This window comes from Cyprinodon tularosa, unplaced genomic scaffold (assembly GCF_016077235.1).
Source record: "Cyprinodon tularosa strain WSP-4 unplaced genomic scaffold, ASM1607723v1 ctg64, whole genome shotgun sequence".
NCBI classification, from domain to species: Eukaryota; Metazoa; Chordata; class Actinopteri; order Cyprinodontiformes; family Cyprinodontidae; genus Cyprinodon; species Cyprinodon tularosa.
Window position 1 is genome coordinate 1,248,531 of NW_024039385.1, and position 144,179 is coordinate 1,392,709.

The 144,179-nt window shown below is 39.5% G+C and overlaps 6 protein-coding genes, 1 long non-coding RNA gene and 1 other non-coding gene across 9 annotated transcripts; 6 read left to right on the forward strand and 2 right to left on the reverse strand.

The window, feature by feature from the left end:
- The first annotated feature begins 230 nt into the window (after positions 1-230).
- On the forward strand, positions 231-9,576 carry ints9 (integrator complex subunit 9). Its single transcript, XM_038308527.1, has 17 exons — positions 231-369; positions 682-809; positions 898-958; positions 1,154-1,216; positions 2,081-2,220; positions 2,581-2,667; positions 3,172-3,292; positions 3,630-3,764; positions 3,861-3,972; positions 4,062-4,242; positions 4,346-4,406; positions 5,930-6,101; positions 7,971-8,095; positions 8,692-8,859; positions 8,969-9,067; positions 9,151-9,288; positions 9,372-9,576. Exons 1-17 carry the CDS (start codon positions 325-327, stop codon positions 9,546-9,548), a joined length of 2,013 nt encoding a protein of 670 aa, XP_038164455.1. The 5' UTR covers positions 231-324; the 3' UTR covers positions 9,549-9,576.
- A 6,316-nt stretch (positions 9,577-15,892) lies between these two features.
- On the reverse strand, positions 15,893-20,823 carry glrx5 (glutaredoxin 5 homolog (S. cerevisiae)). Its single transcript, XM_038308557.1, has 3 exons — positions 20,694-20,823; positions 18,810-19,186; positions 15,893-16,605 (listed from the first exon to the last, which is right to left on the reverse strand). Exons 2-3 carry the CDS (start codon positions 19,105-19,107, stop codon positions 16,433-16,435), a joined length of 471 nt encoding a protein of 156 aa, XP_038164485.1. The 5' UTR covers positions 19,108-19,186; positions 20,694-20,823; the 3' UTR covers positions 15,893-16,432.
- A 199-nt stretch (positions 20,824-21,022) lies between these two features.
- Positions 21,023-21,968, forward strand: prkrip1 (PRKR interacting protein 1). The gene has a single exon (XM_038308556.1). The coding sequence runs from the start codon at positions 21,070-21,072 to the stop codon at positions 21,643-21,645; it is 576 nt and encodes a 191-aa protein (XP_038164484.1). The 5' UTR covers positions 21,023-21,069; the 3' UTR covers positions 21,646-21,968.
- A 519-nt stretch (positions 21,969-22,487) lies between these two features.
- LOC119798919 lies at positions 22,488-22,763 on the forward strand. The gene has a single exon (XR_005282784.1).
- Positions 22,764-27,044: 4,281 nt separating this feature from the next.
- On the forward strand, positions 27,045-36,241 carry clmnb (calmin b). The gene is made up of 10 exons (XM_038308576.1): positions 27,045-27,300; positions 27,496-27,557; positions 27,639-27,734; positions 28,977-29,060; positions 29,136-29,228; positions 29,535-29,761; positions 29,862-30,055; positions 30,138-30,229; positions 33,465-34,840; positions 35,770-36,241. The coding sequence occupies exons 1-10, from the start codon at positions 27,231-27,233 to the stop codon at positions 35,906-35,908; spliced, it is 2,433 nt and encodes an 810-aa protein (XP_038164504.1). The 5' UTR covers positions 27,045-27,230; the 3' UTR covers positions 35,909-36,241.
- A 4,058-nt stretch (positions 36,242-40,299) lies between these two features.
- On the forward strand, positions 40,300-48,368 carry LOC119798875 (serine protease inhibitor A3K-like). The gene is made up of 4 exons (XM_038308537.1): positions 40,300-41,126; positions 42,989-43,256; positions 46,999-47,146; positions 47,234-48,368. Exons 1-4 carry the CDS (start codon positions 40,409-40,411, stop codon positions 47,420-47,422), a joined length of 1,323 nt encoding a protein of 440 aa, XP_038164465.1. The 5' UTR covers positions 40,300-40,408; the 3' UTR covers positions 47,423-48,368.
- On the reverse strand, positions 46,503-47,493 carry LOC119798876. Its single transcript, XR_005282773.1, has 2 exons — positions 47,195-47,493; positions 46,503-47,109 (listed from the first exon to the last, which is right to left on the reverse strand). It is a non-coding gene; the product is annotated as an uncharacterized LOC119798876 (long non-coding RNA).
- Positions 48,369-53,132: 4,764 nt separating the features above from the next.
- Positions 53,133-55,623, forward strand: LOC119798888 (alpha-1-antitrypsin homolog). Of its 2 annotated transcripts, XM_038308551.1 has the most exons (5): positions 53,133-53,262; positions 53,487-54,104; positions 54,350-54,620; positions 54,751-54,898; positions 55,004-55,195. In XM_038308551.1, the coding sequence occupies exons 2-5, from the start codon at positions 53,495-53,497 to the stop codon at positions 55,193-55,195; spliced, it is 1,221 nt and encodes a 406-aa protein (XP_038164479.1). In that variant the 5' UTR covers positions 53,133-53,262; positions 53,487-53,494. The 2 variants fall into 2 exon arrangements, with proteins under 2 accessions (XP_038164479.1, XP_038164480.1); XM_038308552.1 differs by lacking the exon at positions 53,133-53,262 and having other exon boundaries at positions 53,495-54,104; positions 55,004-55,623.
- The last annotated feature ends 88,556 nt before the right edge of the window (positions 55,624-144,179 follow it).

Genomic DNA, 144,179 nt, shown 5'->3' on the forward strand with positions numbered 1-144,179 from the left:
TATATATATATATATATATATATATATATATATATATATATATATATATATATATATATATATATATATATATATATATATATATATATATATATATATATATATATATATATATATATATATATATAATTTTAGGCAGCGAATAGAATAACGCTGCGCACTATGATCGTAATAATTATTTTAGAACATGGTTTCCTGTTAGACCCGTGGTGTAGTTACACTCCCTTCCTGTAGGGGGCGAGAGAGAACACCAGTCAGAAAAATGAACCGATTGGTGTCAGAACAATGTAATACAAAATATTAGCAGGTTAGCCACGAAGGCTAATGTTGGTCGTATTTTCAGTTATAACCGCTGGTAAAATGAAGCTGGTGAGTAAATAAAATAAATATTACAATGATATGTGATGAGCAATATACTGGGTGTCATAGTGATTCCAGAAAGTTTAGGGTGCTGAAAAAACAGTGTTAGAAAGTAGCTTTAGATGCTAATTTATCCTTTATGGTGGAGAAGCAGCTAACAACATGCTCAAAGACGGTAGTTAAATTGAGCTCTGCGTGCTGCTCGATCCAGTGAAACCTAGTGGTAGGATGCTTCTTACTGTAGCTGGGATATATATAGGCTTTGGTCATTGTATTATAGCCTAAGCACACACTTTTAAAGTATTATGTGTTTATGTGCAGTACTGTTTGTCTGGCCACCCAACGCTGCCCTGCAATGTCCTCAAATTCAAGTCCACCACCATCATGCTGGACTGTGGACTGGACACAACGTCTGTCCTAAACTTTCTCCCTCTTCCTCTGGTGCACAGGTCAGATTATTGTATTCATATGGTTTGATATTTAGATGGTTTGTTGTTCTGTCTTGATAATATCATTTAGATTTTTGTGTCTAATCAGTCCAAGACTCTCTAAGCTCCCAGGCTGGATCTCGAAGGATGGTACCATAAACCTGGAAAAGGTAAAAGGAGATTCATGATCCACTCACAAATGGCAAATTGTTTACAACTGCCAGAGTTGTGGACTGGAGACGTTGCCTGGAATTAAATTGCTCTCTCTCAATAAATGTTATAAATGGTATATTGTAATATTAATTCATTTTCCGTGCCTCACAATAACACATGTAGACTAATCACTGCCCTCTCCATCCTGTCAGGAGCTGAAAGAATGCGCTGGAAGAGTATTTGTGGACTCCCAACCAGAATTCTGCCTCCCTGAGGTGAGTAGCTTAACCCTGAGGATTGTCAGAAGATGTGCCCTTTCTAAGTATGCACTCATCACCCTAGAGTGACTCTGGCTTTATCTCTTCTCCTTGAAGTTCTGAAATAAGCTTTTGTGAAGCTGCACAGCTGTGGCTACATTCAACTAGATGTTTGTAATTAATTAAATGCAGGTCTGCAGTTTTTTTCAATTGACCATCAACTTGATCACAGATTCATTGATTCAGCAAAAAAGTGGGTTGACTTAAGGCTTAAAAAGGCTAAAATACAAATTTTCTTTCCACTGATTCTCAGAAAAAAAAAAAAAAAACTATTAACCTCAAATTAAATAGTTTTGATTCAGCATATCATGTGCAGATCTAACAGTTGATAGATCTGCATTAGATTTCTGTCTTGGCATTCAGTCTCTGCCATGTAGTCTTTACCTTCAATTCAATCTAGCTGTAAAACATTTATTGCAAAGCAGATATTTTTCTCTTCTTTTGTTAAAACATTCAATTTTTTCCTAAATTTACATCAGCAGAAAATCTGTCCCTTTAATTTAACAAAGGGAGGCTTATTTCTGAAGGGATCAGATAATGAACTCCACTTAATAAATGTATGTAAATCCTTTTATACACTCTAGAGGGGTGATATATCTTAATGTTTCTGTGGTTAGCTGGTCATGTTAGTTGCAAGATTGTAGAATCCCTCCTAGATGTAGTTCATTCTTCTGTCATCAGGGAAGGTTATGAAGTACATTGTGGTGACGTCTCTTAACGAACCCAGCATATATGGAAAAATCTGATTTAATCCCTTATCTTGGTTTGGTGAAACCAAACCACTAACTCTTCTTTGGTTCCCCTCCACCTGGTTGATCACAGAGGGAGCTGCTGGACCTCTCCACCATCGATGTCATCCTCATCTCCAACTACCACTGTATGATGGCCTTGCCCTACATCACAGAACACACTGGCTTCACAGGGACGGTGTACGCCACGGAGCCCACTCTGCAGATTGGAAGGTACACAGTGGGGCAGGCGGTTGTGATCTTTGGGGGATAGGAACGCAGAAGAGCAACATAACTAAAGGCAGTCATTTATGAATGAGGTTCAGTCAGTGAAGGATAAATCTAAACCTTAAAAAAAATTAAGGTGGAAAGTGTAAACGATGCACCTATCCCCTGTAATTTTTACATAATCCTCAGTTCTTTATGATTTAAAAAAGCTGAGGGTTTCTCAAGTACAAAATTATTACAACTAATTAATTTTTTTAATATGTTGTTGATTTCAGATTCTACAATAAAATCCTTTATTATCTCACATGTGAAGAATCAATAAACCAATGTTTGATTTAAAGCACTGATGGTTGAATGTTTCCTTAGATTGCTGATGGAGGAGCTGGTGAACTTCATGGAGAGGGTTCCTAAAGCTCAGTCTGCCACCTGCTGGAAGAACAAGGAAATACAGAGGTCAGTTAAATGCAAAATAAATAATAAAATAAAGGAGGAAGACCTTAAAGGAAACAAGTTTTTACTTATAAGGCTCTTAATGAAAGTGGGACATATTTAGATCAAAATGCAGCAGAACCTGCTTGTTTAGCCTTTTATAGAGCGCTAGAGAGAAGCTGAAGAGAGCCTTCAGTGTTTAGTCGACCGCTCTTAGCAAAACAGGTTCCCTGTTTTTCACCATTAAAGGATGGATTTTAATTCTTCTCTTCTGCAGCCTTCCTATTATATTCCTATTTTATTTACTTTTTATTTACTTTTAACCCATGGTTTATTCTTTAGAGGATAATACTAAAAATTAGTCACAGATGAGGAACTAATTTAAACCCTTTTACACCCTGATTAGTCTTTAAAGCAGGTGGGGAAACTGAACACTTGAACAATTTTCTTAGTAAATATGTTTCTAAAGGTCCACTTTAATTCACCAAACCTTGCATGATGCTTACCAATGATGTTCTTGAACACCAGGTTGCTTCCTGGGTCGCTGAAGGATGCCGTGGACGTGCGGACGTGGAAACGGTGCTACAGCATGCAGGAGGTCAACTCAGCCCTCAGCAAGGTGCAGCTTGTTGGCTACTCCCAGAAAGTGGTAAGATCTGCTTTCCTGTGGTTTCTACTCAGGCAAATGCTCAGCTACTTATTTTTTTTTAAACAGATTTAGATTTTCATCTGCTTCTTTCTGAAATTTAGCAGATAGTAGCCCCACAGTAGCAGACTGCTGTAGAAATACTGGTTAGGCGTTGGTTATTAGGCTGTTAGGATACAGTTTGATATAATCTAAATAGTTATCTTTCTGTATTTATGCACCAGAATCCATTAATTTTGGTTCTTTTAAAGCTTCTGATTTTGTGTTAATATGTTTTAAACACAGAAGAAGTTTCATGCTCAAGTTCTTTTTGGTTCTAAAACTCTTAACTGTCCTTCAGGAGTTGTTTGGAGCTGTGCAGGTCTCCCCCTTAAGCTCCGGCTACTCATTGGGCAGCTCCAACTGGATCATCCAGTCGCATCATGAGAAGGTGTCCTACGTGTCGGGTTCTTCCCTCCTCACCACGCACCCGCAGGTCAGTGTTTAAGGAGAAGCTGCGCTAAATATTAGAAGCTAAACATCCTGAATCACTTTTCGCCTCATCGGATGCTCCTCTTGTTTCTCCTCTCAGCCGATGGACCAGAGCTCCTTGAAGAACAGCGACGTTCTGATTCTGACCGGCCTCACACAGATGCCCACTGCCAACCCAGACGGCATGCTGGGAGAATTCTGCAGCAACTTGGGTGGGTTCAAATCTCAGAAACAAACAACTCGCTTGTCTTCTTAGATTTAGATCATTGACTTAATTGACTTAATCTATGTGGCCCTGCAGCCATGACGATCCGGGCAGGAGGCAACGTTCTGGTCCCCTGCTACTCCTCTGGAGTGATATACGACCTGCTGGAGTGCCTGTACCAATTCATTGAGAGCGCCAACCTGGGAACCACGCCCTTTTACTTCATCTCACCTGTAGCCAACAGTTCGCTGGAGTTCTCTCAGATCTTTGCTGAGTGGTCAGCACTTCTTTCTCTCTACTGCTTTAACATTTCTTTCATTTACTTCATCTCCTTCCTTTTTATCCAACTAATGATTTCATCTGTTCTTTTATACCTTCAGGCTTTGTCATAATAAGCAAACTAAGGTGTATCTTCCTGAGCCTCCTTTCCCACATGCAGAGGTAGGTCCTGCTGCTCTGGGAGCTTTAATGCTCAGTTTAAGACGTGGGTGTAATAACTTTTCTTGTTTTTAACAGAAGTCTTGGCAGCACAGGGAAATGAATTAATTTGTTCCTTTTACCATATGACTATACCAATGTGGAAACACAGGAATGCAGGGATTTTACAAATTAAAGTTGTTTTTTTTGCAGTAAAAGATCACTGCACGGTCATCAGATGTTGAATGTTTTATTTCAACAAGCCTCATTAACTACAATAAAGGTTTTCCACATGTAAACTCATCAGCAGCGCCGTTGAAGCTGTGAAGGAGTTCAGCCGACATCCGTCTGTCAGTTAGACTGATCACGACGATGGGAGCATGTTTGTTGAAATGATTGTCTTGTTCTTAGTAATTCAATTTAAAGGAAAAGTCTCAGCTACCAGAATGCTGCAGCCAAGGAACAGCTTTCTATGATAAGAGATTTAACAGAAAAATTCAGTGAAAAAGTCTTTGAGTTCTGCTCTCCTTTAAGAGGTGTCCTTTTTCTGCACTGATCCAGACCAGTGGTCTGCAAAAAGCCACCTTGGCTCAAGTCAAGCCAAGTTTAGAGACACTAATGTTACATGATGCTTTAAAAAAGACGTAATTTCTTTTTAAATATCCACTGTGGGAAACTTTTTATTTCTAAAGAGACACAATTTTATCTTAAGGTTTGTTTTAAAATACAAATATCCATTATGGGAACTATGTTAAAAAAGGACAAGGTTTCCAACCAAACAAACATAAAATCGATCCTAGGACAGATATTACTGGTACTTTTGGTATCGTTCTACTGTGGAAATTTAATTCAAGTATTTAATGATGAATCTTGAAACATTATACCCGTATTAAAAAGTATTGGTTTGTTCTTTATTACGGTAGTTTTATTCAAAGTTAAGAGACACTCTGAAAAAACCAAGAGTCACAGGTTGCAGACTCCTGATCTAGACGCCTGGGTTGCCACCGGGGCAGAGCTTGCTGAACATTCACAGAAGACCTTTTTGACATGTCTGAGTTAAAACCAGGCACCGAGAATGAGAGGTTCATCCAAATTAATCAAATTGAAACAAAATTTAAAATTGGTTAGAGTTGATCTTCCTTTTTTAAGAACTTGAATAAAGTAAACATCTTGTTCTAAGACTCAGTGGAGGTAAAGCAGTATAAATACCTCTGTGTTCACATGGACAACAGACTGGACTCAAGAAGCAGTTGTGAAGCTGTCTACAAGAGGAGCAGATCTTAATAGAAAATAATTTAGTGTTTGCAGGAAGATGCTGCATATCTTTAATAGGTCTGCTGTATGAACTCTAGAACAGACCTAGAACTTCCTGCCTGCAGTTATCAACATCCAAAAAAAGTCTTTAAAAACAATAAAGTTATAAATATCTTTAATGTCCCTCTAGGTATGAACAAATATTTTACTTCATGATTCATTTAATGCATTTAAGGTTATTTATGGAGGAAAATGTTGATGCTGATTTTCCTCCTGTGCCGCTGATCTTCCAGCTGATCCAGACCAACAAGCTGAAGCACTACCCCAGCATCCACGGCGACTTCAGCAGCGAGTTCCGTCAGCCCTGCGTGGTTTTTACCGGGCACCCGTCGCTCCGCTTCGGAGATGTGGTTCATTTCATGGAGCTGTGGGGCAAATCCAGCCTCAATACAGTCATCTTTACAGGTAACCGGGATCAAATAGAGGCGGAGGAGAAGGAGAACAAGTCTTCTAGCATTCGTGCATGAGCTTACTTTAGGTTATGGGTTACAGGCTTTAACTAACTATGTAGTTCTAGATTCCTCCCCCACCAAAGAGTTGATACTGTAAGTCTGAATGGTTGTATCCGGGTCATGTTGGTGGCTCATAGTGTGCATCGAGCAACACTAAACTGGATGCTGATGGTAGTTGTAAAGTACAGTGAGGCCTGACCAGCTCTTGTTTATCCAAACCAGCATGTCCGACATACATTTGTGTGATTTAAGAGACTAAACAGTATCTGAATGGAGGATGAAGGACAGTTTGATGCAGGGTTAGCACCCAATCTGTCTGTCATGCAGTCTGTCTATCGGTTCAGACTGTTTTGTTAATTATCGTAATCCTTTAATAGCAGAGATGTTAAATCAACACTTCTGTTCTTGCAGAGGGAACCTGCAAGAAGTGAGTAGGGATGGATAGTTTGGCTAAGGCCCCGTCCATACGAAGTCAAACCCTGGCCTAAACGCACAAATTTTTCACCAAACCAGCCTCTCATCCATACAAAGCCGGCGTTTCGGGGGTCTGTAAACGATCTTTTTTTTATTAAGCCTTCAGAGTGGGAAGATTTTGAAACGCTGTTTTCGCGTTTTCATCTTTAAACTCTAACCTCATTTTTTTTCTTACACGCATGCGTCATAGCGTCGCCTCTAAACACGCATGCGCGACACAGTATCACAACAACAATGGCGCCGTACTGTGTTGAATGGTTGCTGCTCATGCTACTCACCCTGCAAATTCGCTTTTTTACTTTCAAAAGTTCCTTTTAAACTCTAATTTCATTTGGATGTAAACAGAACTAATAACAGTAAAGTCTTGCCACAATGGACGTCCATTGTGGATAAACTGAATAAACTCTTTTAAATGAAAGCTGAGGATCAATTGAGGGATTTACTTTGAGGAAATAAGTATTTGAACACCCTGCTATTTTGCAACTTCTCCCACTTAGAAATCATGGATGGGTCTAAATTGTCATTGTAGGTTCATGTCCAATGTGAGAGACGTAATCTAAAATTATGGGCTGATTTCTCTCCTTTCTTAGGACCATTGAGACCCCATGAGATTAGGGCCCCGTCCACACGAAGCCAAACCCTGGCCTAAACGCACAAATTATTCAGCCTTCAGAGTGGGAAGATTTTGAAATTCCGTTTTTGCGTTTCCATCTTTAAGCTCTAACCGCATTTTTTTTCTTACACGCATGCGTCATAGCGTCGCCTCTAAACACGCATGTGCGACACAGTATCACAACAACAATGGCGCCGTACTGTGTTGAATGGTTGCTGCTCATGCTACTCACCCTGCTGTCGGGCTTACAACAGAATCTTCTGCTTCTGGAATATCTCCAGGAAGAACAGAGCAATATAGACGACATAGTTCATCACCTCAATTTGACTGAACCACGAAAATGGACCCGCAGGGCCATTTTCCGGTTTTCCGGTTTGGTTGTTGTATAAATATTACTGCGCATGCCCAACATTTCGTTGCCTGTTTTCGCCTATTTTTGCTTTGGCACCACAGCGCCACTTACAGGCCTGGCATACATTTTGCAGCGTTTTCATGCATTCGTGTGGACGATCACATTTATTTTACGTCTCCGTCTTTACAACAAACGTTCTGGAAAATATTAGCGTTTCGTGTTCGTTTTGACTTCGTGTGGACGGGGCCTAAAGTCCTGAACACAGCCCTGTTTTTAGCTGGAAGCAGTTCTTATATAAAACATCTCAAGCTGGTAATAAAGAACCATGTTAACTAGTCCAACTCTAATCTTAATCCCCTGCATTATGTTTTTTTTTCTTTCAGAGCCAGATTTCTCCTACCTGGATGCCCTGGCTCCTTACCAGCCGCTAGCCATGAAATGTGTTTACTGCCCTATTGATACCAGGCTCAACTTCCATCAAGTTTCTAAGCTCCTGAAGGAAGTCCAGGTCTGCTGCTGAAATCATTCCCCCATTTACAAGATTTATGGGATTTTTTTTTTTTTTACTTCCTTAGACCTGTCTTAGAAGCTATCCAGGATGTCTGCCTGAGGTGGAAGAGTGAGGAGTAAGAGGACAAAAAAATAAGCTGGGTTAATCGGGGGGGTTAAACCTCTAAATGTAATGATTTCAGCCTGTTTATTGTTTAGTATAGCAGTTTTGTTTCCTCCAGTCTTTTATATTTATTTGAGGTAAGCAAAGGCTGCATTGGGGCAGAGCCATTGGATGTAAAAGGAACAGGATATCACCTGGATAACAAGGAAAGGAAATGTTTTATTTTATTTATGCTGTTTCCAATCCCAAATACAGCATGTTTAGTGAAAACAAAGCGGGGCCTAATATCCAGCCTTGAGGTTAACCTATACATTTTAGAAAGTGGTAGTCTTCTATAGATATAGAAAAATACAGCCCGACATGTCAAAAGTTAAAACAAAAAAAAAGTCGCATGGAATCACATATAGTGCTACTTTGCTCTGGTCTGTCATGACAAATTTGCGTTAAATAAATGGAAATATGTGTTAAAACGTTAAATGTCCCTCCTGCAGCCCCTCCATGTGGTGTGTCCAGAGCAGTACACCCAGCCTCCTGTAACGCAGTCCCACCGTGCTGATCTGATGCTGGAGCTCCAGCCTCCTCCCATGCCGTACAGACGCTGCTCCGTACTCAATCTGCCCTTTAGGCGGCGCTATGAGCGGGTCTACATCCTGCCAGAGGTAACCGCGGTGGATGGAAGCTGTCACAGTTAAATATTCAAATGCATCTATGCCTTTTCTGACAGGCAACCAGTTTTAATTCCTGGAACTCCAATTTTTCCTCTTATAGCTCGCCAACTCACTGGTGCCTTCTGAGGTCAAACCCGGCATCTCCGTGGCAACCGTGTCAGCGGTGCTGCAGTCGAAGGACAATAAGCACACACTGCAGGTGAGTTCCCAGGAACCGCTGCAAAGGTGTGGTGTCCCTGGAGTCCGCTTATGTTTTGTTTTGTTTTTTGGGTTCCCTGCCAGTCGGTGCCCAAACCGCCTCCTGCCCCCCCGAGCAAAAAGAGGAAGCGGGTGATAGAGGAGCCCCCTGTGACGCTGGCCCATAAACCCCTGCTGAGTGGAGCTGTACCCCTGGAAGCTTTCCTTGCCACACTGCAGAAGGTCTGAGAATGTTTTCCCATACAAATGTTCTGTTTTTAATGATCTGAGCTCTGTTTTCATTTAAATTCTCGTTGGACAAGCAGCACGGCATTACAGAGGTCAAAGTGGAGGAGACGGCAGACGGACACATTCTGCACCTGCAGGCTGAAGACACCCTGATTCAGCTGGAGGAGGACGGGACGCACATCGTCTGTGATAACAACGAGCCGCTGCGGGCCACGCTCAGAGACTTGGTGCTCCGCTTCCTGCAGAAACTCTGACTGCTTGTTATGTGGAACTGCAAGCAAAGGACTGCGAAAAAGAAACATATTGACTGTTTTGTTTTTGTTTTTTTCCTTTTATAGAACATGTCAGATTATTTTAAATTAAATATTTCACTACACAGCTGGTGCAATGTGTTGTGTCCTTAAGTTTTATTCAGGTGTTACATATTCCAGATGAGCATTTTCAGCTGTTTTAATTGGAGTTTATTATTTAGTTGACGAGTCAAAATGTACAATATTGATCAGTTTATAATTCATTCCGACACCCTGAATAACAGCTCAGGTCTGATTAGAGATTATATTAGCTTCTAATTAAAGGAAGCCATGAAGGAAGTACTTTACCTTTTTTTTTTCTCTGGTTCTTTGATCAGAAAAACATTTAAATCGGCAAAAATAACCAGAGCATAGGGAAAGGTTTTTTTTTTAAATATGTTTATTCAGGTGGCAAAAATGCCGTCCATATCAAACTTGCTGTTTAGGTCTATTTTTTATTTTTATTTTATCTTAAATGTTGCCATGTTTAAAAATGACCTAATCTGATTTAAATCCAACAGTTTTATTTAATGAGTTTCAAGATTAAAGCCACTAGGTGGGAATTATGAATTACAATAAACTATAGAGGTCTCAAAGCTGCAGCACTTCCTCACATCATCATTATCACTAGGTTTGAATCTTGAGGCCTGAACTGCTTGAGCTAAAAAATAAATAAATAAATAAATTGCACGCGCAAACAGTTGAAATTTTGAGATGACCTTTAATTTCATGTGAACAATAAATAAAGAGTGCAAAAGCCTGTCAGTTCACCCTGTTACAAAAAATAACTTGCCTGTGCTTCTGGGATCATAAGCCTTTCTGTTGAAGGTAATACTTATAAAAATAATTACAAAAGTAATTACAATTAAAATCAATTGAGCTCACAATATGGTCAAATAGTTAAATCTAAACACACAAAATAAAATCCCAACTTCTGTTAAGTATAAGATGTTTTAACAAAAATCATTTAGGTCAAAGTCAGACCTATTTTATTTAAAAACTAAATAAACTAGTGAAACTCAACTAAGCATTATATACACAGGAATGGGAATTAAAAGGTTAAAACTAAACAAATTAATGCAATGATATCACATTTATGGATTTAATGTTTGAGAATCAAAGTTTATTTTGAAGAGTTTGGATTTAATTAAGCTTTTAACTAATTTAGAGCAACTGAAAGGTGTTCACATCAACTCACAATGCTAATCCGTAACATTATTTGTTGAAATAATATGCTCTTAAATTATTTGCCTTAATCGGAAATCTAAAACTTTTAGGTGATTCCTTTTTAACCTTGGGTGTTTGTTCATAAGGAATAGTTAAGTTAAATACCACCTGGCCTCTTTAGTTAAGCTTGACTCATGAAGATAATGGAGCTAGTAGCTGGCAGACATTTAACTCTGCTCATATTTTGCATAGCATATGAGAGAAGCACATAATTGTTGATGTTATACTAGTGTTTAAGTAAAAAAAAAGGTTTGTTTAGCTTTCCAAACAACAGCTCCAGACATGTCAGCATGGGTACCATTTGGTCACCATTCACTTTTTAGACGTGCCTTTGGTTCAACACACCTGAATCGAGTATTTAGATGATAGAGCGGAACTGACTGATTGCTAAGGAGGTAACTCAGCCATTTGATTCAGGAGTGTTGGACTAAGGATGAATCTAAAAGTTGCAGGATACGGCCCTCAGGAAGTGGAAATGTCCACCCCTGTGTGTAAACATTTTGCTACAACAGAGCCTAGGTGGAAGTTCAACTGAAGAAACTAATTGCTCTCCTACATCCACCTGCAACACAGCCAATCAGCTTTGAACCACACCTCCATAAAAAGCCAGTCAGCATCCAAAGTTAATCTTAAAAGGCCTCTGATCCACACTGTCTGCTCCTGTGCGCAGGCGGTGGTTGCGCTGTGTAACTTCATTCAGATGACACCGTTTCAACCCACCTCCAGCTCCTCCTCCACCTTCGTAGCTAAAGCTTCATCAGAGTGTCATTCCTCCTGGACTCTTACTGCGTTCCCTGTGTCATCTCAACCAGTCCAGCAGAAGACCGCCATGTTGAGCCTGGTTCTGCCAGAGGTTTCTTCCCAACGGGGAGTTTTTCCTCTCCCCTGTTGCTTCATGTTTGCTCATCATGGACAGGTTCTCTCAACCTGTGTTATCCAAACTGGATTTCCATCTTCCAGGTCTCTGAGTGAAGCTCTAGTATCAGCTCACGCAGTCCACTGGATCTCCCCATAAAGCTCAGCAGACCGTCTCGCTAACCAGCAGTCTACAGACTGACCAACTTCATCTATCTCCACTCCACAACCAGTTGGGGGGGAAACAGCCATATTCTTTGCTCCTGTTCATGCATATCTATCAAAATTCAGTGCTGTGTTTCCTGCCAAGGTTGAGTGCCAAAGACAGTAATAAGTAATATATCAATAAATTTCTCCTAATTGTCCTTTCTCTTTGTGTAATTTTTTCAGATTTAACTGCTTTTCAAAGGTCCTCAATGGCCCCTATATATTAGTGGAAACACCATGATTTATACATAATGTTCCATCTATTCTAGGGGTACCAATTGTTGTCCAAGCCTGTTTCATGAATTTATTATTATATATTTTTTTTTATAATTTTGAGAAGCAATTTCTTTCAAAAAACTTTCCTTTGTTCATTTTAATAGAATTCATTTATAACAACTTTTGTCAGATTCATGTTATTTCTGTGACCATTTTTTTTCTTCAATTAAACGGTGGATGCAAACTCAATAATCATATTGTTAATTTAACAGCTCAATAGAAATGTAAGCCATATCAAAAGGGACTCATTGCATATTTTTAAAATCTTTTTCAATACAATTTTTTATTCTTTTATGCCTACACTAATATGCAGCCATGTTCTATTTTACTAACTTGTCTGTATAGTCATTCCTTTCCACTTTTCTTCTCTTTTCTTTTTTTGAAAATTATCATTTACCGTATAGCTAATATGCCACTGTACAGTTTGTTCCGTTTAATATCTGGTTCTAAACAATTGTTCCAGTCTGGTAATAGCTTATAAACAGTTAATTAATATATTAATTAATGCATCATCTCATACGCACTCGGGAGTGTTTAATATCTATATTTTTTATGCTGATGTTTGGAGGTAGTAACAGATTGTTTTGAAATAGGATGGGTTTTTCAGTCAGAGTGTGCAGACACGCTGCTGGATGGAGAATGAGGCTGGATCTACAGTCGTCTCTTGAGAAAGATGCCTGGTAGTGATCAGAGGGGGGCCTTTGACAGTCCTCTCTGCGATCCCGACCGCTCAGCAGACGCTGATGGCTTCCTGCAGTGCTGTCTCTGTACCACACTTTCATGCAGACAGTGAATTGCTCTGAGGCATGCAAACTTTGAATTTTGCAAGAATGTTTTTCCTCCCCTTTGCTAAATATTCTGTCTCCGTCTTCAGAAAGCAGAGCTTCAGCTGAGTCTTGCTGACCAGCTGCTTGATCATTCAAGACCTTCACTGACACAAAACACCAGAGTATGAATATACCCAGATGGAAAAGAAATAAAAACAACAATTAAAAAAAGAGACATTCGGCCAACTTCACTTTATGTTTCATATATTGCACATAATATAAGGCTTATATAATGATCACTTTTGCATTTATTTTATACAATATCATATAATGAATTTCATGAGAGCCATGTGAAAGCTTTGTGTGTGATCACCCTACGTTTTCCATGTTTTTTTTTTGTAGATTTTTTTCTATGTTTATTTAAAACACTGATATAATAATTTCTACATACTGTTTGAACAGTTACCATTAACTGTAGTTTTTTTGGGTTCTCCAATTAGAACTGAACCAAGCTTTATGTCAAACATGCCCTTTCCTATAGACTTTCACAATGTTAGAAATGCAAAAACTAAAATGCCTTCTCAGGCTTGATCTAATGTACTTTGGCTATTTCTCTCACTGCAAAGCAAACTTCTTTCTTTCAACTCTTTGGTAGAGCTTAGATTTGTGTACGATGAATAGTTGTCCTGTGAACAGGTTTTTTCCATCTGTGGATCTCAGCAGCTCCTCCAGAGTTACCATGATGAATGCTCTCCTTAGACAGGGCAGTTCAGTCTTGTCTGAGATCTTCCAAGCCTGGGATGTAGTTTCCTCACCTAACTGCTTTAAAATCTAACATTGGCTATGATTTGTTATATCTGATGTGACAAATCCACATCGGATTCCATTTTTACTTGTGAAAAGCTGTATAATTATAGATCATTATCCTTCAATTTTAGCTGTTAACTACTCTATGCTGATTTTTCACACAAAATTCGATTACGTTTTTTTTTCCAGTTTAGTTCATTTTATTTCAAACAAGCAAAAACAAAAGACAATGAAAGAGAGAATTTGGAGCAGGAGGTTTTTTCCAGACACAAGGCTCTTGAAAACAAGATTGTAATTTAATACATTATTACATATTGTTATCATAATTTAAAGTTCATGCTCAAAAAGGAGTTCCAAAAGTATTTACAAATTCTAAAATTCCAAACAATGCACCTTGTTTATTCATAAAAGCTGGTTTCATCACTCCTATGATTTAAGGAAATATAATTTCTTTATACTTCCTTACATAAAAGAAAATAATTTCCTCATATTTCTCTTTAAACATGTTTTTCTTGTTGTCCTCACACCCACACACTTAAAGTTACGTTTATATCACATTTGTATTCCTTTCCTTTCAACTAAATTTTTTTTTTAATATAAGGTAAGAACTTTATTTTAGCTTTGAAAACTAATTGAAATGGTTGAAAATCTATAAGACCTGGAAATTTGAATAGAGAATTGGTATGATTTTAATAACTGACTCTATGGACGGATCTTGTTTTTGTTGTGAAACAAATGTTTTACTGTTGTTTCCCAAAATCTCAACGTAATGTGTAAACTAAGAGAAAACTATATAATATATGGAGGGCTTTGTTGTATAAAAAACCTCTCGCTCTTTTGAGGATGGTAATGCTTTTTGAGACTTTGCTTTGTACATAAGATTTCCAGTTCATTTGACTTCCACAACTAGCATTAAAAATCTAATTTAATTTACCGGTACTAGTTGAATATTGATTTCATCCAATAAGTCAAATATATCTTTATTTACTGCAAACCATCATTTGATTGGATCAATCTTAACTTTAATGTTTGTATTGTGCTACAAAATAAACAAAAATGAATTGAACTGTGTGAAAGAAAAGTGGTAAGGGTGTGAATACTTTTCCAGCCACTGAATATCTGTCCAACAAGCAACTCTATCCAAATATGATCTTTTCTCAGATAAAAAGGGAATAATGTGGAAAATGGATCCAAACGTTTTGTTTTTGCCTGTGATTAGTTGATAACCAGAACCTCTGACATCATCAGGGCTTGGTCCACTTCTGAGAAAGCTTCACTAATGGCTGACAGGTCAGACCAGATGAGTAAGAGGAAAAAGAAAGCATCCGTTGGCCAAATTATGAAAAATATGTAGGGCAAAATGTTGGTAAATTGTTAATATATATATATATATATATACGTAAACAATATTAAGACCAAAGCAGCTGAAACTGATTAACAACTCCCTCTGCTACTTACCTGACCCAATTAGTATCCCAGAAGTTTAATTAATTTGATGCTATGCTCTCATTACAAAGTGTTCCTTTAATTTTTTTGTAGTGTGTATAAAACAATATATAGGTAATGAGAGCAAGCGGAGACTATCAAATTAGTTATTTTTATCCATGTACATCCAATAACAGCTGAATCTGAAACATGACTTAACAAAACAGGGTAATTAGTTCCTGTTAGTTTAGATATTCGCTCCCCTTCATGAACAAAAGTTATTGTCTACCATCAATCTGTAACTGATCTAAAGCATTACATCAAATGCAATAAAAGTAAATAAAGCACAAACACACGATACAAGTTTGAATGTATTTAATTGCTGCAGGCTTAGCACGTTCCTAAAAAACATTTAACAATATGCTTTAAATGTACAATATCTTACAGCGCACTACATGTTTATGTCATAATACAACTGTCGGTTGCAGACTCAACAAGAACGCCCCGAAACAATATGAAAAAACTCTCTTCCTAACTGGCTGAACTAAGACAGGTGTAACAGACTACGGTAACTGCCTCGGTTTGTCCAGAAGGTCCAGGAAATGAGTCAGAGAAGAAGAGGGAAGGTGTGTTTGGTGTGTCTCAGCATAAAACAAACAAACAAACAAAAACAGCAGGTGGATTTTGTACGTAGATCACAGCAAAAAAAAAAAAAAAAAAAAGACGAGGAAACAGTTGGATTTTTTAAAATCATTTGCTCCATCGTCCCTGTTTCTTTGTGTTGGAGCAGTGGAGCTGCAGGCAGTGCATCTGGAAGGTTTTAAAGTGTGTAGACATCATTTTGTGTTGATCCAAGCTCTGTTCTGGTCAGTCCTGTTTCCCTTTTCAATTGAAAGGAGTCTGAATTGAGAGAGAAAAAACATGGACGCCAGAGGTGACAGAGATTTCTCAAGGCCACATCGGAGGAAACCGTGGCGACGTTAATATTTCATTCTGTCCCTTTAATATATTACAAACAAGATTGTGAGTCTGCAAAATATCAGATTTTCATTTTGTACCAGTGCAAAGGAACTGTTTATAATTACATTTCACATTATAGCATTTATGAGCAGAAAACTATCTGCATATAATAATCAATCTGTGCAAGCATTTACAATCTGCACTCTGCTGCAGTTTGCCCTGATAGCTGATTCGTCTCCAATCATTGGAGGTGTTATGGGAGGGGGTTGGATCTAGTGAATGTGTCCTCTGTCTTCTCAGCCCTTAGATGTTTTTTTTACTCTTCTACTTGGATTCCTTCTCGGCGTCCAGCAAAGCGGAGCGGATTCCCAGCTTCTTCAGCTCATCCACCAGGTCCCCGTTCTGGTGCATCTGAAGCAGGATGTCGCAGCCTCCCACAAACTCGCCATTGAAGTAGACCTGAGGGATGGTGGGCCAGTTGGAAAACACTTTGACTCCTAATGTCACAGATTAAAGAAAAGGAGACAAAAACAATCAGACATCACCAGGAGAACCATGAAGAAACATAAGCTAGTCACTTTACTGAGTATGTAGCACCAGCTGACCTTTGAACTTTGACTTCACAATCTAACAAGATTTTCCCATTTGAAATATCCAGACAAATTTTATGTAAACCAAATAGAATCTTATTTTAAGAAAAATAAATTAACTTGTCTAATTTTATTTTCATACAAAACATAAATTAAATATACTGATAAACACATTCCAAAATCAAAATTAAAAAATCAAAAAGTCTTATCTGCCCCTTAATTCATTTTACAAGAACTCTGCATCTGTTCTACTACAGTATTTGCATCTGCCTTTTCCCAGTTTTCCACATTTAACATTATTTGAAGTATTATTTATGTATTTCAATATCAAAATGTAATACCATCCTTATGCCCATGGACATCCAAACATTCCTAGCATTGTAGCTTTTATATGATCATCATTCTTGATTCTTTAATTCTTTGATTAAATCAATTCATCAAATTAATTCCTTGTACTGTGATGATCTGTTCCATAATTTTGGTTTTGAACCTGGCTTAAAAATAAAAAATAAAATACTGTTCCTCTTTGGTTATAGTGACTTTCTCTTTTTTTAAAAACCTTTCTTGAATGTTTGCTGGAAATGTTTTCTTATTTGCTTTATCCAAAACCTGGAGAATCTTATGTAACTGTACTTGAGCAGAGGTCTTCAACAGGGGGTCCACTGAGGTACTTAATGGGGGTCACAAAAGTTTTGGTTGATTAGCCCTTTTTTTTTTATTTCCCCCTGTAATTTTTCCACTAATTGAAATGTCTTTAAATCCACATTTTTATGTATTCAACAGACTGTATTAAACAGATAAATGGAGGCAGAAGATGTCTTTCAGTCATCAATGCACACATTCAGCGACACACAGGAGCTCTTTCAAGCTGGGCACCGTTTCATTCACAACACCTGTCCCATCAACCAGGAAGCAGAATCAGAAATACTTTAATAATCCCAGGAAGAAATTACTTTAGTTACATTACTCCATCTTTAATCGAGTGACTATAGGTGCAATTTAATATAACACAATTATACTATATATATTTAAAATTAGGGTGCCCTCGTTCCATTTCGGCATCAGTTTAGGGGTCCTTGGCCTGGAAAACGTGGAAGACCCCTGTTCTAGAGCATGGAAATCCAAAAAAACGCAAGAAAATTTGTTTTAGAAGAATCTCTGTGTCTTGTATTGTTCTGTTGTTACATTTTCAGCACCCCTTTTTGCATTAAAAATAAACAGCGTGTTTGCATGCGGTTCCTCATACTTCCACACAATAGGATAAGTACAATATGACCATTGTGTCATAGAGAGTAATGCTTAGGGATTTGGAAAGAATTCTACTATATGTAACACAGCTATGGATTTTGCCTTTTTTTTGTTTAATTTTATCTAAATATTTCCCACTCCCTCATAACAATAAGATATTTACATCAACTATATAAAAACATATTTTTATATCAGCTGTACCTGTTTGACAAAACATCAGGCTTTCCTGATGGGAATATCCAGAAAAAGAAAGAATTTTATCACAAAACAAACAAAAGTAAAAGCCCAAGATAATTGACTGAAAAACACCGACTGAAAGGCCACTCAGAGAGGAAGAAGCCATTGTTTTGAAAGCAAGATAAGAAAAACGCCAGATTACAGTTCTGAAAACGCACTCAGGGAAAACGACTTTAACTTTTGGAAAAAATGCTCAGCGTCTGATGAAACTGTTTGATCATGATGATCACATTTTACTGAAACAAATGAGGGCAGCTAAAGACCTGAGAGCTCATTTGAGAACAGCATCTGGGATCAATGTCTCTCCTCTCAACCCTGAGAGTTAGATTGTTGGACAAATAAAGTTTCTCATCCCTTCTATGGTGCTTGGTTGGTTTGAGGGAACCGCACCCTTTGGTGCAGCTGCTGCTGGACACTGATAAAAGCCAAACGTTTGGAGATACAGAGGCAGAGCTGATCTGAGGGACATGATCATTGGGTTAATGGAAACATGGAAGCAAACCTAACAGAGAGAGAAAAAAATACAGACTGCCTGATTTAATTAGAAGGAGCAAATTTAATTAAAAGTCCATCAGAGATGCCAAGTTGTCCATCATGCTAGACTCAACTGGTCCCAGCTTACTGACCTTCCCTCAGCTCCTGGTCCTCCAGGACGTTATAAGAAGAGTACTGGTCCACCCCATGCATCCGGAGGATCTGCACCACGGCGTTGCTAAAGCCGCACATTGGCTGAGCGGGGGTCCCCTTCATAAACACCACAACCTTGTCCTTCTTCACCAGCTCGCCAAGGTCCTTCTGGACGTCCGCCGCCGAGCAGAGGAACCGGGCCGAGGCCGCTCCAACACGTCCGTCGGCCGTCCTGAGTAAGCACGCGGCCGCGCCGGAACGTAAACACCTGCCAGTAGATCTTATTAAACTATTCATGGTAAAATTTAGAGCTTTTAACTGTTAAGGACAAATAAACAGCTCGCTACAGGACAAGTTGGGGTCTGTTTGAGAGAAACTCTTCTTCTTCTTCTTCTTATGAGATTTTATGGCGGTTGGCAAACTTGTGAAATGTGCATTACCGCCACCAACTGATATGGAGTAAAGCAAGGAAACAGGAAACGATTCACCCCCCCCAAAAAAAAAAAAAAAAAAAAAAAAATACAATAAAATAACCTGTGTAACTTAAACCCACATAATACTAAATTATACTAAATTACATTTGCCCGTATAATTTTAATTTACTCTAGGTCATCGTACCTCTGCCAGTTTCTGATGGTCCCATTGGTCTTTCCATCATGCTTCCAACCATCTCCCAGTTCATATCTTTAACATCCAGATATTTTTCTGCAGCCTTCACTATTATTTTGATTTTTTCTGTTTTTTTTGTCGTCTGAGCAGTACAATTAATCACTTCCACCATGAAAAGAACAAAATTTGTCTTTTTAACAATTAGTGAGTCTTCATCAATTTTTGGAGATTTCTCTAGAGGTTTGAAATTTGCCGTGTGTTGAACTGTAGGTTTGGGTTTTTCTGACTGAGATGGGATCCTTTTTGCAGCTTCAGCATAAGTTATTCCAAGCTCAAATTTCATTTTTTTTATTTCTTCAGACCTTTTGCTTGCTTCACAGCCGCGATAAGCAGCAGTATGTTCTCCACCACAATTACAGCATTTTATTTTAGCTTCTTTTCCACATTTACCATATTCATGTTCTCCTGCACACCTTCCACACCTCTGTTTCCCTTTACAAACTGCTGCAATGTGTCCGAATTTTTGACATTTGAAACATCTCAATGGTGGTGGATTGTAGATTTTGACATTGTAACTGATGTAACCGATGAATACTTTGCTTGGTAATTGCTCTTCCTCGAATTTAATTAGTACAGATAAACTGTCAGATCTTTCTCCGTTTCTTGTTGTTTTTAACCGTTTTACTTCTTTTACTTTTGCACCGCTTATGTTTTCCAGAATCTCTTTTTCAGAAATTTTCAGAGGAACTCCTCCAATGACTCCCCTGCTGATCTTTTTGTTCTCCATTAGGCTGCACTGAACTCTTATCCCGTCAATTTTGTTAATACGTATTGCTTTGCCTTGCTGGGCGCTGTCTCTGCAGTTAATTAGCAGGTCTCCACTGTACAGAATTCTGGCACCTCTGACTTCTCCAACAAGTTTATTGATGGTTTTTGTTAAGTGAACCGGATTCCAGTTTGTAAAAGAGTCTGCCTGATTAACGACTTTGAATATGACTTTGAATTCATTTTGTTGTGCTGTGGAATGTATGGATTGATCATCACTGGATTGTTCTGAACTAGATTCCCCTTTAACTGATCTCTGTTTTTTCCGCTTTTTCTCATTTTTTGATGCTGCTATCTTCCAACCTTCATTGTCACTATTTCCCTCTTCCATCCCACAAGAATCGCTTCCTGTTTCCTCACTACTCACGGCCCAGGACATTTCTCCACAAGCAGAGCAGCTTCAAAACACGCGCCATGCACCAAACGACCAACGTTCCCCTTGAGAGAAACTCACGGGGCAACAGAGAGTTCAAGCTTGCTGGGCGGGATCTAGATGCTGATTGGACGGCTGAATGACGTCAAACTTTCATTTGATTTGCTATTGTCCAGACCCAACATCAGTCAAAGTGCATTAACGTCAACAAACGTGGGTTGTGTAAGGAAAAACAATATAATATAACAATATAAAATAAGGGATTTACTCTTTTTTAAAAACAATTTGCTCTAAAAGAAACGTTTTAAATCGTCTGATTTATATTTAATTTCGTAAATATATATATTTACATCAGAAAAAGAAAAAAAAAAAAACGTCGACCAGGGGTCATTTAACAGCTTCCGGGTTGAGGTGCGCAGAAAGGAAGAACACCACCAGGGCAACTTCGAAAGATGGCGGCGCACACGCAGAAAAATAACAAACCACCGAAATCAGGGGGGAAAGAGGCTCAGCCGCTGATTCTCCCCAAAACCCCTGCGGATGAGCAACGGCTGAAGTTGGAGCGGCTCATGAGAAACCCCGACAAGCCCGCTCCCATCCCGGAGAGGCCAAAGGAGTGGAACCCTCGCGCCCCGCCGGAGTTCGTCCGGGACGTGATGGGCTCCAGCGCGGGCGCAGGCAGCGGTGAGTTCCACGTTTACCGCCACCTCCGCCGCAGAGAGTACCAGAGGCAGGACTTTCTGGACAAAATGGCAGAGAAGCAGGACAAGGACGTGGAGTACCTGAAGAAAATAGAGCAGAACAGAAAGGCAGCCGAGGAGCGAACCGCGAAGCGAAGGAAGAAGCGGGAAAAGCTTAAGCAGAAGAAGCATCTAGCAAAGAAGGCTAAGATGGAGGATAAAGACGGTAAGGGAGGAGATACGGACTCTGACAGCAGCGGAGAGGAGGAGAAGAAGGAGGAGAGTGGAACAGAAGAGGAAAAAGAAGATGATGCGGAGGCTCCAAGCTTCGTTATGGGGAGGAAATGAACAATATGATGAAATGGCATCAGCAGGGTTAGAAGAAAGACTGTGGGGTTTGTGCATCATATAAATGTTTTAACATCAAATCTGCCTGAATAACGCATCATAAGTTAGAAAAAGGTTAATTTAATCAGTTTCACTGTTTACTCCAGGGGACTGAAGCAGCTTAAGATTTTTCATCAGATTTTTCATCTGTTTGGACATGGTTGTGTTTTAGATTAAAATAAACACCTGATCAAATTGTTAAAACCTGGAATTAAATAGTTGTTTTTGACTGTTTGCTAATATTGGTTCACTTAATAAAAAGCACAGTCTTATTGCCAACTTGACCTTTTTGTTTTTTTGCATTGGGGAGGTAAAATAACTTTAGAAAAACTATAGAAAATATGTTGCTGGCTGCACACTGCTGATCAGCTGGGTTCACATCAGCCTTTTACATTTCATAAAGACTAGAACAACAAAAATCTGTAATAATCTGTATGTTGAACATTTATGTTATCACAAAACATGGAAATTATTACTGAAATCTGTCAGATAAGACATCTCATAGATAACTGGTTATGTGTTTCAGCAGGATTGATTAGGCTGTTTGATGGAGCCTACTCCATAAAACGGCTCCACCTCCAGTTTCAGGCCTGGGGGGGAAACAGCCATATTCTTTGCTCCTGTTCATGCATATCTATCAAAATTAAGCGCTATGTTTCCTGCCGAGGTCTGAGTCTCAAAGACGATGTTATTGTATCAATACATTTTCCTAATTGTCTTTTCTCTTCATGTGAGGTTTTCAGATTGAAATACATTTTGGGGAAAAATGTCTTAAACTGGTGTTTGAACTCTTGTCCTGTGTCTCTGCAGCCTTGTCATTCAGCTCTGGGTGACCTTCCATCACCTTTGGGCTCAACAAGGCTGCAAAAAGCAACTCAATGAATGAAAAGGCGCGGCTCCTGCAGGATTGGGAGTTCTGCGTGCGATGTTCCTTGGACAGACGCCTGCCTCCCACGGTGGTGTTGGCCGGTCTCTGTGGCCGTCACCTTTCTTGAGGCAGGTAGAGTAAAACCAGGCAGCCAGATATTGTTTGGACCAGGGGAAGCTTTGCCTGTCAGACACTGTCCGCTGCCACAAGAATAGCTTCTATTCTGATTTTTAGGTTTTACTTTTTCTTGTTGAATCTGTAAATAATAAAACATTTCAACTTGTAAGTCTCATAAGGTTTTTGTGTTTTTTTTCTGCCTCTTTCAGCAGTAAATGTGACATTTCTTGACACACATCTGGATGTGGTGGTTTTTAATGTCTTTTTTTTTTTTTGCATGACAACTTACACATTTTTAAACATTCGTGTTCATGTTCAAAAAAATCAGATTAATCATATTATGAATCAAATGGTTGTTTTTTTTTTGTCTCTAGAATATCAATTTTTTTTGTTTTCTACAGATGGAAGCATTAAAATTTTTAACAAAGAGATGATTTAGTAAACCTTTTATTTGGCTTATTTCTCAGATGAAACCTTTTTGTAAAAAGCAACTTTGGCAGATATTAAGCCTTTTTTCATTAAGGTCCCATTTCTGCTTAATTCTCTTTGTGTTTTATATTTTAACCTTAAATGTGATATTTTTTGTTGACTTTAAGCTTAGAATAATACAAATAAGGACAAAAATATGTTGACAGTAATCTGTGTTGCTATCCTACATCTATATGTAATATTTATTGACTATAACTAAATATTCCCTTTTAACCTTTTCATATACTGTCATTTTCAAACACTGCCCTTTATGTGGATTGTTTTTTTTAATACAAACTAGACCATTGTTGTGGAAAAAAAGGAAAAGATGGGGATGGGGAAACTAGAGCTGTTGCTCAATGTGTGAAACATTGATGCTGGTCATCACATCAATTTGAGAAATATGCAGAAAACAAGAAGACTCACAATCTCCTTCAAAACAAGAATCAACATCCTCCACAGCTAATGGCCGGTATGCACCTTTATCAGGATCTTCCATCTTCTGCTGATACAATTAACAAACTAAAACATGTTTTTATTAATTTCTACTAAGCTAGAAAAACTCTGTAATACTTCAACATGTCAGAAACAACTTATTGGTTGAGTTAGAACATCAACAAGAATCTGACTGGTTTTCCATAAAGACTAGAAACAACTAAACTCTGTAAAAGAGGGCTTCAGTGGGGAAGGGACAGAGTAACAAATGCAAGTATGCTATATTTAAATTTTAAAAAGTCATTGTCATTCAGAATTATTCTGATCCAAGTCCAGCTGTTCTTGGAAAGGTCAGAGGTTTGTTAGAGAACATTAAAGAAGAAACTGCACAGCAGACATGTCTGGGAGGAACTAGTCTGGAGATTTAAGACAACTGAAAATCTTTTATGTTTACATTTTTAACTTAAAGTTATTTAGTCTGAGGTGATTTGCAAAGATAAACCTTTTCATCTCTAGATACCTTCCTCCTAAGAAGGCTTACAGCTATAATATCAGGTAAAAATTCCACAAGTGTTTCAGTGGAGAGCTGAACATAAAAACATGTTACAGCTTTCAGATATTAGGAGGCTTATAAAAGCAGGAAAAATTAACTCAAGAAAACAAGATATTGAAAATGGATAAAAAGCTTCATTCTTTTGGGGGGGTTTACATTTTATAGATTTAAATAATTTACTGTCGCATCATCCTGGCAGAAAAAAAACAACAACAAAAAAAACACCTTTATTTTCAAACTAGATCCAGTCGGTGTGTAATGTGGTTAAGGTCAAGTCATATTTCACATAAAGCAGAAGTGCATCCAGTGTGGGTCACTGTGCGTCTCATGGATCAGTGATGACAGGAAAACTGAATCAGAACAGGCGTCAGTTTTAAGGTGATTCATAATGTGGGTGTCTCCACAGAAACCACTGCTGTCTGCTTGAAATTACACTGCATAAAGTGAATTATAATTATAGTTTTCTTAAAATAGTGAAGTTGGAAAGTAATATGATCTGTTAAACTAATAAGGTTTTTGCACCCAAAACAAGTAAAAAAATATCTATACTAATTGAATTGGCAGATAATTTTACTTGCCTGCAAAAATTAAGAGCAAATATACTTATTTCAATAAATCTTTCACCTGTTTTAGTGTAATGAATCTTAGGAAGGGGAGCCATTGCTTTGCTTTCTTGTTTTAGTTTTTTATAGTGCATATGTGAGATTCTTTTAAAGTCACAATCTAGATGTTGAGAAGTTCTCTCTTTCAATACGTCTGCAGCTAATAGCCCTTTTCCCTTCATGAAATCTGTGACTTCTGTAGTTGTGGAGACTGCCAGTGTGTCAGCTGCCATATATCCTCCCTATATGCTGATTCAACTCCTCTGTTGATCAATAGCACCGGTGATGTGTTATATGCAAAATATGTTTTTAACATTTTCATAAGATGGAAGACTGCAGTTATTAGTGTAGATGAAATATAAAGGAGCTGAAAGCACAGCCTTGGGGTTCTCCTCGATGCCTAGGGGCCAACCTTAGGAATTGGTCTCCTAAATCACCTATTAACTGGGGTTTCTTGGTAAAAATCTTTCTAGGTTTTTTTTTTTCTGGTGTTACACAACTGTGGCACATAGTCATAACTTCTTGTCTCTGCTTTAAAAATAAATCATGTTATGTTACTATGGTAATTATTTTGATTAAGCACATCACAGAGAACAAGATCTGTCTTCAGATTGGATTATTTACAGCAGAGGTCTTCAACAGGGGGTCCGCGACCCCTATGGGGTCCACTGAGGTACTGCATGGGGGTCACTAAAGCTTTGGTTGATTATACTTTTGTTTTTTATATTCCCCCCTGTAATTTTTCCACTTATTGAAATGTCTTTAAATCCACATTAACATGAATTCAACATGCTGTAGTAAACATAAATGGAGGCAGAAGATGTCTTTCAGTCATCAATGCACACATTCAGCGACACACAGGAGCTGTTTCAAGCTGGGCACCGTTTCATTCACAACACCTGTCCCATCAACCAGGAATCAGAATCAGAAATACTTTAATAATCCCAGGAAGAAATTACTTTAGTTACATGACTCCATCTGTAATAGATTGACTATAGGACCAGTTTGATATAACACTATTTAATACTATATTTAATGAGGGGGTCCCTGCTCCATCTCAGTTTGGGGGTCCTTAGCCTGGAAAACGGTGAAGACCCCTGATTTACAGTTTACATATATTAAAACCCCCACATTTATATTTTAATCAGAATCAGAAATACTTTAATAATCCCATAGGGAAATTACTTTTGTTACACGCTCCATTTACAGTTTTATATATATATATATATATGTAAAGTGATAACTTGGATTTTAAGTAAAGTGATCACTTTTTAAGAATCTTAAATACACTATGATGTCAATAGTTTTACACCAAATTGTAAGAAACTGATAAGTAGATATTTCAATAAATATTTAAGATGGTTTAGCTTAGATCTGCTGAAACTCCAGGAAGAGCCTTTTAAACATGACGCCCATTCTACAGTTCCTTTATTTAGAAGCATTTCACAAGCTTCTTCTGAAAATTGTTCATATATTTTACAAACACATTCCAAGAAGGCCAATAGATAAAACAATGTTCAAAGATAGCAGAGGATCTTTTTAGGAATGGAGTATTTACCCCTAGCTTTATGTTTGGATGTACATGTTAAAATAACTAATTAGTTGCAGCATCACAAATGGCAGCCCTAAACATTGAATTTCAGTCTTTCCAAATAATCAGACTTGGATTTAGGTCTGGACTTTGAATAGGCCGTTCTAACAGCACTGTATGCTTTGAGCTAAACTGTTCCTCTGCAGCACTGGGTGGATTATTTATGTTTTAATTAAAGGTGATAATTGATGTTTTTAACATGTTTTTGCAGTTCTGTATTTAATATTTAGGTCCATTTATCTTGTTATGAACTCTGACCAACTTTCATGTCCCTGTGTAAAAAAAGCATTACCTCACCATCATGTTTAACAGCTTCACAGGCATCTTGATTCTCTCTAGCTCTTTTCTAGCCTGTATTTTCAGCTGCAAAAGAGATTCTATTGTGAAAAACCAACAATTTAGGCCTTTTGAACTTGAAGCACAAACAAATGCAGATGAAATTACTAGTTCTTATTCTTAAAACAACAGCACTGGTCTGTCTCTGCTAATTCTTTATATCTGTTTATAACATGCCCAGACAAAATGTGTTAATTTCAGGTAATAAATCCTGGCTGAAATTGTTGTGTAACTTCCTTCTGCTATGCAGCTCCCAGTCTGTGATGAAATACGGTAAAACCAATGATTCTTTTATCACAGCATGGAAAGGTCCAGGCACATCAGGAAAATACCTCTACAGATATGACTTTATGGACTGCTGCCTACCAATAGGGGGGAGATTGTTCTCCCAGGGGGAGTTTTGCTCTGACTCTGAGGGGAGGTTTCAGCATGCTGAGGCAAGCTTTACTGTCTCACTTTGCCTCACCTCAATCCTTCTTTTTGTGAGGAAATCTCACAGCAGTTCTGATTGCTGCTGTTTTCGGCTTTTAGCAACTTTTTCAACCCCGAAATGGATTCTGAGCAGATTGACTGAGAATGCAGGATTTAGTGGATTCTCATTCTACAACAACAAAGGTGGTTAATGGTCACAATGGATATCCTCAAGGTAGGGTGACAAGCTGATGTGTTTTAGTGATCTAGATTAGTGGACTACCTCACCTTTGGTCTAAGAACTTCCTATTCTTCAGCCAACTCAGGCTTTGTTTTTTGCTCCCAACATGTTGTCATCTATTGTAAATTTTTTTCTCAAAAAGGTGTTTTGACAACAAGATTACCTTACATCCCACTTCCTCTTTCCCAGGTATGAGGAAAGAAATGCAGAAGAGAGTCTTTACCAGATGGATGAATGTGTTCCTGCAGAGAGTAAGGGCGTGGACCATTACATTTTCACTTCACTTGGTTCCATTTCTCACAAGAATACTTAATGTTTCTGTTTCTTCCTAGCGCGATCCTCCGCTTAAAGTGTGCGACCTGTTTACTGACATTCAGGATGGCAGAATGCTGATGGCCCTGCTGGAGGAGCTGTCTGGCTGCAAGCTAGTAAGAACTCCCCTCATATGGGGAAGCTATTTTGTTTTATGCCCAGAGTATGCCCTGGGTTGCAAAGTTATTTACAAACTTTTGAATTAATTTTTTGCCACCTAAAATTGTACACATTTTTGCATTTTATTGGAATTTTATGTGAAAGACCAACATAAAGTGGTGCATAATTCTGCAGAAAATGGAACAAGATGGGCTTTTGAAAAACAGAGTCAGTTTATGTTAAAGCAGGTATTTGCAGCAAGTACAAGCAGAAATTATTTGGAGTATGTCTGTGCTAGCTTTGCATGTTTGAAGGTTTACGTCTTTGGCCTCTTCTCAAAATAGTTCAAGCTCAGTCAGGTTCTTGCCACAGATTGAGGTTTTGATTGTGACTGGGCCATCCTAACACATGGCTATGCTTCAATCGATACCACTCCAGATTAGCTGCATGTTTTGGATATTCCCTCTGACGCTGTCTCAGGCTTGTCATGGTCTCACCCCCTTTTTTATCATTATAACTCTACCCAGCATCACTGTCCCATGCTATGATGCTTCCTCCTCCGTGCTTAATGTTTGAGATACAGATTTAAACTCTAACTCAACTAAACAGAACCTATTCTGCCCCATGTTCACTGTGTCCCGCAGCTTACCTTCTTCCCTCTATTCCATAGTTTTTATGGTATGATTATATTTCCCTGTAGCTCATCCACAACTACCATAGACCTCTTGTCTGCTTCTCTGATTAATGCTCTCCTAACTTCTTCTGTCAGTTCAGTTGGGAAGCCGTGTCTTTCTATTGATTTAAAAGTTGTGTCACACTGTTTCTGTTAAAGGATAACGATTAAACAATACTCTGGTGAAATTTTCAGGGTGTGGGGTATTGTTTTATTTGAACCTAATCCTGCTTAAGACCTCTCTTAAGCTTGCTCTCTGATATGTCTGCTGTTCTCATTGTTCTTCATAAGACTGTTTGTTCAAACCTCTGAGGCCTTTACAGAACAGTTGCAGACTCTACCTCCTAAAGAGTTGTACTGGATTTTAATCAGGGACATTAGAGTTAAGAGGAGTTGTATTTTATTGTGAAATCCCAATAAAATACAAGTTTATTGTCATAAGACAAATTGTGCAAACGTTCTGGAGATTTGCTCAACTTTTGCAGAGCCCAGTATTTGTCACTTGTGATACAATATTGCCAACCCTTGCTTCTAATGATAGGAAACCCCTCATGAACTTCTACCGTTCTCCCCACTGTGATGTTAGCTTTACAGGTTTAGATCTTCATCCCATCGCATTTTCAGACTGAACAACATTTCCAAGGCTTTGGCCTTCCTGGATGACAGACATGTGAGTGTTAGCTCATCAGTTCAATGCAACTGAGTCTGTTGAAACCTATTTATTTACAACAATGCTGTCTACCAGGTGAGGCTCCTTGATATTGATGCCTCCGGTATTGCTGACGGCATCCCTTCTGTTGTTCTCAACCTCATCTGGAACATTATCCTGCACTTCCAGGTAGGCAAATAGGTTCCATCTACACCAGGAGTGTCAAACTGGTTCCAGAAAGGGCCGTGTGGCTGCGGGTTTTCTTTCCAACCAAGCAGTAGCACACCAGACTCCAGTCATCTCATCAAGTCATCATGTTCAGATTGGACTAACTTGATGAGATGACTGGAGTCTGTTGTGCTACTGCTTGGTTGGAAAGAAAACCTGCAGCCACACGGCCCTTTCTGGAACCAGTGTGACACTCCTGATCTACTTTTATTTGCACCATATTTCTCCAAATGTTTTACTCCTGTCCCTATTATTGAAAACAAACAGGTAAAGGAGGCGACAGGAGGCCTGCAGAGACGTCTGTCCTCTAGCCTGTCCTCTTTATCACTGAGCACTTACCCCTCCACTAGTGACCTCTCACCACAGACAGCCGACACTGACAGCTACTCCTGCAACACCCTGCCAAGGAAAGGTAAAAAGACTGCAAGGGAGCCAAAGTACCACAGCAAAGCCATTAAGACTCTCCTGCACTGGGTCCAAAGATGCACATCAAAGTGAGTCTGAATGCAAATTCAATAAGTGAAAGAAAATGTTATTTTGCCAAGCAGAAGTTACCAGATACACGAATGGTGAAAGTTAGTCATGAATTTGCAGGTATGGTGTAATCGTGGATGACTTTGGGGCGAGCTGGAGGAGCGGACTGGCCTTCCTCGCTTTGATTAAGTCAATGAACCCAGACCTGATTGACCTAAGGGAGAGCTTGTCCAAAGAGCGAAAGGAAAACATCCAGCAGGCTTTCATGGTGGCTCATCAGTGTTTGGATGTACCCCTTCTACTTGAGCCTGAAGGTAAATCCAGAATACAGACTTTAAATTAAGTCATGCAGTTACCATGGTTACATAAAAGAAATGTTTATCTTCCCCATTCTAGACGTGATGTGCTCCAAACCCGATGAGCAGTCCATCATAACGTATGTGTCGATGTTCCTGGGGCGTTTTTCAGTTATAGATGAGGTCAGTGCAGTTTGACACTTGAAGAAATATGCTTGATTTTAACTTCTGGGCAAATTCATGAGAAAACTGATGAATTCATGGTTATACTGGAGCAACCCAGTATAACAGTAAACTAAACAGGAAAGCTAACTTTACTTAACGCATTTAATCCAGATTAGTAGAAAAAGTAAGCAGAAGGTAATTTTTGGATCACACACATGCATATCTCCGGTTTTGTTCATCTTGTTTTTAAAAGAACCACCTAACATAATTACATAATTTGGAATTATGCATGAAGATATTATTAAAAACAAAGAAATTACCCCAAAATAAAGTATTACTTTGTCAAGGAAATTTGTCATAATTGAAATAATTGTACTGGCAGCTACACGATTTATTAGACTTGGACCACTTTATCAATCCAACGAGGGGCAATTTTTTCTAAACAGCACAAAAGACAGACTCATAAAAAAACAATACAATGTAATATTAAAATACAATGAGAAAAAAAAAGAAGAAAAGTATACAACAGATAAAAGCACAGCACAGTTTAAAAACAGCTCCACTATATAGAGCTTAAAAGTTGAATGCCTATTGGATTCAAGAATTTTGCATTTTCTGGTTTGCTTTACGGAGTGAGATGACAAGGCGACATCCTGAAGACAACAAAGAGAATTCATTTTTAAGAACAGGTACAGAGAAAGAAAGGAACATGTTAGACTTTTTGCAATTTGTGCATTAAATTAAAAAGACAGTCAAGTCTCTCTGGTGTTCTCCTATGATTTTAGAATAGCTTTTAACACCACGATTCAGACTGTTCTCGTCTTTCCATGTAGTTTTGGATGGTTCATAGATTTTCATACTGTGTATCACAATGGTTATGGTTTTGGTTTTGAATTAAAACCTAGCATGAAAGAGACTTACGCAAGTATTTACAGCCCTTAATATTTCATTATTTGTTAGCAAACAAAACAACATGGTTTATCTGGCTTTTAATAATGAATAATAACAATAATAATTGAACTTTATTAATCTCACATTTGAGAAATTTTCCTCTGCATTTAACCCATACCCTTGGGGAGCAGTGGGCTGCCATTGTGTGGCACCCAGGGAGCAGTGTGTCACATAGTGAAAAATACATAGAAGAAAAAGTGATCCATAGTGATATACACTTCTCTAATTGTATATGGCACAAACACAGTGAGGCAGGTCAGGGAGAAAGCTGGGTTATGTTTTAAGGTGATATCCCGGCATCTGACCATCTCCCTGAGCTCTGGACCTCACCTACAGATGTATGCATGGGGCATCTACAAAATTTCTACGGTAGAGCTGCAGAATATCAACTTTTCCATGTATAAAGATGTATTTCTCCAGGGAGGCTTCTCTTTTTTGATATTTGCAAGAAAATATTACCTTGTATCATTTTTCCTTCCCCTTAGTATTTGTATGACTTTATTTGGATCTATTACACAAAATCCAATTAAAATGCCCTGTTTGCACTTTATGGAGGTATTATACTTAATTGCCGCAAAGTCCAATAAGTAATGAATGTTACATGACACTGTATTTGCTAGCTTTGCACTAGTTAGCCTCATGCTAACAATAATAAAAACCTCAAGCTGGCTGATATTATTTCTATGGATTATAAGCATATAAATATCATATGTGTGCAAACAATTCAATTAGACCAATATTAAAATAGCAGCTTAGAAATTGGTGTAAATTGCCGCTATTTTCATTGTTTAGCTCACAGGCAGCCATATTGGTTTTTCCAACCAGGGATAACTGTGGCTGGCCTTACAGCCTGTCCCTTAAATAAAGGGACTGTCACATATAAAGAAACAGAATTAGGTGCCTAATTTAATTTAGGTTTGATTTAATTTTTTACAAAATCAATCCGCACACTAAAAGAAAAGGTAAAAATAAATTCACAATGTCGTTAGAGGGGAAAACAGAGCATGGCCAACTGGCGACCCTATGTGTGGCAATCAGGCGAATGCTGCAGCCTGTATAAAGTGTAATAACAGAGAAATTTGGATTCATGACGACTTGAAGCATCAGTTGGAGACGTTATAGTTTGCAGCTATGAATAGACTTAGACTTAGACTTAGACTTAGACTTCTTTATTTGTCATTTTGTATGCACAGGGTGCATACAGAACGAAATTGCGTTACATACAGCTTATGAACGTTGCATTGATATTTCAAATGGCACGAGTTATAGAAAAATACAAAAAGTGCAGCAGTGGTCAAAGTGTGAACAGTGCAGAGGATAAGAGACAGTGTGCAAGTTGCAGTGGTTCAGTGCAAAATGGCATTTGAATAAATGTCCCTTTAGCATTGAAAACACATTAAAAGCAAAGATATACATTTTTATCTACTTCTATTGCTAACAGGGATTATTGTAAGGTAAATCGGACACAACAATGAGCAAATAGTCCAGGTGTTGAAAGTTAATTTATTCCAGCAATAAGGTGCTGGTGGATCACTGTGAAGGAGTTAAGTTAAACCAAACTTTGTTTCTAAGCCAAACAGAGTCATTTAGTTCAGGGTTCTTCAACGTTTTCCAGGCCAAGGACCCCCAAACTGATGGCGAGATGGAGCAGGGACCCCCTCATTTTATATATAGTATGAAATAGTATTATATCAAACTGGTCATATAGTCACTCTATTACAGATGATGTAATGTAACAAAGGTAATTTCTCCCTGGGATTATTAAAGTATTTCTGATTCTGATTCCTGGTTGATGGGACAGGTGTTGAGAATGAAATGGTGCCCAGCTTGAAAGAGCTCCTGTGTGTCGCTGAATGTGTTTCTATTGATGACTGAAAGACATCTTCTGCCTCCATTTATCTGTTTACTACAGTGTGTTGAATTTGTGTCAATGTGTATTTAACCAAATTTCAATTAGTGGAATTGCAGGGGGAAATATAGAAAAAAAAAGTCTAATAAACCATATCTTTAGCGACCCCCATGCAGTACCTCCGTAGACCCCCTAGGGGTTACAGACCCCCTGTTGAAGACCTCCAATCTAGAGTCATCTCTGTAAGATGGTTTTATGAGTTAAAACAGTTCACAACGAGATGCCTAAATTTAGAGAAAGCTTGTGCTAGAGCAAATTTAACTTACTCAAACCCCTATCCAATCCACCATTACCTTCATCACATGACAAAACATTTCTTTTAACCTTGCAAAATCAAAAGTGCTTCCAAGCATGTAAATGAAAGAAATCCTTCCTTATGCTAATCTGTGATGGTGGTTTCTATTACAGGATCACATGGTGCACTGTGATTTCCCTGAGATTCCCAGCTATGGATCTATAGAACCAGTCGGCTTTGGAGGAACCCTTGCTGATGACCCAGAGGCCCTTGCTCTACTCAGAACCTTTGAGAAGAGCAGTGAGCAGCAGCTGTGGAAACAATGGTCCAAAGCCATCCCCTGTAGCTCCAACAAGAGTGAAATCTCCTTTTCCTCTAACCAAAGGGTGTTAGAGCCGCCCAGTCCATTGGAAGCAGGTGTAGCTAACCAAGAGATCCGATCCTGGATGGATAAGGGTTTGGATCGAGGCCATGATAGGAGAAGAGTTCACCGGAGTCTTGTTTCCCAGAGCTCTGAGGAAGGAATCTACACCTTATCAGCTCTGGATTCAGATGAGGAGGAGGCATACAGCTACATTCTGGATCTAAATAGAGATGTCTTCCAACCAAATAATCCATCAAAACGGCAAGTACCAAAAGTAGAGGAGGAAACAGCTGAGGAGATGGAGGAAGAGTCAAAACATCTGGAGGGACTCGGGATGTTTAATGGAGGCAGATATAAACAGCGGGAAGAACATCTCTGTGAGGACACAGATTTTAATCCAGAATCAGCAGAAAGAGCTCAGTCAGTGGCTCACAGGAAGTTTGATTTGGACAAGAGCAGAAACAGCCTCAGAGAGAAAACAAACAATGGAGCTGTGCTTGACTTGGAGCCAGAGGCTGAGACAGGAAGCAGAAAAGAGCCAAAGTTCAGGAGAGGAACAAACAGTGATGCATCTACTGAAGAGGAGAGCAATGAAAAGACAGAGGGTGATAGAAAAAACAGGGACGGGTTTGACAAAACACAAGATGGTGGAGTGAAGGCAAGGGTTTTTGAAGCGGTTAATGGGAAATATGCTGACGAAGAGGGAGCGGAGCTCTCTGAAAAACTGGGACATATGACTGAGAGAACAGCGGGGCGAGATTTGGGAAGATTAAAGGAAGGACGGGATCTAAAGGAGCAGAGCGAAATGGAGGAAGCATGTGTTGAGGACAGTGAGACAAGCATCGAGGAATGTGTAAAATCAGAAAATTACAAGGATAAAACAGAGGGGAAAACACTTACAGGTGATGCTGGGTTTAAAAGCAGGAATAGAAACATAACTACAGTAAACAGCACAGGCTGTAAAGCTGCAGTGAAAATGGAGGAAGCTCTTCATCTGATTCAATCATCTGATTTCGGGCCTGTTCAAACTGAAGATGCAAAAAAACGCAAACCTATGATCAGGAGACATGAGGATCTGATAGCAGATGACAAAACTTCCCCCAAAAGGTCCCATGATAACATCCATGAAGGAGATAACGGTTGGACTGCGGCCTGCAGGGCATCTTCTCGGTCATTCAGGTACTGATTCATCATTTCACACACCCTTCACTTCCTGTTATATAATGTTCCACAGCTGACAGTCCATGTCAGAGCGCAAACACCAACCATGAAGTTGAAGGAATTGTTTGCAGACTTTATGACAAGATTGCCATATGACACAGATCTTTGGAGAATGCAAAATTTTTTTGCAGCTTTGTAGGTTTATTAAGCAGAGAAGCCTCCTTAATACATACAAGGATACATTCCAAGAAGTTTGGAACTGCCGGCCTCTTCCTAGAGCTGGCAGACTGTCCAAACTGAGTGATTCTCTTAGGGGAGAAGGGCATTAGCCAGGAAGATGACCAGAATAGCTCCTTATAGCCTCTCAGACAAAAAACATTATCTGGTGTGATGAGGCAAAGCCTGAACTCTTTCATATCACATTACGATGAAACCAGGTACCACTCATTACTAGGCCAACACCATCCCTGCAGTGGAGCATGGTGGTGGCAGCCTCAGGCTCTGGGGAGGTTTTTCAGCAGCAGAAACTGGCAGGCTAGTCATGATAGAGGGAAAGATGAATGCAGAAATATACAGAGACTTCCTGGATGGAAACCCGATCCAGATTTGCAGAAGATGCAACCAGGTGGACCTTGAGAAGTAATGCAAAGAAGAATGGTTGAAACTGCCTAGAGATAGACCTGCTAAGCTCATGGCATCAAGACATGAGGCTGTAACTGCTGCCTAAGGTGGATCAACAAAATATCAAGCAAAGGCAGTTAAGAGAACATTTTCAACAATCTAAATGCACTGGCTAAATATGTGGATATAAAACTGAAAAAAGTGGAAGGTGTTATCTAGGTTACTTTATCTATAATAAAATAAGTCGTCCAATTGGGTTTCAGGTTTTTTCTTTGCTTCACAACTTGGATGTAATAATTAAACTCCTTTGTTTATTTCTATTCCAGGAACGATAGAGGATTGAGTCTCCGATCTATAGCAGCCAGCTGTAACATAAAGCAATTGGAGCTGGAAATACTGCTGCTCCTGTGGATCCTGCTCTACTGCTACCTCATCCTGCCCCAGATGTACAACCAGCCTGCATGACTCCACATCCTCACATCAAAACAGGGATAATTACAGCAGTCACAACAGACATCAATAAGACTGGTCTGCTTTCCTTCAGGCCCACTAGGTTCATTCATTCATGAGAACAACTAAGGATTAAATATTCAGTTTCCTGTCGGCTAATTTCACATGGTCTTAACTCTGGCAACCATGTCAAATAATCTCCTTTTTAATAATCTGCTTACCTAGCTTTGTTTTAAGAGGTTTTAAGCCGATTACTGCGGCTAAAATATCCAAACTCCTGTTTATGTGAGATTTTCCTAAAATAATTGGTTATTTCAGTTGTTGTTGCCTCAATCCACCACAAGGTGGCAGGGCAGCACTACATTAGCAGCACCTGAAAACAACAGATCTATTGCACACCTTTTGATTTCTTGCTGAGCATCAGACAGACCTGCTGTTTAGTCATCATTGGGAAGCTAAAGTATGCAGTTAATCTCAGATTCAATGTGATAATTAAAGTTTTTTTTAAAGTATTTTAGGTATCTCTGTCACAGGGATTTAAATCTTAAACATACCAAGTTACCTGCTCATAAAGGCTCTGATTTACCGTTTAATAGATGCAATGGTACATGGCGTAAAGATCTGTTCATCTTTTATTATTTGTATAATTCAACATTTATACCATAGAGAAAAATATAGAAGGAAACTGTTATCAACAAAATCACTGGATGGTGCCTCTACCAACAAAATTTATATAGATTATTTTTTAGGGTTTAAAAAAACATTTTACAGGCGGGCAAGAGTCCTTTTGTTTTTATGATGGTTTTAGTTTGATACGTGCGTTCAAAGTTTACTTAAGGAATAATATCTAAATGGTTTATTTAGGCATCAAGGCTGAAACTGGAATATATATATATATATATATATACAGGTGCTGGTCATAAAATTAGAATATCATGAAAAAGTAGATTGATTTCAGTAATTCCATTTAAAAAGTGAAACTTGTATATTATATTCATACATTACATACAAACTCATATATTTCAGATGTTTATTTTGTTTAATTTTGATGATTACAAATGACAACAAATGAAAATCTCAAATTCATCATATCAGAAAATTAGAATATTACTGAAGACCAATAAAAACAAAGGATTTATAGAAATGTTGGCCAACTGAAAAGTATGAACATGAAAAGTATGAGCATGTACAGCACTCAGTATTTAGTTGGGCCTCCTTTGGCCTGTATTACTGCAGCAATGCGGCGTGGCATGGAGTCGATCAGTCTGTGGCACTGCTCAGGTGTTATGATAGCCCAGGTTGCTCTAATAGTGGCTTTTAGCTCTTCTGAATTGTTGGGTCTGGTGTATTGCATCTTCTTCTTCACAATACCCCATAGATTTTCTATGGGGTTAAGGTCAGGAGAGTTTGCTGGCCAATTAAGAACAGGGATACCATGGTCCTTCAACCAGGTACTGGTAGCTTTGGCACTGTGTGCAGGTGCCAAGTCCTGTTGGAAAATGAAATCTGCATCTCCAAAAAGTTGGTCAGCTGCAGGAAGCATGAAGTGCTCTAAAACTTCCTGGTATGTGGCTGCGTTGACCCTGGACCTCAGAAAACACAATGGACCAACACCAGCAGATGACATGGCACCCCAAACCATCACTGACTGTGGAAACTTTACACTGGACTTCAAGCAAAGTGGATGAAGTGCCTCTCTTCTTTTCCTCCAGACTCTGGGACCTTGATTTCCAAAGGAAATGCAAAATTTACTTTCATCAGAGAACATGACTTTGGACCACTCACCAGCAGTCCAGTCCTGTTTCTCTTTAGCCCAGGCAAGACGCTTCTGACGCTGTCTGTGGTTCAAGAGTGGCTTGACACAAGGAATGCGACAGCAGAAACCCATGTCTTTCATACGTCTGTGTGTGGTGGTTCTTGAAGCACTCACTCCAGCTGCAGTCCACTCTTTGTGAATCTCCCCCACATTTTTGAATGGGTTTTGTTTCACAATCCTCTCCAGGGTGCGGTTATCTCTCTTGCTTGTACACTTTTTTCGACCACATCTTTTCCTTCCCTTCGCCTCTCTATTAATGTGCTTGGACACTGAGCTCTGTGAACAGCCAGCCTCTTTAGCGATGACCTTTTGTGTCTTGCCCTCCTTGTGCAAGGTGTCGATGGTCGTCTTTTGGACAACTGTCAAGTCAGCAGTCTTCCCCATGATTGTGTAGCCTATAGAACTAGACTGAAAGACCATTTAAAGGCTTTTGCAGGTGGTTTGAGTTAATTAGCTGATTAGAGTGTGGCACCAGGGGCCATCAATTTTGAACCTTTTCACAATATTCTAATTTTCTGATATGATGAATTTCAGATTTTCATTTGTTGTCATTTGTAATCATCAAAATTAAACAAAATAAACATCTGAAATATATGAGTTTGTATGTAATGTATGAATATAATATACAAGTTTCACTTTTTAAATGGAATTACTGAAATCAATCTACTTTTTCATGATATTCTAATTTTATGACCAGCACCTGTATATATATATATATATATATATATATATATATATATATATATATATGTATATATTATATTATATTATATTATATTATATTATATTATATTATATTGGGATGAGTTTTGTAGTCAGATATTTATAAGGAACATGAAATAAACCTGTTTTAGTTGAATGACTAACTTGAAAAAAGAAGCAATATGAATCCACTGGGGTCCAACTCTGAACCTCTTCGTTACTCAGGCAGCATCTTTACTTGATGAGCTACTCTCATTTGTCACCATGTGGAAACAATATAATAAATCCAGAACTGTTCAGGTGGACCATCCATTATTGTAGTTGCTGCTGAGTTAATGACTTTTTAAAACAATGCAATTTAAACAGTTTTTCCTCTGAGACGTTCTGCCACACTCTGTCATCTCTATGTTGTGATGGAAACACGGTGAATTAACTTCAAAGGTACACAGGCTGGATAAAAACGTGTCCCGCGGCACTATAGAAATAAATGTCACCATTTTCACTGCTATTCTCTCAGGTTTTACATTTTTAGCAGCAGAGCTTAAGTGTACAGACTTCTTCTCATGATAAAAGCAACAGCTCAACTGAAAGTTATGAAGATTTCACAGTAAATTAAATAAAATCTCACTTTTGTGCCTTTTGTTTCATGGCTAGGGACTTTTTTGTGAACCTAAGCAGTTTATAACTTCAAGCTTATACCACCTTGGATTCTGGCTGTTTTTGCTTCATCTAAACCTGATCAATTAACTTAAAATTAAATTACAGCTACTTATAGATCAAGAGTCACTTTAAAATCTCTGGATAAATTACTGATACCATTAGCAAGTTTGCTTTCCATTTTCTAGCAATTATTGTCTAGAATTTTTAAAAAAAGATAATAACACTAGCATTACAATGAATCCTTTTTTTTTTTTTTTATTAAAGAGCACATATGAATTTTTTCTTCTTGTGTCCTATGCATGGTTTTAGTAAAATCTTGATTTATTGCAGCCTGACCGGTAAGGCTGACGCACGCAGAGCAAAAAGTTTATGTTTGTTTGAAACTCAAATGAACCTGTAAAACATATTTTACTCTTGATCAGGATAAATTATGTCTTTTTTTAAAACATATTTGTCTGAGCTCATCAAATCTCTGAAAAAAGCCTTTATATTCTATCTACAGACTTTTGTTTTGCTGTGAGACCAAATAAAACCCAGTTCTGCCCCATTGCTCTTTCATAATTTAGGATTCGTTCACACAAGGAAGCCTGTTTAGTTCACTTGTTAGGTCTGAGTAAAAGAAAAATCCTTTAAAAAAGTGTTAAGAGTCTAAGAGTTTTCTAATTTTGCTCTACATTTTGTGCCATTATTACAGCTGCTGAATCATTGTGCAAAATGATTGGTATTCTCTATTGTTAATTTGGGAAGAGTGTTGTCAGATGAGTGCTGCAAGCTGATGGAGGAGATAAGTTCTGCTCTCTTTCCTCCCACACTGCCTTCCTCTGACACCTAACAAGATTAGATGAACTGTTAGGGCAGCACAGAAATTGGATGAATAGATTTATTTTTACACATCTCTACCAGGGGTAACAACAAATATGTCTGCCTAATCGAATCTAGAATGATTTTGTGATAAACAGCAAAGATGTTTAAACCTTTATGGGCTCTAATGGAGTAAAACTATTTGTGCAGGGACAGTTCATGAAAATAAAGGAATGTATTGCTTGCATAACTGTCCAGAATTCCTGCTGACTGGTAAATGGTACCAAGGGGAATGAGTGTGACCTGTCCTCAGGGTCCAGCTAAATGCACATTTATTTGCTGGTGTAATTCTGAGAAAATAAAAACAGGCTGCCACTGTTTGCTCAAATCAGCCCAAAGGTCAAAATCTCCACTCCAGAGATCAATATGCGTTCAACAACAACCACCCCCGCACCGATCCTACACTGTTTCCCCAAAGCTGGAGAGTGGCCTGTCTTTTGCCCAATTGGGCCAGGGTTGTGAGTGGAGAAGCTAAGATGCCGGTGTGGTGTAGTCTAGCCTGTATTGCTGTTCTGGGATTGCTCAGTGGCTCCTCGGGACTCACATCAGCTCTGCAAAACCCTGAGAAGCTCTTCACCAGGCCTGTACGACGGGATGTGAAGGCCATTCCGCAGAATCAGCTGAACATATCAGCCCTCAACACGGCCCTGGCCTTTGAACCATACCAGGACCTGACGGCCAGAAGTGCTGTAGGGCAGCAGGACAATATCTTGTTCTCACCTTTGGGGCTGGCATCAGCTCTGGCTCTGCTGTGCCGAGCCTCTGATCCGGAGAGTCGGAGGCGGGCCCTGCAGGTCCTTGGTGTTGAGGACAGAACGTCACAGAAGAGCTTTGAGGCCACCTTATCAGCTCTAGCAGATCTGCAACACAACCTCACCATAAGGGAGGGAGGGGGTGAAGGTGTTTACCAGAAGATGCAATCTGAGGCTGTGGTTGAAGCTCCTATGGGTAGCAATGGATCGGGGGCCGAAGCAGGAAATGATTCTGATGTAAATGATGGAGCAGAGGGGAGGAGTCAGCTGCTAGTACGGAGCAACCTTCATGTCGATGGGAAACCCTCTGTAGACTTTGAAGGCTTTTTATCCCAACTGCAGCATCCTGAGCAACCCGAGCTGAACACCAGCTTTGAGACACTGATGACAGATCTGCGAGATTCAGACAAACTTAATCTCAACAGTTTTGTGTATTTTAAAGGTAGCTACTGTACTTGTTCTGTAGGAATAATAGGAATAGCAGGGTTCGTTATAGATTACATGCATGTTTTACACGCAGAGTGATACTATTTAAAGCACTCATTTCTATCAGTTCTGATGATGATGGCTTACATTTAACCAAATCTCTAATAGGGAGATTTAATTTCAATTTATGGCCTCAAATAAAGGAGAAACAGCTGTGGACTTGATTGTTGTCCAGCAGACACTTATTGACACAAGCTGTCTTTGCTATATATATATATAAAGACATGGTCTTTATATATATATATATATATATATATATATATATATATATATATATATATATATATATATATATATATATATATATATATATATATATATATATATATATATATATATATATATATATATATATATATATATATATATATTTATGGAAAATTTAGTGGAAGGAAAAAGTTCTGCCTCAAATGGACAGTAAAACAAAGCTGTTCGAAGAGTTTGAGAAGATTTATGAGTCGGAAATGCAAGATCCAGCTTGTGTTAACCCTCTCCTAAACAGAAAACAATGCCATATGTCATCTAAAGCAAAGAAGAAAAAGGAATGGGTAGTTGCTCAGCCATGCAGGATCTTGTTTTCAAACAAAACAGGAAACTCGGAATTCACTTTGATAATCAAATCTCCAGAGACTGGAGAAAGAATCCAAGCTGCTTTAGATCCAATTTGAAGTTGACATTGATGATTTGCAGAGCTTGGTCATCTAATAATGTTGGTCTGCAGTGTTTTCTCAAATCAAAACTCAGCTCAGCCATCTAACAGAACCACTTCATACCACAGTTTGCTGACCAATGACAATTACATGACTGTGCTCCTCAAAGAACCACATCCATCATGCTGCGCTGCGTGAATGCTGTAATTCATCCATTAGATAGCCTCAAAATTTACACATCTGCAAAGCACTGTTCATGGTCTTTCTTTACGTAAAATAAAACTAGGGCTGAAACAATTAAACTGATTAATTGCAATTAATCAATTATTGAAATGATTGTCAACTACTTTAGTAATTGATTTAACATTAATTGGAGTCTAGAGACTGTAAAATATGCCTTTAGCTGACAGAGTGACCCCACTTAGAGCAGTAATTATACAAAAATTGTGAACAAAAATATGTAAACAATTTGCATTTAAGATAACAACTTTTTTTTTATCTGGCATTATGCTCTATCCAGGACTCCTCAAATGGAAAGGTTTTAGTTTCACATGGTTTGATCTCATAAAAAAAAAAAAAACTTCTTTAAGGAATCTTTGGCTATCCGATTGTTAATCTATTAATCGAAAAACTAATCAACAGATTAATGGATTAATTGTTAATTGCAGCCCTATAAAAAAACCTAAATTCTTAAAACTTTCTAATATTATTCAGAGTGTCTTCATTTCACTTCATGTGAGCCAGAATCAACAGAATCACCCAAATGAATGCTTACTCTGTGTGTAATGCTCCTATGTTGGAGTTTCACATTTTAAACTGAATAAGGAAAGTAACTTGCTTTTATTGAAATGTGTATAAATCCCTCAAACAGAAGAGAAAACCCATTTTAAAGACAATTCAGGGAAACGTTAACAAAAGGATTCTGACACAATTTACATAATGGTTAGTAAGTATGACAATTTATCTTTATTGTATCTGTGTGCAAGAACAAAGAACAACGGAGCATCTGCTTTCTCATTAGCTCTTGTTTTTATGTCCTCCTATAACATTTGGTGGTCATAAATCTACACAGCAGGATGTTTTTATAGGTCTGCAACTTCTGCCTTTGCCATTTTACTGTCATATTTCATCCATAACGTGCTCTTCCTATTAATTAACCATAAATCAGGTCTGCAGCCTTTTGAAAGGCGCCACACAGTGCTGCGGAGCTTCCAACTCAATGCTACGACCTCTGTGGAGGTTGATATGATGTTCCTGGATGACTCCTCTGAGGTGATGATGCTGTACGACACCAACTGCTCAGCCACCGTGGTGCGGCTGGCCTTCACAGAGCGGCTGGCCTCGCTGCTGCTGCTGCCTAAAGGGGGGATTCAGCCGCTGGAGGACTGCCTTTCTGACCACCGCATGAGGTTTTGGCTCAGCAACTTGAAGCCAGGGTAGGTGCAGCGGGTCAGATCGGGGCCGGGGGTGGGGGTAATGCCTGGTTCTAAGGAGAAAGAAGAATGGCACTTGCCTTTCAAAGTTTTGTGGCAATACTTTGTGGAGCCAGTTTTAGTCTGTAAGTGGTATTTACCTTCTAGCAACAGAGATCTAAAGATGAAAAAGTCAGTTCTCTGTAAACATGCTCTCATCAACTAGATCTAATGGGAAGCATCTGTTAAGATCAACTTTGATGTCTTGCTGCAGATTGTCAGTTGGCTAATGGTACGGATTCTCACTCAGCTATTCTAACACATCACAATGCTTTAAATGAGCAATCATAATTACATCTAGAGTTTCAAACTGGAACAGTGTTATCCAGTCAAGATATATGAGGATGTAGCGCAGCTGGATTCATGATGAGTGAAAGTAATATGGTTGGAATACTTCTGAGGGAGGCTGAGGCTTCTTAAGTATTGTTGAGGCTAGTTTTGGGTCATCTTCTCTTGCCGGCTTCCATGTTTGCAGGCTGTTGCTCTTTTGCCAACAAATGCTTTGCTCTGTTTTTGCAACACCTGGGAACTCTCGCATGATTGGCTCAGAAACCAGGAAGTAAACACAGTCTTTACACGACACCGAAGTAGTTCAGCAGCGTACCTCTAGGTTCCAAAGGAGAACAACTTGATAAAGACGTTGTTGATAGAGAGAACATTTATAATTGTTTTTAGGGAATGTTATTTTTATTCCAGGTGATAACTGAGAATGATTTGGTTAATTTTACAGTAAATTTCTTATTTCTCTATCTCGCTGTAATTTAGAGAGCACTGTTTCTAGTTTCCTTTTGTTGTCTCAGAATTCTCTGCCAGGATTGCCCTGCATTTTGATCCAACACTTTCCCCTTTAACTTCCAGAAGAATTCCAGTCCCTTCTGATGAAAAGCATTCCCACAGCATGATGCTGCCACCACTATGTTTCTCTCTAAAGATGGTTTGTCCAACTGTTGTGTACTCTGGTTTTTATTTAATTGCATTAAGGTGAAGTGAGTGAAGACAAGTGCAGCTCTTTTTAGACATATTTTCCAAAATAAAACAAAATCAAAACCATTTATTATTGATCTCACTATAATGCTCTAAACTGTTGTAAAAAGCCATCGTATAAGCTGTGCAAAATGCAAACCCACAAGGCCTCACAATGCTAGGGGGCTTTGATAATAATAATAATTGAACTTTATTGATCTCACATTGGAGAAATGTACTTCTGCATTTAACCCATCCCTTTGGGGAGCAGTGGGCTGCCATTGTGCGGGGCTTGGGGAGCAGTGTGGAGCAGTACCCCTATGCCCACTCCCCACACGCTTGCAATTACATTCTTGTTTTTTAAATACATTTATTTGTTATATATAATTGTGTATGTTTCTGCCAAGGACAGAAAAAACATCCAAGAAATTTTTCAGGTGTTTTTTCTTTTTATTGTTCCTGTATTGTTAGAGAAGGAAGAGGGGAAAGGCCAACATCAGCAGATGCAACTGATTTCACAGACAGAAATGTAGTTCTGAGAAAATAAAAAAATGAAAAAAAGAGGAATTCAATAAGTTACTAAAAGGATTGTTGGGTTACTTTATCAACCCTCTTGGAGATGCAGTTTTTCATTCCAGTCTGCTGTTTTTCATAAACAGTTTCTGCTCGTTATGCATTTCATACTTTAGAGTTGCATACACTGAATACGCTATCTATAGTTCTAATGAAAAGGAAAAGTTTTATAAACTACTTATGTACGAGATATTAGGATACAAAAAAGGAAGTGACTCAGCTGATTTTATGGATAACTATTTGCTTCATTGTTGATTTTTTCAATTTTTTCAGATAAACAGCAACAAATAATGGCTGAGTCTAAACTGCTTTATTATTGTACTTGATATAAACATATTGCATGGGATAATGAGTTCAGTATTACTATAAGACTCATGTGACTGTATGCAGAATATTAGCGACACAGCATTTGCAGCATTATATTCTCTCTGCAGCTTCCCCCCTCCGTACCTATTACTCTGCCTGAATCTATGGGTGAGTGTAGGGCACAGACTGTAATCTTACACAACAGTACAAGTAGAAAGCTGTTGAACTTTATTAATCTCAAACTGGAGAAATGTACCTCTGCATTTAACCCATCCCCTTTGGGAGCAGTGGGTTGCCATTGTGCGGTGCCCAGGGGAGCAGTGTGGGGTTAGGGGTCTTGCTCAGGAACCCAGAGTGGAGGCTGCGGGGATCAAACCCGGTACTTTTAACCTTCTCAGAGCACAAGCACACTGCTCTGACCACTAAGCCAACACTCCCCCTTGGATCATATTTCTTCATATTTACTTATTTTCCTAGGCGCAAATGTTGAAGATTCAGGCTGTGTGGAGAGGTGATGCTAAATTGGGTCAAGCCAAAAATCAACCTTTATTCCTGTGTAATTATGCATTCACAGGTTCTCCACAGTTAAAGAAATTCAATTTAATTCAGTGTATTTCTATAGCGCCAATTCACAACACATGTCATCTCAAAGCACTTTACAGTTCACCAGATCATACAGTCAGATTAATTCAAAGTGTTCTATCTAGAGAAAACCAGTTGATTGCATCGACTCATTGACTCGAAGGCAATCCCTCACACTGAGCATGCTTGCAACATGCGACAGTGAAGTGGAGAGGAAAAACTCCCTTTTAACAGGAAGAAACCTCCAGCAGAACCAGGTGTGAGCAGCCATTTGCCGAGGCTGACTGGGGTTCAAGGAGACAGAAGCAGAGATACAAAAAGCAGCTGTAAAAGGCGGCCCCGTCCAGGAAACACACAGCCAGGCAGACAAGCTCCGAGCCAGCTCCCATGCCAGAGGACGAAGAGAGCATATCCAGCCAGTCACAGTCAGAGAAACAGGACTACACTAGAAAACAGGCCGATTTCAAACAAAGGTGTTGATGGCAGCAGCACAGCTGATATTTCTCTCCAGGATGTTGAAATGAGACATATTTGACTCAAATCTCACAGCAATGACCCAATAATATTACTTAATCTCCTCCCAGCCAGAGCTGAATGCATTTATAAAGGTTATCTCACCTTTTCACTTTGGAAGCTTGGAACTGCAAGTGAAAATGATGTCATGACCCATTTTCTTATTAGTTTAATTACCAGCTATCTTGACCTCCTTTAAAATTCAGACTTCATTCGCAAAAGGCCACTTGATTCTTAAATGTGAATAAAATATCATAAAAGAGAGAATAACTCGTCAGAACAAGCTTCCCAGACACATTTTAATTTCCAGACTTGAAAGGACTTGATTTTCTACAATACCCTCTTCATTTAGTTATTAGAAACCCAGTTTTTGGACTTTTGAACATGTCATACAAGACAAAGGGTATGAAAGTAGCATAATTTGTACTTGTAAATCTCCTGGTGATTTAATTTGCTGCGTCACTTAACCACCAGAAGGGTCTCAGTAGCCTCAACATCCCTTATATATCTAGTGCTACCAGTAACATGCTGAAAAAATAAACACAGCTCTTTCATCTCAGCAGTTGAAGTGGGTGAAATTTCTTTAGTCTCAAGGAGTCAGTTGTCTGCCCCCCCAAAGGCATGATGAATGAAGCCGAGACCATTTTAAATGAGCATTAATTACTCTTTTCTCTGCATAAGCCTGTTAAAGCAATCAGTACCACTTGCACGACTTGTAACAAGACCTCTACCGGCGGATCCATTAACACTTTGATTGTTGTTTTCACAGGAGGGCAGAGATCCGTTTTCCAAAGTTCCAGCTGAGAAAATCGTATAATTTGGAGAGTATCCTGAGAAAGGCTGGGATTTCGTCGCTTTCCTTGCATGCAGGCAACGTCTCCTGGACACAAGAGATGAGGAAACTGAAGCTCAATGAGGTGCAGGAGAGTTCATCATGGAATTTAAATATGTTATGATAAACTCACCCTATTAAAGAGATGCGCTTTGTGTTGCTTTGCTTCCAGGCTCTTCATGAGGTCATGCTGGAGGTGGAAGAGTCCGGTTCCAGAGAGATGGCTAAAATGGACGTTCCGCTTGATTTCAGTGTTCCCCAAAGGATCACCTTTGACCGACCGTTTATACTAATCATTTATGATTATCTGACTGGGCTTGTGCTGCTCATCAGCAGGATTACTGATCCCACAGATGTCTAGATACAAGACAATGCCCTCTGCTCTCTGTCTTTGTTTTTCTGTGTTTACCTACCAAACAGGATAGTTTGACTTTCAGCAGTGCTGCATGTCATAAGAGGATAAAGTAACAAATCTAGTGAGTTCAGAGAAGTGAGCGCATATTGATTTTCAAACATTATGAGAAGATTCATGGTTTAATTCTCTATTCTCACAAAATGATGAAAAGACATTCAAATGGCTGCAATTTATCCCTGTGACTGAATCACTGCTATCTGGTAAAAACATAAAACATTCTTTCTTCCATTACAAAAGCATTTTCTCTGTTGTCTTTTTCCACTCTGAAACCCATTTCCTCCCTTAACATCTCTTTATCTTCTTAGGCAATTATCGGGAAATTGCTTTGCAAGTCTATCTAGGCTCATTCGCCGACACAAAACAGCAAAGGCTGCTGAAATAGTGTCACATTTTAGTGGCTTCCTGCAGCTTTTTGCCTCAGTCAGGCAGCCATGTGGCAACGCTGCATTGATATTTACCTCCCTGAAGAGATGATGAATAGAGGATAGTTTGGATGAAAAGGACGGCAGATCCATCATAACTAACACAAATGTCGGCCTATTAATCAGCGAGGCTTTTCACTGATTCATGGAAAGACTGTGGATCAAGAGCCATAAGGCACCGGTTCCTGATTCAGGGTCTGCCTACATGTGCAAACTGAGGCAAACGCCCCCATTTCCAACTTATTTTATCATTTCTCTCTGGTCTTTCAAAGTGCCTGTAAAGTTTTCATCTGAACATTTTAAAACACTATTAAATTAGTTCAAAACTTCATCCCCTAACTGAAATAAATTATTTCAAATACCATTTTCTCTCCATCACAGACAATATAGAGATTTCCTGTAATTGTATTTTCACTGTAAAGCATGTTGTGGCTGCTGCTTAATAAAGATGCTATATACATAGATGTCCAAACGCTCCAAAATATCTTATTTAACGTATGGTCATGTGAAAAAATAAACACCCCCATAAATTATTCAGTGAGTTAATATGAAATGTTCACATACTGGTATCTAAGCTAATTTTTAAGTCATCTGGATAATAATTTATTGGACTTAAACAACAGAAAACAGCAACAAAAAAAGAAAAAAAAATAATTAAACTAAACATATGTAGGATACCCCCACTTTTAAAAGCAAGTGCTATATGCTTTTGTTTAAAATGAATGAAAAATATGCTCCTTTTAGTCTTTTTGGTCTTCATAATCACTTATAGAAAAGTCCAGAGAGATCAAGATCAAGTTCTGGGCTTTAAGTCCTTAGGCTTTTCTCTTATTCACAGCCAGTACTTTTATAACTTAGTAGTTGGTTTCATGTCATTTATTCTAGCAGGGTCCACTTCTTTACAAAGCCTAGGCAGAAGTTAAACTAAAGAAGCTGATTATTTACCCTCAACCGCCTCTGACACAAGCCAATCAGCTTTGAACCACACCTCCACGAAGCCCAATCAGCATCAAGAGTTCCTCTTAAAGGGTCTCCAAATCCACAACTCCATCCGAAGCGCAGGCAGTGTTTGCACTATGTCTGACTTTGATTCAGATGCCCCTGATTCAACCCACTTTCATCCCCTTCTCCACCATCGTAGCTAAAAGCTTCATCTGACTTTTCCAAGGTGCTTCTTCTACTACATCGCTATCAGTGAGTAATCCCTCCCGGACTCTTACTGCATTCCACGTCTCATCTCAACCGGTCGAAGGCCGCCATGTTGAGCCTGGTTCAGCCAGAGGTTTCTCTCCAATGGGGTGTTTTTCGTCCCCACTGTCGCTTCATGCTTGCTTATCATGGACAGGTTTATGCAACCTGTGTTATCCAAGCTAGACCTCTATCTTCCTGTCCCTAAGTGAAGCTCTAGTATCAGCTCACGTTGTCTACTGGATCTCACCAATACAGCTCAAGCACACTGTCTCGCAAACCAGCCATCTATGGACTGAACCTGCTTCATCTATCTCCACTTCACCAGCAGTTTCAGGCCTGTTGGGAAACCCCCTTTCTTATACTCCTGCTTATGCATTTTAATGTAAAATTCAGCGCAAATATTTCCTGTGGAGACCAGATAATTATATTATTGATTTCTTTGTACAGGTCCTAATTTTCCCGATGTGATGGTCTTTAACTACATGTTCTCTGGCAGACTTCTGCTCTGCCTTCCCGTCTTTAATGAGAATTCATGAATCAAATGAAACTGAAACTTTTCCGATGGCATTTGTCAGTTAAGCATAAACAATAAGGACAAAGTTCTGTAAGTCTCATAATAATATTTCAGGGTTTTTGGAGACTTATTTTGGCATCTTGCAATCTCCTTTCATGCTGAACTACCTTGGGTTACTCCTTTTAAATATTCTCCCCTTGTAAACCATCTATGTGGAAATGACTGGTTTCATCATTTTGTAGCTTCTTTACATCAATTACCTGACTTGGGCGCTCAAACGATCTTTCTCAGACAGCTCAAGTGTCCCATATTTTTCAGATGATTGTAAAAAATAATTGTAAAAACTCCAAATATAATGTATCCCCTGCTACACAGTGTAGTGCTGTGATTTTAGGGCTCAGATACAAGAGAGGAAACAGGACGCTCAGAAGAATAAAATATAATTTCTTGCAGCTTTAGTTTTTTTCTTTCAGGGTTTTTATATTTTCATTAGAGAGACAACCTGGGTTATTGTTCATTGCAGTCTTTTGTGGACGAGCCAAACTTATAGCATGGCATAAATCTTCACTGAGGATATTAAAAGAAAAAAGGAACATTTGACAGATGTTTTATTTTCCCTTTTATTTTCTAACTCTATTTCTGTTTCTAAAATAAATTTCATACATGCACATTAAGGTGAATTGAACCAGTTAGTGTTGTTAATTTGGTAAATCATAATTAACAGTAGAGTTGTGACTTTGTTGCCAAATTTTATTTAATAATTTCAAGCATTATGCCATCACCATTATCAACTCACTTCCCATCAACATAATACTTCCCAGTTTGTATCAGCGGTCATTTATTGATTCTGCCTCATGGTTACTGATAACTGGGACTAAACTGGCCTGACTGTGAGAATTGGGCTAAATAAAAAAATGACTTTTATGATCAATTGACTAAAGTCAGCCTGAACTCATGAAGAGCCTGAAACCATTTATCCATTCTCTGGTTGCATTGGAAACTGGCAAATGTAAAGACCAGTATATATATTACAAGCTATTGCTTGCTGTGTCCTAAAATGTTTTCTATGGCATGCCCCGGTCATGCTGCTGCAGGTTGGATAAAGCAGGTTATGCGTATTCTGCTGAACTAGAAGAGAAGTTATCTTACTTTATAAACTAAAATGATTTCTTATGCTGTAACTAGTTAGGGGTCACAGAAGGAGCAGTTCACCTAGGGCACCATTTGAAAAAGAAATGCCAACACACCACAAATCCCAGACTGTTTTGTGTTTTTATTTATTTAACTTTGTGAATAGGGAGAGAAAAAGTTTTTTTTTTTTTTTTGTAATGCATCATGAGTCAAGTCATGACATTTCCAAAAAAGCTAAATAAAACAATCCATTGGACTTTGTTACCAACTTTGAAGATGTTTCACCTCCCATCCAGGAAGCTTTTTCAATTCAAAAAGTCAGAAATAACAATAGAAAACATGCAAATTGAACTGGACGAAGAGCTCCGCCCCCTTGAAATGGGGGTAGTTTGGGTTCTTTGTTAACCTGCAATACCTGATACCTGTCTATGTCTCTGAAAGGGGGTCGTTAGAGGGCATTGTTGGACTGAATGATTCAATGCTAAGGTAAATGAATCAAGTCTCCGTATAAATGCACCTGCTCTGTAATCGTCTCAGAGGTCTGTTTAAAGACCATCATGAGGAACAAGGAACACAGCAGGCAGGCCAGATATATTGTTGTGGGAAAGTTTAAAGCTGGATCTGGATACATAAAATATTTCCTAAGCTTTAACATCCCAACGAGCACTGTGCAAGGGAGAATAATGAAATGGAAGGAGTATAAGACCACTGCAAATCTACAAAGATGCAGCCAAGAGGCCCATGATCACTCTGGATGAACTACAGAGATCTACAGCTGAGGTGGGAAACTCTGTCCATAGGACAGAGAGAAGTTGCTCTGGTCAGATGAAACGTTATGTTTGGAGTAAAATTTAACACAGATCATCAACCTAAACACACCATACCTACTGTCAAACATGGTGACAGTATCATGGTTTTGGCCTGCTTTTTTCAGCAGGAACAGGGAACATGGTTAAAGTTTATGAGAAGATGGATGGAGCCAAATACAGGATCATTCTGGAGGAGAACCTGCTGGAGTCTGTAGAACACCTTTGATTAAAAATGTTTTCCTTGATAGAAGTCCTTTTTTTTTTTTGTTTAAAGGAACTTTTTTAATTGAAGTAACATAGTTTTTTTGGTTGGACAATATAATGGATAGGACATTTGTATCTTTATCATTCAGTCAAAAAAAAAGTTGGTTCAAACAAACAACAACCAAATCAATAAAAAAAAAATCACTTCACTAAACAGATAAACGTTTTCAATCCTAGAAAATAGTTTTTGAATGCAAATAAATAATAATAAATTATAATAAATTGCATTTAGCTGAAATTGTTCTCTTTGATCGAAGTAATCTTTGGGCCTTACATGGGTAGGACATTTGTGTCTTAAAGCTTAAGTGTGTAATTTTCAGCGACATCTAACGTCCAGACTGCAGACCGCAGCAACATGAACATCTCCCCCCCACCGCTTCTCCCCCCCAACAGTACGACGAGCGTTACGGGACAAAATGTCTTCCACGACGTCCGCATCACCTACCTTCTCAAGTGATGAGGTTTGTTTACATAGATAATTTTACAGATAGTATTTCAGTTCAGTACCGTCTCAGTTCATCTCTCTCAACTTGCCGTAGTTACTTTCGAGCGTAATGGGCGATCTCTCAATCGCTAGTTTGTTGGCTCTGCGCTGCCGTAGCGCAAAGATGTCTGCCTCCGTGGCTGCGAGACCCGCTCCTATGTAATTATAAATAACGAATTCTAAGGCAACGCAAATATTAAGGTTAAGAGGCTGAGCTCGTAGATCATGATAAATAACATAGTTATGTATAATATATTACAATTCTGACTGTATATCCCTGTAATTATTACACACTGTAGCTTTAATCTTTCTATTTCAAAAAAGTAGTTTCAGTCAAAAAAAAAAAATAAAATCAAAGAAAAAATGGCTGCCGGGTTTTTATTTGTTGAACAAGTTTAAAATATCCAATAAACTCAGTTCAATAAACCTAACAGTTCCTGCTTCATGATTTTGTCCCACTTATCATTGATTTTTCACAAAGAATTACAATTTTATATCTTTACATTTGAAGCCTGAGATTGTGGCAAAAGGTCAAAGTTCAAGGGGGCAAATACTTTCGCAAGGAACTGCATCAAAACACAAATAGATGCCCTAATGAGCCACAACAGTCTAAATAAAAGGCAGCTTCTGTCACTTTGTGACATGGTTATGTGGCAAGTTCCCAACTTTCCACTAAGAGTTATAATACTCAATGATTTGGTTCCAAAGAAAGCAACAAGACTTTAAATATAAACTTTAATTCGTTTTATATACACATATTGTATATCACTGTAGACTATGTATGTATCAGCATTGAAACATTGAGACCTGCTCCTTATCTGCTGTGTTGCATCAGTCAGATAGCAAAGGACAGAGACTGGGCAGACTGATTTCTAGTAAATATTTAACCAAACTGTCAGCTGTTTTTCTGAGCCCCTCTATAAAAGCTGGAATTATCTCATGAGCCTTCTGCAGCACAGAAGCCAGTAAAGGTAAGCAAATTATTTTATGGTGAGGAGTTTTATTATCACCATAGCAACTAGAGTAATCATAAAGGCACCTTTTGGTCTGCTTTGGTTGATTCTTGTATTGTCTTACTGTTGACAATGATATTGATAAATGACTTCCTTGTTAATTGGATTAATGTTTCTACTCAGAAACAACAGCTTCTTCTTTCTATGTGTGTAATGTAACTGACTTGCTTTATCTCTCCCAGGTTCTAAGATGCGTAGCTTTGTTGCTTGTTGTGCTCTGGCAGTCCTGCTGCTGGCTGTGGTCCATGCTGATCACCACCTCCACCACCACCACAGCCATGAAGACAACATGAGCTGCCATGTTCTTTCCCCTCTTAATGCCGACTTTGCCTTTGCCCTCTACAAACATGTGAATCGCAGAGCCGGTTCTGGAAAGAACATCTTCATGTCCCCTCTGGGCCTCTCCTCTGCTCTATCCATGCTGTCCGTAGGAGCCCGGGGCAAGACCCATGAACAGCTGTTCACCACCCTGGGCTACAGCAGCTTGGACCAGGCACGGGTCAACGAAGCCTACAACCATCTTTTCCAAATGCTTGGCCAGAGCCAGCAGGAGCAGAAGCTGGATCTTGGGGACTCTGTTGCAGTGCGCACTGGTTTCAACCCTTTGCAGACATTCCTGAATGACATTAAGACTAACTATAGTGGGGAAGTATTCAACGTTGACTTCTCCAATCCCTCTGAGGCTGCGGCTCAGATCAACAGTCACATTGCTTCAAAAACAAACGATATGATTAAGGATATGGTAAAGGACTTGGACCCTGAAACAGCCATGATGCTGATCAACTACGTCTACTTTAGAGGTAAGTCTGCATATCAGTTTCCATTTGTGAATGATGATTGTGAAACGAGACTACAGGTCATGGTGGGGTAAGGGACTAACTTCATTGGTTATGGGCCAGAAGGCAGGGTAACCATTGGAAACCAGTCTGTTATAGGGCAATCCAGAGACACACAAAACAAACAATCATGCAAATCCAAATCCATGAGAGTAAAAGTACTCTAAAATATTGTAACTACTCCCATGTACATCTGTTGCATCACACAGGACAATGGGAGAAGCCCTTCAACAAAAACCATACAGCAAAGGCAGAGTTCCATGTGGATGAAAACACCAAGGTTGAAGTGGACATGATGAAGAAGATTGGGCGCTTTGATTACTACCATGATGACGGCAACCACAGCACCATCGTCTCTCTTCCCTACAAGGGCAATACCTCCATGATGATTGTTTTGCCTGATGAAAACAAGATGGAGGAAGTTGAGGGCTTCATTAGCAAGAACCACTTGAGACACTGGCATGACAGTCTCTACAAGAAGTAAGAATCCAATCAATGTCTTCAGTTTTTCTTGGAAATATGAAACATGGTGTTGATTATCTTCAATAGGCGATGTATGATGGAATACCTTGTTTTGTATGACTGATTGTTGTTGTTGTTTTCCCCACAGCAACCTGAACCTTCGAATGCCCAAATTCTCCATCTCTGTCTCCACTCCACTGGACGATGTTCTGAAGGAAATGGGAGTGACAGAGGCTTACAGTGATAACGCTGATTTCTCTGGCATATCTGATGAGATCAAGCTTAAAGTCTCAAAGGTAGCTCATGCGCCATATTGGATAAACAGTTAATAAAAAAACATACCGAACAGAAAAACATTATAAATCAGAACACAGCTTTAAAGGTTTCCTTTCCCCCTGCAGGTCTCGCATCAGGCTGAGCTGAGAGTGGATGAAACAGGCACGGAAGCCGCCGCTGTCAGCACCATAGAGATCATGCCAATGAGTCTGCCCATGGAGATGAATCTCAACCGACCCTTCCTGGTCTTCATTATCGAGCACTCGACGAGGAGTATCATCTTCGCAGGGAAGATCAGCAACCCCGCAGCTGCGTAGAGACCGGTGCGACGGGTAGACCTGCCATAGTTTGAGTGAGCCTCAGCGGCTTCAGGACATTCATCCATCATCCTTAACAGCAATTACTACTGTGATATTAAGCGGACTGAATAAATGAGAAGTAGAGGGGGTGAATAAGACAACAGACCTATCTACAAGTAACAGAAATGTGCTTCCATTAATCCGTCTGTCACCATTAAACATTCGGTGTTATCTGTCATCTGTCTTGGTTGGTTAATGTCTTTCTCCATCATGATTGATATTCTCCCATTGACTGTTTTAAGTGATGAATTAAGGACCAAAACATCTGCAGACACAGCATTCGCAGCACCCACTGACACATTAAAGTAACTTCTAATGCACTATTGCTGTTTTAACTAGGCTCAGTTTGAAATGAAATAAAGACTCGGTTTTAAAAAAATCTTAAATTTGATGGTTTTACTTTCAACCTTATTGGTTTTCTTTAAATGTGTGCTTTAAAAATAAAGTATAGCAAACTCATCTGCACTGAGAGGAAACTGGATTTTTCCTGGGGAACAATGCAGAACAGACAAATTTCCACTGAGACCAAGGACTGATCTTGTTGTTTGCAAGGGATCTGAACATGGACAAAGATTTATTGACTTCCTCTTTATCCACCACTCCGTCAAACAGAGTGCTGATGCTGTCCGATAAACAGAAGTGGATAGAAAATCTGTGTACACTGATTGTCCATGTGGTATTGCTTTCCAATGATTTCTCCCTCTCACAGTCTAGCTTGTGGGCTTGCTCTTTTTTATTAACCATCTGTTAGCTACACCATGTTCCTCATTTATTCGCACTCGAACAAAAGAAATTGATATTTTATGCCATTTGCCAAACCTCAAGATGAAATAAAAATAGTTGCAAATTTCTCTTTTCTGAAGAAATTTTGACAGTTATTTTTTTATATTTATTTTTGCCTCCTATTAAAAAACGTGCAATAAAAATCAATACAACCCCTGTAAATGTGTCAGATTAAAGCAGTATTATTTATCTTGGTCAAAATGAGCTGAAAAATAAGTTAGCTCTCCTAAATTTTAAGTTAGAATGCAGCTGCTCCACTTGATGCGATGCTCAGGGGCCAAGCCAGGCGCCAGGATGTTGTCTGTTTTATAACCATCAGCCTCAAACCCGTATTTTGCAGAAAAGATTGTTACCACAGACGAAACAGTTATAAACCCTTTAATTAATTTTTTTTTGTGTGCCAAAGATTATATTTTGGTTGTGCCACAACTTTTAATGCTTTCCATAATAATACATCATTTTTTAAATACATTTTAAATCTGTTTTATCTCTTTTATCCCACCATTGATTTTTTTTCCAACATTGTTTCTCTTAATGGACTTACAACTCTAAATCTAAAAATAAATCAATAGTTACTTTTTTAAATCTAATTTATGCTTGAAATCAATAAAACATGCCTTTTTAACATAGATGTGTATTTTTTTCTGAGCTGATGTATGTTCAACCATATACTTTATAGATGGCTTTTAAAAGAACTTGGAAACCTTAACCTTCAGTACACTAAAACAAATATGTAACCATTTTTGGCATCTACTTACTGTAATCATGTTTAGGTACTTAGACTCAACAAAAAAAGTGACATGGAGGCCTTTTTGTTTGAAGTCTGTTTTTAGTCATTTGGATCAGCTAAATATCATGAAAGATTGAATAATAAAGTGGGAAACTGAGTCAGAAACAATTCAATAGGGATTATTTATGCATCTAGTTAAAAGATCCAGTATGTTTAAGCTGGCTGGTCCTCAACCAAAGTCACTTTATGGACCCTTTTTTATATTGTAGCCCAATAGAAGCTTCAATAGAAGCCATTGTTGGTATTATTAGTCACCTTGTCAAGGATAATAGACAGGTTGTCTGTTATGTTAGGGAATCCTTCTGAATTCTGCTCTGGTTCCAGAAAAAAAAACAAAAACATATTTGTTTATATGTTATATATAGACAAATATATTATATATAATGAAATCTAACATCTACATGGGAATTGAACTATAATCAACTTGATGATTTTAGTTTACTCATTAAAAAATATTTGATTTGGCCCACTGCCCGACATACGTTCAGTACTTTTCCATCATTCAGAGAAATCAGCCCTTCACTTGACCTGTTGAGTAAGAGATTTTGACCAAAGTTACAGCAGAGGCAGTATGCGTAACCTGATGGCCATCAGCCTCACATGACTCACCGCCCCCTGGACCTGTCAATAGAGGGGCTAATGCAGACCCTTTACACAATTTGTACACATACACTTTGTCGTTCTAGTTAGGGTGCACACACTGATTGACCTCTGCAAAAACACACAGTAAGAATTTTCAGAATCAGGGTGAAATTCTTGAGAATTATTTTGATTTTAATGATTTTTTTTGAGAACAGAAAATTGCAAAAAAAAAAAAAAAAATTTGAATTTCTCAGAATGCTTAAATTCAGTTTTTTTTACCCAATTTAAACGGGCTGACATACCACTGGCAACAACCATGGAGGGGAGCTGGGGCTTGAGCCAACAACAAATGGCTAACCTCTACATCTCAAACTACCATTACCCCCAAATATTGATTTTCACAAAGTTGAGGTGTTTTTTTTATTTTTATTTTTTTTATTTGGATCCATGTTTTTAAGAGTGTTTCTTGATGTTTAGGTCATTGTTAAAGCCTTAAGGTCTGTCATTATTCTTACAATACATATTTTGCTTTCAAATGCATTGATGTTGTTGAATTCTTAATCAACTAACTTTTGGTGTGTCCTATTTTGTCGTGTGAGTGAACTCGAATAAACAATTCACAACTCTCATTGCAAACATGAGAATTTATTCAAATAACTAATTCAACTCTAGGTTAAATGTATTTGTCAGGAACCGCGGACAGATGGACCCAGTATTAAAGGAGAGACAGTCAGTAGGAAAGTTCAAAACGTTTATTAAATAAACAAAACAAAAGCGGAGCTGTGGCTCACGGACACTGCAGGCGGGGGGCCGGGCCACTGCCCAATCTCAGACATTCTATAGTGGGAGAAACACAGGTAAGTGACCATGATCATCTGATAGAGGATTACCTGGGTTGGTCACTTACCTGGTTTAACAGTCCAGACCAACAATGTCCCAGTGCTGCAGTCCCAGAGGTTATGCTGGAAGCCGATCCTGGTGAGGGATCCAGAACAGACAGGAACAGGCAGGATCCAGATCAGGCAGGAACAGAAACAGGTGGCAGGATCCAGACTTCCAGGCATCCACAGGCTCCCAGGAGGGTTCAGAGTCTGACTGGGACCAGAAGCATGACCAGTTGGTCACGCACAGGAGCAGACAGGACTAGGTGCAGACAGGCAGGCTCAGTGGAAGAGGGTAGCCGAGACAGGACATAGGAACCAGAACTTGAAGCAGGACTTTAAACTGGTCTCCTCCCTGGAGCCAGGCTTACTTTGATAAAAACTGAACCTCCCCCCATAATGAGCCAAAAACCCAGAGGACTCCGCGGGGGAGGAACAGTGGACGATCAGGAGACGAGACAAACACAAAAACCCTCTTTCCACTGGCTGCTAGGATCCAGGACAAGAACCATAAAATAAAACTGAACAGACAGACTAACAGATAGACACGTAATGATCTGGCACTGAATGCTCAGGCTGAACTGAATATAACCAACAGGAAACAGGTGAGGGGAATAAATGATAATTGAGGCAGGGAGGGAAAAACGACAGGTGAAAGGAATGACTAATTAAGGGAGAGCAAACAGGCCAGATCATGACAGTATTACAATTAAACATTCTCAACTGAGCTAACAAAGCTCATAAGCTACTCTGTAAACAAGATGATGCAATGATGTTATCATACCTCAGTATGGACTGAGATATGATAACCAAGGGTTATCTTAAATAATTTGGAATAAGGTTAAATTAGCTTTATAAATGTATTAGAACAACTGAAATGTCTTTCAATTGAAAACAAAGACGTAAATACAACAATATTTTGGTAATTTGAATTTTAAACAAGTATTTCTCTCATCAAAAGTCCATTATCACTTAAGAATGAGGTAGGTTAAAATATGAGGGTAAAATATAAAGGCTTGAAATCGAGGGAAGCTTTATTAATGCCAGGGTGATGCAACAAGCAGGGTTGTGTAGTATTAAAGAGCATTTCTGGGTTAACAGGTAGCTAACATGCTGGTAGCCTATAGGTAGTTTAATGACCATCAGTCATCATTAATAGTAACATTAACGTGCATAAATACACTAGCAACACCTAACCTACTGATAATGGAGTAAACCAAATGAATATTGTAATAAGCTGTGTTGTACACAAAGAAACTAACAGCTAACAGACATCAGGAAACTCATTAATAGAGACTATATACAGTAAGGTTACTCTTATCAAAATTAAGTTTGTCATAACCTTATAGATAACACTCAAAGCACAAATATAGTTTAGGAGGACTTCACATCAAGGATAATGTAAAATACCAATACTCAAATTACCTGTATTTATCTCCATATTGAGGAGGAGAAGTGATTTCAGTCACAGTGAGGCTGAGAGGCGGACTTGATGTATTCTCTTTGGGAAACAGCCCCCCAGCTGTGGGGTGTCTTTGCTGGTCCTCGACTTTGTGAAGGAGAAGATCAAGTTCATTCATTCTCTGCTGGCTCTCTGTTTCCAGTCTTTCTCACAAAACTCAGAGGAATAATGATGCAGACGGCCAGTTTCTGTTGGCATCTCCCCGATTGTTTAGGAAGTGTTCCAACTAATTCCCAATGCAAATCAAAGAGGTGGATACAGCATTATTTTGGTGGAATAACATCTAAAAGATTGATTGCAGATATAAAAAAATGCTTTACAGCTGTTGCTGTTAGTTCAGGCCTGCAGTGTTTATTAGGTTCAAAAAAAAAAAAAAAAAAAAAAAAATGTTAAACTATATGTTACACCTAAATTATGTTTCACATGCCAGCCCTTAAGTCTGATTTGGTCTCATCTGACCAGACGACATTATTCCTCACCTTTGCCGCATCCCTGCATGGCTTGTGGCAAACTGCTCAACAGATTTCTTATGGCTTGCTTGCAAAAAGAGCTTTCTTCTTGCTCTTCCTCCATTATTATCTCCGCACCTCCTCCAGAATTACCAGTCTTCTTTGGTTAATTTTAATTTTCCTCTGCAGACAAATTCAGGTATATAGCTATGGATGAATATATTTGCAGTTGTGCCTTGCAGTATTTAGTTCTACTCAATTCAGTCAATTTATATGCTGGAAATTCACATGAAGGCACTTTATAAAGTTTATTTAATCAACTAATCTAGACGAGTTGGTTAAAAAGATTGTTTAATCTAAAAAATCCCAGAGGATTACATCTAGACATTAGCCGTGTTTGTTGGGATCCAGAGGCTTGCCCACCAGAGGGCGCCGAGGATCCCTTCCTGATAGTTTGTACTTCTGTTGGGATCTGGGGTGCTGTCTACCTTCCTCCACCAGAGGGCGTACTGGATCTCCTGAAGCTGGAGCTGACTTCACCAGCTGCTTCTCATCTGCTCATCAGGAGACCTGATGACTGTCTAAAACCAATCTGTCTGATGACCGAAGAACCCTGGAGATCAGAAACTCTGGACGAGTTTCTCTGTCAGAAACCAGTCTGTCTGATCAAGGAAGAACCCTGGAGAATCAAACCTGTCAGCCGTCAGCCTGCCGTCAGCCTCTGGACCCTCCAGGTTTCCCCCCCCCTGTCGCTCTGCTCAAACCTCTGAACAGGTAAAAACCTGCGCTCACTCAACCAGCAAGATTACCTGGACTTCGGCTAACCGTTCTGTCCCCCTCTGCAGTGAAAATCAGTCGTGACCAGTCCTGGACCAGATTTTCCCCAGAATCAGTTCTGTGTTTCAACCTGTGTTTCTCAATAAACCTTTGAACTTTTTCCCCTGTCTCAGAGTGTGTTCTGCATTTGGGCTAGAATCACAACCCAACATGACAGTGTTTCTATATGCCATCAAATTTGCTGTAGGCCTCTGCAATTTCAATAACACACGTTTTACGCTAAAATGTTTTTACGCTTCAGGGAGTTGGTTTCTCAGTCCAATTGTAGTTCTTATATTTCAAAGAACTGTGATTGACCGCTATTGTTTTCACTAGTTATCACGTGAACGTATTCACATGTAATTAGTTGAATTTTTCATGTAATTCAAATATTGCAAATGGGAAAATTAATGTATATACAAAGTATAGTATATAAAACTTTGGGTGCTGTTTTATAAATTAAATATCCCCACAACTATCTCACTAACCTTTCTGCTGTTTTTGGTCTTTACAGAAATGTATGTTCACTAACATTTCTACTTCTAAGAGCTTCAAAAAATATTAATTTATTCAACAGCTGCATGATATATTTTAAATTGCAATCATCCAACAAGAATTAATGTTTAAATTGTTGCAGGTGCAAAGAACTGCTTGGTTTTAATTAGTGTTACCCACCATATTCTAGGTTATTGTTTACCTTTTGAATTAACATGCAGAACTATGTTGCATGTCAGTGATATTGTTGGTCTGTTAGACAAACTTCCACTGCACGTTTTATGCTTTTTAGCTGCTGAGAAGCTGAAGTAATTTTCTCACTGTTCACCAAAAGTGTCCAGGTAACCCTCATTTTATAGCCCTGCTTTTTGCTAATGTAGTGGCTTCAAAATGCAATAGGTTGCATAAGTTTAGTTGTCCCACTGTAAACTTCTCAAACTCAACATTCTCTCTTAACTCTGACACAAAAGTGCATTTCTTAATTCCAAGATCTATGACTCTATGATTGGTGTTACTGAATATCTCTCAGATCTGCATTGCTGGTTATTAATGCATGTGGAAGATCAGATGCGTGGAACGCATGCAAAGGTGTGACACACGGTGATGTGAGGATCTATTATGCAGTCCTTGTTGTAATTGGGGAGTGTGAGCCATTAATGCCAGTCATCTCAATCCTCTTCTCCTGCGCGGCTGCTCGTCCTGTGGAAAATGACAGTGGGAAGTGACGGTGGGTGGATGAACATCTCACTGTAGTAAGACTGACTGACAGACGACGGCACAGAAAAAGACAAGAAACGCATTAACTTAGCAGGTAGCTTCGACTTTTGTCATCGCACACTTGGCATGCTGGCGTTCGGCGCTCGCAACAGTCATAGCAAACCCCACTGTGATCTAAAGAAAGAGGAATCAAGAAATACATTCTGTTTGATCCCACACCATGTGGTTTCATCACATACTGTTTGTTGTTTTCCATGTGTTAATCATATATCCTTTTTTGCATTTCTGCAATGAGCTGTAATCATCTGATAAAATCAAACTGAGTTTAAGAAGATTACTGCATTTATTCTGAGGTTCAGGTTAGATTATTTGACTAAAAATAGCTCAATTAAACATTATCACATGATTAAAACCTTACATGTAATTAGAATGAGCGCAAACAAAGCAACAGAAGCTTGAAAACCCTGTAAGGATTTTAAATGTATCAACTTTACATTTAAGGACATTTTAAAGAGAGAGAACAAGAGCACCGAAATATGCTGTGAAGGCATAAGCTTGATTCTTCCTGGTCCTCTGCCCTTGTGTGACATAACAGAGGCCGACAGCTGCGATTCTATATTTGTGATGAAGTTTACCTTGTCAGCTACTTCCCAGAGAACAGAGTATACAACATAGCATAAAAATCATTGAGATTATAGGAGAGGGATTATACAAAGTACAGTAGCAGTCTGTCATGGTCCTGGTCTGATTGTTCCTGTTATCCATTTGTTGTCCTCTGCTGCCCTCTTGTGTCCTCCCTTCCTCTGTTTCTCTGTCCTGCCAAGCACCTGCTGCCAATTTCCTCGTCAGCTCTCTCTCTGTCTCTGTCCCCTTTAAAAGCCCTCACTGTTCAGTTCCTGTTTGCTGGATCCTCGTCAAACATCCTGTCTAACTTCTGTCTGTGTTCCTCGTCTCTCCCTGGCTTCTGGTTTGGTTAATCCCTGATGTCTCCTTGGTTCTGGTACGTTTGTAATTTTCAGTTGGACTCTGATTCCTGCTTCTGGACCTGAATAAACAGACTTTAATTCACCTCTGCCTACTGGTCTCTGCGTCTGGGTCCTCCACACAAACAGTGACTCATGACAGAAGGATCCAGCCACAACATGGACCCAGCAGAGAAGATTTTTTTTTGTTCCTGCCACCGCCATCAGCTCCAAGAGCCCCTCGGCGGGGGCTCCAAGCCTCCAAGGCCCCTCAGCGGGCGCTTAAAGCCTCCAAGGCCCCTAAGCGGGCGCTCCAAGCCTTCAAGTCCCCCTCCATGGTGGTTCCTGTGCCGCAGTGGGCGGCCCCTTCGGAGGCTGTTCCTGAGCCGCAGTGGGCGGCCCCGTCCGAGCCTGATCCTGTTCCTGAGCTGCAGTGGGCGGCCCCCTCCGAGCCTGATCCTGTTCCTGAGCCGCAGTGGGCGGCCCCGTCTGAACCTGTTCCTGAGCCGCAGTGGGCGGCCCCGTCTGAACCTGTTCCTGAGCCGCAGTGGGCGGCCCCGTCTGATCCTGTTCCTGAGCCGTAGTGGGCGGCCCCGTCTGAACCCTTTCCTGAGCCGCAGTGGGCGGCCCCGTCTGATCCTGTTCCTGAGCCGCAGTGGGCGGCCCCGTCTGATCCTGTTCCTGAGCCGCAGTGGGCGGCCCCGTCTGATCCTGTTCCTGAGCCGCAGTGGGCGGCCCCGTCTGATCCTGTTCCTGAGCCGCAGTGGGCGGCCCCGTCTGATCCTGTTCCTGAGCCGCAGTGGGCGGCCTCGTCTGATCCTGTTCCTGAGCCGCAGTGGGCGGCCCCGTCTGATCCTGTTCCTGAGCCGCAGTGGGCGGCCCAGTCTGATCCTGTTCCTGAGCCGCAGTGGGCGGCCTCGTCTGATCCTGTTCCTGAGCCGCAGTGGGCGGCCCCGTCTGATCCTGTTCCTGAGCCGCAGTGGGCGGCCTCGTCTGATCCTGTTCCTGAGCCGCAGTGGGCGGCCTCGTCTTATCCTGTTCCTGAGCCGCAGCCGACGGCTCCCTCTGAGGCTGTTCCAGAGCCGCAGCCGACGGCTCCCTCTGAGGCTGTTCCAGAGCCGCAGCCGACGGCTCCCTCTGAACCTGTTCCTGAGCCGCAGTGGGCGGCCCCGTCTGAACCCTTTCCTGAGCCGCAGTGGGCGGCCCCGTCTGATCCTGTTCCTGAGCCGCAGTGGGCGGCCCCGTCTGATCCTGTTCCTGAGCCGCAGTGGGCGGCCCCGTCTGATCCTGTTCCTGAGCCGCAGTGGGCGGCCCCGTCTGATCCTGTTCCTGAGCCGCAGTGGGCGACCCCGTCTGATCCTGTTCCTGAGCCGCAGTGGGCGGCCTCGTCTGATCCTGTTCCTGAGCCGCAGTGGGCGGCCCCGTCTGATCCTGTTCCTGAGCCGCAGTGGGCGGCCTCGTCTGATCCTGTTCCTGAGCCGCAGTGGGCGGCCCAGTCTGATCCTGTTCCTGAGCCGCAGTGGGCGGCCTCGTCTGATCCTGTTCCTGAGCCGCAGTGGGCGGCCCCGTCTGATCCTGTTCCTGAGCCGCAGTGGGCGGCCTCGTCTGATCCTGTTCCTGAGCCGCAGTGGGCGGCCCAGTCTGATCCTGTTCCTGAGCCGCAGTGGGCGGCCTCGTCTGATCCTGTTCCTGAGCCGCAGTGGGCGGCCCCGTCTGATCCTGTTCCTGAGCCGCAGTGGGCGGCCTCGTCTGATCCTGTTCCTGAGCCGCAGTGGGCGGCCTCGTCTTATCCTGTTCCTGAGCCGCAGCCGACGGCTCCCTCTGAGGCTGTTCCAGAGCCGCAGTCGACGGCTCCCTCTGAGGCTGTTCCAGAGCAACAGAAGCGGGGGCGGCGTCCTCCCCGGCGCATCCTGAGGAAGCGGAGGCGGCGTCCTCCCCGGCGCATCCTGCTGAAGCGGAGGCGGCGTCCTCCCCGGCGCATCCTGCGGAAGCGGGGGCGGCGTCCTCCCCGGCGCATCCTGCGGAAGCGGGGGCGGCGTCCTCCTCGCCGCATCCTGCTGAAGCGGCGTCCTCCTCCTAGGTTCCTGCTGCATTGGAGACGCCGGCCTCCAGAGCGTCTCTCTCAGCTCCGGCCCCACGGCCGGCCTCCAGAGCGTCTCTCTCAGCTCCGGCCCCACGGCCGGCCTCCAGAGCGTCTCTCTCAGCTCCGGCCCCACGGCCGGCCTCCAGAGCATCTCTCTCAGCTCCGGCCCCACGGCCGGCCTCCAGAGACTTTTTGTTTCCCTCGTCCACCCTGGGTGGGTTGTTTTGATTTTCGGACTCTGTTCTGTTTTTGTGCCTGATTCCCCCTCCGCCCACCCTGGGTGGGTTGCTTTTAGTTTCTGGACATTTTAGGGCATCTGGGATCCGCCCTTAGGTGGGGGGTACTGTCATGGTCCTGGTCTGATTGTTCCTGTTATCCATTTGTTGTCCTCTGCTGCCCTCTTGTGTCCTCCCTTCCTCTGTTTCTCTGTCCTGCCAAGCACCTGCTGCCAATTTCCTCGTCAGCTCTCTCTCTGTCTCTGTCCCCTTTAAAAGCCCTCACTGTTCAGTTCCTGTTTGCTGGATCCTCGTCAAACATCCTGTCTAACTTCTGTCTGTGTTCCTCGTCTCTCCCTGGCTTCTGGTTTGGTTAATCCCTGATGTCTCCTTGGTTCTGGTACGTTTGTAATTTTCAGTTGGACTCTGATTCCTGCTTCTGGACCTGAATAAACAGACTTTAATTCACCTCTGCCTACTGGTCTCTGCGTCTGGGTCCTCCACACAAACAGTGACTCATGACACAGTCATTCAAAATGGCCCTTCCCAATCAAACGCCAGCAGAATGCAGCCAACTTCCAGCCACTAGATTGACGCCCTCCCTCTCGTTGGCATGTTCTTTTACTCTGACTCCACCCTTTCACTGAATTACAGGATCTGACCAGGGGAAGGAGCTTCTCTTAATGTCCACAAATCATGACAGAAAGAATATTTTAGTACAAAGATTGATGTTTAAAAAGCAATTGTAGGGGACCAGCCAAGGACCCATCAAGGAAAGTGGGGCAATTTTGAATGGCTATTACTGTAACAGTAAAGTGGAAGGACATGTTCTTAAAAAAAACATTTTTTCCCCAAAAGAAACCTTAAAAAGGGAGGTTAGTATTTTTAATATGTACTTTTGATTGTTTTAAATAAAGCCCAGTTTAACTGATTGCCTCCTTAGGTTATCTCATCTTATGGTAAATGGTAAATAGCATGTACTTATATAGCGCCTTTATTCAAGTCAGGAGACTTGACCAAAGCGCTTTACACTACATTCCTTCACCCATTCACACACACACTCATACACTGATGGTGGCAAGCTACATTGTAGCCACAGCTGCCCTGGGGCTCACTGACAGAAGTAGGGCTGCCGTACACTGGCGCCACCGGGCCCTCTGACCACCATCAGTAGACAATGCAGGTGAAGTGTCTTGCCCTAGGACACAACGACACTGAAAGTCGCTTGAACGGTCAATCCTTCGATTTCAGGGCAAACTGCTACATCCAACGCCACTGTCGCCCTTATGGAGCAAACCCACATACCCGCACCTTCCTGTGACAGAGCTTCTACAGTCATTTCTTATTCATCATTTATTGTTATATAACCTAAATCTGCATTGATTTAATCAAGAGAAGTTTATGAAACACAGCAAAGCTGATGGAGTGTTTTCTAAAGCTGTTCTTATTATAGGCCTTCAAACATTTTTGTCTGCAGCAACAAAAAGACTCAGTGTCCATCAGAGCGACTGCAGGTTAGCAGAAGGCAATGCTGAACAATATTTCTGATTATAATATATTACTGAATGATTACTGTAGTTTATGCTATTATTGAGAACATATTGGACGCTTGGCTTAAGCTTCAGATGTACAGTTTTATTTGTTAAATAACAAACCTCAGAAAAGTATTCATGGTTCTTATGGTTTTTCTTTTCTTTTACTTTTTAAATACATTTCATCTAAAGAAAACAATGTGTTTTATAATTTTTTTGTGTGTGATAGATATACACAAAGTAGCACAGATTTAAAGCACTAAAGCCTATGGCATCTGAAAGACATGACTTCCACATATACTAACAGGTTGTTCTGGAGGAGCTTAAAGATCTACATCTCCGGTCAGCTTATCTGTCGAGGAGACATGAAGTAAATACAATTTCCATTCAGAGGTTAAAGCTGTGCAGTCGAAAACTTTTCTACTGGGGGTAATTCATTTAACCAGAAAAATGGGAAAACTTCATACTTTAAATGTGCAAAGATGGTAGGTATCCTAAGTGAGTTCGAGCTGTAAAGGATGATTAAGACTCTTTCCTTCTTCAAATGTACAAAAAAACACAATAGATTCCTCATTGTTGATACTTATTGGACAAAGATAGAGGATTTAAAATACAAGAAAATAAACAACAGTGTTTGTATTGAACCAGAAGCTTCAGCTGCAGGAGGTTCTGGGACATCCTATGTTTGTTCATAAAATGCCAAAGAGAAAAAAAAACAATCACTGTAGGGAAGTGACTGTAACAGAACAGCAATTTCCAAACTATGAGAGGAAAAGCCCCAAAAAGGTGGAAGTCCATTTTTCTACAATATGACTGGTAGAGCATTTATTCTCCTTGAGCCTCTACAACCCTCTTATTATCATATTGTGCCAAGCTTATCCCAGACAGGAGACAAAGATGTATGGTTTTTGGTAAAAACCCAGTGTTCCACACCTAACCACAGGATTAATACCGTAGCAACATGAACAACAACCTAAGCAGTTACATTGAACAAAGCCCATTAATTATACATGTCTCTCTCTGTGTTGCAGTGCTGGCCAAATCTGTGACCAAATGGTTAGCCACAGATTGGAAAACTTACAGAACAAATGATTAAATATAGAGCAGTGCAAATGCACCACGAGCAGCTCCTCCTGAGTGTACGGTAGAAGACCATGAAACATTAAAGGTCATGGCAAGTAGAGGAAAAGACTGCAGGTATGACATGTTTGAAAAACTTTCCAGGGCGAAATGTCTCCAAAAAATGGAAAAAAAGAGTGAAACTGGGATATTAAGCATCTTAAATACCTTGGAAAATTCTGCACTATTTTTAAGGGTAGGCTTAAAAGTTTCCTTTTTGATAAAGCTTATAGTTAGAGTGGCTCAGGTTATCCTGAGCTATCTCTATAGTTATGCTGCTATAGGCTTTGACTGCTGGAGGACATAGGAACCCCCATTTCATCATTCTGCTTCATTCTGTCTCTATTCTCCCAATCTGCAAAATCTGTTAGTTCAGTCTCTCTTATGCTATCTCTGCTTTTTTTCATAGTAGCTTCACCTCCTCTGTTCCTGTTTGGCTGTGACTCCATCCTGGAGAGAAATATAAGCAGTGCTGCTGCCATCAACACCTTTGTTTATAGATGTCAGAGATCTGCCTGTTTTTCAGTGTAGTACTGTTTCTCTGACTGTGACTGGCTGAATGTGCTCTCTTCACCCTCTGACATGAGAGCTGGCTCGGAGCTCGTCTGTCTGGCTGTGTGTTTCTTGGACGGGGCCTCCTTTTACAGTTGCCTTTTGTGTCTCTGCTTCTGTCTCCTTGAACCCCAGTCGGCCTCGGCAGATGGCCGCTCACACTGAGCCTGGTTCTGCTGGAGGTTTCTTCCTGTTAAAAGGGGGTTTTTACTCTCCACTGTCGCTAGAAGCATGCTTAGTGTGAGGCATTGCATCCGTGTCAATGAGTCGATCCAATCAACTGGTTTTCCTTAGATAGAAAACTTTGAATCAATTTGACTGGATGATCTTGCGAACTGTAAAGTGCCTTGAGATGACATGTGTTGTGAATTGGCGCTATAGAAATAAACTGAATGAAACAGAATTGTACTACGCATCAAAATAAACTGTTCATCATTACTCATACAAAACAAGAGAAGGGAAAAAAAAACTCATAAAGCACACTAATGAAAGGGTAATGATAAGTTTAACTGCATGTTACCAAAACTTGTCTAAAAACTACATAAGTAAAATACAAATGCTGTTTGATTTTATAGAATCTAATCTCTACATATGCAAAGGTTAAAGGGTGAAAATTAGGTTTTATTCTGATTTTATTAAATAAGCCTAACCTACAACATGCTAACCTAAACCTGTACTGTTTGACTTGGGAGATTGATTTATATTAAGCTTTTTCATAGAGCAAAGCTTTTCAGGATTTACTGATACCGGTACATCAATAAGCGCTCCTGCTAAATTTCCTCCTGCTTGCAATTTAAACCCAGACTAAATACTTGCTTGTTTCTTTTCTGCCAACCCCTCCAACTGTTCTGCTGATTTTCCATCCTTCCACACACAGAGGAAGAAACAGTAAATGGCGATGATTCAATCAGCATTTAACAGGAACGACCAGGGCAGTGTAAATACGATAAACAGACGAACTGCATTCTGCTTGTTTGGACAGAGACCCTTAGAAACACAGTGAGATAAAGAACTGAATGTAAGTCACAGACAGAAAGGACATATTTCTATTTATAACTAAAGCTTCCCTATATCCATGTGATGATTTAATATCGCAAAAACTTTTCTTTGGTGAGACTTGCAGTTTTTTCTGCCACATCTGTTACTTGGTATTTCACAATCGTCTTTAGAGGACAAAGACCGCTTTTGTGAGATTTGTTGCTGCAACACAGTGTGAATGAATTATAGGCAAAGAAACATCTAATCGCATTTTGAACTCCAAAGCTTAAGGTATTGCAACAGCTGGGAATATGCGGTTCTAATTCCTCTGTTTCAGACTTTTCTGCCTATTTTTCAATTCCCCTCTTGATCTCTTTCGCAAAGCAGCCTATCTATGTGAAAATAAAATACTGTTTTGTGTAAATCCATCCAGATTTCTACGGGTTTTATCTTTTTGTCACGCTTCCATGTTTCAGCTCATCGTTTAATGATGCTTTTATTCATTTAAAGGAGTAGGCTTTTCATATCAAGCATGTGAAAAAGTGAACACCCTCCTTGTTAAAGCAGGAGTTAACTGTGATTAGTCACATTTTTAGCTAAATTTCAACCAGTAACTAAAGCAAGATATTATTAAAACAGAAGTGATTCTATCAGAAGTACATGTGAGGTAGACTAAAAGATGTTTAAAGGCTGCAGATTGTGACATAATTTAAAGAAAGTGTACAAACAATATAGTGAAACAGATGAGAAAGAAAGTCCCTGACAACTTTTAGGTGGCTATGGGGTTACAAAGCTATTTCTAAGACTTTGGGAGTCCAGGGAACAATATGGAAAACATAGAACAGTGGTGAAACTTTCCCAGAGTGGTTGGCTTTTCTAAAATCATCTCATCTATGAGGCCACAAAAGGACAGACTCCACTTACCTCAGTTAAAGCCAATGTATATAAATTAACAATGAGACTTGGCAAAAATGGCCTCTATGGGAGGATTCTGTGGAACAAAGGTCCATCTAAAGCTTGCCTTAACCCTATATTGTCCGAGTCACCTAATAAATGCCACTTTGCAGCAAACCAGGCAAAAACATGAGGTAAAATGTGGTCTGCAGAGTCTGCAAGCTCCACCTCTACCTTAACCCTGGGTGTAAATGCTTAGTAATGTCAGGACTCCTGTCTCTGTGTTTGTGTTCTGTGTTTTGTCTCCTTTCCTCCACCAGGAGGCGCCTGGTTCTGGCCCGCCTCCTCACACAGAGTGTTTGCCAGTTTGGGGTACTCTAGCCATGCTTAGTTTACCAGAATCTAACCTGAGTTTTGTTTTGCCAGTTTTGGGTACTCTTGCCAAGCTGAGTTTTGCTGAGTCAAACTGAGTTCTTGTCAACCTGAGTTTTTGTCTTTGCCTCTCGGCAGGAAGTCATCCTGCTAACTGGATTTTTTGGACCTCTCCCTGGAAGGATCAACAGAGCTTCAAGCTGAGCTGGGGTTACAAACAGGAGGTTTGGATCCACATTCCCCAAGAGAGTCACACTGAGAAAGGGATTCATCTCCACTACGACCCGTTCCAGTACCGCAGGAAATCTGAGTGGCAGTCAGCTTCTCCGTTCCCCTACAAACAACTGCATTCTGGGTAAACCCTGTTCCGCCCTCCAACGAATCAGACAAACAGTGGAACAACAGCATACAGACTGGAGTCAAAGATTCAACAACTTCTCTGGAAACGTGAGTCAGCAACCTGATCCTCTTCTCCAAGTTCATGAATCAAATTTCCCACTGAGCCTGAACTAATCGCTGTGTCTTCCCCTCACTTTTTCAGTTCCGGTTGAGCAGTGTTCAGAGCAGCACTTCTCTCTTCAATAAAACCTGTTAAACCTTTTCTCCTGGTCTCCCTGTTTGGTCTTCAGCATTTGGGTCTGAACTTTAGTAAAATCATGACAAGTATACCACCAGTTATCTAATGTTTCTTAATGTGTGTGACGCGTTACATATAGTAGATTAAGTAAAAACATTTTATTGTTTAAAAAGTCAAACAGCTCTTTTAAAGAGTTCAACAATTACAAAATTAATAGGCTCTTGTTATGTCCTCCAGTCATATTCTTGACTTGAAATTTTAAATTGGAAAAATATTTCACATAGAGTCCAAAAAAGGTTTAAAAACATCTTAATAATCTTTAGAGAATTTTTGGGACAATATGTTTATAACCTAGGAAAGAAAAAATGTAGTTATGGAAGGGACAACTAACAGGATTGAGAAAAACTACATTGTGGCCTTGGAGCCATGAACTCTTAAAGCTACAGTGTGTAATTTTTAGCGACATTTAACGTCCAGACTGCCCCCCCCCCCCCCCCCCCCCCCCCAACAGTACGGCGAGCGTTACGGGACAAAATGTCTTCCATGACGTCTGCATCACCTACCTTCTCAAGTGATGAGGTTTGTTTACATAGATAATTTTACAGATACTATTCTCAGGCATAATACTGCCATCTACTGTTCAGTACCGTCTCAGTTCATCTCTCCCAACTTGCCGTAGTTACTTTCGAGCGTAATGGGCGATCTCGCAATCGCTAGTTTGTTGGCTCTGCGCTGCCGTAGCGCAAAGATGTCTACCTCCATGGCTGCGAGACCCGCTCCTATGTAATTATAAATAACAAATTCTAAGGCAACGCAAATATTAAGGTTAAGAGGCTGAGCTCGTAGATGATGATAAAATAACATAGTTATGTATAATATATTAGATTTCTGACTGTATATCCCTGTAATTATTACACACTGTAGCTTTAAATTGGCATAAACCAGATGGATTTATGTAGTTTAAGTTGTATTTTACCAAGTATCCATCTGGTAAGGCTGCAGGGAAAGTGTTTGCAAAAGGGAGGGACATTCAGCTCTCATGTCGAGCTTTTAGCCAATCACAGCAGCAGTAGCATCTATGGTGTATCACATTCTTGATTTGTTTTGACAACAAGCAGAGTTAACTGATATAAAAAACAAAACTTTTCCATCTATAAAGGTATGAATTCCATCTTTTTTGTTCTTTTTTCGAAAAAGAATTTAAGGGTATTCCAGCAAACCGACGGAACCATCTTTGTTTTGCTTCTTCTTGCCATGTTGACGTCATACACCTCCTGTATTTCATTGGTCGAAAACATGTCTGTATCAAGACATTTGCCTTTATCATGCATTTATCAATTGCATGTTTTGGCTTCTGGCAAGATCTTTTTACAGAAGTTTGAGAATTCACAGATCTCCTAACAATTCATATTGTTTGCTAGGTAAATGAATTCTGCTTTCCAGCATAAAATCCAGAAGAAGCATGTATGAACATCAACTCAGGAGCTTAGGGTTAAGCTCCAATTAGCTCATGCAGACGGACATAGATCCAAAGCATGCAGATGTGTTCATTTCTGAACGTCTCAACAAAAGAGAATCTGACTGGTTTTTAAACTTTGACTTAAATGAAGTTGAGATCAAATTCTAATGTTTAGATAATGAAAGTCTTATAAAATAACAGCAAATATGTCAATTTTTTTTTTTTTTTATATGACACTTTAAGATGTGGAAAGAAGACAATCAAAGGAGTGCAAGTATCTTTTCATAACACTGTTTATTTACATTGGAATAAGGAGGTGGCATTTCAGTTCACCCGGGAAGGGAAAGCAAGTATAAAACATTGTAACTTAACATCTGCTGTGTGACTTCAGGGAGTGAGAATTATCATAAAATTAACATCCACCAAGTAGATGGGGAAATTTCAACCCAGTGCAAATATCTCAGTAACAGGAAAGTATCCCTTTTAAAATTACCTTCTAAATTAGCTGTGCTATCAAGAGAGAACCACGCTTCCTGTTGCAAAATAATGTGTTGGTTAGTTTTCTTCATCTTTCCTTTCAAGCTTCATGATGAAACGCTGCAAAGGGCAAAATTTTGGTGCATTATTTTTTGATGCAGAACAACAGGGCGGTTGGTTCAACAGAGACATCCTGATAGATCATTATGTGTCATTTTTAAACCACATATGAAAACAAAGAAGATAGCCTGATGCAAAGAGGAGAGGTTTTTTCTTTTTTTGCATCCATGGAAAAGAAAGCAACAAATGCAAAACTGTATGTATGTATTTTTCTAAACTCTTTCCCCATTCTTTCATACTATAACTACAAACGTGAATGTGTTGTATTGGGATGGAACAACATAACACAAATTATGTAAAAATTAAAATCTGAAAAGTGTTGATTCCAACTCCTCATGTTAATATTTTTAGAACCAGTAATCAATAAGGTTATAGCCACATATTACCTGGATTTTACCTGCAAAAGTTTTTACCTCTAGATATAGAAAAAGTAACGTTTTGTATTTAGTAGAAGAGCTGAAGCTTGGTCAGACTGGTTTTAGAGTGTCTGCATCAACTTGTAAATCTGACCACAGAATATAATTTGTGATGGAAATAGGCAATAAGCATGGCTTCGCTCACTGAGTGTGCTGTTTACTGAGCTTTAACTGCAGATGATGTTCCTTAACATATAAAATGGACAATAAGGACTTCTTTAGAGACACTAAGAGCTTTGTGTGTCTCCGATAAGTGGCAATGTTGCAAGTGGTCTACTAAGCTTAGTGCATAAATGTTAATGTGCAAATTAGTCTGGCTTGGCCCCATTACATTAGCAGATTTTAGTGAGACTGGTAGTTTGAGGGTGGTCATGAAAAAAAGAGGGTTTTGGCCATGTGGTTGGATGTAAAATGGCAATGAAAAGGCTAAACATACTTCAAATAGGAAGTCAATTTCAAAAAGCTTCTGATATAATTAAAAACAAAGAAAGTAAAAGTAAAACATAAAGCGTACACAATATCGCAAAACAATAAAAAAAAGTTGTCTTTTTCTGCTGATTGACCACCTGCCCTCTACAAAGAAGGAACACCCATCAAATTTATTGCAGATATTACTCTAAACAGCTGGATTTATCTCCACCAGCAGCTTGATCTGATATACTTCAAAACAAAGTTGGAAATAATAATCTAATAAAGCATAACCATGGTTTGTTTTGTGAGCCCTTTAAAGAACATTAGGGAGAAAATATCCCTCTTGTCACGAGTGAGGGATGCACACTTTCGCAGTAAGATTTGCAGTTGGCTGTAATCAAGGCATTAAAACCCGTCCCAACATCAAACAGGCTTAGCCACAGCACAAATGAACAATCTACTGCTTCATACATTTGGTACGTGCGTAAATTCACAACTCTTTCACTACAGTACAAGTTGGTGAATCAGTCCTCAGTGGCAGTGCTCAGTGTGTCTGGTAAGTTCCCAGAACTTAGTTGAGTCATAGTGCGAACAAATAATGGCCTTATATGTATAATGTGTAATGTGTCTCAACCTTAAATGAATCACAGATTTGTGATCGATGAGAGGGAATTGGTGCCATTTTTACTTCAGTCCTGCATAATGAATCACTCTTTTCAAGGATTCATTTGCGCGACTGGTAGGTGGACTTCGTAAATATTGAGTTATGCTACGTTCAGACCGCACGCTGCAGAAGCCGCAGAAGCAGCTGGTTTACGTGCAAAGTCAATGGTTGACATCAAGGCGCAACAAAAGGTCCTGCAACGTGTCGACATTAGCAATCAGAGAAGCTGATCTGTGAGCTGGCAGAGAGACAGACACAGCACTGCTGATGCAGATCGCTGTGATCACTCCTCTGAAACAGTTTATTAATGCCTAAATTAAATGAAAATGTTGAAACCTGCTGGCAAAATTATTCTTTTATTATACTGGTGCCAGCTGAGAAAGTAATTAATCCATTAATGAAAGTGATTATATTCATGTCCTTCACACAGCTGATTTGTTCTTTTAAATTACACATCACTAAAGATCATAACAAATGACTACCTGTGAGAAAAATGTAACCCAACCCATCTCTGGTAACGAGGAGCCTGTAAATGTGCAGTATAAAAAACGTCTCTCTAGCCCTGTTTTTTTATTTTTATTTTTTTCCTTTTTAAACAACTTATTAAAGGGACAGATTTTAATTACACAAGTAGACCACAGTTAAAAAGCCCTGATTGAAAGGTATTAGAATATGAGAGGTTTGATAGAAATGCAATTATGCACAGCTTTCATACTTTAGGATAAGATTGTAAATATCTTTAAAATATACCATTTAAGCTTGTAATTTAGGATCTTATGTTAAAATGTCATAATGTGAAAGATATTAAGGGATGTGTATAGTTTTAATAGATAAAGTTTCACCATGTATAAATATCTGGAAAGCAGAGGATCAGGGCTATTGTAAAGCTCATAGCCGCCATAAAGAAAGGCTTTCATTTATAATATAACATTTGCCAGGGGTGCCAATAATCATGGTACTAGGGGACTTTCTGATTAATCCTTTTTTAATTTCCTCATTGTGCAATTTCCCCGACTTTAATAAGTGTAGTCAAGTTAAATTGTGGTTGTTTATGTTTATAGAAAGATAACATTTATTTTAAGTCCTTTAGAAATTTTGAATATTCAGTGCATTCTGAGCAAAAGCAGAGGCAGCAACAGTTGAATTAGGACTGGCTTCAGCAAACACAGAGACCATTAGGGGGCACTGTTGCATCACTGGAACAGCATCTGTATCTCTCACCACCTTGCCATTGTTCACTTTATGCTGCTCTCATCCGAGTTTGTAATTCAGACCAAAATTGAAGCAAAGCTGCTCCTCTATTCAGTGGTCTACTTTACACATCAAAGTCAAACGAGCTGAATGCTCAGAAGGTCATGGCAAGGCTCACTCTGCTATCATCTGTTCTCATCTGTGTGCGCTATCTGTGCACCACTCTCTGCCAGGGAAAACACATTGAAATGGGGGAAATCTACCCCCCCCCCTCTAAAAGAAAAGAATAAATAGAAAAAGAGGGTTTTATCCTGGGTAGTGCAAATGAACAGAGTGCTTGAGTAATACCTGTTTTACAAAGAGTAACAATCTTTTATCAAAGCAATAATTAAATCCTACTTTAAAGGTGTTAATCCCAATAAGAAGCACTGCGGGAACAAAGAGCCAAATGCTACCAGACATATGGTTTTCCATTGTAATTAGCCAGGAGGACAGTGGTGAGCAAAATCAAAACCCAGTGGCTTCACAACATGCGGGAGCCAATGATGAAATCTACTTAGCAAACAGTAGAGCAGCATCCACTTAACACACCAAACGAATGGGCATCACCCTATTAAACAGGAATCAAAGCCAGCCAGGAAGTAGAGTCAAGCTGACAGAGGGAGGCTGCTACTGCATCAAAGACAGACAAAAGGAAACCGATCATGTTTGTAGTTTGTCCCTACATCCTGACGGCAAACAGGAACAGACACAGAGGAATCCAGCAGCTTTAATGTGAAGACCCACGTGGCAGAGACGCGGAAAACTCACAACAGCTGACAGCGTTTCTATGCAGCTGTGATGTCTTATTACATTTAGTCTCACTGACAGTCTAAAGTACATCACTCAGTAACTGAAACACCCTGCTTATGTGCCCGGAGTCACAATGAGAGGCGGCTGCCGCCTTGTAGAAGCGTTTCAACGTGCGGCTCGACGCCATGACCCTAAAATCTAAGCCAGCCGTTGCTGCTGACAAATGGGATTAGACGCTGTGAGCTACAGCAGAAAAGCTGGCATGGTTTAAGATAGACTGACTGAATCTCTCACTTTGTACTGTATTAATTCAGGTCAGTGGGAAGATAACAGCTGCATTTCATTATCATATCTAAGTCACAAAGCATCAGTCCTGCAGAATCTTCAAACAAGTGTGTACTGTAGTTTTCTATTTTTTTTCCCTTAACGCCATCAGCTCAGAGGTGTGCATCACTCTGTGGCTCATCCATCACATTTAATGCATGATGAAATTGCTGCTGGCCTGACACAGACATGTGCACACACAAACAGTCTATATTTATATCTGTATTCCTCCTCCTACAGCCTGTCTGATTGAAGCAATCAGTAACAACACGCAAAATCATCTTGAGAAGCTCTGCAGGTGTCGACAAACAAACTTTTTCTCCCTGGAGTGTTGTCATGTGCATCTTTAAGCAAGTCATGCAGGAATGGAAATGCTGCAGTTGGATAAATCTCTGCCAGGAATGAGCCATCTAAGGCCTGTTCTGTCTTTAGCTTCCTGCCATGATTATTTTATTACTTGGACTTCTTGTCTTCCGCTATTGACCCGCTGTTTAATGGCATTTTTTTATCATCAGTTAAACTGCACTTTATTGCTCCTTTTGTCATGGCTTCCGATTAGTTGTCACACTACTTATCATTCAAGCTAAAACATTATCAGCCTGTCTAAAGAAAGCCTTCTGAATTCGAAATAGCGTTTTGAGATTATGCACCAGGCTCCAAATCCCATCCTGGCTGCTATGCATTAAACAAACTATAAGTACAATAATTAAAATGCTATTTTGAAAATTTGAAAATTTTTGAAATATCATTCAGATGTTAAGCATCGGGTAGTGTATGTGTTGCTACAGTGTTAATTTCCTGAGAAATAATTTATTTAGTTAACATTGCTAATAGCAGGTAGCCTCATACATTCCATTTGTATCGAGTTAGCTTTGCTAACCAATGTTTAGCTTTTTAAAAAAGAGCAGGTACAACTAAATATTTAAAAAGATAAGGAATTTATTTGAGTTTAACGCTGTCTTTCTCTCTGCATCACACATTTTACGATTCTGCACAGAAAGGTTGCATGAAATACATGAACAGTGCTGCATGTTTAAGGAAATAATTTATCTGGGAAAAAAAAGACTTTAATATTTGCTAAGTGGTGGATAAGATAAAATCATAAACTATCCCTACGTAACCACCTTCTTAAATAATGCTGCTGTGATTGTAGGCTTGAAGCCAGTCCCTTTATTCCCTCTGCCATTAGACCCTTTAAAAATATGCAATATTCATTAATTATTTTTCTTCTTTTAGGCTATTGTTGTAATATGAAAAAAAAAATAATTGTACACTATTGCACACTGAAAGCGAACCAAAAAAAAAAAAAAAAAAAATCTGATTAATCTTGACTGGAAAAGGTGACAGACCTCTGTACTTGCTTATGCAGACAGGACCCGAATCTATATGTATGTCTGTATGTGGTCCCTATGAAATAAGGTTCTCCTCTTAAAGTGGGGTTTAGGTTTAGGACTAAAGTGTGAATTGAGTTTAGTTTAGTTTTAGAGGTGATATAAATGAATGCAATACAAGTGAAAATCAATGGAGCTTGAGGGTTCTGTGCAGTATCTTTGCTGTTCCTACAACTGCGCTCTTCTGGACCCGGATGTCTGATGTATTTCCAGGGTTCTGCTGTAACCACTCTTCAAGTCTGGGGGTCACTGTCCTGAGTGCCCCAATGACCACGGGTACCACTGCTGCCTTGACCTTCCATGTTTTCTCCAGCTCTTCTCGGGCCCCTGGTATTTCTCTAGTTTCTCATGTTTCTTTTTCCTGATGTTGCAGTCACTTGGTACTACCATGTCAACCACAACGGCTTTCCTTTGCTTTTTGTCTACCACCACAATGGTTTGCCATTACCATTCGGTCCGTCTGTATCTTGAAGTCCCACAGGATCTTGGCTTGATCTTTCTCTACCATCTTTGGAGGTGTTTCCCACTTTGACCTTGGGGTCCCCAAATGGTAATGTTTTTTTTAATTGGGATTAGAGTTAGGTATATATTGGTAATAGTTAGGGTTAGGGTAAGGGTCTTGGTGAGGTCATATGTTATATTGAATAGATGTCAATGAAAAGTCTCCGAAAGTCATGCAAACAAAGGTTTTGTGTATGTGTGTGTGGTTCCTGTCCACTGAGGTGTAATAACTGGCACATGCTCTCTTGGTAATACAAAGGGTTTGTTTCATATTTGCAAGGATAAGTGTCAAGCGGTTCATATCACCACTTTCACATTTTAATAAAAGAAACCACAGATAGTATTCAAATTTGAAATATAAAACGCAGGTATAAATGAGAGGAACACTAGAGTGAGGGTAAATACAGAAATCAAATAGCAACCAGGCCAGTTAAGACGAACACAATCCTCTACTTTATAACCCCATTTCCATCACTTTTACATCATCAATAGGCGTTCAGATTCAACATGCATCCAATTACCAGGTAAAATACCATCTAAAGCATGAAAATAAAATATATTAGACTCAACAGAGGTGCTGATTATTTATAAACAAAATCCATCCGTCTTTCTTTGTGCAGGAAGTATTAGTATCTCCATTTAGTATCAGCCATTGGGGCCAGAAAAACTTTTGACAAAGGCAAATCTAGAATGCAGATTGTTGCTAGCTTAACTTGGCTGTAAACATTTGGCTCTAAATGAAAAAACCAGAGGACAAAAAAATGGTGCCCGCCAGCTCGCCCTGTTAGGCAAATTTAAAATGTAATTACTAGAGTGAAATATGCTGCCTTGGCAATTTGTGCAATTTTGCGCTGAAAGCCCTGATAAGAAAAGGCAACAACGTATTTGGACAAAGACATGGCTGAGCAAATGTGGTTACTACGGTCTGTCAATTTTACAGAAAGAACTCCATTTCACTCATCGCACCTCTGCCACCCTTCTGTGTTTTCATCTGAGAGGAATAAGAAGAATCCTTGTTTGTGCATGTCCACTGAGCGATTTGCCCACAAGGGCCGACTGAATTTCAAACATGTTTGACTTTTGCCGACTTCACAATTCCTGATCGGGAGATGGTTGTGAGAGGCTGATCGCCCCTCGATACTCCCTATACTACATACACTACATGACGCACGATAAAGCTGAACGTCGGCCCGGTCGAAAATTTCTCACACGACTGGAAAGTCGGCCCGGAAAGGGCAAAAAAACCCCCACCTTATAAGGTACTCTACAGAGGTTAGGGTGCTTTATCTATGCTATTTTTTTCCTTCCCTGCCCTTTAAAAAGTCTGTGCACGCCAATGACAAGGACTAACATTGATCAAATTTTTGATTCCTGATGAAGACTTAGCATTAGTCCTTAATGGATCTGGCAACTGTACTGTAAATCTGGCAACCGTACAGTACACCTGTACGATTGTTAACCCTTCAACAATCGGCCTTTGGCTATTTTCGCATTTGACCGAAAAGCCGAGTCTGAACCCCTGCTGGCATGCTGCATGGCCACTGTCCCCCACAACTGCTTGTCTGATGGTGGCATCATGCTGGGTGAGCGTTGATGATGTCGAAAGTGCAACAGAGCTTTGTGGCAGTGAGCTGTTCCCACTGCCACTAAAAGCAGAATCTTCCCTGGTTTAAACAGTTTTTTTAGCCAGTGTGAAAAGGGTTTAGGAGCATTTTAATGAGTCATTTCTGATGGGCATTTTGAAATATTACATCAGAACCCCTTAATGGAAATAGTGACTTTAAAAAAAGACTCCCTCAATGTGCAAAAAATTTTTTTACACTCATTTTAGGTGGTTTGAGCTTTGGCTTGGGAGATGAAAATACCTTTTTCAAATCAGTCCTGACGTAGAGAACTTTAAGCTCATGTAACTGATCAGCTGTTGGCCATGTCCTGGATTCTCCTGTTATGCATGTAGACATGGCTGGGAGCAACATTGCCAGTATTTACTCCATTACTGATCTGTGGTCAGTGCAAGATTGCAGTCTCTACTTCCTGTTTATCACAGGCATGCATGAAGTTAAATGCAGCCTAGGCGGAAGTTCAACCAAAGAAACTAATTGCTCTCCTACATCCACCTGCGACACAGCTAATCAGCTTTGAACCACACATCCATGAAAGCCAATCGGCATCCAAAGTTCATCTTAAAAGGCCTCCGATACGCACTTATCTGCTCCTGTGCGCAGGTGGTGGAAGCGCTGTGTGACTTCATTCAGATGACACCGTTTCATCCTACCTCCAGCCCCTCCTCCACCATCGCAGTTAAAGCTTCATCAGAGTGTCATTCCTCCCGGACTCTTACTGTGGTCCCTGCCTCATCTCAACCGGTCCGGCAGAAGACCTCCATGTTGAGCCTGGTTCTGCCAGAGGTTTCTTCCCAACAGGGAGTTTTTTCCTCTCCACTGTCACTTCATGCTTGCTCATCATGGACAGGTTCTCTCAACCTGTGTTATCCAAACCGGACTTCCATCTTCTAGGTCCCTGAGTGAAGGTCAGCCAATAACCCAGCTGTTTCTCTCTGAAGGTGAGGAAATGTATGCTTTAGAGCAGAAAAGATTAATTCTGACCAAAAGAGTAACAGCTCTTAAACACCAACAAGCATGGCGGAGGCAGCACCATGCTGAGGGTCAGTGTAGCTAGTTTGGATATTGGTGCATTACACAAAATAGAGGGAATAATAAACATCCACCTGAAAATTTTGTAAACTTTGTCCCCACGCAACATCTAGATGATTAAAACTTGGACACAAAAAGGCATTTCACAGGAATATAACCCTCAGTGTACATCCAAATGCTATCTATCTTTTCGTCCACTTTCTATAAGCTCTCATTTTTGAATGGTCTACTCCCCATGCTTAGCTGTCAGCAAGCAAGAGGTTGGATACATCATGAATGGGTCACTAGACCAATCAATGGGGTTGTATATTAGGACACAAAAAGTCCAGCAGTCAATGGGAGAAAATTTAGTAGAAAAGAAAACAATTTAAATCTTAAAGAAAACAAAAGAAAAATGCAAAGAACAATAATCTAATATCAAGGCTGCAGAGGAAACTAAATACTGTAAAGCCCAAATTTTCCCTGTAATTTACTGAGGAAATATTGTTCCATTCTAAAAGAAAAGAGAAAAAAAACCCATCACAAGTTAGAAACAGATTAGTGTGAGAAAATGTCTAAATCTGAATAATTAAAAAAGGTTAAAAGGGTTCAGACATTAAGAGCTCAGAGCTTATGACCATTTGATCCCATTCAAATAAAATGGTCATTTCAAAAACTCCCATCCTAAGTGAGAAAAGGTCTTAGAGAAAACATTGATCCTAAACCAATTACCTTTTTCTAGAAACTGTATTTCTAAGAATTTTCAAATACATTAAATGAGAAATTGATACTCTATTCCTTCAAGACCTTGAGTGTAAACATAGAGCTTTTTTAAACTGAATGATCTGTTTAAAATGTTTTGTTTCTAATCTTTAAGAAATAAAATGTTTTTGTTTGAATACTGAGTATCTCTGCCTCTTGGAAATCTATTTGTGTATTTACAAAGCACTCAAAATGCAGATTCTGATGAAAAAAGATAAAAGGAAAAAAGCTAAACATGCGGACCTTAGACTTCCTTTATTTTAAACAGATTTCCTCCATTCATTTCAAGACTCATAATCTTGCCTGTGAACCATGAACAATAGATTTACAGCACACCATTTTTCTGTTTACCATAAGTGGTTGCATAACATGGTGCTGAGGATTCAGAAAAAACAACAAAACAAAAAGAAGCCATTTGCATGTCGATATTTCTTGTCAATTCATGTTATTGAAATATAAACACTCAGGTGTGTGTTGGCAGGGGAATAAATATTCATTTGCCAAAATGTATACTTATTTTGATATGACAGGAGAAAAAAAAGCCTGATGTTGCAGGGATTTTGTCCAAATGATGCTAAAATGTGCCTTCCTCTTCAGCCCGGGTAAATACTGCCTCCTTCCTGCTCTGAGACTCATAAGTTCAAATTCAGGCTTCGTTGCATCCTTTCAGAAACCCTGCAAGGTGAGCTAAAGCCTCATTTATATTTATATTTCCTCAACATTTAGACACTCCGCTGACTGTGAGATTGTGTCTGCCGTTTATATAATCATGAAAGACTTGCATCCGGAGGCTCTTCACTCTGAGCTCTATGATACTGCAGCTGCAGGTTCCACTCTCTGTGCTGAATGTAAGCGGGTGGAGCTCACACCCTGCAGTCTATTCAAGCACAGCGAACATATAATAGCCCAAGAGTGCCTTGATATAATTCAGAAAATTCAAACATGATAATGTTTTCAGCAGCAAACAGCCCGAGGGAAAATCTTTATACATCCGTTCCTACCTCTGTGGCCACAGGAACCCAGTCTTATTCTTTTGCCAAATTAAACATGAAAATACAACAGGAAAGGTCTCCTATGAGGAGAGGTTCAGCCTTGAATTCATCTGCGGTCCGGTTTCTCCTTAGAGGTGGTGACATGATGAATAGACAAAAACGATCTTGTTACTGGGCCTTAGAGTGAACTATAATCAAGATGAATGTTTGCTTTTGATTGCTCACTGCTGTCAGAAAACTCTGAGACAGAGCAGGGTTTTGAAAGCGGTGGAAATACTGTTAGGGCTAAAATGGCAAAATGACGGGGTAGAGAGAATCAATTGATCATCTATTATTTCCAGTGCCTAATGAAAATGCTGCTGTTGGAAGCAGCTCTTTTAAAAGGAAGCATCAGAGGCTTTTTCTGTCTTTGGCTTGATGTCATGATGAGTTGGATACTTTATCTATCTATCTATCTATCTATCTATCTATCTATCTATCTATCTATCTATCTATCTATCTATCTATCTATCTATCTATCTATCTATCTATCTATCTATCTATCTATCTATCTATCTATCTATCTATCTATCTATCTATCTATCTATCTATCTATCTATCTATCTATCTATCTATCCATCCATCCATCCATCCATCCATCCATCCATCCATCCATCCATCCATCCATCCATCCATCCATCCATCCATCCATCCATCCATCCATCCATCCATCCATATATTAAATTGAGATTTAGCCAGCGTATGCCTGACCTCCCAGAATCTTCTAAAATGATGGCATATGCTGAACTTTCTATGTATTTTTTCAGTTTTGGGCATATAAATAGTGTATTCATAACGAGTCCAGAACTCATGTCCAATGACAGCCTAACTGATGCATAACGCATTGCAGCGTAATGCCCATGAAGTGGTGCACAAGCCAGTGTCCAGAGGGGGGCAGCGATGTGCCGCGAGGCACCTGGTCTGCAATAAAAGATGTCTTTGATCGCGGTAATATCTAAAAAAAAAAAAAAAAAAAAAATAGATAAAAAGAAAAATGAAAAAGAAAGAGAGAAGGTTTGCAGTCGCAGCAGATTCAGCGTCAGGTCTGCTAGGAAGTTAGTTGGTCGTGAGCGTGAATGCAGGGAGGATCCATCACACTCACCTTTGCGCTGACCCTACAACTGGAACACAGTCAAATTGATGAGATCATGCTGAAGTTGGAGAACAGCTGTCTCAGCCTTGCAGGATCTTGTGGAAAGTTGAAGTCATCCTTCTTACACCAAAACGGTGCCTAGATGCCATCAAACAGTTGCTACAGTATAAGTTAGAAACATGTTTAGCTGTTGATATGTTGATGTACAATGCAGATAAGTTCTTGATAAGTTACACATACTGTAAGTTATTCACAAGTTACTCATAGGTTTTTGATAAGATTGATGCCTTGGCTTATGAGTAACTTACATTTAAAGTATATCAACGATCAGATAACTTACCTGTAACTTATGGCCCACGTATGGCGTAGGCTAACATACGCCAAGAAAGTTTAAGGAAGACATACTTGCCGTATGTTAAGTGTGTCAGCATGTTCTAGCGTGTTTCAGCTTGCTCATAACTTATACAAAACGTACCAATAATTTATCCAACCTATGCCAACATTTTTGCCAGATTTTCCGCATGTCAGGCATACGCTGGTCTAAATCGTCAAGGTGTGACAGAGGCTTAAGACAGCTTTCACAAATCAAACACAACAATCTGGAACATATGGCTAAATGTACTGTAGAGTTTCGTAATACATAAAATCTTAAGAATTTTTTTATTTGTTTACTTTGAACTTTAAGGTGACACGATGTCTGAAATCTGCAAAGTGAACCAACATGCCTGTCACCAGGTGCATTAGTCATTCACCCATTCACACACACACACTCACACACTGATGGTACAGAAAACACCTGATTTCAGTCATTTACTGAAAATTAGTTGAGGAGTCCATCAACCTTGTTTACTTTATTCATTTTTGTTTAAAATCAATGTCATGATTTCCATTTTTTTTTTCATTTATTATTACTTTTCTCATTTTACTACCAGATGATTTTATCTGTGTTTAAATGAAAGTTAACTTAACTTTAAATCACAACTTTATATCTTCTTACTGTTTTTATGATATTTAATAAAAACAAACTTGGTTTCATTTCTGCATCTAATAGATGATAACAAGTTATCATCTAATAGCTTTAAAAAAACAGATTTTCCGAGGTTTTAACACTGGCATAAAGAAATGCATGTGCGCTTTGCATACCAAGGTCAGTCATCACCACGCTGCTCATGATCAGGTCAGTGGAACTCCACTGTTTATTTTCTAGCTCTGCTGTACAGATCGTCCCGGCCGCAGCATCTGTATCTGTTTTGTGCATCACTTGCTTGTCAGAATGGTGACAGCATGTAATCTGGTAGAAATCCAGACTCACTGATCCAAACAGAATAGTCCTTTGATTTAGAGTAAATATAGAAATGCTGGGCTTTTCAGAGGCAAGTGGACCAGGCTGTGAATCAAGATTCAAATAATACATTTATTGCATTAATGGTAGATCTTTTTGGTTCTAAAACGAGGTTAAACTCACTTGATCTTTAGAAGTTAGGAACTTGGTAGGGACTTGAGTCACATGACTTAGACTGAGGTTATTGATTTTATGACTAGAAAATGTTCAGAGAATATAAAATAATAATTTTATATTAATTGGACATGTTTTTTTTTTTCAGAAAACAACTTGAAATTGTATCCAAAACGTAAAGTTTAAAAACACCTATTATTTAACAATCATGCATCATTAGTTAAACCTAATGATCTCTCATTAACAAACACAGATCATCTTTCTGTGTTTCCATGTACTGCATGCAAGTGTGCATGAGCTGCAGCACATCTAATCACATGAACTGGATAAAAAAAACTGAAAAAAACCCTTTGAGGTTCGTAAACTTCAAGGTACTTAAGAAAAAAATGTAATTGAGAATACCAAATTTGCAAGAAGAACATTAAAGATGGAGATGAAACGAATTCCATCTTTGTCAGACTTTTATTGCATAAATAACTGTAGGTGGCACTTTCTTTATATTGTAAAGTAAGATAAACAACTTTAGGTAACTTGTTCAGCTAAACTCTCCCATCACATACTGAGTGCTGGTGAAGATTCTCAGTCATCCAGGTCATACTCATTCCAAAAACGTAAAAAAAAAAAAATCCACTGGACTTTGTTTTCAAGTTTGAAGACGTTTCACTTCCCATCCAATTTTTTTTTTTTTTTACATATAATACAGCTTTATTAAAAAGAATCTTTACAAAGTTTAAAACTTCAGCTTCACTTGAGTCAGCTGTCTTGACTTGAGTAACTGACTTGACTATCATTGGTTGAGACTTGACTCTAGACTTGAAGAGAAAGACTTAAAACTTGCAGAACAATACCTTAGCCCAACTGCTGCTTTTTTTCCTTTTAATATGATTTTGAATGTAGTATTTTTCTTTTTTTTTGTTCAAATTTTATTTACCATATAAATCTCAATTTAATTAGGCAATGTATGCTCTTTAAATAACCCTGGTAAAGCTGTGCCTGCACCCTTAAAACAAAAATGATCAGATTTTTAAGAAACATAAGTCTTCTTTTTTGTATTAAATCCATACTTTGAACTAAAAAAAAACAACAACAAAAAAACAAAAACAAAACAACAACAAAAATACAAAACATACAGTAAAATCTTAGTTCAGCTGCATTTATGTTGTTATAATTAGGTTGCATGAATAATTAGGTTGATTTGAGTATACAGAGTTAAGCCCAAACTTATTCATACCCCTGGTAGATTTAGATTTAAAAATTTGAACTGAATTTTTTCTTTCTGGCAGAATATGAGAAGCATCAACAACAGATGAAAAAGCAATCTATCAAAAAAAAAAAAAAAAATCCGACAAAAACAAACAAATTGGACAGTGTTTCATTTATATTTTATCAAATCATATGCTAAAATGTATTCATACCTCTTCTCAATTATAAATATTACCCAGGAGAGGTTAATATTTAACATCATCATTTGTTCCCATATAACATGTTTTAAAAGTGGTTTCCTACCTTTTCAAGCTGATGACTTTAATGGGCTTCCATAGGTCAAGGAAGTCAGTTCTTGATTCCACATCATAAGGAGGAACTGGTATATGAAATGGTCAATATGAATTCATATGGATTGGGTGCCAAGATCCTGCATGCAAGTTCCGGTCTCTTGCTGATAGCATGAACAGTATAGCCTGCTGCAATTTATTATCCTCCTGTGCCTCAGATATACACATGTGGCTAGACTTGATACAGTCCATGAATATATGTGTCTATTATCTGCAGAATGCACATGTAAATCAGTCATCCTGTGGCTTCACTGGATCTCTGATGTTGTCTCGGGGGTACAGCAAAGTGGAGCGGCACCACGTAGTGTCCTTGTTAAAGTGCTCTCTGCGGTTTATGTGTCCGCTGGCACTGTGAACCGTGGCCCAGGGATTTACAGCACCTCATTACTGAGCCATCATAAAACCCTCATGTTTGCAAATGTTAATGCTCGTGATTTATATTTAAATGTCATCTTATATGTCACAGTTAAAAGGCGAGTTAATGGCGCGGCGGGGGCAGGTGACGGAAAGAGTGGCGGAAAGACAGAATGAGCTATTCTGAGGGAATGAAAATGTATTTGTATATGACTTTTGCTCCCCCATCTTTTTGTTCTCCACTTGATGCTCAGCAATTTGTCATGGTGGTTGGCTTGTCCCTTGTGGTGTCTCTGCCATCAATTAATTCTGAGCAGCACGTCTTTGGCCATCGCAGGAACTGACACTTTCGTTCTCTTCAATTTTTTTTTGCTGCCGATTCCTCGTTAGTCTGATTAATAATCTGAAGTTCAGAGACATGTATGCATGTGTGTGCAGCTTTAAAGGAATATACCCTTAGACTATGGAGTCATGTTAGAAATGATTTAATTGTAATAAAGGAATTTTCTGACTTTTGCAAACAAAAATCTGAAAAGTGTGGCATTCCTTACATTCAGTTCCCTTGATTTAATACCTTATTTTATCTTCACTGCAAATGTAGCTGCAAGTCATTTTGAAGCTTTACCAGCTTTCCGAATTACTTCCCATTATCTTCACAAAACAGCTCAGTCCCAGTCAGATTGGACGAAGAATGTCTGTGAGCAGAAAGTGTAAAGCACCCTTAGAATTTAGATTAGGCCTGTTTAACATAGATATACTTTATTTTAAATATATAAGTTGGTTTAAATTGTGGTATTTTAAATCATCTAGCCTCAAATCCAGAAAAGCATCCTCACTTTATATTCTGTCCCCACTAAGTTACAGTAGCTACATTTACAAGCACAAAATTCCTCTGATCTGATCTAAATCTTGGTTGATCCTAAGTTCAAAATCTCTGTTTACATAGCAAATAAATAAAATGATCTGATCATGATGTGTTTATACATGTACCAAGCGCTAGATCAGATTTAATTATTTGAGTATGTGCAGAACTGTCTAGTTTTCTGGAAACACTTTAGAAGTAGAAGAAGAAGCTTCCTGTTTTGTAAACAAACTTGTCTGTTCATCCTCAACTTTAGCTACTCTTTGTGCCTCTCACATTTATTTATCTTTAACTCTTCTGTTTTGTCTGTTGACAGAACAGACACAACATCATACTTTTGTTTTTGATGGCCACCTTAGTTAAGTTAAGGGTTCAGCAGTACCTTATGCTAAAGCTCCTTTGCTACAGGGATAGAGAGCATGAAGGCATGTTCATCCACACATTACATTTAGAGCCTTCACCAAGGACCTGGAGCAAGAGAATGAAGGTTAGTAAAGAGAAAAACATTATACTGATGTTGCACACACATAGATGATTTTATTCCATAGATCCGATAAGTGTGTACATTGACACCAATCGTATGGCCATTAGAAAAAAAAGCACCTCTCTTAATCGTAATGAAACTTCTTTCCGATTAAACCATATTGCATTAGAATCTGACATGTTTACATGACACATTTTTGATCTAATCAGGTCAACAAACTGATTGTTTTTTCCATGATAACATATTTACTGCATTGTGGAGACGGTAATAGGTGAAGGCAATTGGTTGCTCTGGGGAATAATTTCATGCTTTCAGCATTATTTAGTTTTAATGTGTAAAATCTCATAGAATCAAATGGCCAAAAACAGGGAGTGTCTCCCCAGCTTTATTCAACTACTACCACATCTAAGCATTAATATGATGTTTTATAGTTTCTATCATCACAGTTAAAGGTTCTCTATGAAAATACAGCAGGTTATTTGAAATATTATTTTCAAAAATGGGTAAGTCTTGATTTTTTTTTTAGTCTGGTTCAAGAAGGGAGCAGAGAAGAGGCAGGAATTTTGGAGGTATAAAGGGTTTAGGTAAGTGTTTATGGACTTTGAATCATATATTTTTTACTTGCATAGAGGATAAGGTAAGCCCTAGAGAGAGATGAGAAATCCAGGAAAATTGGGCGTCTCTGTGATGTGATGGTTAGGATTTAAGAGGCCTCAGATGTCCATAATGAGGGGAGCATAGGACATAAGGATTTGGTCCTGGTTGAAGCAGCTTACAGGGAATTGGTAAATATCCATGTAAGTAAATGCAGGATGTGGATTTTCTTCTCATTGAAGAGGGAAAATACACTTGAACACTCAGTGGAACTCAGAGGAGAGCATGAAGAAAGCAATCAGAAACCTGAAATGCAGAGCACAGTCAGCATATACTGAATGTTAACAGTGTTGGTCAATCATAAGGTAAGGAGAAACAATGTGGCACCCCCTGCTGGCACTTTAGAAGGTGTTTGAGCTCAAGCCCCCAAACACATGGTGCAGTTTTTTTCACAGTGAAAGGTTTGGCACATCTTACCTGAATAATTCTTCTTTCATATTTGCTGTGCCTCCCTACAATGGGTCTAACAACCTGTTAGCAGGACTTCTTATTGTTTCTTTTAAACATCAGCTTTTTTTGAATCCTCCAAAGCAGAAAGAGTTTTGGAAAACATTGCCAGTATGGAAAGATTCTTGCACCTTAGCTGTAGATCTCTGCCTGCAGCTCTTCCGGTTATCATGCACATCATGGCTGCCCTTCAGGTGGATGGTGTATTAATGTTGTGTCACACTGCATATATTTCCAGATAAAGAATGTAAGACTTTTCTAAGAGATGTTTAAACTCCTCCACTGCCTGAATGAGGACCTAATGGCTCACTGCTTTCTGCCTTGGTCTGCATGGTGCTCCTTCTTTTGCAATGTTCTCCAACAAACCTGTGAGGTCTTCATAAATTAGCTAAAGAGAAGATTAAAGTATAGAAATGTTTTATGTTTATGTATCATTGTTATAATTATTACTAAAATATATCTGCAATTGGTTGAATGAGTTTTCTATAGTGTCAGTGAATAAAGTTGACCCATTTTCAGATTTCTTCCCACTTCATTATTATTAGAACTGCTTAGTTTCGGTTTATTATAATAAATCTCAACGAAATATGTTATAGAAAAATGTGGAAAGGTTCAGGGGGTTAAGGACATATTTGCAAGGCTCTTTGTTCCCCTCCTAGAGGGAATCTTTGGAATGCACTGATATTATCAGTCAGTAACAGGAAGAAAAATAAAACAACAAGTAAGAGAGGGAGAGTCCCTCCTTCTGCTCCTCTCCTCAGGAGGTGACACACTTCCACATCAAAGCGGAGATGTAGCTTATTAGTGCGACTGAGTGGGACCGGTAGTGCTGTTCAAACACGCTTGCTCTCTTTCAATTACACATTTGGTGATAGAAACTTATTTTTATCCAGTGAGAAAATGCTGTTCATCAAACCAAACAAAGCGCCACCTGCTCACCCTCCTCTTCCTCACTTGTTTGGGAGGGAGTCTTAATCCCCCGGTTTGAGGCAAACAGGGCCTAATTTCATTGCTTCAGGGTTTAAAGGCACTACATCTCTGCTTTTACTGAATGAGTCACTACTTATAAGTAAGAAATTGTTGTAATGATGACCGTTTTTATAGCTTCTGAGAAGAAGCTGAGGTTGGACTCTATAAGAGTTGATTTTATGGAGGAAGGAGGTTTATGTTTTCCAGATAAGGTTGCTATCCAGTGCTCAATGGAACAGCGGGTAGAAATACTGCCTTACAGCAAGAAGGTTCCGGGTTCGATTTCCAGTCCAGGGTCTTTCTGCATGGAGTTTGCACGTTCTCCATGAGCATGGGTGGGTTTTCTCTGGGTACTCCGACTTCCTCCCACAGTCCAAAAACATAACTGTTAGGTTAATTGGCTTCTCTAAATTCTCCTTAGGTGTGTGAATGATTGTCTCTGTGTTGCCTTGCGATGGACTGGTGATCTGTCAAGGGTGTACCCCGCCTCTCACCCGTAGACAGCTGGAGAAAGGCACCAGCACCCCTCGCAACCCCACTTGGGATTAAGCATGTCAGAAAATGGATGGATAAGAGATGTCATTTTGTTGTTGAAGAAAACACATGACTTTCCGGGGTGTCTGTCTTTTACTTCCTCATAGTCTGGCTTGGCCTGCAGGATTTGTTTGGTTTTGTTTCCCCTGATCATTCCAGTTCATTCATTTCTGTAAAACTATCAAAAGTTTGAATCAGAGCAAGCATAGAGCTCAGGATTCATGACCGTGTTACTTATTGGAGAAAATAAAATGACCTGAAGCACAAAGTTTTACATTTTATTTATATTTTATCTCCTTTAAACCATAAACTTTCATGTATTATTATGGATTTTATGCGATGGAGCTTCCATTTTCAAAGTTTGTCTCTAACAGCTTTGCTCCCCTGGTGACAAACCAGTTTGCCCATTCTCATTGGCCTTAAAACTTAAGCTCAGTTAGGATGGATAAGGAGCATCTTTCGTTTTTGTTATTGATGCTCAGTTGGACTGAGGTCTCGACTTTGACTGGGACATTCTGATTCATTCATACTCTGAATAAACCATTCTGCATGTTTAACATCGCTGTTCTGTTGGATAGTAAACCCTTCAGCAGTTTTATTGCCTCTATACCATTTGTTTATAAGTATGTTTTTCACACCTGGTAAAATATTGAAAATTGTAAAATAAATCCACATTACAAAGAATACATTTCTTAAAGATACATGGCAGAGTGTTCTAATGATACTGTCACCTCTCGCCAAAACATTGAACTGCAGCTCTCTTCTGCTCATTCTTGTAGCTTGCACTTGTGTTTAACAAGGTTATGTCTTTATTATCTACCGTAAATCCTCTAATATAGGCCGGGGCCTTTATTTCACTCAGGCACATCTTGGTCCAGGCCATTATTGGAAGGAGGCCAGAATTAGAGACAGGCCTCTATTTCTGTTTGAGCAAAACAGACAACAGTGAAATGAATAAAAACAAGATTTTGTGTGTCTCTGACCCTATAAAATACTAGGTTCATTAATTGAAAAACTACAGTTACCATAACGGTATACAGAACATTATTCAGACATTTTCCAGCAGCTGAAATTTTTCTGCACTGCAATACAAAAAAAAAAAAAAAGACACAAAATAGAATCTTGGCCAAACTGACTTGCGAAACAAAAAAGATTATGGAAACTGCTCTGCCATCAAAGCAAAATTTTATTTGAGGCAGGCTAAGTAGAATTAGGCTACCAGTATGATATATTTCAAGGGAAATTCAGAACAACGAAGGTCAACAAAATTCTGTCATTTTAACGCTGCCTGGTTACCACCAGACCTACCAGTAATCACATTTGTCTTTCAGATCAGAACGATTGTGTGGCTGGTTATACTCCTGCAGCAGTGAGTCATAGTGAGCTTGAAGCAGACATTTTTGATTTATGCTCAATATTGAAGCGTGGTATGCGCTATACACTGTGAGTCTAGATACGGCAAAGGCGACGAGGAAGTGGGAGCGAGTAGTCCGAGATTGAAGGGACATGACGGAGAAAAAGAGCGGGGATCCAGGTGGAAAAAGGGTCCCAGCGTTCTCGCGCACCTCGCTCTTCTAGCTGGTCAAACTTCATGAGTTGTTTTTTTCGCAATTTCGGTCATAAAAACAAAACAAGCCGGCCTCCTGTCTGCGGCACTGTCTCCGCTAAGGATGGAACTTCCCATGCTAATGGCTTGGATTCGTTAGCAAACACTGCCCCTCCATGGTGCTTGTATGTTACTATAACAAGTTGTTGAGGACTGCCCAGAAACATTGTTGGTTGTAATTATAGCCCCGGCCTGTACAAGAATCCAGCCAGTATTTACATCCGCGGACAGCCAGACAGGCCATTATCAGAGACCCGGCTGCTAATACAGGCCAATATTCTCTCTCTCTCTCTCTCTCTCTCTCTCTCTCTGAGTGCATGCTGGGAGTTTGGTGGTGGAGAGTGTGGCTGAGAGCTTGTGAGTAATCTCAAACTTTTCTTTTTTTTTTCTTTCTAACTGTTTACTGTGTGATTGTTTGTTAATTGTTTATTCTTGTATCACCCCAAGTTACCGTGTGTTTGGGTGCTTTGGGGGGCGGTAGGCCGTGTTTCTTGACAGGGATGGCGTCCTCGGTGGCGCCGTCCCTGTCTCTGAAGCATGGGGTGAGGATTGTGCCGCAGCCCAGCACTACGGTGGAGCAGGTGCTGCTGGCAGTAGGAGAACAGGTGGGACATGGAAACATCTCATATGCCTCACGCATGAATAAGGCAGTGGTTGTGTTTCTAAAAAATCTGGAACATGTAAGTCAGCTCATAGAAACCGGACTGGTCCTGGATGATGAGTTTTTTCAGGTTTCCCCGTTGGCAGTGCCTTCGGTCCGGATCACCGTATCTGGTGTCCCCCCGTTTATTTCCAATGAGGCTCTGGAGACAGAGCTGAAGCGTTTTGGAAGATTTGCGAGCGGTTTCCGGGTGGTGAATCTGGGCTGTAAGGATGCCAAACTGAAACATGTTCAATCTCTGCGGAGACAAGTGTTTATGTTCCTAGATTCTCCAACCCAAACGCTGGACGTTTCGTTCCGTGTCAAACATGAGCAGGGATACTACATGGTGTACGCCAGTTCTGGAAACATGAAGTGTTTTGAGTGTGGAGATGTGGGCCACAAGCGGGTGGCATGTCCCCACAGACAGAGTGTGGTGGGGCCCGCGGCGTGCGCTGCGGCGAGTCCCGCGGCGGGTCCCGCGGCGTGCGCTGCGGCGGGTCCCGCGGCGGGTCCCGCGGCGTGCGCTGCGGCGGGTCCCGCGGCGGGCGCTGCGGCGGGTCCCGCGGCGGGTCCCGCGGCGTGCGCTGCGGCGGGTCCCGCGGCGGGCGCTGCGGCGGGTCCCGAGGCGGGCGCTGCGGGAGAGGATAGCGGGGAGGGGAGCAGTGGACAGCGGGCGCTGCCCGAGGCTACTCCTCGTAATAATACTGAGGGAGACTGCTCCGTGGTAGGAACTGACAGTGGCTCAGTGGTTGGGACTGAGGGTGATGGTTCCCTCCAGTTGACAGACAGTGCTGTAGGTGAGGAAGAAGCTGTGGACAGGACAGGGCAGAGAGCGGATGACCTGGGGAGGTCAGAAAAGGATGCAGAGTGCAGTCCTGTGCAGGATGCAGAGCTTCTGCAGGTGAACCCTGATAGTGAGGCAGATGATCAGATGGAATCCACTCATGGCCATAATGATTCTGATTCTGATAGTTTCTCTATCGCAGACAGCTACTTTCAGAGTGTTGATTTGTATTCTCTGGAGGAAATCAATGGTTTTCTAGATGACACCTTTGGAAAAAAAGTCAATGTAAAAGATTATTTTCCTGATGTGGATAAAATTATTGAATCGGTCACTACTTTGCAGAGAGTTGTTGGTTATGATTTACTGGACAGCAAGAAACGTTTTCGTCTTAAGAAGCACGTCACAGGTCTAAGGAAAACTCTTAAAACAACAAAGGGTAAAATGTCAAAGAAAATGAAACTTTAACAAACAGTAACATGATTGTACAACACTGGGTGTTTCAATTCTGTTGGTTTTCCCTACTGGTCTGTCTCTATTCTCCTTACATGCAGGGTCTAAGAGTGGCCTCTTTAAACATAAATGGGGGTAGAGATGGAAAAAAAGGGCTATATTAACAGATGTTATCACACAGAAAAGACTGGATGTAATTTTCCTACAAGAAACACACACTGATAGCACGAATGAAATAGATTGGGGCTTATGGTGGGGAGGGCAGCATGTCCTTAGCCATGGGACAAATCTAAGTGCTGGAGTTGCCATTCTGTTTTCTTCCAAGTTAAATGTAACTGTTATTTCCAGCACAGAGGTGGTGAAGGGCAGAATGCTTATGGTGAGAGCTGAAGTAGAGGGTTTCAGCTTCATTTTCATTAATTTATATGCACCAAACCAAGGCTCTGAGCGGGAAAAATTTTTTAAAATACTGAAGGAAGAACTAAATAATATTGGTACAGGAGAGTTTATTGTATTGGGTGGTGACTGGAACTGCTGCACTGATTTTACATTAGATAGGACCGGAGAGGAGCCACATGTTCAGTCCTCCTTATTTCTGTCTCAAGTATTAACAAAAACCGATTTGGTTGATGTGTGGAGGATGAAACACCCTTCTGATAGGCAGTACACTTGGGTCAAAATATCAGATGGGAGAGTAAGTGCAGCTAGACTGGACAGGTTTTATCTACCTGCTTCTTTCACTACTAGAGTTCTTAGCTGTAGAATATTCCCAGTAGTTTTTACTGACCACCATCTAGTCTTAATGGAGCTGTTTCTCTCTCCCACTAGAAAACAAACATCTTTTTGGCGTTTTAATATTAAATTATTAAAGGATCTTACTTTTTGTGAAAAATTTAAATTGTTTTGGGCCTACTGGAGATCCCAGAAAGTTGATTTTCTTTCCCTGGCTCAGTGGTGGGAGGTAGGAAAAGCTCAGGTTAAAGTTTTTTGTCAGGAATATACAGTTGGTGTCACTACAAAAACCAAGAGGGTTGTGCAGGAGTTAGAGGACCAGATAAGGAACTTGGAAAATGCCCTTAAAGAGAATCAGCAAAATGATCTTTTACGATCAAAAAAGGGGGAGCTCAACTCTTTCCTGCAGGAGAGAGCAAAAGGAGCTTTAGTCCGAGCACACTTCACCAGACTACAGGACATTGATGCACCAACCACCTTCTTTTTTAACCTGGAGAAGTCAACTACTTAAAAAAAACAGATGGTGTGTCTCCGTCTCCCGGATGGGAAGGTGACCACAGACCCAACGGAGATGAGGAGGCATGCCGTGGATTTTTACACTGACTTGTTCAGGGCGGATGGCTGTGATGTGGATGCTGCTGCGGAGCTTCTTCAAGGACTTCCTCAGTTGGATCCAGGAGATCGGGAGGCTCTGGGTTTGGAAATAACTCTGGATGAACTGACTGCTGCTGTGTCTCAGATGACATCTGGAAAGGCTCCGGGAATAGATGGTCTGCCTTCAGACTTTTTTAAACATTTCTGGACCATCATGGGACAGGACCTTTTGGATGTTTTTAATGAGTGTCTTATGAAAAAGACACTTCCAGGTTCTTGTAGGCGTGCAGTTCTTTCTTTGCTCCCTAAGAAGGGAGATTTAGCCCTTTTAAAGAACTGGAGACCAGTAGCTCTTTTATGTACGGACTACAAGATTCTTTCAAAAGTATTATCAAACAGACTGAAAACTGTTATTGATTTTCTAATTGGTGCAGATCAATCATATTGTGTACCTGATAGGTCTATGTTTGATAATTTGTTTTTAATGAGAGATGTTTTTGATATTTGTAAAATTTATGACATTAATGTTGGTATCATATCCATAGACCAGGAGAAGGCCTTTGACCGAGTGGATCATGATTTTCTTTTTACTACCTTACAGGCTTTTGGTGTTGGGGAGGGTTTTCTGTCTTGGGTAAAGCTGTTGTATCGAGATGCCTGTTGTGTGGTGAAGGTGGGAGGTGGGTTGAGTGTTCCAGTGCCAGTTAGGAGAGGGATCAGACAAGGCTGCCCCATTTCAGGCCAGCTTTACAGTATTGCCATTGAGCCTCTCCTCTGTCGGTTGAGGAGTAGACTGCGAGGTCTCTCCCTGCCAGAGTTGGCTAACATGCCCCCTGTTATTGTATCAGCATATGCTGATGATGTAAACATATTTATATGCAATAAGGGAGACGTTCAAGAGTTACAAGAAAGTTTGTCCTTGTATGGAAAAGCTTCCTCTGCTAAGGTGAACTGGGGAAAAAGTGAGGCTTGTTTAGTGGGGGAGTGGGCTGTGGGGAGCATTCCTTGTCTTCCTGGTAACCTTAAGTGGGGAAAAAGGGGTATAAAAAGTCTTGGAGTTTTTATTGGGAATGAGGATTTTCAGAGACAGAACTGGGAGGGAGTGCTGGAAAAGGTAGAAGCCAGGTTGTCTAAATGGAAATGGTTGCTACCTCACCTGTCCTATAGGGGAAGAGCTCTGATAGTGAATAACCTGGTTGCATCATCTCTGTGGCACAAGCTCATCGTGTTGGTGCCACCATCAGGCCTACTGAAAGAAGTGCAGCGGCTCCTGGTTGACTTTTTCTGGTCTGGTCAACACTGGCTGAGGGCATCGGTCTTGTATCTCCCTGTGGCAGAAGGAGGACAAGGACTTGTAGACATTCTGTCCAGAACCGCGGCTTTCAGACTGCAAACGGCACAGAGGCTGTTGTATGGTTGCAGTCGCTGCTGGTTATCCCCTGCTCGATTGCTACTTAGGTATGCTGGACGGCTTGGACTGGATAAGCAGTTATTTCTGCTAAGACCATCTGAAGTTGACCTGACAGGACTCACACCTTTCTACACGTCGGTGATTAATGCCTGGCAGACACTGAAGGTCACAAGGAATCAGGACTCTGGGCCAGGGATGTGGATCTATGAGGAACCACTGTTTCACAACAACTTCTTTAGAAACGCTACTTTTTCTTCTGCTACATTAAGAACAAAATTTGTTGAGGCCGGCATTACTAAACTGGGCCACCTCACCAAAACATCCCTGGAAACGCTCAGTGACATTACAAGCATCCAGTCTTACAGAGTGCTGAATAGGATTATGGAGGAAGTCTGGCAGTCCCTGTCTGAACCAATGAGAAGCTTTGCTAAGAATCACGCTGGCCAGTGGAAGGATGATGGTGTGTATAATTTTCCCTCTCTGAGTGTCTGTCCAGCTACTGAGGAGCAACAGGAGAAGAGTGGTTTTCTTCTCAGCATGAAAACACCAGAGCTGGGTATTTTCAGCTCCTGTGGGAAGAAGCAGCTGTACTACAACTGTGTGAAAGTGCTGAATTTTAACTCTCTGGTTGGAGTGAAGGAGTCAAAATGGTGTGAGATATTTGCCTCAGACGTTACCCCTAAAGGCAGGTGGAGGGTCCTGTATAAACCCCCTGTTGAGAAAAGGATGGCGGACCTTCAGTGGAGGATTATACATGGAGCAATAGCCACAAACAGACACAGAGCTCACCTGGATCCAGGCACTGGGGAGGGCTGTCCATTCTGCACTCACAGGGAAACATTAGATCACTTAGTGGTGGGTTGTCCTCGGCTAGTTGATCTTTTTAAAGTTTTGAAAGGATGGGTGGAAGCTTTGGGGGAGGTTTTCTCTCTTCCTCTGTTTGTTTTTGGACCCAGATACACAGTGAGGAGAAAACTGAAATTAGTTTTAATAAATTTTTTGTTTGGGGTGGCTAAACTAGCCATTTGGAGAACCAGGAAGAATCAGATGCTGGGTGAGGGTTGGACAGATGTGGTGCAGAGCCTGAAAGGTTTGGTTGCAGCTCGTCTGAGAGTGGAGCATGCTTTCTACACACTGACTAGTAATGTGGAGGCTTTTAGCGCTCTGTGGGGGACTAGACATGTTTTATGTTCAGTAGAGGAAGATGGCTCCCTGGTTCTTAATATTTAACATTTGTGTGTTTTTTTGTGTGATAATGGTTGTTTTTTTATTGTGATGATGGAAACAGACTATGTTTTCCTGATGTAAAGTAAATAAACAACGTCAAAGGTCTCTCTCTCTCTCTCTCTCTCTCTCTCTCTCTCTCTCTCTCTCTCTCTCTCTCTCTCTCTCTCTCTCTCTCTCTCTCTCTCTCTCTCTCTCTCTCTCTCTCTCTCTCTCTCTCTCTCTCTCTCACTTTTTTGTAACAGGTAACTAAACCAAACATTAAAAATGTGAGTTAGATTTTGCAATTAAGTTTGGAAATATAGTGAAGTAAAAGTGAAATACATCAAAAACTGTTATGTACTTCTCGAGGACAAGTACTCCAAAATATACTTAAGTACAGTGGTTAAGTATTTTTACTTGGATACTATACAACACTGATCATTTTTAACTAATAGCAATGCCCTTCCCCAGAAAATTCTCCAAATCCTTCATCTTAGCTTAGCCTACAAAAAACGTTTTTTAGGCATTCTGAAACCTGAAATACAAAAAGAAACGTATAATCCATCAAAGGAACCACAGAGCTCTGTATTAATTGTCTAAACTGCTTCATAAACATGGTCCCCTCGTCAGGTTATTCGCTGCTATCAGTTCAGAGTTATTGAATAAAGCCTTTATTTGGGACAGCTTTGGGTTTTGGCTCTAAAGCTGCACCATTGTGGTTGGCACTTGGATGAACCGCCTCAGCCTGTCACTCAGGCTTATTTTGAAGTAATTTTCCTGCCTCAATCTTGAGTCGAGATCCAACAATCTCTCGCAGTGACTGCATCCCTTCCTGATTGTTCCCACACACGCTGAGCTCTCTGACTGCACGTCAAGTTTAAATAGGGATGAGACAATAACACCTATAGATTTGCTCTGGTGAAATGTTGGCCTCAGTGTGTTTCCCAAACACGAATCTGTTGAACCATTGTGAGAAAGACACTATTTTTCAGCTATGTTTCATCTCCCCTAGTCTGTGTTATTTTGAATATCATCAAAAGTGTTCATGTAATTTTCACCTTGCTATAGGCTCAGTGTAATAGGTTTGCAGTTTGTGGATTAGCGTTGGCTGATTTAGCAGTCTGTTTATTCCGGAGTCGATGCAGCCATTTCTCATTCCCTCAGCGTGAGCAGCGTAGCGTGTAGCTGTTGCTCTCACCCCACGAGGCCTCTGTGTTGGTGTCTCAGTACATTGAAAGTGTTCAAAGTGGTCCATGCTGGTGGTCCTGTCGGGCCGTGCTGAGCGATTGGCTGAACAGCCAGAAGATGAATTGGCTGGGAAGTCCTTGTGTCAGCACAGACAATCGCCTGCAGTTCCACGGAGGCATCCTTATGAGATTGCCACTGGCGTTGCCGGGTTCCTATCGATGCAAAGCCTCTGTCAGCCAACGGCAGGTTTTTTTTTGTTTTTTTCATCCTACCGTGTCCCTTTATTGCTTTTTTTTCCCCTTCTTCCATCTCGATTAAAGACTTAGAGAGAGAACACATGCCTGCTGCTTGGGAGAAACTGGATTGTTTTGGAAAAGCAGTTTTTTTTTTTTTGTGAGGTGGTAAACCATGAATTAAAGATCAACTTGAAGTTGTGCTATCACAGTGTGGTTCTGGCTCTGAATAATAAAAAGCTATATTGCTTCTCATCTAAACAGTTGCCTTCCACATCACTTCCTGGAGCATTTTACAAGAAACCAACTTACATTTGTCAAACATTTATGTTACTTAGCACCCCAAAGTTCTAAAATTCCACGTTAGAGAACAAATAGACAATAGCAGCAATTTATGATGGAGATAAAAACTTCCACCGCAAGTTGCCACGTTCTGGCTGTTGTCATGGAAACTGTGACCAGTGACACCCCCCCCAACCATGATCCAGTCTGCTTTCAGAACAAAGAGTAAATTGGCCAAGAATACATTTTACAACAGTTCACTAATTAAAACCAATAAATCATAAAAAATGGGAAAACCTAAACATTTTGTTTCTTCTTTTTTTCCCTCTTTTTCCATAATGACCCCTCTTGGAATTTTTCTTCATCCTAACAGCACAACCACAGACTCATAAAACACCATTAGAAGACGTGTGCAGGAGAATATTTCATGGCTAATTGAGCTGGTGTGATGCCGGGCGGTGCCATCGTCAGGGGAAAGATAGGCACTGGGCTGCGAAGGAGAACAATCATAGAGGCTTAACAAGCTCTCACTGGCTCCTCTCTTCAATGTAATTAAAAGCAAGTTGGTGGGAATGGTAAGCCCTAAGTCTGAGAAATGGACCAGAGTGATCCATGTCTTTTTGCAAGGCAGCAGCTGTGGATGCGATTTCTGTACTGCACGATTATTTTGAAATTTCTCTACAAATATGACTCTTTGGGAAAAGAAAGTTTTAAACTACTGTGCATTTCTGTGCAAAGCCTGCTTGCTACCTTCTTGAATGGCTACTCAAATAACTTGTTGTATGTAGAACTTTATTTTCCATTGTTGTTGTACTGCTTCTCTGTTTCCATTAAGGCTTACTGAATAGATTAGCATAAAATTTGAATATCAGAGGATTGTATTGATGTGGGGTTATTATTAGGGCGGGAACTTCCAATACATTATCTTAGAAAAATACTGCTTTTGACTTTAAAAAAAATGTTAGAAACATTTATATAAGAGCAAATTTCTCAAATTACACTGAATTATGGCTGGTTAAATGAAAAGAAATGATACCATACAAGGACATAAATATTTAGATAATATAAATGTTTATTAATGGTAGACAAAATCTGAACTCAAGTGTTGTGTAGCTCTAAGCATTTTACCTGACCCTGGCATGTATTCTAAAATCTTTCTTACCTTTTGTAAAAATGTGAAACGTTTGGTTTATTGAGGCAGTTCTGACCATCCTTAGACTCCTCAAGCTTATGAAACAAGTTGTCTTGGATAGATTATGCTAACGTCTTCACATCCCACCACTGGTGTTAACGTCTTACCTGCTATTATCAGCCACCAGAGCTTTGCTTTCTCCTTTTTCATCCTCTCCCTATCTACTTCTCTTTTCCTTGCTGCCTGTCTCTCTCACTCCATTTGACAAGCCATATAAGAAAGCCTGTTGTTTCTGCTTTTCTCTGTACTTCTCTGATAGACAGCAACAGAAAAAGGAAGAAGAGGCATTGTCATGATGTGTTTTTAAAGGTCTGACCCAAAGATGAAGAGAACCACTCAGAGAACCAGGAAAAATATTTAACAGGTTTATTGGGATGAGGGTACAGGGGAAGTGTGATCTGGAACTCAGGTAGCTGGAGAACAGGAACTTGGATGTCTGGAGGGGATATCACAACGGTTAGTTCAGGAACCGTGGGAATTTTGAATGCAGTAGGGAAAATGCTAGTGAGGGACTCCCGTTTGGGAGGGTTCTTCGCTCACTAGCATCCAGTCTGTGTGAGTTGATCAGAGAAGAGGGAACATGTTGAAGTGAAGAGTGGACAGGTAGACATTCTTTGGACCTGGAGGAGCACTGGAGCGGACTGTCACTTGGATTTCCGTGAGGGACTTGAAAGGCACATATGGAGGTTTCTCCTCTGCTCAGTGTGAACTCAGTAAACAATCCAACAGCACATGTGGAGGTTTCTTCCCTGCTCAGTATGAACTCGGTAAACAATCCTTCCAGGGGAAGAAGGCCAAATAATCCAGTATGCAGGATGACTTCCTGCCAAAGGCAAAGACATGAAACAAGGTTGGACTCAGAGAGACAAAGACTCAGTTTGACTCAGTGAAATAAAGACTCAGGTTAGACTCTGCAAATCTAAGCATGGCTAGAGCACCCAAAACTAACAAACACTCTGGCATCAAGGTAGTGACCTTCCGCGGCGGAGGGAGACATGGCTGTTGTTGGGCTCGCTGTCTGAATGACGGCGCGCACTGATACGAACAGAGAGAAAATAGGACCAATTGATAACGACGTGTGACTTTTTCCACTACAATGTTTTTGGGATGCGAAAATATCACTCTTTTGGACACATAATGTTTTGGGAAGAGAAAAGTTTTATTTCGCTGTTCCTAAAAACCTGCAGGACTACTTTCGGCTTGACCAAAACTGGACGATAACTCTGCTCACAGGACGCTGCCAGGGGTAAGTCAGTGTGATTGCATGCCGCTTGTGATCGGGATGCCATACAGATTCATGTCAAAAATACCGAACTATCCCTTTAAGTACTCCTCCAGATAATGATCCAAGGAGCCGCAGATGTGCAGGGAGGACCAACAATGACAGGGCGGCACCTGGTGGTGGAGGGAGAGACAGACACAAAAATAGACCACACAAACTGGATTCCTGATAGGGATAAAGGTGTGTTTCCTTTTGGCCATCGTTTTTGGTCATTCTGTCTGGCCAGCAGACACAATGGGATGTTTATACAAAAAGTCAAACATAACTGGACCAAGCATCCCCCTCTCCTCAGGGTGTGTTTTTGAAGCGAAGGGAGGGAGTTTCAAATTTAATCTTATTTTGATGTGAAGGGGGACATGTTTACCTTTCATACAATTACCAACTACTACAAGGTAGGAAAAAAAAAAGCTACAAACAACTCCTAAGCCAAACTGAAACCCTGCTTGTACAGAAGTGGTTCCTTCCTATGAAAGAAGTAGGGTTGTGTTTACTTTCTCCATGACAATGCCAGCAGTCACAGAACTTTTCCCCTTCAATGGATTTCCAACACTGAGTGAAAATCATGCATAGGTTGTATTACAGTGCTGTAGTCCTGTGTAGCCATAAGCCAGAGTTGTCTGCCCACAGACACAAATTAGCTTCATGAAATAACCATGGCCAACCGTCAGTCCCTGAGGGAAACCCACTGTGGGCAGTCAAAATAACTCACCGCCTGTTGATAATATATCAAAACAAAACATTAAAGACTGATAGCCTCAAAATGCACTGTATCTCCCTCTTTTCCATTATGTTTTGTATACAGTAGATATATTTTTTAGTCATCTCAGAATCCCTTTGAGCAGTGTAGCTGCCAGGAACTCATTTAGATCCAAGGCTAGTTGGATTGTTTAACAAATGAGGGAGAAAAAAGTAAGAAACTTCTGGTATCGTTTCTCATGATTGTAATGGTTTTTGGACACACAGACTGACAGGAAACCTCTCGACAGATCACTAACCGAGGCCAATAAACACATTAGATGCATAAATACACACACAGACTGAAAACAGGACAAGACACACTCTGGGAGGCAATCATAACAAAAAGTCTGTATTTTTGGAACATAGGTTTCCATTGTTTTGAAGATGGCAATGCAGGCACTCTTTTGTAATTTCTATTTTTACTTATATATAATGTCAGTCATGAGCTTAACAAGGGTCAGCATAGTGCTTTACATAAGCATTCATAATCTTTAAAGTTGTCAAAGATAAAAAAAAAAAATCACAGTTAAAGATTTTGACATCTAACAGGGCACTTCCATCATTTCAAAATGGAAAAACCAAAAATTGGAGCAATCAGCCTGAGACAGGCAAGCTGACAGACGCAAAGAGAGCATTCATCAGAGAAGCAGCATTGTGGCCCCTGGAACTCTTGCGGATGTGCAGAGATCCACAGCTCAGGTGGGAAAACTATTCGGAGGAAAGCGATTAGTCTCCCCCGCTCAAACAAAAAGAAAAAGAATTATGTTGAAGGAAACCATTCAACCATTAAGAGTCTTGTTTGCAATTTTAACAACCCATGAAGGTGACAAAGCAAATGTGGCAGATGCCTGATGTCTGCTAATAGTTGATGGGAAGGCTGATGGAGCTAAAGACTGGTGATCCTGCAAGACCTTGTAGATGCTGTGAGGGACTTTAAACTTCAACTTGACAAGTAGCACAATCACAGAAAGGAGCTACAAAGGAACGGCTTAAATAAATCCATACTAATGTGTAGGAATGCAAAATCATAATGCAGAATAAACCTTAATTTTATTTATTTCAAGCCTTAAAATCTGATGTTCTGATGTCACTCTTCAAAAGCAAAATCCATTTTGCTCTCCAGAGATAATAGAGACATTTAAACCCTGTATGTATTAAAGCTTTAATCTCATTGATAAATATTTCAGCAGATGATTGCTTTGGGAGGGGGGTGAATATGAATTTTTGTGAGAATTATAGGTTTTCAATTGTTTTCAAAAACTTTGCCTTATGAGATACCCTATGTTGGTCTATCAAAAACTTAAAATGTCATAAAAAGGTTTCAAAACTTTTGTCTGTGTAATCAAGCTCTATGTTTATTTCTGCTAAATTCCTTAACATATCCCTATACCAGTGTGTCCTAACTGTTAAACCCTTGCTTTTCAGATGTTTCCCTCTTTTTACTATTTCCATCTGTTCCTGATATCCAACAATTAAAGGAGAAAATTTTTACTCTTTTGAACTTAACTATTTTACTGACGTCCTTGTAATGCTTGAACTAAACTGACTTTAATACACGTCAGATACCAGGTAAGTACTGCTGTGGTTAAATGGTGAGGAAAAAGCGTTGGGAGGACGACATCTGAAATCTGCTCCTCTCGCTGTGACTTTGCCGCTGGGTATCTCTCAGTAATGGCTTCATGCGGGGAGTCGTTTTACATCATGAACTACCCTTCTGATCAAATGCCTGTTAAAGAAGCAGGCATTCTTTATGCTGTTTAAAAAAGGAACACAGGTATTAAACTATCATCTTGCACAAACGCTTTGGTATTGTTTGAACTTCCATACAGCGGGTGATTATTTAATCACATCCGTATTTTTCAGGGGGATGTTTTCATTGACCCAGTTATAGAATGTTACTCTAACATCTTTGAACAGCTTGTCTCTTCAAACAGCCCTCATGCTGAGAAACCTTTTGACCGACTTATTGCTGATGTTCTAATCAAACAGAATCTCCGTCTCTTTGCTTTGACTGTTTGCAACATATAGAAATGAGAAATTACATCATGACCACTGACAGGTGAAGTAAATGGCCCTGCTAATGCATTCAGCCTGGACCCTGTAAGTGGGGGTTATATATTAGAGGGCAAGTGAATTTCGTGTCCCAAAGCTGATGTGTCAGAACCAGGAAAAGTGGACAAGCATGAGGATGTAAGTGAGTGTGACAACAGCGAAGCTGTGATGGCTGGATAACTGGGTGAGATGATCTCAAAAATGGCAGCCGTTGAGGGGTATTCTGAGTCTGCAGTGTTAAAGGAATCAGAGTGATGGACCAGGGCCATGGCTAATTGCTGCATGTGAACAATGAAGGCAAGCCCGCGTGTCCAATCTAATAGACATATCAGTAAATGATAAAGTTAACTCAGGTTCTGCTAGATACGTGTCAGAACACAGTAGCTACATAGCTACAGACCAGACAAGGTACTCTGTATATCAGTGGTATCAAAAGTACACACATTTGTTACTTAAAGCTGAAGTCTGTAAGTTTTAAAAAATCACTTTTTTGTCATATTGGCTAAAACTGTCCCTATGCCCAGACAGCAGTACATGTGATATGTAACCTGTGAAAAAACTGCTTCAATTGTTCCCGCATACTGCCTGTATTTCAATCTGGAAAGAATAATCCGGGACGAGTCAAAACAACCAATCATAGCCAGAGGAGCGTCTGATGGAGTGTCAATCACAGCTCCCCCCCCTCACCGCTTAACCTGCCACAGCGCCCGGCTGCCGCAGTCAGGAGGACGCGCGTGGAAGTCATGGCGGAGCGACAGCCACCAGCGAAAGAGAAACTGCCCTTACTGCCCCTGCCGACAACTGCTTACACGGCAAACTTCGGTATAACCAGCATCTTATATCTAGCTGCTTGGAGGTGAGTGTTATCGCTCTTACCGGTTCACACTCCATGCCGCGTACGCTGCTTGGACGCTTCTGGTCGCATGCGGTAGCTGCGCAGATGCTGTGAGAGGGGTGGAGCTTGGAGGTGGGGCATGAGTGAAGCAGAGAGGGTGGGGGAGTGGCGTGAAACCTGTTTTTCTTCAAATTTTCAGTCGAAGTCTGCTCTCTTCTCAATGTTACAGACTGCAGCTTTAAGTAAAAGTATAGATACTGCAGCTTAAAAACAATCTGATAAAATTTGAAGTTTCTACTTGACCTCTTTACTTTGCTCCAAAAACTGCTTCAAGGGGAACACCAGTTTTTTTACATTGGGCCCTTGATTATACATTATTACATCATGTTCTACTCACCCTTATTAGTTTTGTGTCATTTGGAGCTGTTCTGAAGATATTCTGTTAGGTTATATCCAAGTAACGTCTTCCTATGGGCAACAACTTGAAGGCACAAACTAAACTGTTCATAATTTATCATTTATGGTACGCCAGCATTCATAACATGTAGGCGAATCACTGTCCCCCAGACATCTGCGGTTATATTTTTTATATCTATATCTTCTAAAAACAAAGCAGAGTGTGTATGATGTCATCTGCGCGCGCCAGCTACCATTTATTCATCCTGTCTGCTGAACTGCAGCTAGTTTTACTCATAAGCCTGGAAGATGTCTAGTGCTACTACCACAGATGATCTCGCTCTCCAAATGGGTGCATACTTGGATTACAAAACCCATTATCTTCAGAACAGCTCCAAATGACAGAAAACTTATATGGGTGAGAAGAACATGATGTAATAACATAAAATCAAGGGGCCAATGTCAAAAAAAAAAAAAAACGGTGTTCCCCTTTAAAGTATAAAAGTATAAAGTAACCTTTTAAAAAACAGCCAGAAGCCACTATATTAATTGAAAGCTCAATTTTTCAACTATTTAAAAAAATTCTTTGAGATAAATAGATGGAGAGATATGATGAGGGAGGTCTTGTTGGTCTCCTGGTTTGCTGTCATGCTGGAAGGATTTTATTGATTTAAAACTAATGTTTCTTTTGGTTAAATCAGAATCTGTTGTATGCTGGAAGTCTGCAGGGATTTAGATCTTACATCCTGGCTCTCAGTTAGAGAAATGAGGGTCAAAGCAATGAGTGAGAGCAAATAATCCAATTTTTAAGTCTGAACATCATATCTGAAGGAGAAAATCAAGAAGAAAGGAATATATGCCTATTGCTGTTGTGCCTAAAAGGATATGTTTCCATTGGATGACTGGGGCATTCGCCCTGGGCTGTGATTTTTAAAAAGAATCCATGACATGTAGATTTTTGCTTGGCTTCAGTGAGCAGAACTTTCACACTGCAGGAAAGCATATATCTACCCTCTAGTTTTTCTTTAATGTCTTTTTGGACCAGATTTCTTCTTTCCTAAAGCCCGAGAGTCCTCCGAGAACTGCTTGATATGTGAACTTTCAACAAGCGGAGAAAAAGTTGGCCCTGGTTTAAAACTTCATGGTTTTCATCTCTCAACGGTCACATTGCTGTACTTCTCTTTCTTTTCTTTTTTCTGAGTGGGGACTTTCACCGACATTCATTTCCCCCGGTGTGTGTGAAAGAAAAGACAGGTTGATTAAACCCATTCAAACGTTCTGATTTTTCCAAGCTTTCATCGAGAACGCTGCTGTTGAACCTCCAACTGAGGAAAAAAAAAAACCATTGACAATAACGGCATTAATCAGAGGGGTCAACGGAGCTTAGCTGGGATGTTGACATCTTTTTATATTCAGTGAAAACCACATTTTACTGCAGACTTGAATAGTCGCAGCAAAAGCAAAGTGCCGCTGCAATCAAAAGGAACGTAAATTTACATCTTTAAGTGCATTTCTAAGATATTCTGCTTATCCAGGCCTGAGAAACATATGCAGCCTCTTTTCCTACTCTCTGTTCCCCTTTATTAAACAGAATGTTTCAGTTTGTCTTCTTCATCTCTGATCCATGTGGGTTTTCCTCTCCTGCAAACAGCATATTATTAAGACTAGAAGCTAGAATCTGTTAGTTTGACTATCGGAAGATAAAGGATTGAATAAAACACAGCAAAAAGGATATTTTAAAAGACTGGTTTCACAGAATTTGAAACACAGTTTGAATATATTTAAACTTTTCCACATTTTCACATGTATGAATAAGATACAGAATATTTAAATAAACTACGGCAGGGGTCTTAAATGTTTTCCAGGCCAAGGACCCCCAAACTAATGCCGAGATGGAGCCGGGACCCCTTATTTATATATATAGTATTAAATAGTGTTATATCAAACTGGTCCTATAGTCACTCTATTACAGATGGAGTAATGTAACTAAAGTAGTTTCTCCCTGGGATTATTAAAGTATTTCTGATTCCTGGTTGATGGGACAGGTGTTGTGAATGAAACGGTGCCCAGCTTGAAAGAGCTCCTGTGTGTCGCTGAATGTGAGCATTGATGACTGAAAGACATCTTCTGCCTCCGTTTATCTGTTTACTACAGTGTGTTGAATTCATGTTAATGTGTTTTTAAAGACATTTCAATCAGTGGAAATAATTGCAGGGAGGAATATAAAAAGAAAAGTCTAATCAACCAAAACTTTCGCCACCCTCATGCAGTACCTCTGTGGACCCCCTAGGTGTCGCGGACCCCCTGTTGAAGACCTCCGAACTAGGGGGACATTAGAAGGCAACTTCTGGATTTTATTTTCTTATTGTTGATTTATTTCACTAGGGTTATTTAAATTAAGGCCCAAAAAAACAAAGAACACCACACTTACATTTATAATTTAAATATTTGTGGTAGAATAAACTGATGTTTGTATTTTTAACAAATAAAGTATAACAAAATATTTCAAGGTGTATGGGAAGAGTAAAGCTTAGTGTCAACTCATTGTGCCTATTTGTAAATCAAACAACTTCCTGTAATAATTTATTTCTAACATATTCATCTAGAGGGATTAATTTGTGAACCGGGGACCCAGTTCGCTTAGAAGTGTTTTATCCTGTTTATTTTATCTTCTACCATAAAAGAGCTTTTGCAAATAAGTAAACACTCATATTAATGAGTGTGTGCCAAATATAAGTAAGCAACATGTTTTTGTTTTGTTTTTTTAATGTAGTCTAACAGCAACTATCCTCCATATGTGTGTTCTTCTACCATATGATCAGGACCATTTTGAGTCCATGCTGTATTTTTAACAGTAAAAAATTTTCTTTCTAATGTGTTTACAGCATGAGTTTGTGCTTTATGTCTGGCTCATAATACAGGCTGCTCCATATTTAGGTCCCCCTGATCTGACCAAGTAAATGTTGCCCTGACAACTCATCATTAGTTTGTTCAACGAGAGGAAGGATGAATGAGGAGCAGCATGGCAGTTGGCAGGTCAGTGGACAGAACATTGTGCTGCTTCTAATGTAGGACAAATAACAAGTGATAAAGAACATCTGTCTTTTTTTCCTGCCTAACAATTTCTCTGCCTCCTTTTCAGTTTCTTAGGTTTTTTTAAGTTAATACCAAGCACCTATATTCAGTAAAGCAGCTGACATCAGACAACATACAGCAGAAATTTTGCAGATCTACAATATCCTATATTAGTATTATTACTAATTAATGTAATGAGTGCTAATGATTGTGTTACAGAAAAACATATTCTAAAACTAAAATATTTTAACATTTTCTTTTTATTAATGCCTTCAGGATTTGGTAACTTCAACTTTTATGATCAAACCCAACAATTGTCAAGAATTGTTGTGGATTGTTGACCCAAAAGCAGAGGCAGGGAGGCAGAGGTGAATTTCTTGTTCATTTAATGGTTATTCAACTGAGAACAGAGGCAGGTAATTAAAAATCAAAATATGAAATCCAGAAACAAACAGGAAAACAGGAATCCATGAGTGAAAACAAGTCAAGACGAACCAGAAACCATGGAGTCATCAGGGGGATTGCTATCACAAAGAGGAAGGCTCAGAGAGACGGAGTTGGAGGAGTTTTGACGAGGATCCAGCACTGAAGGTCTGCGCAGAGAGAGCATTTATGGGAGACTGAAACAAGGGAGAGCTAACGAGCAGATTAAGAGCAGGTGTGAGTAGAGCAGAAAAAAGAAGGGGGCAAGGGAAAAAAGGAGAACTCAAGAGGGAAGCAGAGGTAAAAAAATAAAAACCTGAGAACTGAAAATAACCAGAAAACACAACAATATAAGAATTAAACCTCTAAGACTATAAAACAAGGACTAAAGCAAAACTGAACACTCAAAAGAAAACATAACAGAACCAAGACTAAGACAGAAACTGAGAAAAAAATCAAAGAACACAATAAAATAAGACTTAAACCATAAAAAACTAGAAAACAAGTAGCAAAGAAAACTGAACATTCAAAAGAAAAACATAACAGAACCAGAACTCTAACAACATTTTTGGTAAAAAGTCTTAGCATCCACATAACCCTGCAGTATTATTTTTCTTTTATCAGTTCCGACAATGCATTTTTTTATTTAAAAGAGGTATAGTTCAACAATTATAGTGCCTTGAAAGGTGATATACATCCTAATCCTAATGTACATGATAGAAATATGTTAGATTTAATTATATGGTGACGTGCACAATTATTCATACTACTTGTGCTTTAGTTTGGCCTGTTACAAAAAGCTACAAAAAATATAATTTTTCCTCCCCAAACAAATCTTTTTAGAACAAATCTTCTTCACAATTGAAGCAGGTATTTATAACCACAGGAGAGGGAAGTCTTGGTTTAAATATATATTCATCTTAATCGTTCCATTGTATCTCTGGCTGTATGTAGGTTTATTATGATCTACCCTGCACAGTAAAAAAACATGTGCTACTTTAACACCTACAGAGTTGTATATACCTCTGTTTCAGATAACATCTGGTCCCATTCCAAATTAGTGTAACATTCAGAGTTAATTTTACTGGCAGGTAATCAACACCATATAGAGTAAAAGTTACACTGCATGGCTGTCAAATTTTACACTGACTATTAACTCCAACACTTGAGTAGATTTACATTAAGTATGGCTCTAAATACTCCATTTAAAAAGGTTAACTCTGAATTATTAACACCCACTTTTGTTCTCAAGTTTTTAGCAGCCTCTGAGAAGCTTTTATTTTGAGGCATTGACCTGTATTAATCCCTCTACCTGAACTGTGAGCTTCCCTGTTACACATCCTCATACCATGATGCTTAAACCAATTAATCTCATCCCTGAGGACTTTGTCTTTATATTTAATGTGCAGCATTAGTTTTTCTGATCTATATGCAATTATTTTAGTGTTTTTAAAAGTTGTTTTATCTCTCATGTTCAGATCTATTTACTAATTTACTAATTAGATCTCGGAGGGCTACTGGTGTGTCACACCTCACCTTTTAGACAAATCATTTTGTAAAATAAACTACTGTATTATATGCCTTCTAGTAAATCACATTTATTTAGTTTTGGTAACTTAAATAAAAAACAAAGGGAAAACATAAATTTTTTTATTCATGATGGGACAAAATATAAAAAAAAATTTAAGGTGCATTAAAAATTATGCTTGATTGGCAAAATGCCACAACTCTATGTCGACCCCACCACTCAAGCACATACATTTTTTTTTTTAATATTGTTCATAACATCAGAACAATGGCAGGAATCTGAGAGTAGATGTCTGAGTGTGATATTGTCATGGGACTCTGCACAGTAGGACAGCACTTGGTAGAGATGGAGAATAACCTTCAGAGTGAATCCTTCTGTCCTCTCTTTGTCTGCATCATCCTTCCTTACAAACACTTAACAGAAGTGTATTGGATTCAGCCAAAGAAAAGGTGACTTTCTCCTTTTCATGATCCAAAAGCAAAGGTCTTGGACCCTCTCCGCCTGAGGAGCTCCTCTTCAAAGAAACTCAATTTTCACTTAAAAAGACAGACTGATCCACCACCTTCTGCCGTTGCCTCTCGTTCTCACTCCTTTTCTCCTCATCTCCCTTCATGTGTCCACCGACTTGTTCCCCTGGCCCAGACAAAGGACGATTACACAAATCTGTCACCCAGGAAATCCCGACACTTTATTTCCTCTCAGACAAAGAGCCAGTGACGGGTGATGAGTTTGTAGCTGCTGGGGGATTTGACAGACTCCAGGGGAATAATAAAGCAATTTCAGTCTGCCAGAAAAGTCAGAGGAAGGAGAGACAGGGAGGAAAAAAAAAACACACATGTGGAAGATATAAATCACTACGATGATGGCTGCAGTTTTTTGGAGGAAAAATGAGACAGTTAAATTATACAGAGACACGAGTGTCTTGATCATAGAGGAGCTGTGGCGTAGAGAGTAGTCATAGAAAAATGGCTGAAACACAAGTTTATGATGGGTTTTATGTGACAATTTAAATTTTCATGTCAAACAGCTATCACTCAATAAACAGATGTTAAAATAAAATGACAGGATTTTTTTTAAGTTGGCTGCTAAAACATAAAGACCTAAATATAGAAAGCATTACTTCAGATGGTGAACCATGACAGTGTTACAATAAATTACCTCACGGTTTAAAGAATTCTAGTTTAATAGTTAGATGTGTTACTGATAGTTCCTATAAAATACAAACATTGTTTTCATTTTAAACAACATATAATCAAAGCACCAATATCTGTCTTAAGGAAGGTTTGAAATTTTCTGTGACTCACGAGTCATAATGTGGCGCTCCTGCAGAACCGTAGGGAACCTCGTTGTATTTGAGGACCACACAATATTTGTATACACATCATTTTGAAGATTATTTTCTTTCCATTGAACTCTTCAAACCATGACCTTATTTATGGCAAATTATTGAATGGCAGAGATAAGCCAATTTTATACCAAACTGGACCCAGTGGTTAACTTATGCTTGTGCATCGTTAGTACCAGTTCTATATATATGTATCACTGAACTTTTCTGTTCTGTTTGGGCCGAGTCAAAAGAGAGAGACGCTGTCATCAGAGCTACAGTACGTGAACCAACTAGCATCTGATCAGGGCATTGAGAGAGACATGCATAAAACCCCAGAGTTAGTTTGGTCATCAATCTATCTAATTTCAAACAGTATACAACATTTCCAGTCTTACTCCCAACTCCCAAATATTCATGCTTGATCAAGTAGGGGCACTTCTCTCTTCATTTATTGACACGCAGGACAAGTTGTGGCAGGAACTTGCATTTTCCGTGAACTGTAAGTAAACCCTTCCCTTACACTAATCCCTAAATCTATAGGCTGCAAACAATAATTCTCTAGGCTGAAATAAAGAAAATTAAAGACTGTCGCTGGTAAAGTTCATGTCATGTGATACAATTTCCGCCACCTGTCATTTACCCTGGGATTCTGACGAGAGATCTCTCCTTTGACCAAGTGTCAATATTCAATCAGTTGAGAGTGACAATGTGTTGAAAATTCAATTCTTCAGTGTGAGTGTAACTTCAGGTTATTATCACAATAACGAGAGGTTGAGCTGGGCTCACAGCAGACGTATTTAGCTGCATCCATGAGCTCCATGAATTTCCGAATCATCATTGGGATTTTGCAACACAATTATATTGGAGAAAGGGTTAATGTTAGTCAAAGAAATACCTAATCATCAGTGGGGGGGATATATTCAATTTAGAAACCCATTACTCCAAGAGTTTCAAGGATGGGATTCTGTTAATTCTATTGTAACAACTAACGGGGGTCTTTAGATATATAGCATGAAGAAGGGCTCATTAGTAAATGAGCACAACAGTGATCAATGGCAACTTCCAGTTATTAATCTGCATGAAAGTAATGAGCATATTTTCAGCTTTTTTGTCATATTACATAGTTTGCTTATGTTTAATTTGAGGAAAGCTTTCTGTAAAAAATTAGAAATGCTTGTGGTAATGAGCTGCATGCAAGGCATGGGGTGCAAATAATCATACTTACATACATACAGTCTTATTACGTGATAAAAAAAAAACATCTCCAGATTTCCACCTTTTTTATGCACTGTATTCACTCTATTGTTTTTTTTACTACAAAAGTTGTTAGACACAAATTCTTCACTCATAACTAACAGTTTATTCTTCCTTTTGATCGTGTAACGTCTATGACTATGACTTGATCATGTAAAAGCAGAAACCAGTTAGCTGAAAACTGCAAAAATTAAAATATAGGTAAGTCAATTTACCTTAAAATAAGCGTATTTTTCCTTATTTTGCATATTTAAATAGAAAAAAAATTCGGCCAATAGAATAAGTTAATTTATATTTAAATTAAAAAACTAAACAAAACAAAAACAAAATAACAACCCTCACATCTTATATCAAGTGCATAATATCTAATTATCTCCCTTGTAGCATCAATGATACTCATACCATTTGCAAATCATCCTTTTAATCCTTTCAAATTAAAAAATATAAACATAATCTTTTTATTTAGATCAGTTTTTGAGATAGATGGATAGATGGATGGAATATGCTGTTAATATTAAGTTGTTTTGCATCCTTTAATATTGGAAATGGAGTTAATTAGATACATGTGCAGACTAGAGGACCTCATAGTCTATGTTGACACTGCTGGCAAATGCAACCTATATCAGATGGTTATTTTTATCCAACTTATTCATGGCAGTGAGAACAGCCTAATTTTAATCATTCATCTTGCAAAAAAACTCAGCATTGTTCCGCTTTCATATGTGGTGCTAAATCTTATATGCATCCAATAGTTTTTAATGCATTTGTGATCTGAGTGGTGATGTGGCATTTCATTTATCTCTCCTTTTATCATCCTGGCTCTGAATGCTCATTTTACAGACTCCTCTCCAGTACAACAGTCACAGCTCCATCAAAACCAAACAGTTCTGCTCTCATTCTCCTTACATTTCTTGATCCTGTTATAATGAGATCATTTTAATGGTTGGCTTGCATCTCTGTTTTATAATAACACAAACTTCTTATTATTTCTGTGAACAGTGAACTGCATGTTGATCATGTTGGGAGCATGAACCTTTCAGCCCGGAGCCAGATGGTGGACGCATTCAAGTAGCAGTCTGAACGATCATGCAAAAATTCAGGAGGAAATTAGAATTGAGCATCAAGATCTGCAGTGTGAATGCAACCTCAATCTTTTGACTGTTTGCTGGTGTGTTTGGTAAAGTTTATGTTAGAAAATCAATCCAATGCTACTTACCACTTATTTATAGCCTGTCTCTAAACAATAAGGAGATTCAAATAGTTGCTAATAGCCAATACACTTAGCTAAAGGTTTCAAATGAAATCTTAAATATTTGGATTTATATGTCGAACTGGTTGTCAGTTTGATATAACATATAATCCCAGTGGAGAATCTTAAGACACTGTATGGAATTCCCATTCAGAGCCTTAAAACGAATTTTGATTTCTGTGCTGCATTTAAGTTCATAAAAACGTACCCTTCGCGGTTGGCCAAATTCTCTGGAATCAATTTTGTGAAACCAGCAAAGTAGAGGTCTAAACTATTTGCTTATTTGTTATAGGAGCACAGAACAATGACGTGATGTCTAGCTTAATGAGGTTTGGCATCAGGAAAAATCTGTTGAAAATTCTTAAGGAATCCATCAAATTTCTAATCAATGCAACATTAGCTACAAAGAGGTAATTTGTGGCTTGACAAATTCTTGTCTGCATGTATGGTGCAACTTATCTTTATAGCTCAACTTTTTTCTTGCTGATTATTATGTGGAACATTTTTTTAGTAAATAAATTACATTTCGAGCAGGAAAAAAATTCTACCAGATAAATATTGGATTTAAGACTGAGAAAAAAAAAAAAAAAAAAACACGGATTGACAATGAGTCAATTATTCCTTTGTGACAATGTGAGTTATGCAGAAATAATTATTTCACATCAAAGAAGAAAGTGAATTAACACAAACCACTCAAAAACATTTAGGATTTTGTTCATTAAGGATAAAAATGAGCTCTTATGATTAAATATTTTATTCTGAGTGGCAGGAATAAATGCAAGATTTGATTACTGATTGCTAAGAACAAGTGCCCTTAAAAAGAAGGAATATAAAGACACCAGCAAATAATCAGGAGTTGGATGAACATCAGGGGACCACTGTTCTTTTAAACATGGTCATTAGCAACACATGAAGAGGTTTTAAAAGACCCTTTGCTACACAGTGAACCCAGAAGGCTTTGACACGATTTACATTTATCAAGTTTTGTTTTCAAAGATGAGCTGAATTCTTTTAAATCCAGCTCAAAACACCATGAAACCCTAATTGGAATACATCTCCTTTTGAAATTATTATATTTAATGGAAGCACAAACAAATCTCATAAGTATTTTCAGCTTAATTCACAAAGCTCAGAAATAAGCTCAGGTGTCTGAAGTTTTTGCTTATCATCCTTAGACGCAAATCAAGCCTGAAGTGAAATTAATTGACTGTGAACCACCGAGACCGGATTGCCTAAAGGCACAAATCTGGAAAAGAGTAAATACTTGCTGCTTTGACGGTTCTAATGAGCAAAGGGGCCTCCATCATCTATAAATGGGAGAGGTTTTGAACCATCAGGACTATACCCAGAGCAGTTTAGCCTCCAAAACTATGCAATGTTTGAAGAAGGGCAGGAAAAGTACAAACAACAAAGGGTCACTTTGTCAGAGCCCCAACTTTGCTCTTTGGAGAAAGAAGAATGTTTCAAAAGGACAAACCATCCCTGCCGTGATCAACCAGTCATGTAGAGTGAGGTGAGACAGAAACCTCCCCTTAGTGAAATATACATGGCAGCCCTACTGGAATTTACCGAAAGGTACCCAAAGGACTCTCTGACCGTGAGATATATATGATCTGGTCTGATGAGGCAATAGTTGAACTCTTTGGCATGAAAGTGTGAGATCAAAGAAAGTTGGAGAAAAGCAGCCAACATTCATCGAACGGTCAGTGTTATTCCTATATATTGAAGAATGGTGGTGGAAACCTCATGCTTTAGGGATGCTTTTTAGCAGCTGTAGCTGGGACACTTGTCAGGACAAAAGCAAAAATAAAGTAGCACAATGTGCAGAGACATCTTGGGTGAAAACCAGCTCAGACTATTTGTGATGTTCTTCCAAAAAAACAAAGACAATGGAGCTGACATTTTCTGTACAACCTGACCTTGTTAGGTGCTTAAAAGAGGAATGAGCCAAACTGCCCACAAACAATTAAATTCCGTTTATTTATATAGTGCCAATTCACAACACATGTCATCTCAAGGCACTTTACAGTTCACCAGATCATCCAGGCAAATTGATTCAAAGTTTTATATCTAAGGAAAAACATGTTAACTGCATCGACTCATCGACTCAAATGCAATACCTCACACTAAGCATGCTTGTAGCGACAGTGGAGAGGAAAAACTCTCTTTTAACTGGATGAAACCTCCAGCAGCTATCCCAATCTTCGCCTATAACATTCAGGAGACCTGAGGCTACACCCTGCAGCCAAAGGTGCATAAATGAGGTATGATACCAAAGCTGTGATACTCATCATTATGGCATCTCTTATTTTTTTATAGGTTTGCAAAAAATCTCAGTGAGCTTGTTTTGCAGTATTCAGGGTGTGTTTTATGTGCTCTTTTAAAAATAAACATAAGAAGACTCTAAGGTACAATGTGAGAAGATGAAGCAATGTAAAAAGTTGCTATGTACAGTTATTATAATAAGAAGTCCAGATATGAAATTATTAAAGTTATTTCAATTACCTTTACACAACAGTAATTGGGGCTGGAGAGTCACAACACATTATATTTTGACACTTAATTAAACAAATTACAAATTAAGTAATCTTTTCTTAGAGAAGTCATAGTTCTATAGCATCTATAAAAGAGGTTCTGATGATATGGCATGTTTTTATACAATTTCTTTTAATACCCAATTCATTTTCAATTGGCACCAGTTGTGTTTTGTGAGGAAAATATAATAACAACCACGTTTAAGATTTTTAAACTTTGACAAAGGAGTAGTAATTTCATTATTTTTTTTGGGGGGGGGGTTATATGACTTTTCCAGGGATAGCTATAGCTATTCCTGGTGTGGCCACTCATACATATCAGGTAGAAAGTGGGCCATACTGCATCAAGCCAGAAGGACCTGGAGGCAAATTGAAGGAAAAACTATTGCTGTGTCTGTGCACATGTCCTTAGTTTCTGGTTGTATTAACGGTGGAAACAAAACTATTTCACACGCTAACTGGACCTGTGGTGTTGTGGACCCACAGCCTTTTCTTTGCTCCCCTTGTTCTACTAACTAGCATGGCTGGTGCTAACACTTTATTGCTGACAACAAATAAAAATCTGCCCATCCAGTCAGTGCAGCATAAATGCATTAAACCCTGCAGCCCAAACAGGGCGAACCACGTCCTGTCTGAAAGGACCATAAGGTTCACTGAAAAAAACTAAACCTTCCCTTCAGTTTGATTTGGAGGCAGCTAAGAGAGCATGTTTTTATTAGAGTGATTCCTTTTTAATATATCAATGCTATAAGTAGCTTAGCAATCATCAATGGTCCACTGTTTGCGCCTCTTATCTCACTCTACAAGCTTAAACAACATCACATATGAGACTTGTTTCTCCCTAATTATAGCAGTTTAATTACTGGTGGTTGAGGTGTTTTATACAGGGAGGAAAAAAATATGAGTTCACCTTCAAAGCAGCTTTAGTTTCCCTCTTAAAGATGCAAAGAGTAGGTAAAGTTAATTTGATTTAGGAACCTTTTCTACAGCTCTAGGTTGTAAAATGTTGAACCCCTAGCCATGAAAGATATTACTTTGTTCTTGTTTCTCTTTCATCTTTAACACTTAAGGGTAAAAATTAATACTTGGTTGCTAGCTCTTTGTTAAATATTCATCTAACATGATTCCCATAAAATAAAAAGCTTTGATATTGACTTACAGTACTAGCTACACTCTATATCCATGACTGTAGCTTTAAACAGGCTGCAAACTCTTGCAGCCTGTGTAGAACTGTTAACTTGGACAACCAACTAAGGACTTCCAGATGTATCTAAGGACTTGGATGTATTAAAAGACAACAATCTTAAGGTAAAGATGTTTTCTACACCTAATAAATTCCTTATTTCCTTCAGATAAAATGTAAACAAAATGCCATTCACTTTTCAAATACTATTTTCCAACTTCTAATACCTTGAAAGAGCAGAAAGAGACTGATTTATATTGTCTGGCAACATTTGGATGTAACTGTATTGATATTTAAGCCTGGGGGTCTTTTTGGAAAAATATAAACGAGATAAACGTACGGTTCCAATTTACTTAGGGCTGGTTTTAGTTAGAATAAAATTGAGCAATGGTTTGCCACAATATGGCAGCTCATCAAAAACTAGATTCATATTAACTGGCAGCCCTGGGAAAGCTGGGGAAGACTTGAAATAAATTGATCTTTTATTACCATAGCAAACTTCTCACACTGAAAAAAATGAAGGAAGTAATCTATTCATAAAACATTTTTTCTATATTTTTCCCTAACAATTCTTGTAAAACGAATAAGATGAATCCCATTTTTCAACTCCTTAACAAAATATATTACTATTTAGAGATTTTTCCTTTTTAATCCACTTTTTCCCTGAGGTATAAATGTGATGTGAAACGCATTTTACTTAGTCACTCTTCAAAACAAATAAGTGAAGGATAAATGATAGAAATTAATAAATGAAATGTTTTTCTTTATGTATTAATAAATAGCTACAATCTTGACAGCAAGAGTTAAAAGTCTCACAATATCAGTGTGCAATATCATTAATGCAAAGTTTTGCCTGAATGCAGCATTTGGTAGGCTATAGCAACTATAGCTCAAAAATCCTAAATTCATGAATATGTATGTCAGTGACATCTGACCAGCTTAACCTTTTTAAAGCCAAGTGTACCATGTTTGATACATGAAGCATTGAGACCTCTGCATCATTAGTGTGATATTTTTGTTCTTGAAAACCCTGATTCACACAATCAGACACATGTATTGAACAGAAAACACATACAATATTATACAGAAATGCCCAGTGTATCAAAACTGATGCAAAAAAGTGATTTAATTGAAGTTGTCAGGGAGTTCCAATTAATTTAAATATACTTTTCTGTCAATTTTTGCATGATAAATGGTTAATTAGTGTTCATTTTGCCCACGAAAGATGTACATCTTTGACACCTGTGATGCCGAAGCTACAATAAGGTGGTGATCTGAGACTACAATGGTAAATAAACCATATACTGAAAATGAGTCACCCTGAATCTTTTAACGGGATGGATACAAATATAAAATCAATGTACTCTGATGGATCACTTAAATCTGAGAATTCCTGAAATTGCTAATTTAACTGATATAGCCTCAGGAACTCAAGCAAACCTCTTTCAGAGACCACTGCAGTTCTACTGCTTTTTGTTCCCGGGAGTTAGGGACACTTCATTTTTTTATTTTTTCCTATTTTCTTTCCCATTATCCTAGTTGTGAATGTGCAGAGCTCAAAAAAGCACAAAATGATGATTCTCTAATCACCTAAGCTATTGATTTTCACTTGTTATTGACAACTTGATGGAGATAAAATGTTTTGTATGCAGGAAAGGTGATCAACACAGATGATAATCAAGTCAGAATTTATATTAGAATCAACCATCTATCATCTATAGAAACACTCCGGAACAGTAGCTCAGCAGCTAGTAGACATGGTACAGTAGGGATGGGCAGTCAGTACAAGAGTATAGAGAGGAAAAACAATCTGTAATTTAAAACAAATAAAAAAATCAGTTAAAGTAGAAATAATGTACCTACCAATCTACTGACCTCTTTATGGGTCAAAGATCTTCCCATGTCTAAACCAGAGAGCTGAGTTCTGCATGCCAAACTAAGTGAATCTTCATTGCTGATAGTGTCCACAAAGCTTTATATATGTTTATTTAGATTTATATAAGTTTATAAGTTATATAAGTTGTAATACTCATGCTGTGGACATTTTCGACATGCTTCAGAGATCAAACAAATTATAAAATAGTATTAGATGCTAAGAAATGCAATTTAAGACCAGCGTTGGTTCAACATGTTTTTCATTGTAGTGTGGCATCTATATAATGTGTTGCCGGTGCCATAACAGAGCAAGCAGAGCCAGAATTCTGCAAAGGATAAAACTTGGAATCAGTTGATCTCATTCTAGAAGTGGAAAAACACATTTATTCTGAAATGAAATATTCAGTTAAAATGATATGACTTGCTACGTTGTGGCTTAATACAAAACTGATGCATATTTTATGTTTAATCTTCCATGTGGCTTGAACTTTCAGAAAGACACTGGGTGGCTTAAGAAGAAAACACGACATAAATAAGATTTGTGAGGGAACATCTGGGTTCATTCTGCATCTCAAAAAGCAAACAGAAACTTGTTCCTGCATGCTTCAGAAGTGATCACAAATAAGACAATATTTTAAAGGAGGAGCTCTTAATCTCTGTATTTATAGTTCTTATTAAACACAGAATATCATTCTCAAAATGTTGGATTTTTACTGTTAGGGACATCTTGATAATATTTCTTCAGTCATAATGTAACTCAGCAAACACAGCTTTTTGGTTAGTTTTTTATGTAACCTGGCATATGCCAGATGGATACTGTGTAGAATTCACAGTGTCAAGTTTTCTCAGATTCTCCAGCTCTTGCCCAAACTTGAAAAGACCTCGCCACAACAAAAAGGATGCTTGAACAACTCAACTCAGTTTGGTTTCTTTATTTATCCTTTGCAAAGATCTTTGCCATCCAGAAAGGGAACAATTGTGTCCTTTTGCTTATTTAAAAATAAAAGAAATAGAGGATATTCCAGTTAAAACCAGCACATCCCTGTTTGCTTCTCCTTCAGTCTTCCAACTCTGGTTGACGTGGTGACGTTATACATGTCACTGCATTTAATTGGTCTGAAATATCTCTGTATCGAGGCTAATGCATTACAAATCTCTCTACAAGTCATCTTTCTTGTAAGGTAATGATTTATATGCTCTCTGACTAAAACATCAAAGTCATTAATCACAGCTGACTGATATATATGATGTATAGCTTGAGTTAGAAGTTGAGATAAACTCAACAGAAGAATGCATGTTATATAAATTTTGGGCTTTCAGTGATGCGTTTGAATTTAGGGTGAAAGACAAAGCCAGGTTTGGCCTAGCGTGGTGATTGCACCCTAGCTTTGTTCTTAACGAAGGCCAAGCCAAGCTTGATAGGTGACATTAGGTCAAGCCGGGTGTAAGTAAATATGCTTAAAGCCAAGGTCACACCAGTTGAATCAGACTTTTTGATCTCCGATCCAATTTTTTATGTCACACTGCCTGCACTCTAACTAGGCAGGGTGACTGTGCAGATTTTTTTCACTTCTGCCTCTATACGACACAAATTGAAAAAAATTCCTACATTTGACTTTTTATGAAAAAATATTAAAAAATAATAATACAATAAAAAATATATAATGGGAACTATGTTTAAAGAAAAGGAAAGAGTAGTAATGAAGGCTGTGGGACGGATTGTATGCTGACTGTTGATGAGAAAAGGTGATTCTAAGAGAGATCCCTAAAGTTTGTCAAAGTTTTTGTTTATCTTTATTTTTTATAAAGATGGGCAGTGTTGGGCACGTTACTTTGAAAAAGTAATTAGTTATAGTTACTAGTAATTTCTCTCAAAAAGTTAGTAACTGAGTTACTCCACAATAAAAGTAACTAGTTACTAGTAAAAGTAACTATTGCGTTACTTTTACGTTTCTCTCCCCCGTAACCCTCACCACCCAGCCCCCACCTTCTCGCCGTGTGTTTCAAAAGCCGGTCCAGTTCAGTTGTGCGAGCCATTTACACTCAACAGTTATCTCGGTTACCGTACTCGGATCGTTCTTGGCATGGTTTCAAAAGGGTAATGGAAAGAGAGCTATAGATTCAGCAAACATTATTGCATAAACTAATGCCTATAAAAGGCTAAATAAACACTTCTCCAAACTGCCTTTAGCACTAAAAACAGCGTTATTTAAGGTCTTGTTACTTTTCTTAAATAAAAAAACTACCTTAAAACTTAACAATGAAAGCTAATCTAACATGCAGACCTCCAAGGTGACAGCTTTTAGTCTTATTTTCCTGGCACTTAGTCCTTGGATTGTAGCAATTTAATCTCTGACTTTAATTCAGAAAACATGAAATCCACTCTCAGGTTCATCATAAGTTGCATCTGGCATGAACACTTATTCAATACGATTTATAACTTTTTTCTTACACTACATCCAGTCAGTATCCATGCAGAACAAATATGAGTGGTCCAAAGACAACCAGGCAGCAGGTCAAGATGAAAGATAAGAACATTTTGAAGGCTGGCAGTATCTGGATAAAATGTTTACAATAATGTACAAATCACTCTTGACTTGATGGTGCCTGCGCACATATCTGACCCTCATACTTGTTGTTGGTGTTGAAAAAAGGCGTACATGTCTGGCACAGGGGATGACCCAATATCTCCAGAAGTTACATCAGCAGAAAATCTGTCCACGATCTTTAACAAAGGGAGGCTTATGTTAGAATAGAGCCAGGGAAGAACTGGTTTGGACACAATAAGATGGAGTGCACCAATAGCATTAGCACATTTTGGGTCAAAAATGAAAAAAGTGGTCCATCTGATCCAAAGTTTCTTTTGTGATCTGTCGCGTAATTCATGTTACCAAAAATATTGTAGAATCCCTCCTTGATGAAGTTGAGGATGTAGATATTATCCCTTTAATGCCATATGCCTGCTTCTAATGTGGTAAAGAGTGGCTTTACTAAGGCCTTTTTAGCTCCTCCTACTTTATGCAGAAGCATAACACTAGCAAAAGTCTGAGCTAAAACAGAGATCGTGCCTACAACGGTACAGGAATGGTTTTATTCTGTGCACTGTTGCAGTTTGGACCCAGCAGTCTACACATGTAGGAGGCACCATTCCCAAAGAAGACTTAACGCTGACGCAGGTAATTGTCTCAAAAACATCAAACATAGGCACATGACTATAAAGTGAAACAGGTATTTGAGCTAGGTTTACTGCCTGGCTTTATGAACTAAAAAAACTATATCTCTAATCCCTTCGGCACATGCAATAGCCTATTAAATGTCTTTCTGTCAAACATCAGTTTGCAAAAACACAATCGAACAGTAACAATGTAGAACATTGTTAAGGTAAGCTGATAAAAATACCACAATGAGCAGATAAAAAATGGGATCACTGACAAAGCTCTTTGAATTCTAGACGGTGTGACTCTGATTGAGCAAATAAAATACCAGGATCAAATAAGCCTGCTGTGGAGCAGGCTAGCAGCTAAGAATAAACAATGTTTTATTGCTTATGTGAAATTTAGATACACCAGAAAATCTGAATTATCCCGGCTTAATCCCTTATTTGGGTTTTGTGAAATAGGCCTCAGTTTTAAAAATCACGCTTAAAATCAAATGTTGTCTTAAACATTAGCTTTGATACAAGTGATTGTAGGTAAATACATCTATGTACTTTAGAAAAACAAGCCCAGCAAAAAAACAAACAACAAACAGACCAATATGGTAACAATATTTATTCCTTAAAGTTTCCCAGCGAAAGTTATATTCAACAAAAACCATATATTTTAATGATTTTTACTATGAACATCTTCCTTTTTTTTCAGCCTGACCAGTAAATCTGTTTAAAATATCCAAAAGTACCTTATTATGATGAGTTATAGCTCACAGCTGAATTGTTTCCTGGCTTGTATGCAGTGAAAGCAGCTGCTGCACATTGTTTATTCAGATTAAGAAGGGGAAAGAAAGCTGAAATGAATACCTGCCGTTTAGACAGTTGCATGAAAATAAAACCGGAATAACATTTCTGAGTCACCGTCTGAAAACATGGGGTTGTTATCATGGATCACTGTAAACAAAACTAAGCAGCATATCTCATTACAGTGCAGCTGCCACCCCACTGTAGCGCTTTGCTGTGGGGAGGCGTCATGCAAATGGAAATTACCTCCGTCAGAAAAAGATACCAGACAACTCTCTGGCTTTATATTGTAAATCCACTGATACAGAGGTTTTTTTTTTTGGAGAAGCATCTCACATCAATATTTCATAGTGACAGCAGCAACTACTATCACTCGCTTCTAAGCTTATCATGGCGTTTCTTTCCTTTGACATCCCATCCATCAAGGCTGTCACGTTATGAAGTTCCAGCAGAAGAAAAATGTGATATTTCATTCTTTCTCCTCAACAAACAACATCGTGGTACTTTTTGGTTGAAACTGTCCAAATTACTGCTGCATCAAAGCAACAGCAGGCTTGTTTGAGTGCTCTTTATTATGATAGTGGAGCCTTTTGAAAAACACCACCCTAAGGACCTTTGCTATCCAGGTACATTGCATTCTTTTGAGATGTTGCTTTAATGGCAGAGCTGTCTGCATAATAAACTACAGGCTGACATTTAAAAAGTGGAAATTGCAAAAATGGGAACTGCGGGGGCCCATTGGGTAAGTGGTGGGAAGTGTGTTTGGGGATGGAAAAGGAGGAAAGCATGTGCTGACAGGTGATCTTAAAGTGATAGGTCAGATTTTTTTCCCAAGTAAGCTCCTTGTAAAATGTTAGTAGCTAAAATCTTACCTGCAGGAAATGCAGTTAGGTCTTTAAAGTATTTTTTTAACCTGTTTAGTGAAAAACATTTCAGTTACAGTCATATAATAGATATCGGCATAAGGTCCAGATTTCCAGCTTTAATTTAAGGGCATCTTCATTAAAACTGGATGAAAGGTGTAGGAATTCCAGCTCATTAACATGTGCCACCATGCTTTTAAAGGGACTTAAATTAATTGGACTATTGACTCAAAGGCTAATTCGTGGGCAGGTGTGTGCAGTTTCCCTGCTATGTAATCCTCAGTCAAGTAGATAAAAGGCCTGGGGCCTGTTTCAGAAAGGAGGTTAAGTGAAAACTCTGAGTTTGTTAATGCTGAAATGAGGGAAACTCTGGGTTTTCTGTTTCAGAAAGGGAGGAAAGTTAAACCTGAGAAAGCAGAGTAAGTCAAGCCCATTTCTGAAAGAGAGGTAACTTATACTCAGAGTCAGTTACCATGGGAATTTACTCTGTGAACCTAACCTGGTCGGGAGCAGGTTTTCTTCAGAAAATCCAGAGTTTATTTTGGTCTCCTCCCCTTTTTTAAAGAGGAAGTGGTGTTTAAACACCTCATTGATTCTTTGGGGACATACAGTATTCATTGCACACATTTCAGTCACGTAGAGCGCATCAAAGGGAATGAAATGGCATGTCCTTTTATGGATGATCCTGTTTGTAAAGCCAGGTAGCTACTCTACTCCCATGATGTGCTCAAGGCTTACCTGCTTGAAGTATGTTTTTATATTTCATTTTTAGCTGCTGCCATGTTATTTTGATGCCTGCAGGATTGCACCTATCCATGAAAACTAAATTATGTTTAATAAAATACTGTTCTTCCAGTTTCACCTCTGATATTATAACAGTTGGGTAAGTTACTCTAAAATAGTTCTTAATTACTAACTACAAATTTTATCTTCAACAAGTCTAATTAGATTAATGTAATAATTACTGTCTCTAGAAAGTATTGGTCTACTTACTAATTTGTTTTACTTACTTATTAATTACTTTCTAAATCCCAAATCAACCTCAACCACTTGAACAATACAAGGAGAGACAAGAAACTGCACCTCTAATGCTTTCAAATAAACAATATTCAATTGCATGAATTAATCCTAAATTGACCAAAGTGTGTAACTAGAGGGAGAAAGATCAAATCAGATTATACCTTTTAAAATTTTATATTAAATCCACTATTGTTTTATAGTCTTTCATTTAATTACAGTATTTATATGACTTAAGTAACTTAATTCATTACACCCAACACTGTATAAAAGTAATTAAAATGTAAACTTACGCATTGACTCGAGCAGCTATTTTCACCCAAGCTAACTCTCTCTCCTTCGCCGCTGCAGCCGTGTTGCTTTTTTTTTAAATACATGTTCACATTCTGCATATGCTTGCATAAGCACATCCAGTTCTGCTGGTGAGAAATATGCACACCTTTTTTTGTCTGACGCTGTTGCCATGGTGACTCGTAATATCTGTGCTCCATTGATAATGGCTTTTTATAGTTGTGGTGCACACGCTTAACTCAGAGTCAGTCAATTTAGAGTTGATTGAACTAACTCATTTCAGCTGTTCTGAAACCCAAAACTCAGAGTTTCCAATCTCGGGATAAGTCAACTCAGAGTTCAAGTTTTAACTCAGAGTTGGTTGAACTTCCTTATTGAAACAGGCCCCTGGTGTTGATTTGAGGTGTGATGCTTACAGTTGGAAGATTTTTCTGAGAAGAAAAAATGTAGTCAAAGAAGTTAACTAAAAAGGTAAAATATGCCATTAGCTGTGAAAACAGAAAAATCCATCTGAGAAATTGCTATAATTAAAGAAGTGACAAAATGTACAGTTTGGTTCTTCCTGAGAAAGAAACAAACCACTGATGAACTCATCAAAGAAAAGACCTAAGCGCCCACAGAAGACATCAGAGATGAATGATAAAAGAATAATTTCAATGGTAAAAAGAAACCCCATTACAAAAGCCAATCAAGTGAGCAGTCCTTTCTAGTAGGGGTATTAATGTTGTGCCAGTTTATAATTAAAAAGAACAAGCTCAAAGTTCAGTTTACATAGATGAAAATGAACTAGCTCATGTTTATGGCTAAATAAAAAAAAAAAAAAAAGAACTATGTAAACAAACCTATAGATCAGGGGTGCTCACGTCCAGTCCTCAAGAGCTACTATCCTGCATCTTTTGTGATGGAACCATTTTTAACACACCTGAATCAATTGAGCAGCTCGTTACCAAGCCTCTGCTGAGCTAAATGAGGGAATTGAGCCTTTCAATTCAGGCGTGCTAGAAAAGAGATGCATCTAAAAGTTACAGGATGGTAGCTTTTGAGGACTGGACTTGAGCACCTCTGCTATAGATAAACTAGTTCAAGGTCATTTGGTAAATTAAGCCACAATTCTACACAATAGAATCTCATATTTCACCCTTTAAATGTGCGATCATATAGATAAAAATGGTAAATACTTTATGCAGTTAAGGTATACTGTATGTGCAGTGAAGCCTTTATTTAGCCAAATGGGCTCTATGCACAGCTCCACTACTTCCTGAATTTAATGCAGCTCCTTTGTTTCCTGTCTTTCATTACTGGACGAACTGATTAATCCAGGTGTGTCTGGCCAGTTACTTAGGTCATACACACCTGGATTAATCAGTGCATCCAATCATGAAAGACAGGAAACAAAGGAACTGCCTTAAATTCAGGAAGTAGTGGAGCTGTGCATAGAGCCTATTACAGAAAACTTCAGAAACATACAGGTACAGTACATTCAGGTTCAGCTGTAAATATCTGGATCAAAAACGATTTCTTACGTTCCTCATTCAATAGTAGATATTTCCCAAGATAGCTCTGATATTTTAACTCGATGTGTCGCTTTGATGTTTGAAGTGGACGTAGCTGACGTATGGACTTGTTTGTTAAGTCCAGGTTGGCGCTGATTGCACAAAAACTTGAGTTTTTTTCTATCAGAGCCTTCCTTTGTTAGTTCATAAAACTCTGCCAAGCTCTCTGCAAAACTGCAATTAGAAATATCAGCGGATGAGTCTGAATTGTGCAGAATAGTACTAGCAGTGAAGCTAGTACTTCATGCTATATTGTAAAAGCTGATGTTATCCATTGAAAAGTGTCGTTATCAATTGAATGCAAACGTGAGCTCTGTGTGTCACTCATCATTCTCAGAGGGAATGTTACTCCTGGTCACGTTCATTACTTAAAAACTGGAGAGTAAATACAAACTAAAGAATAACAAGGCTATGTTTACCTTAGCTAAAAAACACCTAAAAATGGCATCACAATGGAAGAACATTCTTTGGACAGATTAAACCAAAATGAACTATAAGAATAATGAACGAAGGTTTTGAAGGCATAGTGCAGCCTATGATACAAATCAGACCACATCATCTGTGAAACATGGTGAAGGCAGTGTGATAGCCTGGGTATTCATGGCTGCTGGTGGCACTTACTCATTGGTGTTTATTGATGATATAACACAGGGCAGAAGCACCAAGATAAATTAGGGTGTATTCAGGGAGATCCTCTTTGCTCAAATCTAACTAAATGCAGCCAAACTAATTGGTTGATTGACTCATGAATAACAAGTACACCGGCATGTATGATCTGGTTGAATTGTCTCTGTAAATTGCCTTGACGTGTTGTGAACTGGAGCTGAATAAATAAACTGAATTGAATAGATCCTTTTGTAAGAGGTATTTACATAGCTCCCTTTTATTTCTGTAATGTTTGATTTTATTACGTTTTTTTATTGATCAGTTGGCTTTGCCTCTCATTTCTCTGCTTACAGCATCATGACATTCCAGTTTCATCCTCTATAACCACATTCCAAACCTACAATAGGAAAAAGCCTCTTAAAAATACCCAAATACACAATGAAGGTACATTCAGAAGATTATAATAATGAAATTAAAATTTTAGTCTCCAAAACACATAAGCGGTTCTGTTTCTTTTAAAGATGACACTAGAACTTAAGCCCTTCGATGTTTGGTATTAGCCTCTGTGTCTGCTTTGGCATTCATGACAACAGACTTTATTATTATGCAAATACTAAAATACCTGACAAGAGTTGTGGTTGTTGAAAGCTTCTTTTATTCAGATGCTACTGGGAAAGTTTTGTACTGTCAATCACACTGCAAAAACTGATATATAAGTAATAAAAAAAAATTAAAATAAGTGAATCTTCAATCGATTCGAGGGGGAAAGTAAAGCATGTTTTCAATTAAATAAGATGATTAAATTCAAAATATAACTCCATTATCTTATTTAACATCTAATTATCCTATTTTAAGGACAATCACACTCATTCCATTTACATATTATGTTATTTACCTGCTTAATTTAAGGGAAAGCACACTTGTTTTAATTTTAAGCATCATTGATGTTTTTTCTTCTTCTTGTTCTTTCTTGTTAAACAGTTTTTATTGAGGAATCATACATGAAAATTGAAACATCAACAATATACATTTGTCCTCTTTTTTTATGTGAACAAAAAAAACATAAAGACAATACAAAATCAAAACCAAACGAAAGTGACCTAATTAAACAGGAACATTCTCAACATTTTTGAATATTTTCTAGTGCAGCCTTCCAGAGTTCGTCACTTATCTCCATTCCTAATTCCTGCTCCCAGCCTGTTCTAAGGCCCTGCATGGACGGCGAGGATCTGGATAGTAACAGATTATAAATCTGGGATATTAGATGTCCTTCTCCACCACCTAGCTTAAAGAGTTTGTCGAATTTGTTAGGTAATACATTCTCTAGAGTGCGCATGTGTTTTTTGACATATGCCCTGACCTGCAGGTATCTAAAATGATTGTGTTTATGGAGACCAAATTTGCCCTGAAGTTGAGAGAAAGACGCAAAATTACCACCAACCAGCAAGTCACCAATAGTCCTGATACCTAAATCTTTCCATTGTGTATAACCTGAGTCTAAAGTGGAGGGGACAAATGAGGGATTCTTTGCTATTGGTAATAAGGTAGATATAGATTCAATACCAAACTGGGATTTTATCTGTTTCCAAATACGTAAAGTGCTGTGGATGATGCAATTATTCTTGTATGCCAATGTGTCTATGTTTCTGGGTGACAGAACAAGAGCACCAATTTCATGAGGGCTGCAGTCTTCTTTTTCCATTGTGATCTAGTTGGATTGTGTAAAATTGCGGTCTAACCAAATTGTAATGATGCGAAGGGTACAAGAGTAATAGTAAAATAAAAAATTTGGGAGGGCCAGTCCACCCTCCACTTTAGCCTTGCAAAGGTGAGCTTTGCTAATTCTGTGTGTTTTATAGTCCCACAAAAATGGAACAATTATAGAATCGAAATTGAATGTTAGTTTGTAGCTTCACCACAACGGGGTGGGGGGTGGGGGTGGGGGGGGGTGGGGGATGGGGGGGGGATTAGCTTCGTAGAGTAAATTAAAGTCCCTAGTAATCTCTATTCCAAGATAAGTGAACTTATCCTTAGCAATTTTAAATGGCATACTTTCCAAGATCAAAGAGTCTTTGAGCTTAACTGGCAACAGTTCACTCTTAGACCAGTTGATCCTATAACCCAAAAATCTGCCAAACTGAGAAATTGTGTCTAGGAGCGTTGGTATAGTACACTGAAGATTGGTTATGAACAGTAGGATATCATCTTCATATAAGGAAATTTTATTTATAGTCGATGTTTTTTAACATCAATAATTTAAGGCATTTTTTTAGTCTTGTTCCCTCTGTTGTGTGTGAATGGCAGCCTGTCCAGGTAGTCGCTACCTTTCTGCCAGTGATTCTTGAATATAGTTGACAGGCTTCCTCTACGACCCTGTACGTGTAAGTGACAGAAGGAAACTGAACCATAATAAATAGAAACTTGCATAAAATTTCAGATTTTAGATTAAAAACTCAAATCAATTAAATTATACTTTGGATTCGAGCATTTTGATGGCAAAATTCAAAGACAACTCATTATACCATAAATGTGATGCAGAGCTTTGAAGTGGTTCTTCTTCAGTTAAAAAATAGAAATACAAAGCAATGAAACATTGAGGGGCAAGTACTCCATGACTGATCTATAACAATTTGACAAAGTAGATCAATTTTCTAGTTAATTGGAGGACATGTCTTTCTAATCTGTAAACAGTGAGTGGAATTGCATGATAATGTTAGGACACTTTATAAATAGAAGAATCTATATCCATATATGATCACCAAAATTGACTTTTTTTAAAATGTCATCATGTTTTTCAATTTAATAACAAGGTACATCAATAAGTGATGTGGGAATAAGGAATACAAGATGCACGCAAGGTATTTTCTGCTTGTAACATTTCAGGAAAACCAAACTATTCCCTATATCAATATGAAATTCAAGCTCATTAATTCCTATAGATAAGGATGAATAGGAATACATGCATGATTTTGGTGGAATATAGCCAAAAATTTGAGGACACATAGAAGTAAAAGTGTTTTGATGAAAGAATGTGCTGAGAGTAATGCTCACACATGCACATAAATAAATCTAACATCTCCCCACTGCACACAGATTTTTTTTTTTAATTTAACTCTGCTGCACAGACACACACAGTGCATCACAGGGGTTTAAACATCACCAGTAGGGCACAAGGGAGGCAGCTTCCGCCGGGCCGACCATTGGAAACTCATTATTTCAGTTCTAAGTGATGGATCATTTCCAAATGATCTCCATGTACACCCCAACAATTAAGCCACCAGCAAGGCAATTATGGATCAGCAATATAGCAATGGGACACTGATATATTGCCCGGCTTTAACCTTTGGGCACACGGACAGATTACACTTATTAAGTCACAGCTTTATTGGACCAATAAAAATCGTTTTGGAGCCATATCAGCTTCCATAATCGCAGGGTAGACATTCTTCTTGCTGGAAGAAACATTGGCAAAAGTGTAGCTGTCTGGGAGAGCTGAGAGAGAGAACAGGGCAGATAAATGTCTGCATTATATTTCAAATGCTTTGGTCTGATCATGCTTGACCATCTTGAATCTTTAAGACGAAAAAAATACTACATCACAAGCTTGACTGTTTGAAAGTGCTGGTTTAATAATTTGTGCATTCACTGCATTTTTTAAGTAATGTATTTGCTACTATGATGATCCTGATTATGACATTTCTAAAACTTAAAAGATAAGGAGTCAAAAAGCCCTCAGTAACTAGAGGAGCTGCAGTCATCCACAGCACAGCTTGTCTTTACAGAAGAGTTAGAACAAGAAAGGCATTACTGAAAAAAGGTCATGGAAAATACCATTTGCCATTCTATTCATAGAATAGAATAGAGTAGAATAGAATAGAATAGAAAAGAGTAGAATATAATATAAAAGTAATACCTTTATTGTCCAACAGTGAGGAAATTCAGGAGTGATGGTGGCTAAACAAGTAGACACACAAGGCTAAATAAAAAAAAAACCTTACTAATAACAAAGCCTTTTAATTCAATTGTTTAAATTAAGAGTAAAACAGATCTCAGAAATAAAAAGACAATGTGTGTTTATTCATAAAATGGTATTAAGTTAGAAAAAAGAAACATACAAGTTGAAAAGAAAAAAGTTATTTTCTAGAAAGATTGAAAAACTGTGCAAAGGAAAAAAACCACCCTTTCAGAGCAGGTAAGCAACTGTACAAAAAGTCATCAACATCTGTTCAGATGAAAGTATTGATGCACAAATGATGATTAATGAGCAGATTACAGGTGCTGGTCATAAAATTAGAATATCATGAAAAAGTAGATTGATTTCAGTAATTCCATTTAAAAAGTGAAACTTGTATATTATATTCATACATTACATACAAACTCATATATTTCAGATGTTTATTTTGTTTAATTTTGATGATTACAATTGACAACAAATGAAAATCTCAAATTCATCATATCAGAAAATTAGAATATTGTGAAAAGGTTCAAAATTGATGGCCCCTGGTGCCACACTCTAATCAGCTAATTAACTCAAACCACCTGCAAAAGCCTTTAAATGGTCTTTCAGTCTAGTTCTATAGGCTACACAATCATGGGGAAGACTGCTGACTTGACAGTTGTCCAAAAGACGACCATCGACACCTTGCACAAGGAGGGCAAGACACAAAAGGTAATCGCTAAAGAGGCTGGCTGTTCACAGAGCTCAGTGTCCAAGCACATTAATAGAGAGGCGAAGGGAAGGAAAAGATGTGGTCGAAAAAAGTGTACAAGCAAGAGAGATAACCGCACCCTGGAGAGGATTGTGAAACAAAACCCATTCAAAAATGTGGGGGAGATTCACAAAGAGTGGACTGCAGCTGGAGTGAGTGCTTCAAGAACCACCACACACAGACGTATGAAAGACATGGGTTTCTGCTGTCGCATTCCTTGTGTCAAGCCACTCTTGAACCACAGACAGCGTCAGAAGCGTCTAAAGAGAAACAGGACTGGACTGCTGGTGAGTGGTCCAAAGTCATGTTCTCTGATGAAAGTAAATTTTGCATTTCCTTTGGAAATCAAGGTCCCAGAGTCTGGAGGAAAAGAAGAGAGGCACTTCATCCACGTTGCTTGAAGTCCAGTGTAAAGTTTCCACAGTCAGTGATGGTTTGGGGTGCCATGTCATCTGCTGGTGTTGGTCCATTGTGTTTTCTGAGGTCCAGGGTCAGCGCAGCCACATACCAGGAAGTTTTAGAGCACTTCATGCTTCCTGCAGCTGACCAACTTTTTGGAGATGCAGATTTCATTTTCCAACAGGAGTTGGAAAATGAAATCCAGTACCTGGTTGAAGGACCATGGTATCCCTGTTCTTAATTGGCCAGCAAACTCTCCTGACCTTAACCCCATAGAAAATCTATGGGGTATTGTGAAGAAGAAGATGCAATACACCAGACCCAACAATTCAGAAGAGCTAAAAGCCACTATTAGAGCAACCTGGGCTATCATAACACCTGAGCAGTGCCACAGACTGATCGACTCCATGCCACGCCGCATTGCTGCAGTAATACAGGCCAAAGGAGGCCCAACTAAATACTGAGTGCTGTACATGCTCATACTTTTCATGTTCATACTTTTCAGTTGGCCAACATTTCTATAAATCCTTTGTTTTTATTGGTCTTCAGTAATATTCTAATTTTCTGATATGATGAATTTGAGATTTTCATTTGTTGTCATTTGTAATCATCAAAATTAAACAAAATAAACATCTGAAATATATGAGTTTGTATGTAATGTATGAATATAATATAAAAGTTTCACTTTTTAAATGGAATTACTGAAATCAATCTACTTTTTCATGATATTCTAATTTTATGACCAGCACCTGTAGAAACAGTGCAAATAACGTATGCATGAGAAAGATATAGCTTTTGATCTGAGCAGTGAAGTCCAACAGGATGAGAAAATGAATACATCTAGCATTTAGAATGAGGTGCATGTAGGCCGCCAAGCAATTGAACTCATTGGTCTACATGCTAAATCACTCGTGTCAAACTGTAGTCCTTAAGGGCTGCTGTCCTGCAACTTTTACATGTGTGTCTGCTTTAACTCACTAAAATCAAATGTTAAAGTCATTAGCAGGACTCTGGAGAACATATCTACTAGCTATTTAGCAATTTGATTCAGGTGCACTGAACCACAGACAATTTAAAGATACTGGCTCTAGAGGACATAAATTTGACACACCTGCTGCAGAATGTTGTTTATGTCAGGAAACTAAAACCTATAATCAAATAGAACATGACATCTGCGCTGCAAAACATGGAGTATTAGCATTGTGGTGTGGGGAGTTAAGGATTTTCATCTCATACAGGTGTGGAAGCAGATTTCTAGGAGTTACTTTATATCTTCTGTAATGTCATTTTTTGCAGTTTTTTTATTTTCTCTTCTCATGTACTCTTTTCTGTCAATATCTCTTTCTCTCTCCACTTAATTTTAAATTCCTCTTTCTTCATTTCATTTTCAATAAAGTTGCATCTACAAGTTTAAGCAGAACATTATGGCAGCAGCCATAACGGTCTTCTTGTGAAGGCAAATCTGTTTGGCAACCATCTAGCTATACTGGCAGAAAAGGACACACCAAAAAATAATCAAAGCACTTCTTTCATTCCAAATGGAAATTAAATGTAGTCATAACTATTATAGTTCTTTTTTAATTGTTAAAAGCTGTAATATGAATATTGATATCTTCAGACAGTCTCATTCTGTGAGGTTAAGATATTTTGCACAACAAATAAGGAAGAACATATTTACCTTTAAGTAGAGCCAGTAGTGAGTAGAGTACCCACAAATTTAACTCAGGTAAGATTAGCACTACTTTAACATTGTCTTTGCTCAAGTAAAATAGGAAATTAGTCACCTAATAAATTACAATAATATAAATGTACGTGGTAAAATGTCAAGTACTTAGTGATTATTAGCTCATAACATCTAATTTAATGTTTATAAAGATGTAATCAGACAAAGAGGTATGAGCAAACTCTGTTTTTAGAGTAATAAAGTAAAGAATTTGTTGTGGAACCAGCTGTGAGATATTTTTAGCCTGTTTTCTATTGGACTTTAAGTGTTGAAAGGAGACACTCTCCATTCCATCTAGACATCATGTTCCACATGGTGCAAACTCTAAAGCTGCAGTCCTTCTTTGCTGAAGTGATTGAATCCCACTCTTGGAATAAAAAACCCTTGAGCTAAAACCAATGCTCACCAATTGCTGGTACCTCCTGACAGAAGCCTCCCATGCTCACACCATTGCTTGGTTCTAATCCATTTCTATGCATCAGTTCCAATCTATTATGGTTTATTGATAATTGTTCAATGTTTGAATGGGTTAAAGTTAATTAAGTTGAATGTAACTAAAAACCTTTACCTTTTATAATGGTGTACTGTTTACATAATCTGTCCTACTGATTTGATGGACATTCCTGAGTGATTTAATGAAGTTAAGCAAACTAACTGAATATTATCTGACTCTACCTTAAGAACTAATTGATTTCAATCATTTTACTAGTTCTTTTTATCCTGTGTTTGTTTTAGTATGTTGTGGTGTTCCGGTAGTTTCTTAAATGGAATAATATTGGAACAGTGATTGTTAGGTTTAATAAAAATGTGGTCTGTGATTATTTTAAAGCAGTAACCGATTGTCTCTAAGGGCCGAATCAGCTTCCTATTGAGATAACAACTTGAATAGAAGGAGAAAATGTTGTCGTGGTTATTGATGATTAAAAATTATTTACATTTACTAGTGCTGGAGATGAACTTGTTTTTTACAGCTATTCCAAATGTTCAGTCATTTAATGACGCCTGATAAATACGCAAATCCCCAGTTGTAATCATTTGGCCAAGATTCAGATTATTGGCTACCCTTAACTAAAATGATAAATATTTTGATTATGGAATTATTAATACTATAACCTTTGGTTATAGTATTAATAATTCCATAATCAAAACAGTAAAATAGCATAACATATTTATGTCAGGAAATGATAAAGAACCTCCAGCGGCGATATCTACTGTTTACTGTATTTTCACCTGAGCTCGAATAGTGAGGGTTACTCGTGGTGATTCCTAAAAAATAAAAAACAATCCAATGGACTTGGTTTCCAGGTTTCAAGGCGTTTTGCTTCCCATCCAGGAAGATTTTTCAATTCAAAATGTCAGGAATCGTGTTGAGTTTGAGGTTTTATACAGTGTTTTTAATTTTTTTTGGAATGACAATGACCTGGATGACTGACAACCTTCTCCAGCATGTTACTCGTCGTGGGTAGAGTAACCAGGAAATTTACTCACGTAAGACTAGCTATACTCTCGCGACAAATAAAACAACTCCTCAAAGTACATTTATCTCTAAAAGTTATCCAAGAAAATGTAACTGAGTAAATGTAAGAACAGTAGTTACTACCCATCTCTGTGCAAAGCTGGATGAGACATGCTAGAAGAATTCTAATGTAACAGCAGCAAAAGGTAGTTTTAAGACATCACTGACATAAGTGAGACAGTGAGAGCAGTGACACTAATAAGCATGGGTGTTTAAGGTTATAAAACAAAATGTAAAAGGGTTAGGAATATTTCTGAAGAGCTCTGTAGCAGTTTGATTATAGAAGTCAACAGGCACCTAGTTTTGACCTTTAGTCTCTTGTAATTTGACAAGTGGTTTTTGTCAAAGGGGATTTTAAAAAGGCTTCCACTGCACAGCTTTGCACAGAACACAAAAAAGCAGAAATGAACAGCACCCATTTGAATTTACGAACAATCCCACATTCCAGGCCATTTTACATCAGGTAACTAGAAAATATGTTGTCATTTTAAAATAGTAGAAATATATACACACTTAAATAGTAAATGTAAGATACCATTGCCTAGATCTCTGTATGACCAAAGGACTAAGATTTCCGAAAAAAATTTGTCCTGAAAATAATTTTCCACCTTAGAGTGTAAAATATTCAGCATCTTATTATTCTGGAAGATCTTTTAGACTTTTTCTTACCTGTTCATGTCAGACTCAAAGTACCTGTTATGTAGGGTGATACTGGGCTCTGCTACTTAGCTTAGATAATACATTTTGAAGTTTTGAAATTCAGTCTCAAAAGCTTAATTAGAGATGATCATTGATGCTTTTTTTTTTTTCTCACCTTGACGATTGAAGCAGCCTTTTTATGTGTTGGAAAAGAAGGATCTTATTCATCTGCAGTTGGAGGATAATGTTGCTGCGAGGCTTTTAACCAACACAAGAAAACAAGAGTACATGACCCCAGTTTTAATCTCTTCACATGGGTTACCAGCACATTTTACAGTTTATTTTAAAATTTGAGTCTTTACTTAAAGAACTGGGAGTGGCCAAGCTCCAGATCACAGAACCAATGTTTTCCAACCATAATCCCCCTCTCTTTTTTTTCCTTCATCTTTGTTCTGTCTTGATTATGTTTCCTATTTTAAGAAACCCTTGAGGCACCACTCATGCTGATTGGCTATTAACAGATTCTTTACCGGTTTTATGCTTTTAAGTTGCATTTATATTGTGCATCTTATTATGGTTTAATGATCTTCCCTTCTAATTTTCGATTTAGCTGGTCTACATCCTTATGATTGGCAGTTTTTGACAGGGACCAGCAGGGGCCATTGTCCCAGTAAAATTAAATAAAAATTATGGCCCCTTTACTGAAGACATAATCTTAAGTTGGTTCCTTAAGAATAATTTCATTTGCAACGTGTGTGTTAACTTAATGGTTCATCTATTTATATCAACTGTGAGTTTTAGAATACTTCTGCTAGGTCAACCTTCACCTTTGCTTGTAGCCCTTTTTCCTTTGGCCTAAATTATCTTGTTATTTATAATACTGTCCAGTTTGAACTAGATCCACTCTTGTCAGCTCAGCTTGTAGACACTCCAAATGCTGTCTTTCACACTGTTGGGATCCTCAGGCTTGCCCACCAGAGGGCGCCGAGGATCCTCTTCTTCTCTCTTTGTCTTTTGTTAGGTTCTGGAGATTACCCTCTGCCTCCAGCAGAGTGCGCCGTGGGTCCTCCCACACACCTGTGGCTGATCTACTCATCAGGAGGACCACAGTATTTAAGCTGCCTTCAGACCTTGATTCCACGCCGCAGTGTTGATCTTAGTTGGTTAGCTTCCTGAGCCTTCAGTTTCAGATTGAGTCTTGGTTGTCTCTAGGTTGAGATCACATTCTAATCTCTCCTTTATCTGTGCCTCACAGGATTCCTGTCCCTTCGTGAATCTCTGGATGAGCTTAACCTCCTGTCTCTTCGTGAAAGCTCTGGATGAGCTTAACCTCCTGTCTCCTCGTGAAAGCTCTGGATGAGCTTAACCTCCTGTCTCCTCGTGAAGCTCTGGATGAGCTTAACCTCCTGTCTCCTCGTGAAGCTCTGGATGAGCTTAACCTCCTGTCTCCTCGTAAGCTCAGGAAGAGCAACCTCACTGGAACCCTGTCTCTGGTCTGCAGCTCAGGGAGAGCAGCATCCCAGGAAACCAGTCTCAAGCCTGAAGCTCTTGGAAGGTCTAACCGGCTATCTGCCCTGGTGAGCCAACCCGAAGATTTCTACGTGCATGAAACCTGACGACTTCTCTGAGGAGTTTCCCTAGAGGTTGTCATGATACGTGGTTGGTTTGCTAGCCCAAGGATGCAGAACTCCACAGACACTGAGGCAGGATTAAAGTCCAATATTTATTAGTGGCACACAGGGTTCTGCCCTGGAAGGCAGAGAAGACAGAGCACAGGTTAACTCAGGGACAGATAAACAAGCTCAAACTCACTGGTTCGCTGGTTCAGACAGACTGGGTTTAACAGGCACCGATAAGCAGATTCAGGCAGGCATGGCAATGGCATGGAAGAGCATGGCAAGGCAGCACATGGCAGAGCATGGGAGAACGTGGCAAGGCTTGGAAGCTTGGAAACGATCCGGCTCAGAGTGAAGCTATCAAACAGTTTATATGGGGAGAGGTTAATGAGCAGAGCTGATGGGAAACAGCTGTGCGCTGAGAACCAACTCCCAGGAGAGGATCCATGGCGCCCTCTGGTGGGCAAACCTCTGGATCCCAACAGAAACAGAAGCCCACAGGAAGGGATACAAACAGAAACAGAAGCTACAGAATGGGATCCACACCGCCCTCTGGAGGGCAAACCTTGGATCCCAACAGTACCCCCCCCTCAAGGGCGGATACCAGACGCCCAAAAACAAAAAACCAGAAACCAAAACAACCCACCTAGGGCGAACAGAGGGGGAAACAGGCACGGGGGGCCAGGCACAAAAAACAACAGGGACCAAACCTCAAAACAACCCACCTGGGGTGGGCGAGGACAGAGAAAGTCTCAGGTGACCGGCCGAGGGGCCGGTAGCAGGGCTAAATCTCAGGTGGCCTGCCGTGGAACCGGCAGCAGGATAGAGTCTCGGGTGGTCGGCCGTGGGGCCGGGGACAAGGCAGAGTCTCAGGTGGCCGGCCGTGTGACCGGCAGCAGGACAGAGTCTCAGGTGGCCGGCCGTATGGCCGGCGTCTCAAAAGCTGCAGGGGCCATGGAGGAGGGCGCCTTCTCTGCTGCAGCAGGAAGCGCGGAGGAGGATGCTGTTTCTGCTGCTGTAGGAAGCTCCGAGTTGGACGCCGTCTCTGCCTCTGCGGGGAGAAATGAGGGGAACGCCGTCTCGGCTGCTGCGGGGAGCGTCGAGGTGGACGCCGACTCAGCCGCTGCGGGAAGCGTCGAGGAGGACGCCGACTCAGCTGCTGCGGGAAGCGTCGAGGTGGACGCCGACTCAGCTGCTGCGGGGAGCGTCGAGGAGGACGCCGTCTCTGCTTCTGCGACACAGCAACAGGCTCAGCAGCAACCGACGACTGTGGCTCAGGGGAAGGCTCAGAGGAAAGCGTCAACTGCAGCCCAGGAGGAGGCTCAGAGGAAAGCCTCGACTGCAGCTCAGGAGGAGGCTCAGGGGAAGCCGCCGACTGCAGCTCCACCCCTGGAGCAGGGGAGACCACCGACTGTGGCTCCACAGGAACCCAGGAGGCTGCAGATTGCGGCTCCGGATCAGGAACAGGGGAGGCCGCCCATTGCGGCTCCCGGTCAGGAACAGGGGAGGCCGCCCATTGCGGCTCCCGGTCAGGAACAGAAGAAGCCGCCCATTGCGGCTCCGCCTCAGGAGGAGAGGTGACCACCGATTGTGGTTCTGGAGGAGGCGGCGAACAGCGCATAGAACGCCAAAGGGTCTCCAGATTACCCATATACTCCCGATTCCAGCGATCCCGCTCCTCATCACGTTGGCGACACCACATTTCCCATTGGCGATCCAACTCCTCTTTACGTCGGCGCCGCTCCATCTCCCGTTTCCGGATCACCTCCTCCCACCGGACTGATGCTGGCGGAAGAATCCGAGCAGGCTTAGGGGTCTCTAGACGGCTCGGGGCTAACTCAGGGGCTAACTCAGGGGCAAAGGCAGCCACCAGCTCATCATAGTGACGACGAAGCGCCTCCCACCCGGGAGGTAGCGGACGGCGCTGGGCGGGCCTCACCAGGTGAGCGTGCTGGGAGTCTGCTGGGCTAGGCTGTTGGCCGGATCGTTCTGTCATGATGCGTGGTTGGTTTGCTAGCCCAAGGATGCAGAACTCCACAGACACAGAGGCAGGACTAAGGTCCAATATTTATTAGTGACACACAGGGTTCTGCCCTGGAAGGCAGAGAACACAGAGCACAGGTTAAACTCAGGGACAGATAACTAGCTCAAACTCACTGGTTCGCTGGTTCAGACAGACTGGGTTTAACAGGCACAGATAAGCAGATTCAGGCAGGCATGGCAATGGCATGGAAGAGCATGGCAAGGCAGCACATGACAGAGCATGGGAGAACATGGCAAGGCTTGGAAACGATCCGGCTCAGAGTGAAGCTATCAAATAGTTTATATGGGGAGAGGTTAATGAGCAAAGCTGATGGGAAACAGCTGTGCGCTGAGAACCAGCTACCAGGAGAGGATCCATGGCGCCCTCTGGTGGGCAAACCTCTGGATCCCAACAGAAACAGAAGCCCACAGGAAGGGATACAAACTGAAACAGAAGCTACAGAATGGGATCCACACCGCCCTCTGGAGGGCAAACCTTGGATCCCAACAGAGGTTCCCATGTGGATTTCCCCTGTTGTTCCCTACGGTGAGCTGGAAGCTCAGCCTGAAAGACCCTCTCTGTTTTCCCCAGTTGTTCTCTGCAGTGAGCTGGAAGCTCCAACCCAGGACTGCCAGACTAACCCTAAGCTAGATGCTTAGCCACACCTGAAACCCGGTTTCATACTCATGTGTTTTGTGCTTCAATAAACTCTTTTGGACTTTTTACCCTGTGTCTCCGTGTGTGTTCTGCATCTTGGGCTTTACTCTCAGAAACCCAATCATGACACACACATACGGTGTTTTAATGTTTATGTTGGAGAAACATTCCAGCTCACATCTGATAACACAAGGACTGTTTTATTTCAGTTTTATGCAAACTGACACCTTCAGCTGTGAAACAAGCTATCAAAAGTTTTCACAAATTTCTGCTTATCGGAAGACATTAGAGGTGCATTATTTTCCATTGAAATACATTTACAGTTTTTCTTTAACAGTGATTTAAAAATCAATGCCTATTGCATCAGCCATATTGAGATAGGATCACAGTTTTTATTTGTTGGATCAACCTGCAGCTTCATAGCTACAAGTTTCTTTTTGGTCCCCCCCCCCCATGAAAAAAAATCCTT

Bases quoted from the DNA above. Each gene is read 5' to 3' on its own strand.
- ints9 (XM_038308527.1), top strand. From the start codon at position 325: ATGTTGGTCGTATTTTCAGTTATAACCGCTGGTAAAATGAAGCTG. The intron at 2,221-2,580 runs GTACACAGTGGG...ATGTTTCCTTAG, and splicing joins CCCACTCTGCAGATTGGAAG to ATTGCTGATGGAGGAGCTGG. The intron at 3,765-3,860 runs GTCAGTGTTTAA...TTCTCCTCTCAG, and splicing joins TCCTCACCACGCACCCGCAG to CCGATGGACCAGAGCTCCTT.
- glrx5 (XM_038308557.1), bottom strand. From the start codon at position 19,107: ATGAATAGTTTAATAAGATCTACTGGCAGGTGTTTACGTTCCGGCGCG. The intron at 16,606-18,809 runs GTCAGTAAGCTG...CTGTGACATTAG, and splicing joins GGACCAGGAGCTGAGGGAAG to GAGTCAAAGTGTTTTCCAAC.
- prkrip1 (XM_038308556.1), top strand. From the start codon at position 21,070: ATGGCGGCGCACACGCAGAAAAATAACAAACCACCGAAATCAGGGGGG.
- clmnb (XM_038308576.1), top strand. From the start codon at position 27,231: ATGCAGGATTTAGTGGATTCTCATTCTACAACAACAAAGGTGGTTAAT. The intron at 27,301-27,495 runs GTAGGGTGACAA...CCTCTTTCCCAG, and splicing joins TCACAATGGATATCCTCAAG to GTATGAGGAAAGAAATGCAG. The intron at 30,056-30,137 runs GTAAATCCAGAA...TCCCCATTCTAG, and splicing joins CCTTCTACTTGAGCCTGAAG to ACGTGATGTGCTCCAAACCC.
- LOC119798875 (XM_038308537.1), top strand. From the start codon at position 40,409: ATGCCGGTGTGGTGTAGTCTAGCCTGTATTGCTGTTCTGGGATTGCTC. The intron at 43,257-46,998 runs GTAGGTGCAGCG...TTGTTTTCACAG, and splicing joins CTCAGCAACTTGAAGCCAGG to GAGGGCAGAGATCCGTTTTC. The intron at 47,147-47,233 runs GTGCAGGAGAGT...CTTTGCTTCCAG, and splicing joins GGAAACTGAAGCTCAATGAG to GCTCTTCATGAGGTCATGCT.
- LOC119798888 (XM_038308551.1), top strand. From the start codon at position 53,495: ATGCGTAGCTTTGTTGCTTGTTGTGCTCTGGCAGTCCTGCTGCTGGCT. The intron at 54,105-54,349 runs GTAAGTCTGCAT...TGCATCACACAG, and splicing joins CAACTACGTCTACTTTAGAG to GACAATGGGAGAAGCCCTTC. The intron at 54,899-55,003 runs GTAGCTCATGCG...TTCCCCCTGCAG, and splicing joins TCAAGCTTAAAGTCTCAAAG to GTCTCGCATCAGGCTGAGCT.